The sequence below is a fragment of the Cygnus atratus genome, chromosome 5 (genome assembly GCF_013377495.2).
Source record: "Cygnus atratus isolate AKBS03 ecotype Queensland, Australia chromosome 5, CAtr_DNAZoo_HiC_assembly, whole genome shotgun sequence".
Lineage (NCBI taxonomy): Eukaryota > Metazoa > Chordata > Aves > Anseriformes > Anatidae > Cygnus > Cygnus atratus.
Genome location: NC_066366.1, coordinates 49,616,573 through 49,749,217, shown reverse-complemented (window position 1 = coordinate 49,749,217; position 132,645 = coordinate 49,616,573). Strand labels below are relative to the sequence as shown.

Here is a 132,645-nt window from a genome sequence, read left to right as displayed (position 1 = left end):
CATGGAAGGAAACAGGAGAGTTCTACCAAGTCTAAGATATAAATATGTTGATATATATCTAGGCAGAGACCTAATTGTCCAGTCTTGCATGCCGTATGGTCATGCACAGCATGTGAAGCGAGCGTGGCCCTGCTGCTCCAACCAGGTAATGACCACAGATGCTGCCAAGCAATGGAGAATCAGGCCTGTGGTAGATATGTATTTACAATACTCCCTGCATCTGTACAAACAAAAATATATTATTTTAAACTACAAAATAGTGTGTTAAATCAATGCATGAATGTAAATATTCTAAGATCTGCCTTCTTGACTGTGTACCACATGTACAGATGAAAACGAATATTGTTTATAGGAAATCTGTATCAGTGGTTAAATGACTAAAGAGAAAAATATCAGAATTAATGTTGTCATGTTTCTCAAACAAGCCATTAATGTATATTTAGTATTTAAGGATATTGCTCAATAAGTATGTTCCGTACCAAAAACTGTGTTGCATATACAGATTGTGCAGTACCCTATTTTAAAAAGGCACCATAATTAATTTTTATTTTAAATAAAAATGTACTTGTAAAAAGTTTCCTGTGTCCTGTGGGTTATGTAGCTGAGGATTGAGACAAGGTAAAGAGAAACACTGCCAGGAGGAACGACTGCAGTGCCTGTTGAGGCACTTCTCCTGCTGCCTGAGTTAAGCCTGCTTAAAAGAGCTTTCTGCTCTGGTTTCAGTGTAGCTTCTGGCTGCTGCTCACGCCGGTGTCTGGCTGGGTTCTGGGTCCACCTCATCCAACTCTTAAGTTTCAGTCCCAGAGCCATGCTATGAGATTTTTGGCCGTTGCCCATTTCTTACCTTCGTCCCTTCTCTGCCATGCCCTGGCACTGGCTGCACAGCCCAGCACTGTGTGTCCCTGCCTACCCCATGCTTACCCCAGAGTCCTTGGCTGAGCAGTGCTGGGAGAGGAGGAATTTACTGCCATCATCAGTGAGTGGCAGGAAAACTGGGTCCAAAAGTCAGTGCTTTGTGAGCTAAGGAATTGCACTAGCACATTCCTGCAGCACCCCCAAAGCTCAAGAAAGCCCCTCTCTTTATTATGCCAGAGGTGCTGCAAGTTTCCCTAAACCCCTCTTGTTTAAGAATTTTTATTTTTGCCTTTCGCATTAGGTTTTCTGATGCAAGAAATAATGTGCAGCAATAATTCTAACTCACCACTTGGGCTTAACCTTCCAGTTTCCACGTAAGAACAAAAGCAAATCATTGACCCAAGCTTGAAAAGATTCACCGTGACCTATAGGAGGTAAATGTGGATCCTTTGGCCAGGATTCACCCCACATAATGTTATGCCTTTAACAGACGGGAGTAGAACACAATCTGTGAGGGCTTCTTGAAGCCATCACCAACCTGAGCTGTATCTCACAGTGGGTTTTTTGCTTCTTCAACCAACAGGGAGCCTAAAGTAACTCCCCTGGTACCTTCAGGTGCCTGAACGAGGTCAGCTGTATGTGGGCCTGCATGGGGGAAATTTAGTTCAGGTATGGAGGCACCTTGGTTGCCTTTAATTCCTAAAATGGGATTTCCTCATGGTACAAATATTTGTCTGCCCAATTCCTGGAGCTCAGTAGATTTCATTGGTCCCTAGTGAATGATTTCATATCTCCATTTATAGGATGTCTAGAACTGAACAAACCCCAAACCAACATGAATGTAAATTGAGCAGGTGACAGTTTAATAAACTACAGCAAGAACCATTATTCCACGTAGTATGCCATCCACCAGACTTCACTATCAGCTGTGTTCTGTGAAAGAAAGCTTCCACATTAAAATCTCCCTGTGACCACTCAGAAAGAAAACGCCTCCAGCAGGCATTTGTCCCTGCTTCAGGCATCAAAGCTGACGGTTCAGCATCCGTACCTCCAGCCTGTAGCTGAGGAAGCAGCACGTCACTGGGAAGAGGAGACTTACACAACTGGGGAGTGACTGCTTGGACACCGTTCTGCAGACAAAGGTAGGGCACAGCCCTGGTAATATTCAGTTGAAGACCCTCAAGTCCTAGTAACAATAAAAATATCAACCCAGAATCCACTGCCATTTGACTATTTGTATGCTGTAGTCCAAGTGAAATGGTCACATGAACCAAAGTATGAGCATCTTAAAAAATGACCAAGGCACTGGTGCTCTTTGGTGAGCAACAGGAGTATTTGGTGCAAATCTGACTAGACTGGAACACAGCAGAAGAGCTCCTAACCTAAAAACTGTGGGTATGTTTTGAGAATCACTGAAAATATTCCTAAAGAATAGGAGACAGTAAATATCTTGCTATGCTGAAAAGCCTGGTGTTGCCTGGTGTGCTCTTCTTCCACTGGCCCAACACTGGGAACCAACATTATGATACCAAGAGAGTAATTAGATTACTGGGTTTTAATATTATTTGGAGAGGGAGCAAGAGATTTATAATGAGAGAGATGTGGTGTATTATGTGATTTTGGTAATATACAATCATTATCAAGTGCATTTCACTGGTTTCATCTGGACACGTGCATTGCCAAGGTCTACATCATTTTAATAGATGTCCAGTACAATTAGTTTTAAATAACATCTTTCTCCTTTTCTGAAAGAGGCTCTGATTTGGGCATGCTTGATTCATGCAGGTACAATCTTTGCCCCTCAAAACAATCCCGTGTTTTAAAAGACCTAATGTATTAGTCTTAAGTTATCAATGTGTCAACATTCTTATTAATAATAGATATTTCTTTTCTATCAAAAATACCCCTCAGAGATGGTCTTCCACTTAATAAAGATTATATCTAAGCCATTTCCTTATGGTCCTTTCATAGCTATTATATCCTCAACCAGTTTTAAAGCACAAAAACAATTACTTAATTGCAAGCTAGCAGAGAAGTTGCCCTTGAAAGTGACCTGAATCTAATTAATTTTGTTAGCATTCAGGAAAAAAATACTGGGAATATTAATACCAAGATTCCTGGCATGTTCTGAATTTGTTTTATTTTTGGTCAGAGTTAATACAAAAGCATTCACTACCACATTTAAACACTTGTCGTGTTTCTCCTGCCTTGCACCATGGCATGTTTGGCATAGCAATGGGGATTAGCAATTCTCCTGATTACTCCGAGCATGTCAGCAGTGCTGTTGCAGCATCCTCCTGCCCCAACCCATCCCACCAAGAGAGTCTGCACAGCACAGTGAGCACCAGCAAGGGCTCCATGCCTGCCCGCGGAGGGAGGCAGCAATGCCTGGGTGAAGTGTGCAGCCCCTGAAGGGGGAATTCCTGGGGAGAGGAAGGGATGGTGCAGCTGCTAGGAGCAGGATGCGGCACCAACACCCCTTAGTCCTGCTGGTACAGTCACTGAACAAGTTAAGTACAGAACTAAGGTTGCAGGTGAGCAGTCAAGCCCGCTTTACTGTATATTACAAAATGCCATAAAGGTATTACACCCATGAAAGACACATTATTGCACTGACCAGTTTCTGATCAGCCTCCAGTGCTGCTGGGGAAGGCGCTGGACATGGTGAATGTGGTCCATGGGATCCATGGAGACCCAGCTCTGCTTCCCCCAACAATTTATAAATGAAAATCCTACAGGCTTTAGTTTCTACCTCACTGTGTAAATGGCAAGGCTATAACAAGCTGATTTTATTGTGAGTGCTGGCTAGATACATTTAGTCTTCTTTCTGGCTTGTTGATTTCCTTAATCTGTGAGCACCCATAAAAAACAGTTAAGTGGTATTTATATTTATCTGCCTGAAAGTATTTTATATTGTATATTATAGTGGCTGAAAGAGAAAGGAAGTTTCTTTGTAAATAGCAGCTGGCTGTTTGCTTTCTTATGCATTGATATAAATTTCATGAACTGGGTTTTGTACAGCACAAAAAGAACTCTGAGCCAGAACGTGAATAAATTTCCCTCTAAGTTCAGCATCACTTCCCCCTGCACACACACACAGAAATGCTTTCAGTATTTAAGGTTTCATTTAACACAGCCATAGCAGGAAGTAGAAAAGAAAATATAAAGAAAAGCAGCAGTATGGCAGACACATCCAAGTGAGCGAGCCTGTGAGCCAGAGACAGCCTTTCCCATTTTGATTTGTAATTTGAGGATAATTCAATTAGACATTTCAAGCAATTTAAACATTCATGCATTGTCCAGCACCAAAGCATGAACTGTTCAGCAGCAAACTAGACCTGACAGCCTTAGCAGGCCAAGTACAAATCTCAATGTTTCAAATGAAAAGCCCTCACCTAATTGATGCCTACCGGAAAATTAAAAAAAAGGGGGGTGCAAGGGGGGCCACGGGGGGTGAGAGAACTACAAATGGCAGAATGAGGCATATATCCTGATTAGGGGCTTCACACCTCATTAGCAGTCATTTGCTTAACAGAATATTTCAAGGCCTGTGCGTTCCTCGTAGAGAGAGATTAAGATCCAGATGCACCTGATCACCCATCTGCTGCGCCTCTCCAGCGGTGGCTGACGGCAGGCATTTAGGAGCAAGATGGAAGGGACCTGTGCTGCCTATTGCAGCCTGAGCCCTCCTGCTAGCAAACAGCAGCACAGCAAGCAAAGGTCCCAGTACCCACGCAGCAGGAGAAATCCTGCCTGAACAAGCTTGCGGCCCTTTTGGACATGGCAGTGAGAAGTCAAGAGCAGGAATCGCTGTCCCCATGCACGTTTCTGTACGGTGACTTCCCCAGCATCATGAATGAAGCCTGCCAGGGGCAAGAATTTCAGAGGAAATTTTAAGCAAGGATGTTTCAGAGCCCTGTTTGCTTTCAGTGTGTTGTTCCTTGTGACCACTGAGTTTGGGAAAGAAGCTATTTGTCTTCTCCACAGCAAGCTGCCCTGCAAGCAGCAGGTCATGCTAACCTCTAGACTGGCTGGCTGGCAGGCAAGACTGTTTTGATGGACAAAGATACGGGCTGCCCGAAGTCATTCTTTTCATTAACAGCATTTAGAGGCAGGCTATGAAAGCACCATGACTTGTCAAGTAAAACTTCTCTGGCAGCTACGTGCCTTTGGCATCCCTTCAGCAGCTCCTCAGAGCATCTCCGGAGCAGAAAAAAAGGCCTGCAAAACTTTTCATGAGTGTACCACACTTCTTCCCACTTCATTTGAAGCATTGTGCAGGATCAAGCTGCTCAAAACCCAGAAAGTACGTACATTATGTATGTGGATGTCAGATACAGCGGTAATTTTCCTTGTATCTTTCTATTTGAAGACCCAGTGTCCAGTGTGCTTAAAACCTATTTGAGTGTGAACAGCTTGTGCTGAAATTTTCCATGTTGAAAGTAAGCTGCAAGCTGACCTTTATATTTGTCTAGGAGCTGCAGAAGAACAATTCCACTGGTTCCGGGAATGACATTTGGGGAAAATATATTAAAACGATAAAAAAGCAACAATTTCTGACAGTCTTATTGACAATCGGTAATTCTTATGATCTTTGGAGAATGGATTAAATTTGATAAGCAGATCAATGCTTTTATTGTCAGTTATAAGCCTCTGGAAACTCCTGGTTTCCCTTCTCTATAGGGCATTTAAGCTGAACAGGTAAAACCTCTGAAAAGTCTGTCTGCGGTGAGGTTGCAGTTATCTGAGTTATCAGTGATCCTCCTGCTAAAATCAAGACACCAAATCTCAGCCAACTCCTGTCCAAGAAAGAATCAAGTGAATATCTTGGAACAAAATCAAGGCTAGAGCTGAGGAAAACCAATTAAATTCATCTGTTTTGAAAACTGTAGTTTTGGAGGATTGAAGCCATTTGCAAATTCAGTTCAAAAATACCAATGAGTTTTACTCATAAAATATTTGCAATAGTTAGGAAGAGAATGGGGAAGAGGATACTCCAAAAGGGCAAAACATTATTTTGGAAGATATTAAAAGGCTATAAAAAAGGCTATGAAAATTTGCCAGGGTGTAGGCACACCACCACTCACGTGCAGATACACCTTTACACACAGTGCCTGTCAAGGAGTGGTCAGTAACTATTTGCAATTTTACATGACAACGCAGCATCCACTGTTTCAGTGCATTTTTCAAAGCAAATGTTTCTCTGTGCCCCAACCGCTATGGCAGAATTGTTATAACCCAATTCTCCTTTGAGAGATGACAGTGGCAAAATGGAGTGGGAAATATCTCCAGCTTTATCCCTTTTCCTAACTTTTTAAGTACTAATGGTGCACATCAGAAGTTAATGAGGCTTTACAGGGATGGAGGAATCTACCTGAATGAAGAAATTACAGGGTCAGCAGCTATGTTGTTTGTTTGTTTTTTTCACATGCCTCATCGCCTGTAATATGAATTCAGGTCTCCAAACTGGGTTTTTGGCTGCACCTGAACAACTCATCACTTTCAAATTATGATCTTTCTGACCCCTAGCTGTGTTAAGGGAGTTTGTCCAGGAAGAAAAAAAAAATGCAAATTTGGCAAGCAATTCCCTAGCTAAGGCATGAGACTGTGTGGTGTCCATGAGGTCACCTGCCATCTTCACAGTTTCTACTAAAAGCAATAGAACTACTCTGTAAGAATAGGAACTGGGAAAAGCACCAGAAGTTTGTTTCAGTAACTGCAATTTCATGTGGGAATTATGTTGTTAAGATACCACAGAAGATGGATCCAAGCACTTTCTAGAATTAAAATTTACCAATTCTAAGGAAAAAAAAATCTTTTCTGAAATGCTATTTGCTTCACATACAGAAAAATGATCCATCATAAGCTTGAGAGTTGTTCTAAATTCGACATTGCCTTTAAAAGAGTTTTAACTTATGACAACGAGTCCTCTGATGGAATCCCACTTGCTATTTGTACTGTGCAGGCTGCTGTACAAACATGGTGAGAGACAGACTCTGCCCAGCACCACATTACCCAAACAGGCTCAGCTTTTGCTGTCATGACCATGAGGGATGTCAATAATGTTGCAGGTTCATTTGTCACCAGGGAGAAGCGGTTTATTCTCAACAGCTACGATTTATGAAGCCTGATTTACAAAGCCCCTGACTACGTGGGGCAGGATTCCTCTCGCCTAATTTTAACCAAACTACAAACTAGGCATTTAAAATACCGAAATTGTCTAGAATCTTATCATCAGTGGAGAAGGATGGCACCCCCAGATGGCAGCCCAGCTTACTCTGAAATAAGTACCCAAGCTGGGAGTGTTGAACAGCCCCAGGCTGCTTGGTGGTGCGGGGAGACTGCTGTGACGCGGGATGTGGCTCCCAGGGTCTGAATCTATCCCCGGTGAGAGGGCAGCATGACAGCATCTCAGCAGGGGGCTATCAGCCAGTCCAATATGCCAGGCATTCCCATCCTAGCAGGAAATAACGAAAAATTAAGAAATAATAATAATGAGTAATCAGAGTAGGAACGGTCCATTCAAAACTGGATATACTCATGCCAACTTCTAAAGAGAATCCCACCTAATTGTTGAAAAGAGAGTGGATTAATTAATATAGACAAGACTTCAGAAAATGTGGAGAAAAGCATCTTGTGTGTATGTGTGTGCGTGCATGTGTATGTGCGCACATGTGTGCAACTTAATCCATCCTGAGTAGAAAAACAAATGTTATTCTGAAAATAGTAGGTTTTGGTAGACAATAACTTTGAGGTCACTTGAGCAGCCTGGTCAGCATCTCCTGTTGATCTGGGACAACTGAAAAGCCAGTGGCACGTCCTCCGCCCTCCCAGGTAACACCAGCACAAGCAACATGTGCTTTGATGGTGGCCGCAGGGTTGTGGCTTCTTGCAGCTCAGCTTCCCTCTCTTCTCCCCAACGGGGGGCTCACAGGGGCCTGGAGAGCACACGGGAGAGGAGCCCGGGGCCCCAGCCAGGGGCCATCAGTCCAGTGTTGAAGTGAACATGGAGATACAAGTTACAAACATATTAAAACATGAAGCCCCCCCCAGTAGATTTTATTTTTTTATAGGGAATAAGACAAACTGCAGCAGCTGTAGAACACCTCCTTCAGATCTATTTCTCCTGTTTTTGAGCAGTTTCTCATATTAGAGAAAACTCTGCAGACACATCAGTGCGGAGGCGAGTGCCCTCTGACCGTCGACAAGGAGGACTGGTGGTGCCTGGAGAGCCAACTCGTCCCTTTTGATGGCTGCAGCCTGTCAACATCCCCTGCATTCGGCACACGTGGCAGAGACGTGCCCTTCCTCCGAGGGAACTGAGCAGCTGAAGCTGAAACACTTCATCAGCTTGGGAAAGCTTGAAAACAACCAGCACTGAATTTATATCTGTGGGTTTTCAGGGATTTTCTGTCTGAACTTACATCGAATCAGCAGAAGTAAGGAAAAAAGAAAAAAAGAAAAAAAAAAAGAATCTAAAATATATACCAGCTACCAACCCACCTTTGCCAAACATTTCAAGCTCTCAAGCCCCATTTATTCCTGGAAAATACACCTTCATCCCAGGAATGTTCCTGATGATGTTATTTGTGGCATGAACAGTTTTTAAAAATAGCTCTTTTCAGAACTGCTTTTCAAACCTGGTCACCGCTCTACACAAACAACTGGTCGAGATCTGTTTCAGACCGACTTATCTCAGTCAGATTAAGTGTCACTACCTCTACAGTTTGCCTGGAAAACTACTGTAACTACTATAATTTAAAACCTTGCTTTGATCTGTATTATTTTTCAAATGTAGCCGAATTAAGAGTGTAAATCTGTAAATAATGTGTACGAACAGTAAGGCAGATCATCACCTGAGGCTGCAAGCCTGTGAGGCTAGACTGGAGAAGGGGAGCCCAGCTCCCAAACGCATCGCCGAAAGTACGATGCTGAGGGGATGGTGCTGGCTGCTGACAATTAATGATCTCTTGATGCTGACGGATCCAAAGAACTGAAGAGGGAAAGTGGTCTTATGTGGGTAATGCTTTTAATAGGGTGATGCACTACTTGTGCTGATTTCAGTGGCTGGACTCCCACAGACTTACACAGCAGATAAACCAGCTGCTGAGCAGTTCATTTTCGGGCTTTCAAGAACAAAGAGAGTGCTGGTGCACTTCATGCTGAGTTCTTGGTTTTGAAGTAGCTAAGAAGATGTTTGTTGAAACCTAAGTATAGATTTGTCTGAAATTTAATTTTGCAGAAAGGAACACATTTTAAAATGACACTGGAGATGAGAACAGTTATTCCATATTATGTTTTGCACACTTTATCCCATCCTTACACAGTAAGTATGTCCAGGAGACAAACCAAGGAGGTGCAAATCTGATGAGATTCTTGTTTGCAGGAGAGGGGGGAAAAAAGGAGACAGTTTGCCTAAATATCATATGATACTGACAGCCAACTATAAATCAGACACAACTTTTGGATGCTAAAGAATAACCTACATTCTGCATTTGTTGTGATGATTCACAGCAGTGAACTTGACCCAAAAAAATGCTGCAAAAGTGTTCAGTGTTATTAATAATAATCATTATTCAGAGAATTCCCAGATGGATTACTTCAACTTCCTTTCCGCAACAGCTCCAGTCTCCTTTTATTCATCATGTGCATTTTATTCCCTTCTAATTAAATGTGATTTTCTCAGCAGATGCTTTTATTTTTCACCCCACCTGCATCCACAGACCAGCTGTTGAGGCTGCCCAGTGGCTCAGGGGAGCATTAGCAGCTGTATGGAAAGGGAATTTACAAAATTAGGGGCTGCATCGGGAGCTTTTCCCCGTAACACCTGGCAGGCTGTGGGATATTTGCGTGAGGCTGTAACAAAGAGCTCTCCTGTATCTGCCTGGTGACACATGAGCCTGTGGACAATGTTAGACTCTGATGGGACCACAGCTCTTGTGTCCATAAGAAGGACATGGACTTGTTAGAGCAGGTCCAGAGGAGAGCCACAAAGATGATCAGAGGGCTGGAGCACCTTTCCTACGAAGACAGGCTGAGAGAGCTGGGGCTGTTCAGTCCTGGGGAGAAGAGAAGGTTCCAGGGAGACCTTATAGAGGCCTTTCAGTATATAAAGAGGGCTTATAAGAAAGACAGGGAAAGGTTGTTTTTTTTTGTTTTGTGTTCTTTTTTTTACCAGGGCCTATACTGACAGGACAAGCAGTAATGGTCTTAAACTAAATAAGGGTTGATTTAGATTAGATACAAGGAAGAAATTCTTCACTCAGAGGGTGGTGAGGCACTGGCACAGGTTGCCCAGAGAAGCTGTGGATGCCCCATCCCTGGAGGTGTTCAAGGCCAGGCTGGATGGGGCTTTGGGCAGCCTGGACTATGATTCTGTACTACTGGGATGGATAGCACTTTTTTCCTCCCAGAAAGCAAGGTACTGGAAAGAAGGGCTGACATATTAGTAATAATTAAGTTCTGATAAAGAAGAGTCACCCGAGAACAGAAATTATGCACAGTCTTGCCCCACTAGTGACTGTGTGCTACAGTCTATCCCTCCTGTAGAACTACACTATTTCATGCAAAATAAAGCAGCTGCCATAAACCTGCTCTGTTCTTAGAAATGGGCTGAGATCTTCAACTGGTAAATAGTTATGTAGTCCCCCTGGATTCAAGGAACTTCAGTTTTATCGAAAGCAAAGATAAGTCCCTTTCACTCCCTCTGTCAAGCAGCCAGAAAAGGAGCGGTTCCGCTGTGAGCTGAGATTCTGCCTGGCTGCCTTCCCCATCTGTGCTGTCTGTGGTTGCCTCCATACAGCACTGTTCCATCCGCCTGAAGCTTGAGGATGGTTTCCAGCCTCCCTGAGCATTTCATTACCTTATCTCTGTTATTTAGACAAATACAAAACATTTCTCCAGACAGGTTGCAGGGCGCCAGTTTATCTGCATTAATATAATAGTGACCTTTTATCCACGGTATCCAGCCTCTCTTTAAAAGTCAGTCCTACCCAGTGAATGTGCTGTAAATAGCAGGATCTACACGCGACAGTGCTAGACATACTGCCCTCCTCATTTGATCACGCTCAACTGTGTTTCGCTGCTTTGCTTTTTGTTTTGCCCTCCTGAAGTCACCTCGTTACTTGCCATTTAATGTTTATTGTTAAATAACCAGTTTGAAGAAGATTCATGAGCTAATTATTGGGTTATTTTACACATTCAAAGGAGCTTAGCTTTAAAGCATTTACCTGGCTGAGTAGGGGCAATTGGTAGCAGCAGTGTCCTGGATAATAATGATAATGATTACCTTTGTGCTGTCCATGAAATCTTGCTATGGTCAGGATGTACCAGGGCTAAGCATGATACCATGTAATTGCATGGAAGGAAAGAGAAACTCATAAGAGTTATTTTATTCTGGGATTTATATGAAGCTATACTATAGCAAATCTGTCGAGTGATACAGAGCTTTTCTCAGAGTGGCTACAGGGCCATATACTTATTTTACATGCTTTCTTAAGGACCACTTAATATTTTAAATGCCAGGTTCTTTAAATCAATCAGAGAAAGACAAAGCTTATGCTCAGGCTTCATATAATTTTGAAAATTATAGGAGGACTTCTCAGAAACATAATCCTATAAATGTAGCCATATGTGCAAATAGCATTTCAAACGCCTTCTTCTGGGGGCTCAAGCCTACACTCCTTGGGATGCCTGTCCCATGCAGTGAGGTGGGGACACCTCAGCAAGTCCAGGAAGCTGCCTCTGTCTTCAGAAAGAGTTGAAGCAAGTCAGCAAGGCCCCAGCCCACCAGTAAACCACCTCTGGGGACAGCTGCCTCTGAGCTGCAGTGACCATACCCTGTCACGGTCTGTGGTGGGAACGACTGCTTTTTGATCCTGCTTTTTCCTTGGCACTTTTTCTTTTGGAAGAAATGCCTTTTATTTCCATTGGACAGAACAGCTCAAAGGCAGGCTATCTTTCACTAACTTTCCTGAGGAGAAAAAGGAGGTTATATATGCTGGCATTTTCTTGTACCACTTTAAATATCTGCAGACCCTCGCAGTCTGCTTGTCCAGACCAATTAGGACTGGAAGGTTCCTTTTTTTTTTTTTTCTAGCTGGGGAGAAAGTTTCTGAGACAGAAGGAACATGCCTTAGAGCAACATTTCAAACAGAAAATTATCTTCCCTGAAGATCTGAAAAATGATTTTGCTATATTTATCAGTTTTATAGCAGAGAAAGGTCAAAATGTGAATTTATCCAGCAAATTCAGCAAAGCCTCTTTTTCTTCCACTGTCCCAAAAGGAATAAAAGTAAAATTGCATCTACCATTTTAATGCTGGTGTGCCTAGGTTTTCTGTTTTATATGAAAATGTTCTATAGAAGATTTGGGGTAATGAGATAACACAGGGTCAGAAAAAATCAGATTCAAATAAGCAGTCCGCAAATGTGGAATTCCAAAAAATGAAAAAAAAAATATATATATATATATATGCAGAGCCACTGCTTCTCGAGAGAGACAAATCCATTAAGCTAATCCATTAAGTAGCTGATGTTCTGACCTGACGTTTTTTCTTCATTTAGGATCTTTCATCCTTCACGCATGAAGATCTTTCCTTATTTTCTATCTAAACAAATCCCAGAATACGGGCATTCTTCTGCAAACAGTTTGCTGAGAAAAAAAATCCTCTAAACAGTCACAGTCTGAAGTTTGAACAGTGAACTATTGCATGAATTTTGTTTTCTCTTTTCTTCTGAGCCAATGACCTAGACTTTATAAACAACTTCCTTCACCCTCCCTCAACAATTACTTCCCATCCAAAAGAAGTTTCCTTTCAAGATTTTGGTTTTGAAGAAAAACAAGAGGGATGACAGGACACTTTGATGCAGATCCCATTCTGTCACATACTCCTTGTAAGACATGGACAAGACAAAGCCAGATCCCCAGAAGGCTTCTGACATAAGCTATCTGAACGACTGGGTTTTCGAGAGGCTTGGTCTCGCAGGCTGCTCCCCCCGCAGAGCAGCTCTGCCCTGGGCACATTCATCTAAGCAATGCTGAGTGACATAACACTTCAGGAAGCCCAGAACAGTCATTCTCCTGCCCTGACCCAATGGCCCTGTTCCAGCAGGACAGGCTTGCACTAGGTGTAGCACCTCCCCAGCCAGGGGCTCTCTGGGACGTGTGAGACCTGAGCTACAGCCCTCCCCTCGGCTCCGTTCGCGAGCAAGGCCTCAAAGCTGCTCCCCGGCTCCCCATCCAAGACACCTGTAGCAGCACCAAGGTGCTGTCACCTTTTCCTGCTGAGGCACCTTCTGCTTTGTACGCAGTCGCCATTCACTGGGACGTGCAGAGAGGCTCCGGCCTATCAGCCCGCGGTCACACACAGACCAAAGGCAGGAGGGGGCCGCAGTCACAGCCCTGCGCCGGTGTGTGCTGGGCAAAGTGGCAGGGAAGGAGGGGAAAGAAAAGAGGGAAATCCCTGCTCAGCAACACTGGGACAGGCCACAGACTGGAGGTTACAGCTGGATTCAATCAAACTGGCAAAGCTTTAACTGCCGGAGGAGTGGGAAACATTTCACCCCACCATGCCCCACCGTGGTGGCTGTACTCGGTGCAAGGAGCACTGAAATGAGCTAGGTGCTCAGCTGTGGCTTTCACAAATACTAGCTCCTCACTGAGGAAGGCAGGTACCTCCGGTACACCTTTAGGCACCGAAGTCCCTGGGGAAGAATGCTGAGAGGTGAAACCTCATTGAACACCATGCCACCGCCTTCCCTCCAGCTGCTGCCAGCTCACCAGGAGCCACCTCAGACGCCTCCTACAGACACCTGCAGTGCTGGCGCCGGGCAGTGAGTGCCCGGGCAGTCATTTCTGCTTTGTGGACCCCTGTAGAAAGCCTCCTCCAGAAATGTCATATGTACAGGTTGCAGCACGTATAGTTGAGCTTTGCGTGCCAACATCAGCTTTCACAAGTTTCCCAGGAGGCAGTCCATAGGCCCAGGGAGTTGTACAGCATTAAGTCAGAGACCGAAAGACATGCCTGAGCTCCACACACAGCAGTACACAGAGGTACCTTACCTAAGATGGGTGACTCATCAATGAAAGCAAGCATCTCCATTTTCATGACGGAACAAGAGTGGGCGCACACAAAAGCTGAGGTGCTCTTGCAGTAGTAAATATAAATATGTCCTTGCAATAACTCATCCATGCTTCCATATTTTGTATAAATAGCCTTATGTTGCAATAGCACATCCATTATACCTCCTCTCCATCCCGTATAAATAGCCACTACTGAAGTGAAAAGAACACTGACCCACTTCACATGACTCCAAGCTGTCCTTCAGGACAACTCTTCCTTGCAGCAAGCTGGCAAGCAAGGCAGACCCATGCTGAGTACCATGCCATCACACCACCCCACAGTCAGACCCACACCTCACCTGCATGCAGTCCCTTGCATCTCTCTTCTACCCCATCCCGTAACACTTGTCATCTGCTAAACATAAAGGGGGAGAAGAAAGCTGAGAAGCAGGGTAGGTACACCAAAGATCATGGCCAGACTGGACAGCAAAAAAAAATTGCTACCTCTTTAGTGTATATCAGTTTTTTCTCTGCCCCAGAGGTTTCTGAGATTAAAAGCCTAAAAGTCTTGAAGTTGTGACAGGAAAAGTGAGTACATTTCGCAGGGTCCCGTTAGCGTCTCTGTGCCAGGATCAGATGTGAGAGTACCACTCATGGTTAGCCTGGAGCCTCCCTATGATCTCTGGCAAAGTTTCTGGGCCAGGTAATTAAATTGTTCCAGCAGAGGCTCGCAGCCCTCTGGGGGCTTTCACAGGCAAAGCAGGAGCGTGGTGCTTCCAGCCCAGAGGGGTTGTGTTCTCATGCTTTTCCTACTTCATCGAGCTCTCCAGAAAGTGAACGAACAAGCCCGACTTTTAACAATTTAATTTCCTGAGTGTGTTTTGGCATTGATGAAGAAGCTGTCTGTTTTGGACTGTAAGTGATTGTCTCTGAACTGTTACACAATATATACGCTTGCAAGTATGGCCCTCTGTGACATTTTTGCTAAGCTAATCAGTTCCTGCTGCTAAAGCTTAATAAATGTTACTCCTTTACCATGCAAGGCCTGAGGTCATTCTGCTAAGGAAAAGAAGGGTAGAAATTGAATTTGGGGAGGAAAAGTTTTCTGCAGAATCATAATTTGATACAACCCTTAACCCTCGAATATTTTGCACTAAAATATCTTATTAAAACTAAGAAAATGAAAACAGCTTCTACTTTTGTAAGCAGCAATTACTTTTTTTTCCCCAATAACTCAGCAGTGAGAGTTTAACCTACCCTTCTTGCATCACAGGTAGATGTTCTCAATGAAAAACAGGGTCAATGGTGCTTTTATTACCATCTTTCTTCAGAAGTTGTTCTGGATACTCTTTCCAAAGCAACTTTGAATGCTCTTAAAGCAACCCTGCTATCCTTAGAGAGAGGTCAGTGGTGAGTTTCAAATGCACAGAAGTGCTTATGAGCACCACTGAGCTACCTAAACCTGAGGAAGAAAACACTCTGCTCCTCACTGCCTGCTTTACACAGCGCCCTGCTCAGAGTCTTGGGCTTTGAATGGTCTATTTTGAAATTTTCTGCTCTCTGAATGTATTTTCTAGGTGCCCAAAGAGCTACTTCAGGCATATAAACTCCCTAGGGAGATCAGATGTACACTGTGTCATGTATGTCCAGAGCTTAAAAGGTACACTATTACCAAAGGGATCAGACCTTCGGAAAATTAAGAGGCATCTCTCTAGGGAAAATACAAGCTATTCCAGCCGTCTGTCATGCTGTTGCCAATCTCTTCCTCCTTCTGCCTTTTTATTGCTAAGCACTTTCGTTCCCCACTTTCCCCCTTTGTTTAAATTTAAGAAAATCTCTTTGCTTCTTAACAGGAAGAAATATTTCATCCCAGAAATGTTTATGGGTCATTGACAATGATACACAATTTGTGTTTTGCTCGTTAAGGACTTCCCAGGCAAACTTCAGCTCTTTCTTGTCTATTGCTTCAATTCATCTTTCATTTGGCGTTTTGGCTGCCTATTAACACTAACAAAGTATTGTTATGAAAACATACCAAGTTGCTCGTCTTTGACTAACATCAGGCTTTCTGGCATGAAGTACAGTCAGGTTCAATATGGACTTTAAGTTCTTTTCTAAATTTCAAAACGTGATGCAATCTGTAAAAGTTCTCCATTCCATCTGCTATGTGAGATGATCTTTTTAAATTAATTTTGGTATGCCCTCAAAACCAGATATCACACCCAGAAAAAGAAAAATGACATCTGAAATGTTTCTTGAGTGGGTCATTTCCCTTCCATGAGAATCTACTGGACTCCACTGAATCTACTGAAAATTGTCAAATGAACTTTTGTTTTGGCTTTATTCATTTTGCTTACAGCTCCATGTGAAATTTCCTCCAACAGCCTTTAGAGACCCCATAGCTACCTCCTCTGATCTCCACCCCTTGGGCACTTCAGTTCCTTTTGGACATACACATCATCTTTTGTGCACAGATCTTTATACGCAGACACTGGGGGTGGACAAGTTCCTTTTACATTTCTCAGGAGGCTTTGTAAATACAAATATGGTTTTCATAAAACAGAGGAATGACAGCCTTACCTCCCTCACAGTGCAAGAAAGGAACTGAGACACAGATGCTTTGTCTAAGAGTGGTCCCGGTCTGGGACCAAGGGAATGGAAGCCAGACCTCCCTGCTCCACATCCAGACCCAGGCATTCCCTCACAGGCTTCTTTAGTTGCTGACAATTGCTCAAGTCAATGCAATCGCTGTATCACGTTTAATGAATAATACAGATTAAACAAAGGGTGTTTTTGTTGTTCCCCTCCTCCCCCCCCCCCCATATGCGTATTATTACATAGTGGGTCTATACAAGTACCACATTTAGCTTGCTTCATAAAAGCATAAACCCATTGTTTCAGTGCCTCAAGGACAATTTAAGCCTGTGTATGCTGGGAGGGAATATAGTATCAAAGTATATGCATTTGAAAATATGACTCCTCGTGACGGCAAAGGAAACCAGAGAATTTGAGGACATATGAATTGAATTACATAAATATTATTTCTTTTATTCTAAATGCTTTGTTCCTAAGCATTAGTTTAGAGGGGGTTTCAACTTGGCTAATCCAATAAAGAAAAGCAAGTTGGAATAAAACTAGCAATTACTCCAGTCCCTCTCCTTTCTTGTGCATCAAGGAGCCTATCCCACGATTAGCTTTTAAGCTTTCGGAAATATCCTTTCCATCTCACCCACTGCTGACATTTCCCAAATGAACTGCCTCGATCAACAGCAGTGTTTTAGCAAACAGTCATTCTTTCCTGTCACAGGATATCCTACAGCTGTCTGACCCAGTGAACCTAATCAACCTGCTGGGGAGAGCTGAATTATTGCAGATGTAAGGTTGATTGAAATTAGTGATTCCCAGCACTTAATCCCAGTGTGACAAAATGAGCCTTTGCATATTTAAATACCAAGTTATCTCAAGCAAGTGTGGAACAATAATGCCCCAAAATACCTGTGTTGTTCTGTCAGTAATGCACGATTACTGGAAATTTTGGAAAATCATTTGAATGCGGATTCCAAGTTGGTTTCAGAGTGTCATCCCAGGTATATCTCTGTATATGAAATGAGTCATAACAATTTCAACTTATTAGATTTCTTAGGAATGATCTCAAGGCTCTAGCCCCAACCACCTGCATCGTATCGGAAGAAGTCTTAGAAAAGTCTTTGCAGATTTGGCCAAGAGCCTTTTTGTACGCTTTTGTTACCACAGCTGATGCTGGAAGAAGAGACTCCAGGGACAAAGGCATTGTAGATTCACAGCCTTGGAAGGAAAGCCTCCAGAAATGGGGCCTTGTACCAGGAATCTGCTGTGGCAAAAAGAAAAGGACTGTGCTGTGCAAGCTGAAGAAGACAGACAGATTTCAGAAAAAGCCCAGCATCACCATGTCAGCCACATGAGGAAACTCTGCCCAACCAGTCCCAAGGAACAACTGAGATCCATGAGACAAGACTCCAGCAAAAGTACTGCTTAGTGTAGCATTGTTCTGCTGGAGCGGTCCTGCTGCTGGCTGCAGGTGCCTTGGCGTATAGGTGCCCACTATCAAAAAGCATATTTCCCACCCCTTATGGGAAAAACAACCCTTTGTAAATGAGCCCACCTCAGCACAGCTAGAACATGGCTTGATGTTGAATGCTTTAAGCCTGTGGATGTCCTTGTGGTCCAAGTAAAGTCTTGACAGCTGCAGGAATGCTGCCATTTACAAGAGCCAAGGCCTCTGAAAATACTGCATAACTTCAGCAGGAACTTTAAAACAAAAAATCATAAAGATCTTGTTATTTCACTATGGCTTTAACCTCTGTGAAGACCCCTCCTTAGAGTTGGTTCCTAGCCCCCACAGCCCAGATGGTGAAAGTCTGCTCCTGAGGGGGTTTCCTGAGCAATGAAACCCGTGGAGGACCATCTCCAATCACCCTATTTGCTCCAAGCGCTGCCTTCGTTCACAAGAGACTGTAATGAAGCCATTAGGCCTACTGAAGGAGAAAAGAGCTATTTAAAGTAGATCTAGCACCAGAACTGGCCTGAAGTGGAATTTTCCATTTTATGTATATGAGAGACCAGGCTGTGACAGAGCCACGCTACTGCTGAATTAGCAAAGGATCCGATTATGACTCTTCTCCCTTCAGTCTTGCAAAGCTCCCTTTTTGAATTCACAGTCAGCAATAAAGTGGTTGATGTTTATTTAAAATGCTTACAGTGCTTCCCTCTCCCTTGTGCTCCTCGTCGCAAGAAAATATATCGTTTACCCACCCTGGAAGCATGTCTTGGGTGTCTAGAGTCGAACTTCACACATAGCAGGTGTTTCTTTTAATGGGCAGTGCCCTTAACTTTCATAGCTATGGTGTCACCATCAGCGGCGCTATTTGCCGCATGCTGTGGATAAAAAACAACAACAAAAAGCTAACGAGAGCGTCAGCTCAGCACACGGCCTCTCCCCTTCCGGGGCTATCACAGAGCAAAAGCACTCTGAAGGTTACATCTCAGCCAGTTTCGAATATTGACCTTGATGTCCTGTCCCTTACAATATTCTTTAAAATCCATCATCTGCAAACTAAGTTTAAATCAGAAAACCTAATTAGTAACAGAGACAATGAATAACAAGCTTAAGGGGAGGGAGGAGAAAACCTCTTGCAGGTGGCCAGCTCTTAGCTGAATAATTCTCTGTGCAATGGTCATGCTTCAAAAATTTAATTCTCTCTAATTTCATTTAGGATGGGGAAAACAAAACAAAATGAGCAAAGTGATACAGGATTTCATTTATATTCTGGCAGGTACATTCATCTAAAGTTTACCTATAATAGCTGCAGTTACTGTACCTTTCTTCCAAAGCATTAAATGGTGTGAAACAAGTGGGGAAGGAAAGAAGAAATAGAAAAAAAGAAAAAAAGAAAAAGAAAAAAAAAACCAGGACCTACTTGGCATTGCTATTTGCTATTTTTATACTGAAAAAAAAAAAAAGTCTCCCTAGTCTCCCTACTGTCAGGCTGATTGTATTAATCTGAGATTCATATGGCCCTCAAGACTTGATTGCTTTTTGATTCTTGCTTGGTATAAGTGGTGACAAAAAAGCTGAAATCATAATTCCTATTTAGAAGACAAAGGGGAGGCCACTTCTGTGGTGAGTGGCACATTTTATTGCTTTAATTAAAAAGTTATTCTGAAAAGCTTAACTGCTTCTGCAGAACTCTACTTGGAGCACAAAAAGGATTTTATTTACAGACACATGTTGGGGAACACCCTCGCAATTTTTCTGAGCTACGTTCATCTTTTTCTTAAGCGTACCAAGGAAGAAAAGCACTAATTGAATTTGAAACATTTCTTTTATCTCGAAAATAAAAGTAAAAATCAATCCTCTCAATGGTGGAAATATAGTTTCTTTTACGTTCTTTTAGTTCTTAAAGTGCTATCCATTTCTATGAAGGCTCCTAAAGGGAAATTTTCAGCAACAGAACACCAGGAGGGAAAAAAAAAAAAAAAAAGAGAGAGAGAGACTTGAGTATGAAGCAGTAATTGAAGACCTTTAGTCCAGAACTGCAGTGATTTTCAAGTGCCAGCTCCCTTTGAGATAAATGCCCAGAACCTCTACGGTCAAGGTTTTCATTCCATGAGAGAGAGCCAAAAGTGAGCATCACTGTACAGACAGAAGCTACCATTGTTTTATGGAGACAGCAATGGCTGACAGATTAATCAGTATCTTATGCAATCCTCTGAGCTATCCAGACTCCCTTGAGACTCATTTTGCACTTTAAAAAAAAAAATCATTAGTCTTTCATATGATTACAGCATTGACAATATTTCACTGAGCTAAATAACAGTACGCTAAGGGGGGACATGTAAGATTTGGGTCCACTTGAGTATCACATGAGATCTCAGGTAAGATGCTGTTGGCTTTAGAGACATTAAATTAAATCATATCTAGATTTTTATTTGATAATGCCAGAATCCTGCATGTTTCCTGTGACTATAAATTCAAATGCTCCTTCTGCACTCGAGTTATGACACAAGTCCCTGCTAGCTTTAGATCTAAGCTCAAGCCAAACTACATAGATGTGTTTGAGATTTCTTCTCTGCTCTAGATACCAGCAGATAGCTCTCTCATGTCAAACCTCTGGGCAGAGAGAGAAAAAACAAGTAGTTTGGCACAGTAAAATTAACTGCAAAGGTTAAGAAGGGATATAAATGTCCCAGCACCCAAGGTTCAGCTCTTAAACTCCAAAACTGCCTATTACTAAAACAATGAATTCCAAGTTAATCTTGTTCTCACCACATCTTTTGCTGCAGGTCAGAGTTGTCAAGACCTACAGTTTTTATCTGCTGAGATACTGAACAGGGAAGGAAAAAGCTCAGTCCTGGTTCTTCCAGTGGGACTCACTTCAAGTAAAAGGGAGGAAAAAAGTCAGAATTAGTTCTCCTGTCTGCAGATGGCACCTGAGACAAGCATACAGCTGAAGTGACTTCATTTACTCAAAGATAATTAACAAATGAGGGAGGTAATTGCGTTTGTAAAAGTTATGTCCTCACAGCTAGGAAAAATCAGCATGCAGCATATGCACACCCTTCTTGAGCAAAGTAATTGATGTCTTCCAAAGGAGGACTTCAGATCTGAAAGCTTGCTGCATCCTTGTTCCTGAACAAGAGCACAGCTGGTGAGCGATCCAGCCAGTACCCTCAGGAGGGAACCGGCTCCCCTTGTTCTTTTCACACCCAACCCTCTCGCAATCCCCTCTACCTTTGCAGGGATATATCAGTGGTCACTAACAGTGGGCAAATGGGAGACCTGGAGGATAATGGAGGTTAAAATTTAAGATTCAAGTTTCTCAGTAAAACACCAGCTAGAAAAGTTGCTCAGGGAAGCCTCAGACTGGCACATATAGGTCTACCTGCACATCACAAAGCACGTAATGTGGCCTTTCCCACCTACCCCCAGAGCAGGGCAGGAACAGCTCCTCCTTGGGTCTTCACGTCTCTACAGGCCTTGCTCTGTGCCTTCATGAAGAGATAAGGGAGGCCAAAATCCCTTCAAACCCCTTCTCACTTTGCTGAAGAAGTAGCATTGTGTCACCACTGGGGCTGGTACATCAACGGAGGCTGTACAGGGAACTGGTTATTTACCCCCTCTTCTCTCCACACCCTAACTAGCACACACCCACCATGAAACCCCAGCATGATGCCCCAGTACACACAAAGCCCTCAAGATGGGACCAAGCAGAGCCTTGACATGCTGCTGTGGATTTAACTTCCCAGCCATGTCATCCTGCTCTGCTTTGTGATACATGAGGGAACATTAAATTCCTTGCTTTTAATACCCTGATTTGTGGCAAAGCATCTTCAGCAGCCCTGATGTTTGATCTCAGCCACACAGCTGGGGAAAACTAGCAGCTGTTTTGTGATTCAAAAGGGACAGAATAATAACCCACTGAGGCTACTTCTTCTGCATGTAGGTGGGTGAATCAGATGAATAATTGGACAGTGCAGATTAATTAAGACTAACTCCGTTAATAGAATTAATTTGCAAATTATTACACATTAGGTGTATCAGCTGCAATTCACTTGTGACAGAAATGTTAACAAATATTAAACTACTTACAATGAAACATAGATAAATATTGCTGCTGAAATGGCTCTAAAGAAGGCAGTTGCTACACAGAAGATTCTGTCTTTAAAGGCAGGGATGCATATGCTAGAGTTTTGTAAAATCCTTGGAGCAGGAAGCATATTTTCTTCCTGGCTTGTACAGCTTTCATCACCCTGACAGCTCTCAGTGGATCGTAAATAGTCACTGGAGATGAGCTGAGAGAGAACTTTCTGGTTGGGATCCAGGCATAGATGTTGATGGAGCTGAGATACCAGGGGTGCAAGAAAAGGGAAAGAAATGGTTTTAAATTTGACAGCTGGTTTAAGAAAATCAGTGGTGAAATAATCTACCTGGCCCTCTCACACTCTTCCTCTCAAAGCCTGGAAACGTATCTGGGCCATTTGTGTGAAGTGACACACACTTAGAGCAGAGAAGCATCTGATATTTGAGCCATCTCACTGTGATCAGGGTAGGGATCCCTGGGAGGGAACGCCAGTAATATTATATTAAATGGTTTTGGAAGGTTTAAAACTGTTTTGGTCAGGTATAATTAACATGATCTCCTGAACAAAAGTAGAGCTGCAGCTTCTGGAGCACCAGCTGTCCTCGGATGAGTTGGGAAGACGCTGAGCTCTGAGGTGTGTGTGATCAGAGTAAATTGAAGATGAACACAGGAGAGCAAATGTGCTGTTGCCCACACAGTGAAGAAAACCAACATTGTCCACTTGGTAGTGTAATGATGGTAAAACCTGCGTTTCAATAAACATATCAGTATGAAGAAGATCAAACGATGGCTGCCTCACTTCAGCAGTCTCATACGGCACCTCTCTGGAACAGACTAGCACCAGAAACAAATATTCCTCCGGTGCCCAGTTGTTTCACAGCATCAATCCTTGTTCCTTGTGAGCTAGAAATACTGGGTTTGATCCTTAACAGCTATAAATCTGTGGCTGTGCAGATTTCAATAAATCTCTGGCAGATTATTCTTGCTTTGATTCTAACTAATCAACATAATTTACACAGGATTTCCTGTGTAATGCAAAACGGGTAACATTATTTACTTGTTTGTTTATTTATTTAAATAGTGGTCATTTATATTCTGTTTTACTGATGTTTTCCTGCAGGGAAAGGGTTCACAGGTTTAAAAAAGCTTTTGTAAAGAACTTCACTGCAATCAATTTGACTTCACATGAAAGCAAAGGAGCTGTCCGAAAAGCTAACCTGCCCGAAGAAAGGATTACCTGCAAATTTTTTATTGTGTGTAAAACATCACAGATGTGTTGTTGTGCTTTTTTGAAAGAATCTAAAATAGTAAAACAGCCGTAGCAGTTTTGTTGCCCAGCTGCTGAATTATACATAGAGAAAATTGACCTAGCATTACACTATGTCTATCAAACGTAGAGCCTCCCAGCTCACAGTCACGGTTTGTTAGTTTCCCCATGTTTGATGGGGAGCTGGTTAAACACAATGTCAGAGTAGGTTACCTGGGGCTGCCCACAGAAGGCTGCTTATCGGTCATTTGGCAGTCTTGCAGTGTCTATCAAATCCTACAAAACACTGGAAAGTGACTGAGTATGTGGACTTCCAGTTACTGAGTCATGGCTTCTGTTTTTCCATGTTAATGCTTTGTAAGCAAGAATGAGGAACTAGCGCCCTTCCCAAGTACGGCTAGCTCCTGGCAATGTCCTGCTCCAGAACAGCGATGCACAGACCACACACAGGGATAGACAACGACTTCCCAGCTCCCATTGCAGGATTTAGGCACTGCAGCAGCTCACCAGGCTGTAGCAGGCCTGCCTCGTCCTTCTGTGGCCTTCTGTTACCTGACCAAAGGCATTTCTAGGCGGCCTCTGACTCCCCTGCTGCAGGTCCTGGAGAGCTGATGCCAAGGTCAGATTCAAGTTCTCTTCCTGATGCCTTTGCAGCTTGAGAGGCAGCAGGACACCTTCCCTTGAACTCGCTGTTCCCACTGCTGTCCCTGGGTGCTTGGCCTCCAGCTGAAATTGTACTCAGCAGGGAGAGGCAGAAGTGAATGGAGTAATTCAGAGTTATAAATCAACAGACACAGAGCCCTTCCTTTCTAATTTGCATCAAGTCCAACCAGTGGCGTGTCAACTTTAAGCCAACTGCATTGCCGTTGCCTTCGCCTGCTATTAGGCCTACTGCTAAGATGAAGACCCACGTCGCTGACTAAAAATTCATCGTGCAATTGAGATTCAGATCCCACAGAAAGAATACAGACTGGCTCTGCTGAAGTCACATTAAGCTGCAACAACAAAAGCTGTGGATGAAACCCTCTTAGAGCTGTGTGCAACTGGGGAGCAGCACAGGAACTTGTCCTTCAGAGCTTTTTCCAGGACACATTAGCGAAGACGAAATAGCCCTGGGCTCTGGTAATCTTCATCCAGCTTGAAAGAAGGCGATGCAGGCCAGAGTTCAGAGAAATCTTCGGGCCCAGAACATTTGTCAGTCCTACAGTACATCACGTCCTATCATATCATGAAAAACAGAGCCAGGGAAGTGACTGTGTGGTTTTAGGGCGTCTGACCCAACTGCAGCTCTAATTAGATGTCATAGAAATGTTACATATAAGATAAGGCATGTGTGTGGGTAGTAACCGATGTGCTGAAAATGCTTTTTGTTTGTGTAGCCCTGCGTGTAGATCGGATAGCGGCTTTCTTAATAGTCTGCAGAAAGGCCTGCCCGGCAATACGAGGGATTTGGTGCAGATGTTAACCTCGCTTTCAGGTCAGAGAGTTATGTAATTTACCCGCACGTCGCACCGCGTACGATGTGGGTTTTTACCGTCATTTCATCCCGAGTGCCCTGCGTTGTTGAAACTCTCATGGTTCAGTGCACAGTAAATTGCTTCTTTTACTAGGTCAGCCCCAGTAACAGGCAGTGCTTTAAGCAGCTTATCACAACATATGACTAAATACCATTTCCAAACCGCAGCTCTTTGTGATAGAGGGAGCCTGGATTCTGCTGCAGCGGCCTGGTTCCTGGAGGCACAGCCCCAAAGACACAGCCATACAGGGAGTGTGGCCTCTGTTATGTGCTGGCATTTACATGGAACACCAAATAATTACTTCCCAATCTGCCTACGGAATAAAAAGAATTGTTGCTCTGGGCTGTTTCAGAGGGAGAATACGAATGACTTACCTGAGTTGTATCTTGACCTCAAGCACTGTAAAAGATATATTTTACTGTGCTTTTAAAATCAATTAATGCAGATTTTTGTATTTCTGAAGAAGTCTACAGTGCATTTAGTGATTTTCATGAGGTGTTTAACCACACACATCTGGCCAAGCTGCATTTATTAGTCAGCACATCCCTAATCATTGATCATAATCTCTTCCAGGCTACATTCTCCATGATAGTGCAGCTGCTCAATTCGCATTTAGTCTTAATTTGACTACGTATGACAGCTCCACAAGAACCATGCCAAATCCCTAAACCCTATGTTCAAATACAGAAGCAGGTTCTGTGACCAGCTCTTATCTCTAAACCCTGAGCTGAAACCAGATCTAAATTCCCACAAAATCTGAAAGAGCTTAGTTATGGACCTGAATTCAGCATGTCTGTGTTTAATTTTAGTAACTACCCACCACTGTATTTACATTTTTTAGTGTGTTTTGCCACTCTGAATACCAAATCCTAAGAGGCAGAGATTTTGCTATGTGGGGAAAACACTTGTGCCATGCTGCCTACATTTGTTGTCCACCGGGATGCCTGATCATGGCATCTACTTTCTAAAAGTGACTTTTGATGACAAATCTCTTCCCTACAAACCATCTGCCTTCATACCATAAGTCTCCACAACCCCCATTGTGCTCACCAGAGCTCACCCTCTTTCTCACAGCCAAGGCCCTCATACTGCCGCCTTTTAGTTGTATTTCAGATTCACTGGGTCACTGAAACAGTGGCACAGAGGTGGTGAGCAGTTGGAGCAAAATATGGAAATGTCTCTCTCCTACATATCCTGCTTTCATGGGACCACTCCCATTCCTTTAGGGTGACCCCAGATTCCACAACAGGTGAACCTGGGCCCTATTTATGCATTTGCCCAGCAAAGTTATCTTCCGTATCACAGTCACAAGCATGAATGAGATACAGCCCAGGAAAGGAAGGAGCCAAACCCAGTGAAACCGAATCCACAACTCCTTTCTGCCTGGAAGGCAAAGTTACAGCTGCTTACCACTTAGTTTTTAACTGTAATGCTGCAAGGGAGTGACAGACAGGGTCTATGAGCAAAGGGCCTGAGATGATGTGACAGGAGAGGATCACAAAATCAACAAAACAGGGCTTAGCTGGAATCACAAAGCAACAAAACACCTTCAAGGCACCATTACAGAGAAATTTCCCATACCCTTCTGTGAAATCAATACGCTGGGGGTGTCTCTCTGAAGTGCCTGTGCATTAATTAATAAATTAATTAATTAATTAAGGAGGTGGTGATTGGTGGAACAAAGTCTAGTTGGAGGCCAGTAACTAGAAGTGTACCCCTGAGGTCAGCAGTGGCTCAAGTCCTGTTTAACATCTTCACTAATGATGTGGATGATGGGGCAGAGCACACCCTCAGTAAGTCAGCAGGTGACACAAAGCTGGAAGGAGTAGCTGATGCACCAGAGGGTCGTGCTGTCATCCAGTGGGACCTCGACAGGCTGGAGAAATGGGCTGACAGGAACCTCATAAAGATCAACAAGGGGAAGTGCAAAGCACTGCACCTGGCGAGGAACAACTGTCTTATATATAGCCAGTCAAAACCTGGAGAAAGGTTCCCTCTCCTACCGTTATGAAAATTTGGGAAGAAGTATTTCCGTAACAATATGTGCAAGGCAGTGCAATCTCTATTCAGCATGACAAGAATCTATGCCTGAAACACTAAGAAATGATCTTCTGATGGATCTCTTAATAGTTCAAATCAAGACAGAAATGCTTTCCAGAAGCTCAAAAATTCTGCCTTAGTCAGGTGCAAGTCACTTACCTCAGTACAAGCAAAACTATCTGCAATTAAACAGCTTATGATGAATCTGCTAGATTTTTCATTGTTGTTTTGATTTGGTTTTTGTTTTTTAATGAATGGCCTATTCTGAGCTTAAGCTCCATTAATGTATGAATCTAGGAAGGAAGGAAAGCCAGATCAATGCCTCTCCACTGAAAACACTAGAAGAGGTCTTTTAAGCAAGCTAGTGCATGCTTTACTATCTTTCATGGTGGTGGGCTTGTTTTTGTTTTTTTTGTTTTGTTTTGTTTTGTTTTCAGCATAGTAATATCTGGAATGGAAAAAAATGGAATATCTCCAAACATTTCCACTTTCTTCTTTGGTAATAATACTGAGGAAAGATTGACCCTCCACAACAACTGAAACATACTCAAGCACTTCTTTACAGGTGTGCCTTTCTACTTCCATGCAATCAGGGAGGAAAAATGTTGATTCTTAGAGTGGTAGTAAAGACTTTATAATAGCTTTCTAATTAACAAACATGTTTATGTTGTGTTTCTTCTAATCAGTGCATTACAGTAATAAGTACAGAAAATAAAACTGTGATTGCACAGATTTAAATTACAAGAGGTGGTAAATTAGGGTGCTCTTAGGATTTGGGGCAAAAATCACTGAATTTATTGAATCTCCTTAGATTTCAGCAGGCTTTGGCTGAGTACCTTAAAGATATTAAAATGCATTTGTTATTAAAATTGTGTTCAATACGGTAGTATGCAAATGCTGTGATTTCTTAATATTATGCAAACGCTCAGTTCCAATCACGCTCCTCTTGAAGTCTTGTAATACAATTTCTGTAGACATCATAAAAATACGTCTGGGTTATCCATTTTTAATTGCATTGTATACAAGTATTACAGAAGAATGCAATACAGTATTCACAAAAATCAAAGAGGCTTCTATGAAACCTACAAAAAGCAGCACAGAATCAATGAAGTAAAAGCAATATTTCAAAAAATACTAAATTAGATTTGGCAGTTTTGGAAAACAGTATTGAAAAAAAATAAGACAAATGAATTGGCACAGTTTAACAACCTAATTTCTAAGTGCACTTTATAATAACTCTCCTTACAAGCTGCTGTTTTCCCAGAAGATGATGACAAAAAGCCTCATTAGAACACCACTATTTTGTAGTGACAGGTTTTATTGCATCGCCAGCTGTGAATCTAAAAAAAAAAAAAACCTCCCCCAAAAAACTATAAAGGTTCCTAAAAACCCTGTTTTTTTATCATCAAAAAATAGCAACATAGCACTTCCATATGTTTGTGAATACCTACAACTCTAGTTTTAAAAAAAATAGAAGTTAAAGAAAAGTGATTTTTGTTTTATCTTCAAAAATAATGTAAAGAAACATTTATTAACGAGATATTTCAATGACCAGAGAGATATGTACAATGTGATAGACTTGAGTCTAATCCTGCAAATATGTTCATGACTGCAGACTTGAATACCTGTTGATCCTGCTCATTTGCGCACAAATGAGTAAGTGTAATTAGGGACTGACAGGGTCAGGCTCTTAGCTTCACAGCTTCACATAAACCTTTCCACAATCTGTTCTGGGCTAAAAAGTATAGATACAGTATATACTCTGTATACTGTTGTGTTTTTTTTTTTAAACAGTGTTCTACAGCTATCACCCTGTTATTGCTAGACTAAAAATGAACATTTGGAACAATTGACATTAATCATAAAGGATAAAATTGAGATGCAGCTTCTGATGACTGAATTTCCACTTGAGCCATTTTAAATTGGGTACACTGCAGCCATTTGCGGAGCACAGACGAGCTATTGTTCATTTGTCCTGACCCTTGTAACATTCTTAGGCTGTGATGGTTGACATTGCTCTGGATAGCTTGGAGGCGTAGCTGGAGTCCAGCAGATAAATGCTGTTGAAATAATGCGAAACATTTAGTTTCTCTAATGTACTCTAATGTAGTAAATGTACTTATTGTCATCAAGTGGTGGTTGTTGGTCAGGGAAAGTTCCTCCACTGCCCCAATGTCACCTTTCTTTCTTCCACAGCCTGCACTGCGGCATTGTCATGAAGGACAAATATGCCTACAAAATCACCAGGTTTATCAAAACCAACTACATACTTAGGCTACATCCAGCACCTTTATTCCCATTAATAAAATTCTTGAGTGGCAAGCCACACTGGTCCACCTCACTCTTCCTTACAAACAGGGACAGCAGGCACAGTCTTACCCAAGTAGTCCCACAATATCTGATACATATATATATACATATATATACACACACACACATGTATATGTATGCATAAAAATATATTCACTTTTATACGTAACAAAAATCCATCTTCTGAGTCAAGACTCCCCATCATTATTTGTGAGGGAAGTTTCAAACCCAAAACACAAAAATCAACTGGCAACTACCATCTCAGTGAACACTGTGGAAAGGCTGGGCCGCAGAACCTGGTTATTCGAAAGTGTTTCAAAAGAGAAGCAGAGAACGGCACTGAGTACAGGGCAAGTACCGTAGCTGATGCTCTGTGTATGCTCACACCCAAGACCTTCAGTGCTGAACTATCCAGTGCATCTGGATGTGCTGCAATGATCTATTTTCAGATAGTTTGGAGACCAAGTCTACTGGCCTTATTTCCAGAATTTACAGAAATTTGTAACACTGAGAATAAAAGGACAAGTTATTAGAAACAACTTACCTTTAGATTTGACTGTATCATTGGCAACCACATTGGTATTAGCTGTAAGAAGAGATACGTTTTGTTATTATACAAGTGACTGTAAACATGCTCCAGTTACTGTGAGACAGAAGGGTATATCTATCACATTTAACTGTCAGAATGGACACAGACTGAACCATAAATCTGCAAATGTGCTAATTTTCCAATGACGTGTATGTTTTGGGGCAGATGTCTCTGAGGTAAAGAAGCCAGCTTCCTTTGTTTGCAGCTTGATGAATCACCAGTAGCAATTACTGATAGCCCATTTAAGGATCGCCTTAGACACTGATGAGAGTACAAAATAATAAAAAAGGTGTTAAAGGAAATCACTGCTTATTTTCCTGTGAGGGTGTTTTTGTATGCGTAAGTGAGCAATATTGTAATGAATACAGTATATGTTCTGCATTGTGAAGTGCACATCAAGAACTGAAAAAACGTAGAGCAGAAGTTCTATTAATAAGACAGATATTTAAATGGCAATCAGCATTTTATAAACCACTAGTCAGTGTCACTGCTTCATTGCAGAATGTGACCTGTAGTCCTGGCAGCACAGACAAACTCTCCTAAATATCCAAAATGACAAGGCAAGGGGGTCTGGCAATCTGTCACCCATGGCTGATATTTATTTCAGTCTCCTGCCCTTCAGAGAACTTTTATTTCTGAGTAAGCATAACATGACAAGCTTCTGGAAGACAGACAGGCATTTCTAGCAAAAGTATTCATGTTATCCAATATTAATTTAACCACTGAGGTTATTGTTCTAAAATGTTCCTCCAAATGGCATCAAAATTTGCAATTTGCCAATTAAGCTACCGGGAGTTGCAAGTTAAACCTAATCACTATTGACAACATTAGATAAAGTGCTGTTTCCCTTGTGCAAGGAATGATAATTGTTTCAATTTCACTGCTGTTTTGCTAGAGAATCATATGCAGCTCTGTCAGGACTGATTACTTAGCCTACCAAATGAAGAACCATATTCAAACCTCAGCATTAACAGAAAGATGAATGCCAAAACAGCTGGAATGCAGCCAGAAGCAGTAGATGTGTGAGTTCTGTGTATCATTCTGTGGACTCTCACACCAAATGAAGTGCTTAATAAGGTCCAGAGCCCCCAGGTCAAGATGTGGTTTTTGGAGCGGTGGGAATAGGTACATGTAGTGAGAAGCCATGTTCCATGCCCCCCTACGATCAGAAATGTCACTTAAACTTTCATCCAGCACTAATGGAGCTAGCCAGTGGGGACAGGACTGGTGTCAGAAACATGGCAAGCAAGAAGGAAGCTAGGCAGAAAACCCAGGAAAGGGAATTCCTCAGGGTCAAGGTACCCCTTTGCATCTGAACCAATTGTCTGGACGTCTTTTACAGTCAGCTGGGAGAAATACACACTTCTCACACCTACTTTGGAACAAGACGGATGTCTAAAGCAGATAAAGATGAATCATGACCTAAAAATAAATGTTTGTATCTATTGACTAAAAAGGGTTTTCTAAGGAACTAGCTCACATTGATATTTATGCTGTAAAAGTCTAAGGTTAGGTACGACTACTGTCATCCTGCACCACTTCTGTCTTTCAGGATCCAGACACACTTAGGGAAACTAAACATCCCACTGCAGGAACAAGAAAGCAAACCTACAGCTGCCAGTTAGATAAATAAGACAGAAGAAATTTTTATTGAAGTGCTTCAGTTTTGTGACCTAATCCACAGCCAGCCTTTTCCACACAAAGGAGTAATACATAAAGCTAGTTAGAAAAAAACAGCTGGGAGAACACACTGCTGTCAGACACTGTCAATTTTTTGGAACTGATATTTTCAACAGGATCATGTTGATGCCAGTGCAAGTTTTGATAGAAACCTGTCTGGAGAACAGATTGATTGCTGTACTTTTCTGGCTCCCCAGTTCTGCTGCCTGCCCAGGTCTCTGGAAATCTACTTTGCAGCCACTGGAGAGTTGCCTATAATCCCTGGGTCTCTGGAAACGATGCTGTGGTTTGCTGAGCTGCTCTCTTCTCTAGGCTCCCAGATTCTTCAGGCATCAGGCATAGGTCAGACAGCTGTGATTAGCAAGGAGCTGGTCCCCAGCATCAGTGGCTGTCCTACGATAGCTATTTTCCCCACTTTCTTTGACCTAGGAAACCAGGAGCAAAGCTGAACACTGTCACTTCAGTCCTCCTAAAGTGGAGTGCCTTCCCCAGAGAAAAATTTAATTAATTAAATATATATGTGGGTACTTATACATCTGTGTAAGTCCATACATACACACACACGTGTGTGTGTGTGCACTATCTCACTCCAACTTAGAAAGGAAAATAAACACATAATGGTTGACATGTATTCACAGGAAAGAGACTTCATTTTCCTCACCAGATCAGTCAAGATGGTCTAAAGTCAGATCCAAAAATCATCCTCTAAGAAAACAGGAAATGGCTCAAAGACCATAGATAGCAATTAAAGATGTGTCTCAGTAAGCTCAGTAGGAGGTTAATAGCCAACACAGTACCAGGAGGAGGAATCCTCACAGCATCAAAACAAGGAGGAGATGAAGGACTGCTTATATCCAGCACAAAGAAAGAAAGCTCTTCTTTCAATGAAGGAGGGCTGAACTGTTCACATCTTCTCTTTCTCTCTTGTTTCAGGACAAATTTTCAGAAAATGGCCACCCCGAACAGCCTGGCATCATGTGATATCTTCTCATTGCGGTGCATTAGAAATGTGTGTGTTGGCTCATGCGTTATTACACAATGACTTCATTAACAAGAGAAGTTTTTGCAGCACCTGGATTCTTCAGGTGGAATAAAAGACATTGCAGTAGATATCATTATGTGAATGATAAATTATCAGGATTTAACAATGCTATTGTGCCCATTTCCAAGAGGATGTCATTGGGAATTACTACTTTTGCTGAAAGAATGTGGAGAAAAACTAGGATAAATACTTACACAATTAATTAGTTTTGGAAAAAAAATAGTAACCTGGGACTACAAATCCTCTAATACTACTATGCCTGCAGATGTTCCCACAGGATTGCATGTTAAGGCTAAGTAACGGGGATTTGGTTGTCCAGATTCTTCTCTTTCACCTCCAATCTACTGAACATGAAACAAAGCTTAGCACCTTAACTGAATTTCACGGGTTTACAAGCTTGATTTTGTAGTAACAAAACCTGATTTAACCTGATTTAGCGTATTATTGATACTGAAATCAGATCACTGATATATTCTGAAATACAAACCTCTGGAAGTGTTCGTTTGAATGGTGACAAGAATTTAGCCCTAAAGGCCTCTCTTTTTACAGCTTTAAAGCCATTCTTCCATCTTTTTTAAAGACATATCCTTGTCAAATTCTGGACGTCCTGGACTGCCCACAGCTTCTCTAGGGAGAGCCACACTCACTTTGATGTCCTACACTGACATTTTCTGTAGTGAATTGAGTCACTGCTGACAATAAATGTATGTTTTCACAATGACTGTGAATACTTTCAGGCCAGTTAACATTAAAACCTTTAATTTTAGCTACTGTATTTTCTATTCCTCCTTGACCATAAAAGACTAGAGTAAAACAACAGAAGTTTCCTTTATGGCAACAGAAGAACTATGTAAACCAACATATTTCAGCTAGATGAATTTCAGTTCAGAAAAAAAATCAGTTGCATTAACTACTTGGTTTGTTACAATTTTCTGTGAAAAGAACTTCAGAATAATATGATGGGAAAACATGTAAAAAGGCTAGTGAAATTGATTCATGCTTGTGCATCTACCCCAATCCTTTGAACATCTATTCTGTTCTGATCTGGGTAGTACAAAAAATGCACGGAAGACTGTTAATTTCAAAAGGAGTTTTTACATGAATGAAGCATGGATTATTTGATTTCTTTTACTCAAAGAGTAGCCTGTTACACATCCTAGGGGAAGAAGATTCACTATCAAATAGTATTTGACTAAGAAAGCCACGTAGGCATATAAGAATAAAGCCACTATGATATGAGGCTTTGTTATCAGCCTGAAAGAATGTAAGGATCTGAACAATGAGGTGGATCTCCAAAGGATCTGCGATGGTTTAATGCTACAGAATGGATAAAAGTTCAGACAGTACCTCCTAGAAGTTCTTATAAGGTCAGTAACACCAGTTGAGTCCATTAGAGGAATAAGACCATTGCAACAATGGAAAGAGGATCAGAAGTTCATTCCAAAAAATCAGGTGAATTTGGATTTGAGATTATGTTCTGGTCTTACTAGAGATTTTATTATTTGTTTTGCTCTACTAGATTTTATTTCTGTACTAGATTTTATTTCTGTACTAAAAATTCAACCTCCGCTTTTTTTTTTTTTTTTTTTTGAGTTGCAGGAAAGCAAGGGACAGTGTCTCTAGAAATCACAATAAACAGACAATACCCTTAATTAAATATTCATGATGGGGTATGCCTACCTTTACAAAGATAGTGGAGTTGCATTCCTGTAAAGCCTCCATTAAACTAATCACATGTAGACACACCATTTCCACCATCTTGAAAAAAAAAAAGCACAAAAACAAATTAATGTCCAGTGTTGTACACTAAGACACCAATCCCTAAAAAGAATCTTGTTGTATTTGCTTGGCAGTTATAATGAATCACTAGATGTGTATTTATCATCTACACATAAGATTAAGTATTACATGTACATACAAGGCATATTTTCTTTATTTAGTTTTCCCCTGATACAGCAGCACCTGGTAAATATTTCGAAGTATTTAATGCGTTTTAATTCCTATCACACATCAAAACAAGTTGCCTTTAGCTTTCTTCCTTTCAGACATCATAAATCCTTTTACATGCCTTTGTAGTTCTCATCAATCAAGGTGTCAGAAATTGATATTTTTATTTACTGAATCTGTTGAAAATTAACAGAGCCACAAAAAAAGCATCTTTTTTCCCCTCTCCTATCAAAGACAATTTATTGTTCTGAACTGGCAGCTAGTCCATAATTCTTCCATTTGTACCACGAATTATGACAGATGCAAATATCATTTATTTGGAGGTAGACAGCATTTTATGTTTTATATTATTTAAATTCATAGGTACAAGACAAATACCTTCAGCCAACAGTAAGTACTTACAGTGCCTGCATGAACTGCGTGTACATTCCCCTTGATAATAATCTTAGCTTTTATGTCATGTTTTTTTTATCTTCAAAGTGCTTTAGAAACACTAACTAATTAACCTCATAACACCCATGTGAGATGGGCAAGTATTATTATCACATTCCAGAGAGCAAGTACTGAGGCAGATAGTTTAATAACTTGCACTAAAGACACATAATGAGACACTTTCCCAGAATAAGGGTTGTAACTTGGGACTTCATATTCTTGTCCTAAGGGCTGACATTTCCTTTTGCGTCTGACTAAACAACTGTCTAGTTAGTAGCGCAATACACAGCTCCCATTCGGAGGCTAAAATATCATTTAAACACAACCTTAGGTGGTCCTTGCCTAATATAGACAAGACACAAGGAAAGGGTGAACATTTCCCTTTCAAACTTTATCTCTAGGGTTGCCCTCTTCAAGTCATTCACTGCTCAAAAATGTTTCCAGAGATATCTATGTGGCTTATTTCTGTTGAGTAACCAATGGGTTATGAGTAGTCAAATGTCAGCAACGTTTGTTTTTCACCATCGTGTAGTAAAAAATATTGAAATGGTTATTCACAGAATTATCCTAAAACAGTTGCTCTTGTAAGGCAGAGTAAGATGAAACAATAGGGCCAATGTGAAAAGTAGGAAGATAAATAAAATGGGACTTGAAGAAGTAAAATGAGACTTGAAGCAGGGAGCCCTTAATCCAACAAGCAGTGACTCTAGCTCTTGAATGCCATGACCCTGTTTCTGGCAGATCCTGGCTATATATATAGATCCTGTCTCAGGTCCACTGCAAGGTTAAACCACCACTAATTAGCTTTTGCTTTAGTTGCTCAAAAGCGTCAAAGTTGCCTTAGAAAGTTATTCAGCGTCTGATGTATTCCACTGAAATGTGGAAGCAAAGCCAAGCCCTCTGAGTTTAATCTGTACCAAATCTGTGCACAGCATCTGACTCACCACTTTGTTATGTGCCATTAGCTGTAGGATGCTAGGTGTCACTCGGCTCCAGAACTCCAGGGCTGTAAGGATTGCTGTAAAGCTAAATTCGTTCTGATTCTGGACTGTCGGAGCTACTGCCGTTTGTTCACAATACACTGTCCAGAGCTGAGCAAATATAAATGCATGGAAGAGGGAACACATGTGCAGAACAGATGTCTGTAGAAATAGAAAAGAGAGGACAATGTTTATTGAAATAAGTGTATTCAGGTATACTGCAGAAGCTTTCATCGATGTACTCCTCTGTAATGCATTGCACTGTGCAGTCCTGCCCCTCATTCCAGAATGTTTTCCTCTGATTAGGAGCTAACCAAGGATGTTTGATAACATCTTCTCCATGTTTAAAAACTGTTTTTATATCTAGAAACTAAAAACTACATTTAAAAACACAGTCCCATGCAATCTTAATATATGACATTAAGGTCAGTCCCTTTAAAGAAAAGGTTAGTTTTGCAGAAAAGTGACTCAGAACTTGTCCTGAGACTTTCTTGATGGAAAATTCCCACCACCATCTGTAGAAGGCCTGGAGGCTGGGACATGTATGTCTGCATTTCAAAGATGCTGTTGGGGTACATCAGTAAGTCTGATCACCTGCAAGGAAGGATATCATACAAAGTACAACATCTTACACCTGTCATCCATTTCTATCTTGCTGGGACACAACTGCTCTCAGTCCATGTAAAGCTAACAGAGAATTCATCCTGCATACTCAAGCATGACTTGGCTAGTAAGTGTCATATTTTGTAATGTCTGAGCCTCCAAAAGTGCTGGACATTAACTACTCCATTATAAGAAAGATGTTGCTTGTCAGAGATATTTTCCTCAGTTTAACACTGCAACAGTGATTCATGCTCTGTGGCAGTATGAGTGCACCAAACATTGCAATGGTTGCTTGGTAACTGGAAAGAGGTATTTGAAAGAGAAAAAAAAAAAGCCAGAAGACATGAATGGAAGCACCAGTGTCCTGGTTGGGTGAGGGGAAAGAAAGGGAGGATTTTAAGTATCAGACAAATGTGTGATCATTCTGCTTCTGTAGTTAATAAAATCCTGGTTGGTGTCGGAGTACTGCTATATCTGTGTTAAGCTACTGTTGCAAATTGCTTACAGTTTGCAATAACACTTCTTGTCAAGAGCACCTTCAGAAAAATAAAAAGTTGTGCTTGAACCATCACAGTTTGTAATTGACTCACAGCATTTATAGGTTATCCAATACTACTATACACGTAGAAAAGAATAAGCAATTCTCTAGAGATTTGCTACAGAGACGGTCATTGCTAAAGGTTCAGTTTGGAACTCAGTTTTTCCTTCCTTATTCCTGTGCTGAGATATTTTGAAAAAGTTAAATCTCAAACTTACTTGTAGTGATTTCATCATCAGTTTTCTATGCATGAAGGGCTAGCTATGCCAGAAAAATGATAGATTCTTTTTTCCCTTTATTTCAGCTTTTAATAATGCTTTGCCCCTCTTTTTTTCTTAGGAAGAAATAAATACTCCCATGTTGTCCGCTTTAATCCAGTGGGATCTTTTCTTATAAAATAAAAAAGGCAAACAGTTCTAAAACTCTCAAAACTGTATTAGTGGATTACTTCAGAAACGCAGTCCATGGGATACTGTGCTGGAAATACAAGCCGTTTTAAACAGGACATGAGTTTACATGGTTTAGTTTTGACGATATTTAGAAAAGTTTAAAATTTCACATCACAATAAAAATACAAATTAGTGATAAATATTTTTCAATAGTAAGGCCAGTATATACCACATCTCCTCTTAAAACACAGAATCCCTTACCTTCGATTGCTCTGGAAACCCAATCAGAATAACAATAAGGTGGTCAGCAATTTGTGAACCTGCATCCAGTGGAATAGGCATGCAAGATGATGGAGAATTTGGACAGACAACATTGTGTGTCAGAGACCCCAGGAGTAGCCAGGACAGCAAACGAATATGTGAAACACATTCTATGAACTCTTTGGGCCTGTCAAGAAAGAGCGAATTTTATAATGCTGCAAAGTTTTCTATTTTTCCCCAAAACAAAGAGCCTCTTTAAACACTTTGCAGATGCAGTCTTAAGTGTGCTGGAGGCACAAATCATTGGCAGAACTTACAAGAAGACCAGAACCACAAACAACTTAGTGGACTTGACAACCTTTAACAAGTCCAACAGAACACGCTTGGTGGGCAGGGCCTAAGAAATGGTTTCTGTGAAAGACTAGAACATGCGCAGTCTCACTGGTTCCATACACAGTGATTTTTTACACAGAAATCATCAAATCAGAAGAGCTGCCCAAGTGAAACTGCTCCTTCCAGGTCCCCTAGACAGTGTATGGCTGACAAGGCTATGGCAGGAAATTCTTCATTCCATGGCTAGCTTCTGAGACAGGTGCTCTACCTTACTTTTGCTGTGTTGCACTTCTCCACGGGTAAAGTGGAGTTAATTTATCTTCTCCTTAGCCTCTCCTTGGACATTTGGACTGCATGCTTTTAAGGGCAGGGAGGGACTATGCTTTTTTGTGACACTTATTAATTATTCATCTAGTGCAATCTTCAATTGTAAAGCGATTGTGCTTAATCAATCTGAAAAGGAATAGTACTTTTCTAGTATCATCTTGTCTATCCCCTTGCTGTTAAAAAATTCAAACTACATACTCATTTGAATTCATAGGCTTAGGAAAATAATTTGATTTTAGATCAAGAAACCACTACCTAGGAGGCCACTCACTACCGTTATTCATTTCTAATTTCATGTTGTTGTCAAGGACTCACAGAACCAAAGAGGCATTCCATTATTTTTTTTTCTTTGTATAGACTCTGATAAAATGCTCATCTTCAAGTACCTACAGGGTATCACAGGAATTCCCCATCTTCACCTTGGAACATATAATGCAATTTTTACACGTGTGAAACCGAAGCCCAAAGAGGTAACAATTCCTTATTTCCAGAACTAGGTATGTACACAGAAGTACATGCAGACGTATCTGTAGGACTGGAGCCCAAGCAGCCTACTCCCCAGAAGCCTGGGGCAGGAAGTTTGGAACAAAGTTGGGACAAAAATACTTATTTGTTAAAACACAGTCCAGTGGGCTACACTCAAAACATCTCATTTGCTACCACTGTAAGACAAGGGACAGTATTTTGCCCTTCTTTTTGATCATAAGACACTGCATACACTCACAGCGAACAAAAATAACAAACATGTCTTGAAGAGCAGGATTTCTCTCATCTAACTTCACTAGGTGAAGTCAGTATTTCTACCGACACCTGAATAGCTTTATGCTTACAAATCTTACTCATTTGTTCTCAGTAATATCAACGAGCATTTCTCATTTTTCTCCCACCATATTTTATACAAGTCTAGGACTGCTCAAGTACTTGCATGCTTTTCACTGTCTGTATCTAGATCAAGAATCAAGTTCATTTCCAGTGAACTCCAGTCAAATCAAAGGAGTTACTTCCACTGTCTCTTTGGTCTGTACTTTAAAAGTTGCACTGATGACCTCGTCTGGTAAGGCTCTGGGAGCTGCTGACCAGCTGTTTCAATGTCCCATGGCCACCACTCCCAAACTGTGCATCATACTTATTCAATCCATCAATAAACAGAATTCCATGAAGATTTTTAATTCATTTTAGTATTCCTTTTTGTGGAAAAGCATCCTCACCCTTGTTGCATTGCAGAAGGAGGATGGTAAAGCCAAGGCAAATATCGGATCACAGCTTTGTTGTCTCTGTGGTTTCCTCGTGTGATTTCCATAGCAGCAATCTGAGCTAAACCAACTTTCAGATGCCCACCAAATGTGTCTTCATGCAATGGCTGAGAACAAGTCTTCATGTGACTCTGCAAAGCAAAGATCTTATTTCATACCTGAAAAGAATATTCTATTTCACTTCCCTGCAGTTTCTTTCTCAAGGTCTCTACCTGTGTCTATAAAACTACAAAACTCAGAAATAGGTTTAAAAAAATTATCCACTCCCTATATTAGTAACAGTATTATGATGCAGCTTTTTCCATGGAGCCCATATTTTCAAGAGACCACACAAAACCCAAATTATACAAAATGAAGAAGCACCTTTTGTACCAGCAAACTCAGCAGCTGATAAGTACAAACTAATGGTTGCACATCCAGACAGTTTAACTGAAGATCAAAGAATGCAACTGTGTAATAAGATAGCACTCTGGGCAGGAAATGCCATCTCTGTGTGATATTTCATTTACATGTACAGAAAAGCCGTCTATCATTTACCAACGGTATGACTGTATTGCTCTATTCATTTGCTACAAATGCCTTTAAGCCCTGGAAATATAAGGACTAAACCTTTTACCAAGAAACCTGCATACATTTCTGCCTGGAAAGATAATTATCCTGTTTTGACAGCTGTAAGGAATGTTTCACTGGTGATCCTTGAGATCCTTCAGTACTTCTAGTTGAGCTAACTTTGCATTACCTTCTGTCACTGTACTAATGCATGCTGAGTGCATGTGCATACTTAAAAGACAAACATATGCTTTGCACAAGAAAAAACAGGTCATCAGTAATTAAAGTATTATAACAGGATAAAAATCAGTGGTTTGGTAATATTTTATAAAAGATAAGGATCTGACCCCACCAACTTATACTCTCAAAAATCACTTTAAGTCTCTTTCACAAGAAAACAAGAAACTTATCAGCATGTATATCTAATGATTTTGCTAAAGAGACAGGTATAAAGGATAGACAGGTATGCAGGCAGATATATTCTTCAAAAATAATGGAATTTTCTAACTAAAAACCTACCTGAGCTCTAGCAATTAAAATGTTATCCCCAAGGAAAACAATACAATAATATCAAAAGAAACAATAAACTGGAATGTGATTATCTTAAGAATTAACATTTATACTTTGCTTATAGTGCAATAGTTAACACACAGGACTGAAAATAATTAACTTCTTTCACAGAGACTATTCTCAGACACACAAAAGACACCAGAAATGAATAAACAACTTTAACTGTTTGCTGAAGTCCTATAGAGTGATTTTTCTTTTACATATATTTGTTATATAATAGCATTTAATAACTTTTTCTCAATTTTTGTGTTTTATTTTTTTCTTCTGCAAAACATCGCCCAAAATTTGAAAACCAAGATTAAACTTTTGCTGTTTGATTGCAACTAGTCATATAAAGCATATGACATGCTTTGTCTGAATGCGGTACTCCAGATGCTGTTGATAATACATACTCATAGTAAGAAACTGTACAACTGGATGATCTTAGGACTCACTTCCTAAGAACACCTATGTGAATAAAACTGAGCAACACAAGTAATTATATTAAATCAGCTTAAAATAAGTGAACCTAGATGCTGTGAATTTGTTTAAAGTTTTGACTATTTCTGAACTTAGAAACATTTGCAACATTTCCCAACTATCACAGAAGCACATGTAAGTTTCCCTAAAGATCCTACCAGAATCCAAAAATTAAAAATCTAAAACTTCTCAAATTCAGCCTTATTAAATAAGAACTGCCTTTTCATTTTCCAAAGACAAAGCTTATTCTTCACAATACATAAAATTACAGTTATTTTTGACTCTGCTAAGTTCAGCTTTTTCTCAGAGCCCTGTATTACATGCACTCATATTATATGGAATCAAATTAAAACAACATAAAATTTAGACCATTTGGTTCTGATTTCATTTTAAATGCTACAGACTACAAATTTGGGGAGCTTCGTGTCTAATTTCAAAACATAAATGTGACAAACTGGGTAAAGTGTTCATTCACATCCTAGCTATATCTGGGTGCAAAAATGTCATAAATAAATAGTCCTATCAAGAATAAGAAAGCATAAGAAATTAACATATTGGACTTATGCATTGTAAGAGCATTTCTAAAAATTAGGCTTCAGTTCAAGGGAAAAGGGGGTACAAAGAAAAAGTTCAAGTGGGAGAGATCTTTCTACAGAAACTTTTTACAAAGGAGATAGGATAACTGCAAGTATTTACAAAAAATTTTCCCATTCCCCATTTCTGTGGAAGTGGCAAACGGGATGTATCTCTGTCTCATTTATGATTTATTTTCCAATCTATTTTGAAAGCAATTCTGAACTGGAAGAGAAATGAGTGAATAGCTTTAAAAAGATACAGTGCAAAGGCAATCCAACTGAGCTTAAAATGATTAATTCGTTTGTACTTTGAAGTATATTTCTAGTCCAGCACAAAAGGCTGCTTCTCTTTATTGCAGGATTTCTTTTAAAGCTCAATGGGATTCAAGGCATTGGGCCAACAGGGTAAGAACTTACAAAAAGGTGTTTTGTCCAGAAAAACAAGGTTACTGTGAGTTTCAAGAGATGTCATTTTCAGTTCCTCTGGGATTCTTCCTCCTTTATGGTAAGTAGTATTATCTTGCAGTGAAGTGTACCCTCTGGGGCATGGTGTGGGGTCGAGGGGGCAAGGGGAGAGTGAGCAAGCAAACATGCAAGATAAACCAGTAGGGTAAAAAGTCTAACCTCATTGCTTCATAAAAAAACCTCCAGTATCAAAATCCACTACAGGTTACCATTCTTCCTGTCTTGCCTGTAACAGAAATTTTGTATGAACCCACAGCATGAAACACTCCAGTGTGTTGCCAGTAACTTTCATCAGGATTGGTGCAATAGTAGAAGCCCTTTCAGGGAAACACCGTACTAGTTTCTCGGGAAAACAGAAGTGACTAATCTACAACAGCTCTAACACTTAAATAATAAAAATAATAATAATAATAATATAAAGTCAGTCATCCTCAAAGACTTCCAATAGTTTCTTCCATTGGCAGGTTAATTACAGAAAATATATTAAAAACAAAGAGATATGCACACACACATTTTAGATCATGTATGCCCATAACCAACCTTTAATTTGGTCAAGGTATGCATATCTGCAATGAAATCCAGCACTTCCCCAACATATTGCCTCATGCATTCCATTGCTGCTGTTCCACACTAGTAAGAAAAAGAAGTATGTTTAAGCACCATATATAAAAGAAATACGTTTAAGCACCAATTTTTGAATCTCTTAGTGTTTTTTCTCCTTGCTTCTTGTTCACCAGAACACAAGTTCTTGTCTGTCTCAAGTTCTTTATTTTACTTTTCAGTTGGATTACTTTACTCGAATTAGGAATAGGCATTCTTTGATGTTTTTCTTCTCACTGTATTTGCCCTCTTATCTGATGATAGCATAAAGACAGACCAAGCACTGTAGCTTCTTCATGCATCATAAAATACTCTTATCTGTAACAGCAGTGAAAGATCAATTGATGAAACTTTCAATAATATCCTTGTCATGCATCTGAAATTTACAGCAGTCCAGAATCAAAGTCTTAAAAAGTCAATGAGAGTTTAACAACCCAGTTGTTCAACCAGCTGAGCATTTCTGCAAGTAAAACCAATCAGATACAATCCCAGAAAACAAAATTCAATCACAGGCACAGATGCCCTCACAATCACATGAATTATGATGGACAATCAGAGTAAGTGACTGGCTTCATGTATTTTATGTGTAAACATCACTGAAATGAACACTGATGGTATTTGGTACTTCTTTTTTTTACACTAACAAAGGTTTTTGGGATATTCCTGTTATGAAGTCATATGTCATTTTAATGTCACTCAAGCTAGTTGCAATTTTCAAAAGAGGATGCATGGGTTACAAGGGATGAATCCAATCCAATTTGACCATAAAGTTGTAAGCATTGAGAAGTGGTCTGTGCCAGAGCAAGAACGACCACAAAGGGAAAACAAAAGGACTCAATGTGATGCTTGTATTCCCACAGTACACATTTTCATAGTTCCTTTCCTAGATCAGTGAGAAATGCCAGTCTGGCCTTCAGCTAGTACAAGACATATCCAAGATGTGCAAAGCAGTCAATTGAACAAAGCTGTCAGATTAAATAAAGGCTTCTGACAGACCAGAGAACCCTGGAGAAAAGCTTTCAGAAGGTGATATGACTGACCCATGAGCCATCATATAATGTTTATATCTTAATAACCTACGGTGAAGATAATTCTAGCTGAATTCAAGGGGAACTATGAATGTTCAACATTCCTCAACATCAAGTCTATATATGCCTTATTTTTTGGGGCCAAGTGTAAGCAATGCTTAACTTTAGAGGCTATATGATGAAATTATTAGGTATCTTTCTTCTTAAGGTGGCAAAAAACCCTATTGTACCAAGTCATAGGCTAAGGACAAAATATTGCAAAATGCTTATGGGGGAAAATATTCTTCTCTGACCTTTATTTAATCACCTGTGCTTTGAAACACAGAAACACAAAACTATCTGAGTATACAAATGAATCAAATTTAGTTTTGATCACAGAAGTATTAAACCATAATCGAGTTTTAGTGGCTGAAATTTGAAAAAAACTGTTAGTGTTCTATTTTTAAGGAACTGATCTGAGTGCTTCTAATTTTTCTACATTAGTATCCATCTACACGGTGTTGAACTATAACACCTTCTGGCTTTTCAAATGCTATGCATGTCAGTTCCCTTGACAGAATAAAAAAACAATAAAATAAGGTCACTGATAGCATATCCTCCTTCCAGTTTATGCGGAGTAAGGACCCCACATGGGCTCTATATTATTGAGTGACATAATTATGAAAGATACTATACTCAAACCTCTGAATAAAAATGTTCTAGTGCAAGACTTCTCCCCAGCCTTTTGTTTCATTCAAGGTTCTCTATGATTTCTTCTGAAATGATCACTTTCCTATCATACCTTGTAAAATCTATTTAAAGATGTTATCTCTATCTATTTAAACCAAATTAAAACTTTCCACTGGGAGGAAAGATATGAATTTAAAACAAAACAAAACAAACAAAACAAAATAAAATAAAAACACACACACACACACAAAAAAGAAAAACACTTCAGAAGGTACATAGGAAAAGACCTGACAGATCACCCCTAAAACTGTCAAACACATGTACGGAAACAGGTCTTGGTCTGGCTGAGATGGAGTTAGCTTTCCCTGCAGTGTCCCATATAGTGCTGTGCTCTGCACCTGCAGCTAAAACAGCCCTGACAGCACACCAATGCTTTGTCTGTAGCTGAGCAGGGCTGGCACAGGAACAAGACCCTCTCCAAACCCCAAAAAGTCTGAGGATGGGCAAGAAGTGGGGAAGGGACATCGCCAGGGCTGACCTAAACCAACCAAAGGGATATTCCATGCCATACCGTGTCACAGTCAGCAATAAGAGGTGGGAAAGGGGAAGAAAAGGGGAGGCACTCGCTATGAAGACCCCAAACAACCACTATACATATTGAGGCACTGCTTCCCAGGCACGGCCAAACATCACTGATTGATGGGAAGTAGACAATAATTGTGGGTTTCTTTCCTCTTTGCTTCTGTGTGGCACTTACTTGTTTTTTCCCGTCTCTTTTCCCTTTAATTAAATTATCCTCATCTCAGCTGCCTCAGGCCTTTTTCTTTCCATCATACTTTCTTCTCCCCCCTCTTCTTTTGAGGAGGGGGAGCAAGAGAGCAGTTGTGGCAGAGATTAACTGCAGGGTAAAACTCATTCAGCTGTTGGGGTATTCAGTGACATGTCATGGAAGGAGTCAAGCCCTCCAACTGTGCTACTTCCATGCACATTCACCAGCCATGTTTTCAACACCTAAGCAATGATAAGCATTGATAATTCAACTACATTCATCAATAGGATATATATGAATGCCTTATATTACCAGAAAAATGCCATTAACTCAAATTTTTAACCAAGTTATCTTTTGTCAGAATGGAGGCAATGGCTTGTAGTTTCCCACTCTGATGCCATTTTTTGAGGCACTCAGCTGGTCTGTTCTCCAAATTTTGTCTTCTTGAGCACAGGCTCCAGCTAAAGGCAGACATATGACTTAAGATTATTAGTGAGAGTAAGGGAAGCAGTATCATGTCCAAAACATTTCAACATTAATAAAAAGGAAAAAGTGTATCAACTTCTGCCTGCAATATACCTTGCTAGCCAGGGGAGAAATAAAAAGAACATTCAAACGAAGCATAATGAGCTAAGACATATTTTTAAAAGCCAAAACTAAGAGATGTTTGATTCAGTACTTACTCCAGGCATAGAGGCAATCATCTGTTTATGCAAGATTGTTGACTCAGCTAGTTTAGTTCCAGCATCTGCACAAACAAACTAAGAAGAAATTAAAGATGAGTTATTTTTGAATTATTTGTGGAGGAACCTGAAAACGCTAATAAGTTATTCATGACTTCGTTACGATCACTTCAGATCTCTTCGTGCTTATATTTGTCGTAATTTGCCCTTAGAGCTCTCTTCCTTTATAAAGAATTCAGTTTGCTCACTGTTATAAATGAGACGATTTTAATGAAAAAAATTGACTTTTATGTGCTTGATGAACATGTACATGCTGTGCAGAAGCACTTTAAGAATATTATGTAATAAATCAAGTTTTCCTTTATAGGCATAAATATTTATCTTTGCCATTCCTTGGATATATACAATCATAGAATCCTTTAGGTTGGAAAAGACCTCTAAGACCATCAAGTCCAACTGTTAACCTAGCAATGCCAAGTCTACCACTAAACCATAACGCTAGGCACCTCATCTACACATCTTTTAAATACCTCCAGGGATGGTAACTTCTCTGGGCAGCCTGTTCCAATGCCACACTACCCTCTCAGAGAAGAAATTTTTTATAATATCCAACCTAAACTACCCTTGGCACAACTTGAGGCCATTTCCTCCTGTCCTATCACTTGCTGCTTGGGAGTAGAGACTGACCTCCAACTCCTCTTTCATTACAGTTTAAAACAAGATATAGGAAAACAAGGCAGCATGCCATGTTCTTTACTGTGATTACAATGCTTTCATTTCAATGACGTTCTACAATGATTTAATCAATTAATTTAACCAATTCATCAATGATTTAATATGAACACACTGGTATAGTGTAGTTTAGTATAATAAAAGCAAAAAAAAAAAAAATCCATGCTGTTTCTGAGACAAGATCAGTATCATTCTGTTATATCTAAATACCTCTTAATTAGTTTTCTTATGTTTTTATCTTCCTTGCTTTCCTTTTTTAACTCTATTTCAAATCTCTTGCCCCAAAATCTCTGATGTCCACATCACCCATACATTAGATCTACCATTACTGTTATTTAATCCTTAAAAGCTTCAGTAATGTATTTGACACCACTCAGATGATGTGCTTGTGCCTAAAATTGTTGTGCTAATACTGTATTTGCAGTTGAGCAATATCTGTCCACGATGATGCAAAGTAACTTTCTAACAAAGAGAATATGGAAAAGAACTTATAAGCTAAGGTATAAGCCTTAATTTTCTTTCTTGAGAATGAATACTGTGGTACACAAACTGAGACAGATCTGACTACACAATATACTTTACAATTGTCTAGTGCATGCGTTAGCAGTGTTCTCAATGACTGGAACTCTTTTTGAAAATATATCAAATATAATTCACAGACCTAGAATTTATTCTTGCACTTCCACGACCTTTACCTTTCAATGATAGATTTATTCTGAATTTAGACTGCCTACTGAGACTTGGAAACAACTCATGTATCAAGCCTATGTCTTGACCAAGAGTCTGTTCTTTGGGATAAATACCAGAAAGACATATCTGAGTTTAGATTAATAATCTAATTAGGTATCCTCAGACATAGGCCTGGCTCCAGTAGACTCTTCTTTTGCTTAGAAATTATTTTTCACCAGAATAAGCCATAAGAATAACAAAAATAAAATAAGAATCTGACTCATATTTCAGTTGAGAGGTGGCCTGGCACTCTTCTTACCAGAGCTGTAATCATTACTCAGAAAGGAAAAGAAAGCCTTAGGGTTATGGGCTATGTCAATCCAGTCTTTGTCTTAGTTTAAGCAGTAACCATGACTCTCCACTTCTCTTTAAACAGAAGACCCATTAATGGACTTTTGCAAATAGATGACAGATTTTCTCCTAATGCTGTCTGTATCAGAAAGAGCAATCCTGATGCTGGGTCTGTTGGAGAATAGATATGCTGTTTTGCTGTGTGAAGGATTTCTCAGTCAATCATTTGCAGGTAGATTAGGGTTCCCTTGTACTGCAACAAGATGCAAAAAAAGCACCAAAATTCCCTGAATAATCTGGTTGAGTATATTTAGCATTCAACAGTGAATTCATTGTACTGCTACAGACATTATACAGCACTAAACATAGAAGTAAAAAAAAAAAAAAAAAAACATTGCCAAAGAGAAATGTCATTTATTTCAGACATTTTCTTTTAAGAACAATAACAAAAAACAGCAGCAGCAGCTGAAAGAACTTCTACTGGTTTCCTGCAAGCTTTCTATATTTTTTGCACAAAGGAGTTTGGGTTAAACAAGATATTAATTTATATGTGAAAAACAGCTGACAAACTCCATTCCATTTCTAATGAACAATTAGGCCTTGTTTAGTTTATCTTTCTCGTCATTTGACTACCAGGTCCAAGGATCCTTCCTCAAGTCGCAATGCAGTCAAGAGAGGATAGGGAAAACAGCTCAAAACAAGCATTTCTTTCATTTCCAGTCCAATTCACTGTCATTTATGTTGGCTGCTACTACAAATACTCCAAGGTGTTAAAATGTTACTGTCAAGAGATTCAATGCCAGCCATGTGTAAAGAAAATAGGAAACAAAAGTATTCCCACACTGCAAAAACATGAGGAATGGGCAATGCATCTTCCTAACGTTGTCTGATGAGATACAGATGGAGCATAATGTTCAGGTGGGAATGTCTGTGGAATGAAGTGAATTACCTATATAATAATTTATCTGTATGATATCTCTATTCATAATCAGAGTTGTATAAGTATATATTCCTAGCAATGTATTATATGTAACTTTAAATCCTTCTGGTCAGTAATTAGCAGACCAGATATTCACAAATACATAAATTGGAACCACGAGATTTACACTGATTTACAGTAGCTGAAGGTCTGGCTGAAAATAGGAGTCATCTAATCAAAACAGGTCAGATACAGTGAACCTTAGGGACTGACTGAACAAACAAGTCCTAATGAGACTAACATAATTTAAAGTCAGTGAAAATCCTGAAGATGTACGCTGATGAAATATGAGCACAAGAACAGTACTGGGAATCAAAATGCTGGGTGAAGAACCTGTTCCTATGGAAACCCATGGAAGAGCAGCAGGTACATGATGGCCTTCATTGGCTAGGACAAACCAAGGAGACAGACTTTTTGTGCCCATTATCATCCAGGAAGGCTATGCAGGATTGGGATGATCTGGTTAAAATTCTCATTCTTTGTAAAGTGGGCTAAAGTTACTCTCATCTTAGCATTGATGTCACCAATCACCCTGATAGCACCATATAATCTGGAATCAATGTGGGTGTCAAATGTACATTCCTAGGAACTCCTTTGTTAGACAGCCCACAACTGATCTATCATTAAAATGAAGTTCTCCTAGCTCTTTTGTTATTTTGAACATTTTGACTGAATCTCTGTATTCTCTATGCTCTGTCTGCACACAATCTTGTATAGAGGCTAACATGTTCGTGGATAAGGGACTGTCTTGGAAATGAAAACCATTTCCATTTGGTGCTATATTAACTCTGGTACAGTTTTATGGATTCAAAAGCAGACAATTTGAATGAATATTGTAGAGGCCTTACGTGGTAAAGAGGTAAGCAAAGCCTTCCATTCCATTAATGACACCAAAGAAAATTAAAATAATTAATACACCTTAAGCACTGTGGTAATTTGAGAAACCTGCTAGTAAAAACAAATATATATCTAAGTGGTTACTGTGGTATTCAAATTCAAGAGGCTGTTGAATGTTTCAGACCACACACTACTGAGAGTTGCCAATTTGCACAGGCAACGGAAGGAGTAATCATCATGCCTCCAGTAGGCATCCATGGCAGGTGGTCTCAACACAACCCCTGTTCTTTACCATTGATTGAACAAAAACAGAAGCTGGCTGCTTTGGATAGCAGGAAATATGGCTTACTTCATTAGCCTCTGAAATATTATATACAACATTTACAGCCACATTGGATCCTGTTGTGGAAGGTATGAATGCATCCCAAAGTCGATGTAGCATATGGGAACAGTGCTAGGAGGAAAGTCCAGGCAATTATCATTTTACCTTTACTTCCAGCATGTAAGAGAAAGTTTTCTTTACTGACTCTTATCAGGTGATTGACAGAATGTTAAGGACAAGTGTTTACCAGTTAAATTCTACTGCGAAGACTGAAGCAGTATGTTTGCATTCCCAAATGAGGAATTCAGGATTGACTAGACTATGAAAATTAAGCTTCCCTGTCACCTTCACCATAGGACTGAGCTGTGCAAAATAATGGAGCAGTGCAAAAAAGTTACTTTATACTGCAATCTAGGAAAAGTCAGCTCAAGTTAAACACTGATGCACATGTAATCAAGCTGTATCACTACAGCTTAAGACAGAACGAGGTAGGTGGTTAAGTTATTTGAATTTGATGGTCTTGGCTGGGAACGAAAATAGAAGTCTAAGAAAAAAAAACAAGCAAGCAAGCAAACTGTGGGAGTCTTAACAGTATGCACCTATGGTTACAAATGTAACTAGATTCACATTTTAAAAAGTGTTTCCCCTGACATTGCTGGTACTTCCTGCAACCATGTTGGACTTGAAAATTCTTTTTGCTGAATTTTAGCTAAGAGAGAATCTATGTGAGAATAGCATGAGGCAGATCTCCTGTACCTGCACCAACAGCAAGAGATTCATGTCTGGTAAGGGTGACTTTAACTTCAGTGCCTGTAGCAACTCCAATATGACACTGCGTGTCAAGTAGAATTTGTCCCTTTCCTACAAAAGAAAAACACAGAATTATGAATGTCATGAAGTTCACTGACACCCACTAGTAAACCATAACAATAGTTTTTATCTAAATTCAAAGATGAAGTAATAGAAATGTACTTTTTGCTCCTATCTTACAAAAAGGCTGACATCATTCATCATTTATGCAATTCTACGAATCAGGTGGAATGGACATAAACAAGAATATGTGTATGATTTTTGCTCGACTTTTTTTTATTTCACAAGAAACAGACAGACAGTTATACAGCCCAGGCATGCACGGTAGATCACACTGCATAGTTACATATAAAGAGAGAAGGAAAAGCAGCAAGGATTGACATACGAGAACAAAACCGGCAATAGTATTTAGCATTACTCTTTCATTAAACCTGCTAAAAAAGGTCTAGATTTTACCATGTATTTTACAGTTGTCATTCCCCTTAAAATAAGGTTGTCTGCAGCAAGCAGTACTTTTCCACTTACACAATAAAATCTATCTTGGCTACAGCTGCTACAACAGAAACATTTTAAAACACATGGGGGAAAATCAGCCAATGGAGATTAGACCACAGAAGCCTAAGAGCAGAGTTGTAGAGCTGAAACAGCAAGGAGGTGCAAGAGATAAGAGGAGCCTGTTACACATCATACTTTGACGTTCTGACTTTAAAAGATAAGATAAAAATGTGGAACAAATGCATAGCCTGCTACTGACCGTAGCAACTCAAACATTTTGATCAGCTGACAGACTTACACCGAGCTCTCTTTCAAATGACCATTAGAGAAGAAAAAAATGTCTAATAAAGAGAGCGTATCCAAAATGAGATAAAGATTTAAAGCTTAGCATCTTTTATCTTGTAAATCCCATGCATTTGTCTCCTCACTTGAATAAGTTAAATGCCTGTAACTTTTCTCTTAATCAGGGCCTCAGTTCCTGCAAAATGGAGTAATGCCGGCCTTTTCCTCTAGGAAGTCGTGCAAGGTTTAATTAGTGAGGGTCAGTTTGAAGTCCTTCTCCAGCTGCACACAATAACAAGCTGAACTAAAAGGGAAGGAGTTGGAGGAGGTGGGTGGCTGGAAGTAAGACTGAGCTTTGGTTGCTGTAGACCTAAGTTCCTCAGAAAGTTGATGTCACCACATTTTATCTGGGTAGCACACAGCCAAACAAAGCTTACAGGAACACTGAGTGCCTCCCACAGCATCCACATGCCTTTTAATGAAAGCAGGTTTTAAATATCAGCCTTTGGTTTGGAAGAAGGCACCAAAACAGCAGAATGGCATGTCTGTCATGGAGATTACGATGCCAGTCTGTGATTCAAAAGACCTGACTTCAAGCTCCTGTTTTGCCCAACACAAGCAGAATTTTGATCTTCAATTATATTGACTGTGGTCAGGTAACACATAAGCTGATGGAACGACCCCACACTGCGGTGGTGCTTCTCTGAACACGCTGCAGCAGTCAAGGCTGCTGAACTTAACTGAAAGCTAAGGCTCCAAGGTATTTAAAAAAAGAAAAAAAATTCCTTTACAGCAGCAGCAAACGCTGGATCAGTGCAGCTGTATTATGAAACAATGTCTTGAGGGGACAAGTACTCAAGTCACAAATCCCACATGCATGAATGGTGCTCTGATCTTATTATGTCCCCAGTAGCTCATCGCCAACAAGGCCATAGGCAGATGCCACAAGAAGAAGAAAAACAGGGCAAGCATGTATAATTCCCGCTATCACTCTCATAGCCAGTAACTAATTTTTGCTCAGGAAACTTTTGAGGTCAGTGTCATTTCTGTATAATCCTTAACTCTCAGTGGACTTCTCTTCCACATGTGTCCACTGACCTCTTGCACCATGTCAACTTTTAGCACCAATTATTTGGCAAGGGGTCATTGTTTGAAAAGCCACTTCCTTTTACTTGCTTTGACATTGGTTCCTACTAACTTAGTATGTTCTTGTACTGGGCAGGCATGAAACTACCCACCCCTGCCTGGGTCAGTTGTGACCTTACAGACCTCTGTCACATTCCCATCGGTTGTTGCTTTTTCAGATTGAAGAGCCCTGACTTAGTTGTTTTTTATAGGGAGTTTACTCCATGGTTTGATCAGTCTTGTGTCCCTTATCTGAACTTTCTCCAGTTTTACTACATCCTTTCTGGGCATGGGGAACCAGAATGGTGCACAGTACTCAAGGTGCAAGGGGACCCTGATGACCTGCTAGAACATATATTCCCCAGCAAGAGTGACCCTTCCTACTGTCACATGCCTTCACAGTCCTGAGTCACACAACACAATGCCTTGCCCAGACGGTTGACAACTGCATCACCCAAAACAATGGACAGAATTTCCTATCAGTAATCCAGTACAGCAGCCTGCACATACTGGAAAAGAGGTAAAAATCTTGTCAAAAGAGATCAGCCATTTCACAGGCTAACAGCTGTACTACACAGGATGCAATTGGGCCATCATAAATTGCTTTGTCAAAACACTGGGGAGGAAACAGAGACTTCACGAATCCCAGCTTTCCTTGTCTGTAAGGATAATACAACAGTAAGCAGACTTCTCAAACTACTCTTATCTCACTGTCTAAATTCCCAATGTTTGTTCAGCACAGGCACTGCACAGACAGATTAAGGAAAATCAAGCAAAATGTTTTTCAACATCTGACCTCTTGCTTCCTGCACTGTAAATTGGGAGTGATGACACTGCAGCCATGACCCAGAGTACCCCTCCTACTGATGTCTCCTCATTCTTATCATTCTGATGGTGATAAGTATGCATAAACTACGCTTTTACATACTTTAAGAACTCTATATTCTGCCACAGCTCGGTAAAGTGGCATTAGTTCCATGAGAACAAGGCCCAGAGGAATCATGTGTGTAAACCATTTAGGACCTTAAGAGACTTGAGAGGAAAACTGATAAGATAATAACAATCCACAAAAGAGATGATACTCTCAACTGCGAGTTCCAAAGGCACTGAAAAAATCACATTGCTGACCTGGAACAGAAACTCAGACAAGGAAATATCTGATTGATGTGAGTCTTCAGGCTCACCGACAAGAGATATTCCTGCCATAGGGTGTTAGGAAAATGTTGGTAATAAAAATAAAATAAAGAACGAAAGATTTGGAGTGGTCGAGCAGCATTGACTTCTATAAAGTACATATTAGAGTGGCTTGTTGTTTGAAAAGAAAAAAGATTCCTTCATAGCATATCTGAAAGTTGTATCATTTGTGACGTGGCATCTGGTTCAAGTCAGTACCTTCAAAGGTACAAAACAAATAATTAAATCTGAATAGTTTCAGTGTTCACAAATGATATTCCTTCTGGAATTCACTTCTACAAGGTATTCTATCACAAACAGCATTGTTTGGTTATAGTGATTTCCACTGTAGAGAAGCACAAATAGCTCAACTAGCCTGTTCTTTCTAACAGCAGTCATTAATTTGATATTTTTAATGCAAAGCCATGGCAAGCTTTCAGCAATAACAAGGATAATGTAGTGTGGAGTTCCACTAAATTAAGCATTTTGTGGATATAAATTGCAGGAGAACATTCACTAATGATTCCATTTCTGGGTCACCAGGTTGCATTAAACTAAATCAAGAAGGAGTTTTTACCAAGTGCTATAATCCAAGTTTCCTGTGTGCAATTAAGTACTCAATACAGTTATAGAATATTGAACGAGGAAGCATTCAAGAAAAATGTTTTGTGTTTTTTCGTAATACCATGTTTTAATAAAATTTTCTTAAAATAACTGGAGCTGTGGAGTTTGACGGGAGTGAAACATTTCCTGTATTTCAAAATTTGCTTTAGAAGGCATACATGAAACAGTCTTATTAGATCTCAAATGCAATAGCTGCTTCAGTTCTAAACAGAGCTTTTTTTCATTTCAGTGAACACCCTTCCCTCATTCTAAGTTAACATTTTTCTCACTTTACTACGCCTTGCCCAAAGCCTGAACTATAGATTTAATTCAAATTACTTCCAATAGCTGGACAGTCTCTTCTGTATTCAGCAATTTTTTTTTCTTTCATAAACTCTTATCTTTCAAATAAGACAAAAAAGGGAATATTTGCTTACTGTAGTTAAACTTGCAGTTTCTATTTATTGCTTCAAACCATTACACCCAGTGAAAGATTTTTGTGTTGTGGTGCAGGTTTTCTTTGAGAGTGTCATTGTTTTTTTTCTTCACTGTCTGTCCAGTGATACTTTAAGCCTTACTGACTGAAGTGATGCATGTTCCATTTGTACAATACCGACATAGAAAATCATGTAGCTACATATGAAAGAATGTTTCATGATGATCAATTACTGTTGTACCTTAATCTACATAATGGAGCATACAAGGCCCTAGTAAAAGGTTTGATTGTTTTCTGTGGGTTCTTTAGTTGTTAACTTCTCACCAACTGCTACAAAAATGAACTTGACTAATAATCGAGTGTTCTTTGTATATCGTAGATATACAGACAAGAATCTTTTTAAAGATTCTAAGAATCTTCTTTTAAAGAAACCTTTTTAAAGGTAGACAAGTCCTGTTTTCTTTTCTACACAGTTAATAGCCATGCACATCAAAATGAGATACCTAATACAGAATAAAACAGGATCTAAGCTGTGAAACTCCTAACTTGGAGTCTTTCACTTTAATCAGCAATCTGTTGCCTCCCCTCATAGCTTTGCTCTGAAGTGGCACTACCAGGAACATTTAAGTTTTTACTGCTGCACAAGTTACGTGGCTAAATCTGTGCACTAGGAAAGATATGAGTACACAGACATTTTAAATCATGAATGAATACCAATCACCATCTCAACAAGAGAAAAATTTTCAAAAATCATGACATCATACTTTTTTTTTTTTTCTGAGCAATGTTTTCAGCAGGTTCCCTTTATCACTAACTACAGTGGGAATGTGAAACTCAATATTAATAGGCACTGAATCATCATTCACTACTTGATTAGCCAAACTACATTAAAACTGTTGACATGTCTGAGACTTGACACTGATTTCATCTTTACTTACAAACATCCTACTTGAGGGAAGTAGGACTTTGTCTGTCCTATTTTCAGTGGTCTCTAATGGAAGATATAGTCTCGTTACCTTAGTGAAGGCTCGGTAGCACAAACCACACAGTTCCACCAGGTAGGCCAGAGTGAAGACAGCATTCTGAATTACAAAGCTTAGTAATTTTGAAAAAGGTTCCAGAAGACTCTGCAATGACATGATTTAGGGAAATCAATAACTGGTTGCTCAGCAAAACAAAAAACATTCCAACTTGGAAATGTCTGAATGGAACAGCATCATTATTTTTAGCTCAAAGGCTATTTTGCTGTGATTTACACTGTTTCAGTCAAATTGCTGTTCCATCTAGCATTTGCCTTCATTCTTGTACAACAAATTAGAAGCAACAAATCAGAAAATAGTTTCATCTCTGACACAATGCTATGAGACATCAGAGACTCTATGGTATTTATGCAGGAAAACCTCACTGACCTCGGTGGAATTGTACTAGTGAGCGGACTGCAGAATCAGGAAGTTCATTACTATTTTTTTCTAACCCCCCCCTTTTTTTTTTTAAGAGGAGAACATCAAATCTTTAAGATATACACTCACACCCACACAGGAATGTAATACCACCCACTCTTTACTGTAACCTAGATTCCAAAGCTCTTACTGTTATCCAAAGAGTATCAGACTGAACAATTTTATGCTTATATATAATATTTTCCTAGCTAGAGGATCAGAACACATTTGCAGAATAATGCAGGCTGGCTAAACATGAGGCAAGAGAGTTGCATCTTCTTGGAACTTACCCTGGTGGCACTAGTGGTAGGTATCTTCAACAAGCAAATCATTATTCTTAAACTAGAATCTAAAGAACACTGTGAACAAATTTGAAGAAAAAAAAAGTTAGTACCTTTCTGTGCATATCTCTTGCTTTTAGTGCTGGCAGCTATTAATAAGGTATAGGTGAAGTCTGAAAAATGATCCCTGGTGACTGATCTTTACTTACTTTGCCTAAACTGACTTAATCCGGAACACACAATCATACCCCCTTAATGGTAACATACCACAGCATGGACCTTGAAATGAGAAAATTTCACAAAAGGGCTAGTTTAGAAAAGTTACATTTTCCTTCCTATGACAAACATCTCCTAGAAATACATTCTCACTGTAATGAAAATTGATTTAAAAACTGAGTGGGTTAGCAAGAGGTATGTACCATCTACCTCATTTCTGTGGTTGTCCTGGGCTATGACATTTCCCCATGCCTCAAGACAAAGCTGCAACTCAGAGCCCATGACATCAGAATGTGCCTTTGCAAAAATCTGCTCCAGAGGCCCCTCTAAAGATGTTCTCTGTGGTGTAATTTATTTTACTTCTGTGTACATCACACTGTTTGCAGCAGTGAATGGGACTTTCCAGGATCTATCCATTGTCTTGACTTGCCTCAGCTGCAAACATCTAAAACAGTAAAGAGTCATTAATGACCCCTGAGGAAGGAACAGGAGAAGGAAAGTTCAGAAGCATGAGATTGTTTTACTTATATCACTAATGATACCTCCCATGAATAACAGGGAAATCATAGTAAACACTCCATCTAAATGTTCTGTGAATGACAGATACGCAGATGGAACTATTAAGATTCAGTTTGTTGATTTTCATTTGTTTTACATTAGGCAAAATGCAACAGATTGGAGTGGCTACTACCCAAAAAGAGAATGGTAATTGCCTATTTGGCTGAGTAAGTGCTGCTGGATAGTGCCTCAATTTACCTACACCTGAAGACATTTCAAGATCTGACTACTGCTTAACAGACAGTGACAAGGAATTTAATATGTTTCATATAGTTTGGGAGTAACACCCAATTTAAATACAACATTATAAGATACAAAGGTAGATTTTTGATCTCTCAGTTCATACTGAGCAATACATCTTTGCCCAAAGACACATTGTGGGAAATTCACATTGTGGGAAATGAAGTCAGAATAAGGGTATGAGAATCCCTTGTTTACTGGAAAGACTTAGAAAAGTTTTTACTGTTTACTTAAAAAACATCTGGAAATGTACACAGCAGGGGTTAAGACTTCTCTGTATGTCCTCTGAGCACTCAGAAATCAGAGTCCAAAGCTTCCAGATTCAGTTTCCATATTCTCATTACAGCTGGAACTATAACCTGGACAGTCAAACACCTTAGGCCCAGTTACTACTGGGACTATTCCCAGTAGTCTCACATTCCTCTCTGCCTATTGTGTACTTTTAGCAAATTAATTAGGTGGTGATGCTCTTCTTATGAGTTTTATATAGTTTTAACAGTTAAAGCCAGATGGATTTTTACTGCCAAAATGCTGATTCTCTCAGCACAGTAACCTGTTCTGACAAAGGTAGGGTATGGAAGGCGTAGATGGAAAAAAATCAACAAAGAGTGGAAGAATAATCTCTAGTCAGAGTCGTTATTCTTACACATGGAAAATATAACTAAAGGGATGGATCAGGTATACAAGTCCATTCCTCTGGAAACATTAATTGAATAGTTAGAAAATGTTCACAACTACTTGTACTCTGGCTCTCATTTCTCATCCACAGCTTTCCTACTGTTTCTGAACATCCTGACCAACGGTAATATAGCTCTTTTCAGATGTCTATGTATCATACCTTAAGTGGCAAAACACAAGGGAGTTTGGTAAGGAAGGTCTGAAATTGATTGCTAATTGTAGTCCACAGGTTGCTGGGTGAATCCATCGGCAAGGCTTCCATAAAGGTAGCAATATTTTCTAAACAGCGTAGCATCGCACCCCCTGCTGGTAAGTTCTTTTTGTTGTTTAAACCCTGGGAAACAAATAAGAATCATAAACAAAGGTACACTTGCAGACATGGCCTTTTAAACGATAATTGGAAATACTGAGGTTAATTTGGTCAGACCAAATACTACTCACCTCTTCCATAATACTAATAAAATTTTGTGCAGAGAATTTAAACTGTGTATGTGACAGTTTAGTTCAGTTCCTAAAGTACTGACCAAAAAATGTCAATGTCAAAAGTATAAAATGCAGAACTTTGAGCCAAATTTTTTTAAGTGAAGTCCTAACTCACATCCTGCTTACATTGCCATGGCAGTAAAAAGAAAGCAGAACTTGCATTAACCAGTAGCTTGTCCATATTTTCCTCTAGCTACTACTAAGTAAGATGAATTCACTAACATTCAGTAGACTGAGTACAATTTTTTTGCCTTGTGTACTAGGGACAGGCCTGGAAAGATGTGAACAGTTTTAAAGTGCTGCCAAAATCTTTGAATGAAGCAACCACAATGTTCTTGGAAGAGCAGGAGGATGCATGGAAGTGACTAGTACCAGCGGGAAGATAAAAGTTACAAAAATGTAAGCCAAGAGCACAGAAGACAGTCAGTGAAAGGCAGGCAATAGATCTTTGGACTACTTAGAGAAACTGCCATCAGATACAAGGGAGAGAACAAACCTAGGAGCAGAAATATCTCTGAAAACCAGAAAAAGTGATGGGAAAGGGATGGTTTATCCTGCCAATGAGCAGGACTGCTCCGGGAGCTGTCTGAGTCTGAAGAAAAAGAAATGCTATCAGTAAGAGCAAAACCCAGAAGAAAAATGGTGAGGACAGCCAAATCTTGCTTGCAGGGACAACAGAAGAAAAATTCACATTGCTTTTGGTGATATAAGTCTAAACTCTTAATGAACGAGGAGAGATGACTCCATATGCCTGATAATGCTAATAAAGCTATCAACATTAATAGAGCTGATTGCCAACATACCTCTAACAGCTGGCTCAGAGCAGCGATAGAACTCAGCTCACTGAAGTCCATAAGAGATGTGGCCAAGGTCCGTAAAAAACTTCCATCTGAAATTGAAATGCCATTTTTGTGTTGAGTGTAAATACAGGGATATTTGAAGGAATCAGAAATGCACTCAGGCACTGCACTTCACCTTTAATATTGCTCTGGAAGAGCTGGGGGAAGATGCCATTCGGAGCCAGCTGATGGAACACACAGCGGAGGAATTGCTTGGCCACACCTGCAGCATTTCCAGGGATCATCATGCTGAAATGAAAGGGAAAAAAAGGAAGAAGAGAGAAATTGCCTTGTAGGTGAAACATTTCTCAAAGCTGACTATATGGTGGTAATAAAGAAGATTCTTTTTAATTACAGAAGTGTTCAGTTATGAGACAGTCAGAACTTTCCTGATTCAAAAAAAAGTTTATTGCTTCAGCTCAACTATTCAGAGGTGAAAAAATTATGTACGCATACCTAAAGTATTTGCCTCAATAAATAGTTGCATTTTTCCTTATTGTCCACATATTTTTGCTTGTGAATTGTCAGGGTTTGAAATACGATTCTGCTCTCACCTTGTGGATTTCAGTGATACAAAATGAGGTTCTTGGATTTACCATAAAACACATGAAAAACAGGTAAACATACACATTACAGTATTAATTCGCCTCTTGCAGTTTCCTTCAAGAGCTGAAGTACTTCATAATCTCTCACAAATGGAGTGGTTTCATTTAAAAAGGTAAAGTATTATCTATTTACTCATTAACTGCACTTCTTAGCACTTTTTGCAGCTTCTCAAAATGAATTTATCCTATTCAACATCTGATTTAAGTAAAGAGACATCACTAGCAGGGGTTGTCCATGGCCAAGGATGACTCACTTCACTGAATGTATGGAGACAGTTTATCACAACAAATACTGAACATGGAACAAGCCAGAAAGACCTGCAGTGAAACTGGAAGCTAGGAGGCATCTTTAAATTAATCTGAATCTGAGGGTTTTCACAGTCAGTACATATGAATACAGGTTCCTATTCATCTTCAGAAGGCAAGAGATATTTGAAACAACTGAAAAAGGGCAGGTTTTTCCTTTACTTATAAACTTTTTTTTAAAAAAGGTTAAATTTGATTTCATGACAAGGACAATGTCCTCTTCTCGCAGATAACTAGTGATAGGACCAGAGGGAATGGCCTCAAGTTGTGCCAGGGGAGGTTTAGGTTGGAAATTAGGAGAAATTTCTTCTCAGAAAGAGTAGCCAGGCATTGGAACGGGTTGCCCAGGGAGGTGGTGGAGTCACCGTCCCTGGGGGTGTTTAAGGGAGGGTTGGACCTGGTGCTTAGGGACATGGTTTAGTGGGTGATGTCGGTGGTAAGGGGATGGTTGGACCAGATGATCTTGGAGGTCTTTTCCAACCTTAATGATTCTATGATTCTACATTTTAGATTAACTGTTTGATTTTGGCCAAGGTATCCTTTGTTACCATACCTTTCTGCTTGATTAGAGAAACTGGTACTTGATGCCAACCTGGAATTAAAAAAAAAAAAAAAGTAATAATAATTGAAGATCATATGCTTTTTTGTGTTCCATTTTAAAATAAGCCAATAGAATACCTATATAAGAATAAAAAATAAAATAAACAGAAGTTTAAAAGAAAATTTAAAACATCACCAGAAAGATCTCCTGAAGTGCTCTTAAATGCAGGCATATCATGTTGGAACAACACAGAAACTCTATTCAGTCTTACAATGTCACAAACACTTACCAGCCCCAAAGACAATTCTACTTGCCTCCCTGTACCAGCATGATGATAATGAAGTAAAACTATTGTCACATGCACATCTAGAATAATTACTAATCCAGAGGGATGTGGAGAAAAAAGTTTGCCAGAAGCTGCCTACTGACTGAATTGTTTCTGATTAACAGCAACATAGACTGAGGCAAAATTCTCCACTTCGCAGTCTGAAGTGAGGCTTCTAATTTCAGATTTTGGCACCTGAATAAATGGCCTAATTTCAGAAACAGTAAGTACCTAGGCACTCTTACAAAGTTCGATGAGATATAGTGGATTCTCAAAAATCAGGTCATTTAATTCAGTACTTGAATATAGACTTGGAAGCCCAAAATGAGCATCCAATTATGAAAATACTGAACACAATCTTAAAGCAAATCACGCACTTCTCCAGCCTGTCCAGGTCTCGCTGAATGACAGCACAACCTTCTGGCGTGTCAGCCACTCCTCCCAGCTTTGTATCATCACAAAGTTGATGTATCTGAACTAAAATTTCATAGAGGCAGGCTAATTTACATCAGCTGATGATCTGGCCTTCAAAGTTCATCTTTGATTCAAGATCCTTTTAGGTTGGATTTAGGTATTGCTCAATCCTCTGTCAACCTCAGTTCAGAAGACAGTCACTACTCTAGTTTCCTCTCTAGTCACTACTGCAAAATCCGAAAATGATCCTAAAGCAGCTCAGTCAAGTGCATCAGTGTAAAGGAAAAGGGATGGTGATTTCTATTAACAATGCATGACAAGCTGGGCACACAGCATACACTCAGCTGTGAAATAATGTCAGGCAGTGGACTGAAGATGATATTCTCTTCAGTTTTCCCAGCATAAATCAGAAAAAGTCATTAGAGTTCATGGCTCCACTGTTAAGAGGAGTCCATGCTAAAATACAACATATTCATTTTGCTGTGTAAAGCTAATTCTGGGTGAAAACTACTCTGAAGCCACCTTTAAGCAATACAGGCCTTGATTCTGGAATAACTGTAGCATCAGCTTGCCTTAAAGTACATGAGAATTTCTAAAGAATTCAGTACGACTAATCACATGTCCTATGGACATTATAGCTTTTTCCAAAAATCTGCTAAAGCATTCAAGTACAGCAGCATAAAAATTTTCTTCTGAAAGAAATCAAAGTCCTATGCAAAGATACCTCTCTCCTTCTGAATGCAATAACGCAAGTTGTTGTTGATGTTGTTTGTTTTATAGCAAACAAAATATTTAGATTCTAACTTCCAAATGGAGAATCTTCATGAGATATGAACTACAGTAAACACTTGGGAACATCTAAAGCTTTTTGAAATTAATACCTTGTATGTGTTTACTACTACTATAAATATTTTGTTACGCAAAGGCAATGAACCCTCATCATTACCTCCATTCTGCAGACCACAAAGCAGACAGTAAATGGATGTATTCCAAGTTGTACAAGTTAAGAACAGAACTTAAGATTTTTAAAGCTCCTCACTAGTTCAAGAGCCTAAGCGCCACTTTCAAACATGGCTTTGATGCTTGGAAACCCAAATCTCCTTGGAAATCAATGAAATAAGAATCAACAAGTCAAAGATCCTGATTCAGGAACAAGAGTATAAATGTAAATGCATAGTAGGGTCTTATATAACACATTCTCAGTACAACAAGCAACACCTCTGCCAACAGCTGGGTATTCAGAGGTAATGATATGGCAGTGCTTGATCAGAGACACTTAGGTTATACACGAGGTAGCTGAATACCTTTTTGCCTGTATGTGCTACTGAAATGAACTACCTATACACTACTTATATTCAAAGTAATTCATTTCTGGATAGCCTCTTACTGGACTTAGAACTTGCCAGAAATGACAGCCAGTAGGAACACAAGACATTTACCAGAAATACCCCATGCTGCATGGCATCTGGTGCTCTAGAAGAATCAGGTGTCTTACTCCAAAAATAGCATTTCTTCCTCAAAGCACAGAAAAAGGTAGCCCACTCGGCCCTCATCCCTTGATAATTTATCTTCCAAGTGTTTTACTCTCTGTGGCTTCTTGCGACCCTTTAGTAGTGCTATATTTACAAGAATCACACAGAATGGAAAGCATCTGTCTCGATTAGAAATGTTGCCTCCATCAGAGTTCATTAGTAGTGACAGCAGGGAATTGCAGCCTTGGAATTAATGGAAATGGAGGTCTTGAAGTGCTGCTGTGTTTAGATGGAATTGGGAGACAGAATAGAGGCAAGGCTGTGAAGAGCCATGCCCCTACAGAATCCAGTCAAGCAACTTTAATTTCAGACACTGAGAGGAACATGGAAAAGGAGAGGTGCATGCCATTTCTGCACATGTAGTGCTGCCCAGGAGTTTGCTGTGAAATATCCCTAACACATCCCTCCCACGTCTTAGGCAGGAAGTTGCAATTGCTGAGGCAGCAATGACAAGTACTACAATATAATGGTGCACTTGAGTTATCCCATGCACACTAGGTGAAAGTCACACCAGAAAAATAGCAAACACGCCAATATTTAAGACATTATCAGAGATAATCTCATGGAGGAGCTGGTTAGGAAGCCAGGAGATGCAACTCTTTAGTCTTAATAGGCATACAAAATATTGTTGAAGAGCCCGAAGAGTTCTTCAAATAAGCAGAACCAGATGTTATTCATTCAAAAGTTCTAAAACATAGAACTCCATATAATGAATTTTATGTAAACCCAATTCCAAGTACAAAATTCTTTTAATCATACAAGAGAGAGGAAAGTCCTGAATTTACCGTCCAACAGACTGCATGATGTCCAACAACAGAGGAGCAGCCAAGTCTGGACTAAGGTGAATAAAGGTTGAGAGCACAACTATGGCCAGGCCTAGTGTTTCTTCATCATATTCTTCAAGAACAGCTCCACAATCATGGCACCTGCAGTTTTAAAAACAGACATGAACAAATTTTAAACAAAGCATTACTATACATAGAGATGTATTATGATTTTTTAAAGTACAATTATTTATTACATTCTATTCAAAATTAATTTAGAAAAATAATGTTATTGTGATCTTTCTAATTAGCTAAAGGTCATGGCTTTCAAACATTAATAAAGCTTTTCACTAGCTGCACTGGCTGTTTCTACACTGACAAATTAAAGAAGGCCACAGAATAGGTCTACATTCTGAGTCCTTCATTGGTAATGTTTAGCTACTTCCTTCACTCTTTATTGGCCCTCTTCAGTTTGCACTATCCAAATAAAACCTACTGCAGTGAAAACCTGCCCTCAGCAAAGCTAACACCAGCCAGTTCATGTTACTTGGTTTCAGGCAAGAGCTCAAGTCCCCAGCAGTCTTTTACTTTGCAGTATAGATACAAACAATGACACTCATAGATGATCCCAAAGAGACTGAACAATTTCATATTGTCCTTCCTGTCAGTAATGAATTATGAATAACAAATTATGCAATTAGGAAACAATAATCTGATTGGTTCCCACAGCTGTTAGAGCTATTAAGAAGGAAATGAAAGGACCTCTCAGGGGCGCAGAACCTTAGTTTTCAGAGAAGTGTCCTTTCCCAGGGCAGATTTGCTGCTGAGTCACTTATCCCTCCTGAAATGTTAAAAGAAAACCAACGAAGTTCTGAAAGGGCTCTCTAATGTCTAATTATAAAGAGGATGTCAGATTCAGGAGATATGAGACAGGCTTTCACAACTGTACAAAAAAAGCAAACCAATGTGGAAAACTGGCTTATCTCAGCCCAGTAGGAAGGCTTGCTTAATTTGGTCAATCAGTTGATAATGACTCCAACAGATTGTGATATTTTAACTTAATGGAATTGTACAGGCAATTTTCTTGCCTTTGTTACTAAACAGAAGGAAAATATGCCAACAAAGTCATGAAAGTTGAGCTCAGCTGGACTGCATGTTAATAAGTGGTGCTAGAGGTTTGGGGAGTTGGTCAAAGGATGTGCCAAAGATAAGCCTAACTTTGGGGATGTTTCACTTTGTCACACAATAAGGTCTACTTCATCTTGCTGGGTCTGTCTAGTGGACTAAGCACAGCAGCACAAGCAAGAACTACCTACCTCTTCCTAGTTTTTGACTAAATCGATGCATAGCTCCCTACTGACTGCTTTACATCTCCATTAAATGAGTACGCTTAAGTTTAACACTTCAGAGGCATTTTAACAAGTGAATAGATGTTTGCAAAAGCTTGTGGGATCAGTGCTATATTGGTAACAGAAACATTGATACATAATCATGACTTTCTATTTCAAAAGAAAAAAGAAATTCAAAAAAGAGCTTTTTTTTTTTTTTTTCCTAAGGCAAAAGTGGTTTCCAATAGATCACAAGGAGCCACTGATTTAAAATACGGAACAGTACAATGCCACCCATTTACACAATCAGTTTTAATTAAAGAAAAATCCAAACTTTCTGTTACCCAAATGTCCTTAGTAGGCTACATATATTGTACAATCTTAACCACATAAATATCCAGTTTCAAAAGAAGGGTAGAAAGCACTTCTTTCCCTCCACGTACACACAATAGCATGAGTCATAATTTCACCTGTGCAAACTCACTCATATCCCACTGAGTTAAAAGCACATCTTGATTTTTCCCTTGGGATAAATTTTTCCCTTGGGGTAAAAAAAATAAAAGCATAGTATAGGGATAAAGGATAGAATGGACCTGTATTTCCTTAACATATATTTATACTTAACTTGACCTATTTGAAGGTCAACTAGTTCTTTGAAAGGAACAGAAAAACTTACTTGTCAGTCATCACAGTCGGCTGGTCATCAGCAAATTCTTCTGGTGCAGGTACAAACATACTGACTATACTGGGTGCTGACAGCAAGCTAGATTTTGTGGCACCTCGAGGCAGTAAGAAATAATAAAAACAAAGAAAGCAAAAGAAAATCACTAAACAGAAATCCAAACTGCATTGGCCTGAAGATCAGAGTTGTTAATATCAGCCATGATTTTAAAAGGATATAGTACATCCCATGGTTCTGTCAGATTACTCCAATTACCTAGAACTATGGAAAAAAAAATCCTTGAAAAAAGATAAAGAACAAAAATTCCAGGAAGGGCAGGTGTACTTGTATCTACTTTATTATTAACATTAGCATGTTCTGACAATATTTAACTATAGAAACATGAGGTAGCTTCTCCATGTAAACTAGGTTCAGAAAGAATTTATGACAAGATAATCTCAGTTCCTTCAGGAAACGCAAATTTAATAGCACCTCTCAGGTGAAGTAATCTAAGAAACTCCCACAGTATCTGAACTCAAAATATGTGGAGTATTGAGAGCTGGTTTCAAAAGAAAGACAGTTTTAAACAATCATTTCACTAAAGTATGGGAGGAATTTTTTACGTTTCTTTTACAGAGTTCAGTACTTCATAACTGTCCCCTGAGGTTTAGCTGGATGAAAACAGACACTCTGGAAAGTCCAGAATATTCTTCAATAACATAGGATACCATCCAGAATACAAAGAATAGAAGTAGATTTTCCATATATTTATAGCTGGTTATTTTTCCCCTCACAAACAAATCAAGATCCCTCTACCATGACTTTGGAAGTTCACTGTCATTTTTTCTCGATGTAAGTCCCATCGCAACATGCAAATGCTAAAAGCTGTCATAATGTAGGCTACAATGTCAGAATAAGACATTAATAAGTAACATAATAAGTAGTTAACTACTTTAAAATGTCCTCTAGTGTACTGGACAAAAGGAAAAACATCATTTAGGGAAAGAAGTTAGCTCTTTGCCCCACAAGATTGTTAAGTCTGTATGTATTTTGACTATGAGGGAGTTGAACTGTCAACTTCCAGGTTGACAAAAAGCCTCAGCCTTTAATCAGTTGTCCCTGTCTTCAATGAAATGCTTTGTCTAATAACTTTTTGATAATCTACATTCTGCAGGACAGTTGAGGGCTTTAATACAGCTGAATGGAACAGAAAATTCACCACCCTTTGGTACTAACAAGAAACCTTCCTGGCAGTCTTAGCAGAGAGATCAGGTCAAAAGGATGGGGCACTAACCTCTGATTCTTAGTGGTGGTCCCTCCAAGTCAGGGTTTAGACAAACAGGGACATTGCACAGCCGCTTTCCATGCTGTATCTGCTCTGTGAATAAATACAGAACTTCAGTCTCCAGCATTATGAATCCAGCACATCAGCACAAGTTTTAAACAGTTAAAACAAGAGAAAGACAATTAAAACAGCTATTTTTAAAATAATAATAATAATAAATAAAAGTTATTTTTAAGCATAGAGAGAGCAACAGAAAAAGGGAGGAAGAGAAAGATAAAAGAAGCCCGCAAAGGAAGAAAATGACAGATTACATAACAGCAAAGGCGGCATTTTTGAGAAGTGTCATTAAAGACGAAAGGAAGTACTGACTGTAAAGATTCAACAAGATAGAGAATATAAAAGGCCCAAAAAGAGAAAATTAATGTTTAGGAATACCAAGAGATTAGAAGTTCATGTATAGTTTTTGCTGACAAAAGCTATACACACAGTGATTTTTATTTTACAGAAAACAAGCTTGGGAAAAAAAAGCATGAAATAAGAAATGAGAGACATGGTACCTACCAGTGTTTAAAACAATAGAAAGCATACATGAACCAAGCATGCATCATAAACTTCTGCAGGATAAGACTATTTTCTAGTTGTTGTATTTGAGCATAATGAGTCTCAAAATTGTAGTGTGACATTGAAATGACAAATAGTTGCACTGAGCATTTGTCCTGAAAAAAATATTTAATCTGTCCAAATAATAATTTACTTTAAAAGCTAGTGGTCAAAAAGGAGACTGAGAGATGTAAAGCTTCCTGGAAAAGAACTTTTTACTTCATTCCATGCTTGGAGGCCTTTAGTTGGTATGAATGTGAGAGAGAAATGTTGTGAAGAAATCTAGCGGAATCGGAACAAGATTAACAAGACTGAGTTCCTAAATGGTTTTGAGTGCTGACTTGTTGCTCTGGTATACAGGCTAAATACTTCTCACAGAAGTAATAACTTTTGCACTTCTAAAACCCTGCCTGAAAAGTAGGTGATACCAACTAACTCTCTTTAACAAACAAACTTACTAGTAGGACATAGAACATTGTTAACATTGACAAATTCTCCCCTTTATGATTTAAGGATCTCATGCTGAGCATGCTACTCAGCAGACTGGACTAGAAAGGATAAACCTGAGCTATACACTGCACCTTTATCTACAAGATTTAGTTTGATGGGATTTGAGGCTGAAGACTGAATTAAATAAAAATCTGAGCTCAACTGTACAGCACTGGTAGTGAGACATTCACTCAACACGCTAAACTCCACAAGAAGTTTTAAGTATTATTTTTTCTGGATTCACTTGGACCTGCTCATGATTCCTAAGAAGCACAATTCCATAACACACTAACATAAAGATAGGCAATGAAATACCTAGTGACTTTTACAAACTAGAATGAGTTCACTGTTTAGTGACATCTGCTATGAATATGGACATATTTTAAAGAAAAAAAATGCTTCACATGACTAATGAGGAAATGATGTACTTATTTCTGCTTTTATTGTCTGCTTTGCATTCATCTTAAAGGGTGAAAAAACAGGTCAATAACAGAACAGAAACTTCAGGTGTTCCGTGTGAGCTAACAGAAACTGCTCTACAGGGAAATGAGACGGGATGGCATAAGGTGCAAATCCTTTGTGTACCAACACCATTGCAAACATATATGGAAATTAATGATTCCACACACCAAGGACGAAATTCTATACCTAATGAAATCAACAATGACACTTCCATTTCATTCAAGGAGGTCAGGAAATAATCCAATATGAAACATGGGGACACCACTGTACCAGTGGTTGTATCCCAAATATGTAACTTCCAACTGATATCAGATGCGATACTGCTACTCACTACCTGGTTTCTCTTTAGACTTGAGATTGATTACTTATCTGCAGTGGTAGAATAGAAATACTTCTTTTTTAATGGATTGATACAGAAAGTAATTGGTTTAAGGAAACAGAAATAAGGAACAATAAACGCAGCTCACCAGTATCCCAAGTGCTGATATTGTGGGGAGCACTAGACTGGTGTTCCAGCTGCCTCTTCATCAGCTGGTTCATTGTCAGAGCTCCCAAAGAGCCTCTTTTCATTTGTCTGAACTGAGCTGCAAGTCAGAAATGCAAAAGGATTTCAGGGGCTCAAACAATATGTAAAACTACTCTTATTTCCTGATCTTACAAGGCAGCACGAGAGAAGTATTGACAGGACATGAACTGCCTGCCCAAAAGATCTTGCTCAAGTCAATACACACTTTTCACACAACTACACAGGGTAAAATTCTGGACCCAATGACATCAGTCCTAAGTGACCTGGATCTAGGATCTCATCCACTGTGTCAACTGTCAGTGCCTTTTTGTCACCAAATAATACAAAAGTTCTTCAAAACACTTGGTATTTGTGCAATGTAAGATACCACCCCCAAATTCCCATGCCAACAGGTGATAATTATATACTTCAGCCTCACTCACGCACTACATACTGAGAAAGGAAACTCAGTGTCCTCCCAGCAAAGTATAGAGAAATGCTCTATCTATGCCCACTATTGGGGAAAAAAAAAAAAAAAAAGAAAAAAAAGTTTCACTGACTGTGTAACTCCAGCACAGGCCTCCTAAATACCTGCTCAGGCATAACACCTGCACATTCTTCTGAAATGTGAAGCCATTCTCTGAAATGTGATAATGTGATATCACTTTATCAAGCCTTTGAAGATGGAGCCCCTTTATAACTTCACTGACATTTTTCTTACATGGAGCAACAACCATTTGCTGTTTCTTAATATAATACTTCTTTAAACGAGTATTACCACGTGCTTTAAAGGATGTGTCTCACTGGACAGTGCTCCCAGGAAAAAAAAATAAAAAAAAATAGAACGCTCCTTGTGGACTTACTATTTAAGACTTTTTTTTGTTCATGTATTTTCTCAGTGCTTAACTGGAAGAAGAAACAGACATATAACACTCCCGATTTTCTTATTTTTTTCTCCATTCATAAGAAATTCATATTGAATAAGCATAATACTTTTGCTTTGCCAGTTGAGCCCGTGCAATATATTTCCACCACAGAAACCAAACTCATTGCTGACAGCATGAAGACAGAGGCTGTGACTGAGCAAGGCATGCCCACATGCATCTCCATGCAGGAAAGGCATAGACTTAAGGCAACATTTTCTAAGCTAAGTGCCTTCCTGAGCAAGGACAGCAAATCAAAATCTTCTCCTAATGAATATTTTCATCGGTAGCTACATTCAACATTGTTTAAAAAACATATTGACATAATATCAAGTAGTTCACTTCTAAAATTCCAAATAGTACCCAGCTAAGTTTTGAAAATAAAACCAGTCTTTCACATTATTATTAAACCCAGTCTATTCACAACTGTGATGAAGAAGTACAGACTGTGATGAAGAAGTACAGACATAGGATAAACAGCAACTTTCAGAAAGCTCTGAGGAGTTGAGTGCCTTCGTCCTAAACTGGCTCTACTCAGTTTGTAATTGACAGTTTCAAATTCAGAGAAAGTAGAATATTTCCTAACAAAACAACTACTTGCCCTGAGTAATAATAAACACAAAGACAACTTCAGAGGGAATTTGCACATTTAAACTATTTCACTAGGTTAAGTATTTTAAGCCTTTCCTCAATATATCCGTTCAATGTATCAGAGTGCACTTAAACACTATTTTTGGTATAAGTACAATCTCCTCCGGCATTGCTCCAAAGCAGTCCTTGTATAACTGAACTTCTGGAACTGAACCAAGCCATAAAACCCTTCCATGTTTCACTTTTTAAGTTATATTGCAGCTGCCTTTCACAGCAAATTAGGAGAAAAATATAAATTTCCATCGTTTCCAGGGCACGAATTTTAAATAGATGCTTTATCACTTTATCAAGCATAGAATTTCCTGATGAAAGAACAGCAATTAATGTTAGAGCTGACAAGACCGCTTGGAGTGCAGATGACTGTCAAAATTTAGAAAATTATCTCCCTGAATTTTCTTAACAGCTTTTGTGATTATAACTTTAAAATTTTCATGCATATTTCACATCATCAGGCTACTGTTAAGCAGGTTTATATTTCTATTATATTTACCTGTTTTCCCATGGACATACAAGATTTCCAATGTCAGTAAGTAAAGGAAAAAAAAACAGAAAACCCAGACAGCTGTCACCCTTTGAACTATGCTGGAGCCAGGCTGATTGCTGTGGACTACCACATGAATTTTTCAGTCTAGAAATGACTAGTGGTATAGGGTGGGAAGCATTTCTTGATCAGGTCTTCTACAAGAAACCTAAGAATCATGAGAGGACAGAGAACTTTCATATATTATTTGGTGAGTGGTGGAACTCCCTACTCAGGAAGAGAGAAGTCCAAAGGCAGTATCTTCCTATCACAATTAATGACATGCTTTCTGTGGCCAGGCACTGGCTGAAAATGTAATGATACCTATTTGTGTTACAAAAGTGCCTTGTGTGCACAATCCTCAACAGGACTTAAGCAAAGCACTGTTAAAGGCACATAGTAAAAGGCTAAATATATGTCAATCTAAATATACAAGAGACATAATGGAAAGTGTCTTGCTCTATTCTACAGCTGGAAACTGAGACACACAGAAGTAAGAAAGAAATATTTACAGAGGAATTTAGAATAGAATCAAATAGTTCCGTTGGAAGGGATCTTCAAAGACCATCTGGTCCAGCTGCCTGACCACTCCAGGGCTAACCAAAAGTTCAAGCACATTTCTGAGGGCTCTGTCCAAATGCCTCTTGAACACTGACAGGCACGAGGCACCAACCACCTCTCTAGGAAGCCTGCCCCAGTGTTCAACCACCCTCACGGTAAAGGCATTTTCCCTAACGCCCAGTCAGACCCTCCCCTGGCACAGCTCTGTGCCGTTCCCTCCTGTCCCACCATCAGGTGCTGGGAGCAGAAAGCGGTGCCTCCCTCTGCGCTCCTCGGGCTACACTGGCTCACCTCCTGGCTACACTGGGTTTAATGAACCCCAAAATGCAGATTGCCCCCTCAGGTGCCAGGGCACGCTGCTGGCTCGTGCTGGGCCTGCTGCCCACCAGCACCCCAGGTCCCTCTCTGTTGAGCTGCTCCTCAGGACAATCCTCTCCACGACTTTTCCAGGCACTGATGTCTGTCATTGCCTGGGGCTTCTCTCAAGCCCATCTTGTAGAATGGTACAATGGCTAGCTTCCAGTCAGCAGGGACCTCCCCAAACTCCCCAGACCTTTGGTAAATTGTTGAGAGGGGGCCAGCTCTAACATCCACTAACTCCTTCACTGCTCTTTCAGTACACTGGGGGGAACATTAGGCCCTGCATACTCTGACAGTGTTCCTATATTCCTCCCAAGTGGCCTGTTCCTTTTTCCACATGCTGTAAACTTCTTTATTCTGTCTGAGAATCACCAGGAGCTCCCTGCTCATTCGTGCAGGTCTCCTGCCCCTTTGCTTGCCTTCTTGCTCATAGGGATGCACCAATCTTGAGCCTGGAGCACCGTCCCTCTTATGACAATGGTTGCCTGCTGGCCAGTGCTTCCACACACACAGCATAGTGTTGGGGCTCAGAACCCCCCTCAAGCACCACTGGGACCTCATAAACCTCACACTCTTCTCAGCACTGCCACTGCCGATGCTATGAGTGACAGCTTCGTGAGGCTTCCTGTCATTTTGAGCTGCTCAATATGATCTGGATACAATTCCAGATTTCATGTATCGGAACTTACAGAAACACACTGTGTACAGTGAAACCAGACAGAGATAGGTCTTAACTGGAAGCTCTTCAGCTGCTTTCCTAAGTGCTTCGATGTCATTAGATAGCCAAGGACAATCCAACTCTATGAGATGCACATCGTACAAGATGCTTGTCATAAAACTGGAGAGAAAACCTCTATTCCAAGTGCTACGCTAGCATGTCACAATAACACCACCCTTTAATAGACCAGATACCCGATCCAATCAAATCAGCAGATGCTGAATTTCAGAAATCAACATTTAACTTTTCTACAGCAATCTGAAATTGCAGTTCAGTGAGACTGTTGAGCTGATCTAGCAGCTCACTGGTATCACAGAAGGACATAATTTCCCCTCCCTTTTCTACTAGCCATAGATTACCGTCCCACCCACCTTCAGATGTGTTACTTAACCTTACCTAACCAGACATGCTATACTGGATTTTATTAAACTGTTCTAGGATATCTCCACCTTCCAATGTTATCTACATCTTTTCTGTTAAGCCAACGATTGCTTAAACCAACTTGGTTCACTTCCCCTGGGATGGGTACAGCGACTCTCAGAGGAGTAGTTACTGCATTTAAGCTGAGCAGCTGAGAAAGTGGCATTTCAAAGCATTTAAAAAAATTACAACAGGTTTTGTTTTTTTTGTTTCCTAAGATAAATTAACAAACATGCTGACCACATTAACAGCCCTGTTAAAGATCTCACCCTCTGCTTCTGTGCACTGACAGTTGACAATGCTTTCTCTCACTGTGAAATAGAAGTTTGCTGAAGCAAAATATTTGCTTTTAACCGCTACCTGCTCTAATTCAGAAAAAAAACACATTTGTCAAATTTCCCATGTCACAACAGAGAACCTGGCAGCCACTAACTGCTAATATCCTGTTGACCACCAAAGGTTTAAAAGACCTAACAATATCCAACACAGTGGTATTTCCAAGAATCAATAAAACTCAGAGGGAAGCATTTACTATACATGGTATGTATCTGAAGCACGAATATGCTACAGATTTAATTTTCAATTTAGTTCTTAAATCAGAGATTCACTTACTTGATATGGAAGAGTGACTACTTGTCTCTGGGACACCTGCCTCAAGGGTTGGTGCAGAAGATGATTCTCTTGGCATTTCCAGAGTTGAAAGTCCTTTGGCAGCAGGATCTACATACGGAAAGTGTGTTTAATCTGTCAGTATTTAGAAACAACAAATATTTTCCATCTGCTTTCTCTCTGGATGTCTTTTTCACATCTTTTCAATCATCCATTCACCATCTGGCATTCCCAGCAGTTTTAAAAGGACTCAGTGGTAGTGTTTGTAGAGGCACCGAGATCTATTACTTAAAATCACTTTTTGCTGGAGATTTGTACATATGCCCATTTAGAGCTCAGAACTAATAAATGCACATAGATTTTGATCCCACTCATGAAGTGATTAAAGGGACCACCCAACATGGAAGTAAGAGAGGTACCACTGATATAAAGCTAGTCTGTGATATGTTAGCATTCTTTGAAAGTCTTATCTCTAACGCATTATCAGCTTTCATTCAAAGGTCTACTGATCTAGCAATTGATCCCAAAGATTCAAGTAGTGTAAGAAGGCCAAATCTGTCACTAAAAAAAAAAAAATTAAAACTGAGGGGTTTATTTTATAACTGATATTGTTGATATGGGAAGAATAAGGCAAAGAAAATTGCAAGTATTGATGTAAGGTTTCAGCATATCCTATAAAAATGAATATGCATCTGTGCTGTAAAGGGCCTCAAGCGGGAAACCCTGTACTCCAGAACTCTGCAGTTGAAGAAACAATACATTTAGCTATTTAATTCAGAAATCAGTTGTGTCAGAAGCCCTTCTAACACATAAGGAAGCATAATAGTCTGACAAAGCTCAAATAAGGCTTTGAAATTATAATCAGCATATTATGATGGCAATATTAAGCCTACCTAAATGAATTACAACACATGTTCTCAAATGAACAAATCAATAAGGCTAAACAAAGCAAAGCAGATGCATAAGAGATAGACTGAACTATCCAAGTAACTAAATCACCTAGTTATCCAAATTGACTGTATCAAGCAGTTACATTAAGTGAGCACTTAGTAAGTCATTGTGAATGTTTTATGTTCCACTTGGATGACATACGTAGATGCATGCAGCCAAATGACCACCTTATATGCTAAAATCCCAGGTTCCGTGGGGTGTTTCAGAACTGGGACAGCTCTTCCAAGAAGTTTCAAGGATGTTTATGCTAGCGAATTCATGAAAACTTAGTAGTGGTCCTTAGTAATGGTCTACAAAGCATTTGAGTCTAAATACTTTCATGACAATTATTCTTGAGAAACCTATGTGAAAGGTTCAAAAGCACTTGTCTCTCCTCTGTTTCTAAAATGCTCCAGCAGTTCATCAGCTTACTGGTACAACAAATGGGACGTTAGGCCTCAAACACAGAGGGAATAGCATAGCCATGATCACACTGAATGACTTCTTGTAAAACTGGGATATCGTAACTTCATGAATCATAATAGAAATTATACTACAGTTCCTTCTGAAGTAATTGAGAAAGAAGTGAGGTCAGGAATACATAAATATTACCCTTCTCCTCAAAGAAATGAGGCCTGAAAGATTCTTTTTTTTTTAACTGATAAAAATCCAATAACTGAAAAATCCTGAAAAAAATAACCTCAGAAGTGAAGAGGCAGCAGAACACATTTTTAACACTTTTTTGAAACTTCCAATTCAAATCTGAGCAGATAAAATACACTTTCACTCCACATGACAAACTTGGTAACAAAACCCTGTACTGAAATGAGCTGAAAAAATAGGGATACACAGAAATACTGTACAGTTTTCCCCATGCTTGCACTTCAAATCTTTAAACAAAAGCCTTGTAAACTTTGTGGATATCCAACTACAAAAAAGGCTAGAGAGAGTTTTTAGTGTATAAAAAAACATGTCTATCTCTGATCCTAAATCCAATGTGCAGTTAATTCCAAGTGCTCTTAGCTCTGCAGTCTACAGCCTGCTCAGATTCACATTTCATGATCTAGTTTCCTCACTGCTGCCTTATGTTTGCAGAAGAAATAGGGGACAAAAAATCATGACACAGAGAAGAGAATCAGTGTGACATGGACCAGATTAACAGGATAAAAGTCATAGAGGAACAACAGTTTTACTGACTCCCTGCATGAAGAGGCCATGGAGTTTGGAGGCACTAACTTTGATATGAGAGCCAGTATTTCTGTCCTTGAGCTCCAAGTACCTTTTTTTAATGGGCCCTTGCACACGCATGTTACCTGTATGGCTGGTACATTTCCTTGTGAGAAACAAACACCTGAAAGCATTGGGCTAGCTCAGATCACATCAGTTGCTATGTGATCACACATCTCTCTCTATACTGGCCTGCAATGAAAACCTTCACAAAATAATAAGCCTTTTCATTGGGTCAGTGGTTGAGCTCACCTGCCTCCTTCTGCTCTCCCAGCTTGTCAAGGATGTTAAAGGAAATGTCCAGGTATTCTCTCTGAATAGCACTTACAGCAATCTTCCTCTGCTTCCTCTGGCGGGGAACAATCTGAATCTTAAATTCTGACTCCTCAGTCTCCTCCTCTTGTTTTTGCTCTGTGTTTTGCTCAGTGTCAGACTCTGTGTTGTTTAACCCAGCAAGTTTATCACTTTCTGTTTGGTTTTCAGAATCCTCGGGGACTTTAATAAGGACTGTTTTTACATTTGGGCTTGGAATTGCTCCACCAGGCCTAATTTCCTCCACACTGAGCTCAGAGTTATCATCAATGGACATTTCTGGAAGGGCAAATGACTTCTGCAGCAGGTCCCTTTTCTGTTTCAGTGTTAGCGGATTCCCACTGGGTATGTCCTGAAGTTCCTCTGGCTTAGCTAACTCTGAAGAGTCCTTTTTACCTTTGGGAGAAATGGAAAGCATCTCCTCTATTCCTGCTGAAGCACTGTTGCTTGCATCCTTAGAACTAAAGTCCTTCGAGCAATCTTCAATGCTGAACTGGACCAGAGGAGTTGTGCTGAGGCTTAATGCAGAAACATCGATAGGAGTTGAGGGAGATGACACAGCAGTTTTACCAGAGACTTCATCGTTTAACTGGTTCGTTGTTTCTTCTTCTTCATCACTCTCCACTATTCTTAGGGGAGGAAGTGGTTCAAAGACTAAAGAGTCACTGTCTGAAGTGGAGAGTACCGAATGCTTTTCAGGACCTGATGTTGAGTCAGAGGACAGATCTATCAGATCTAAGTCTTCCTTGGGACCAGCAGGTTTAACCGGAGAGTCTACCTTCACTTCATAGGATTCCATGCAGTTTAGCCTAACTTCTGGTATGATGGGTCTTCTTGTTTCCTGGAAACTCTCTGTAGGAGGAGGATTTTCTTGTATTTCTATGTTTTCAGCTTTGGTAGAAGAATTCTGCCGAGATCGTCCATAGTCACTCTGTCTGTGTATGATGTAAGCAGCGGGGACAGGTGGCTTTTCTAAGTCACACCGGTCTATGCAGGACTTCCTGCGATGTTCATCTAATGTAAACAACAGGGAGTCTGCATTCCCTATATCAAGAGATTTTTGTTTTAGAGAGCGCAGTTTTTTTTTCTGAATGCTTTCTTCTCTCACACAGCGCAGAATACTGTCTTGTAAGGCCCCCGTCTCTCTATATTCAGCCAGCTCTATTTCACCTGATTAAAACAGAAAGAGCTAATACTACCTTAGTTGGAGACTTCTGACGGATATCTTCATCTTCATCTCACAATTCAACACGACTGGCATTTCAAATACAAACCCAGTATTAGTCAAAATCATCTAAAATTTGTTTTCACCTCAGAGCCACATTACGTAGACTTTTACAGTTCCAAAAAACATCCTACATCCAAATAGTAGGCTTTATCCAAATTCTACTCATCCCGAACAGATGTACCCTGCAGACAGTCTGTTTAAGCTTATGGTATGGCTGCATTAGGTGTAAGAGTTGAAAGAGGGAGTGAGCTACATAGACCATTTTGAAGAGGTTTCAAAGTAACTTTGGACTACAGTACTGGGGACATCATTCATATAAGAGCATTATACACACACGCACACGTATATTAGAACACATCTACATATTCTTATACTGAGCTTATATTATTAGAGCACACCTACATGTCATTTATGGTAACAAAGTAGGCTTAAAAAGGATGCTTCTAATCCAAGAAGCAAGGGTAGCAACAGCAGTGGGGATGCAGCAACACAAGCTTGAGCTCAGACAGGTGTTCAGAGAATTGTTTCTCCACGTATACTAGACACCAGTAAAGTCTAGCCACTATCCCATCACATAGTTAGACCTCCCCAACTTAGGGAGGTTTAAAGCAAGCACAGCTGGTGCTGCCACTGCACTTGCATCTTGCTGTGTGAATACACCCACTGAGAGCATATTTTAAAAGTTTGTTTGCATTGGTGTCACTGCTGTTGGTGTTAATGACATATTTTCAAGTAATTGAGAATATTCTTGATCACCATTAGACCGTATTTCAAAATGCTCCACATATGAATCAAAAAGCAGTGAGAAAAGTTAAAGCATTTTCCCTATTCAGAACGTTTTTCCTCCCATGCAAATGTTTGGAAGAAAAAAAAGGGATGGTAGCAGAGGTAGAGAAACGCTTTGATGTTTGAATTCTGTTTTAGAGTGTTCATTTCAGAATTCTACATTTGAAAACAAACTCATTTCTATTTTTGGAAACCACCAGTTGACCTTTTCTGCCAATGGAAAACCATAATATTTGCTGCAGCAGCAACAAATTTGCTTGCCCTATCATCCTATCTCACCAAAAGGTCAACTTCTGTGGAAAAAAAAAAAAAAAAAAAGTAAATTTGAGTAAAAACTTCCAGCCCAATTGTAAGAGAATATTGTAACAAATCCTCTTAAACATTTTGACATTCAAAAGTGCTTAAGTTTTCGGGAAACAACTATTGATTTTAGATACTTTCATTTTGGAGTGCCTTCTTTGAGATTCCTATAAGAGAATTCATATTCAGGGAAATGAGTACCTGCTCTCAAAAATCAGACAGAGGGCTTGTATTCAAATTATACATTGCAATAAACACTACAAAGAAAGGTGATAGCCTGAAACTAAGAATAGGAAATTGTACTTCTACATGAGCTTATATCAATAAAAAAATCATACTTCTCTGAGCATTCATCTCAACAGGTTGATATTTCACCATTTTGCTGCCACCAATTCTTTTCAGTCTTGCAAAGAACGTTTGAGATTCTTTATTGCAAGGGCCAGTTGGTGTATCGTGAATATCAGATTCATCAAAAACACTGTCTTCCTCTGCTGGAGAAAGAAAAAACTTTATTACTCGTAATAGAGTGCAATTCCTTGAGTGAAAAACTGTCAATGTGATAAAACCTCAGCTAGTTTCAATTAACTTTGAACTGGAAAATGAAAAACCTGATTTTTTTAAGAAAAACTATAGAAACAGATATAACTTTGCCGTTCTTGTTACACCTTAAGGTCAGAAAGGACATTGATAAATGGAAAATGAGTTACAATACAACAAAAGTATGCCAATGTTTTTTTCCATTCTAAGCTGATCTTTTTCTACTAATAATAGCACAGATTAGATCTTTAGATGGAAGAAAAACAAGAGATCTGGACACTGACTTGAGTAAATAACTGTCTATAGCGCTCAGTAAAAAATGGTAATTTGCAGGAGATGGGACCTAGTACAACTGCAAGGTCAGTAATAAACCAGCAAAAAAGGAAAGTGGAAAAGAAAGAAAATGATACTCTTGAATGGCTGGTAATAGCAATACAATGACCTATGAATATGAAATATGAAATTATTGACCTAAGTAGTAATAGTAAAACATTAAGCTCTAATATGAGATCTAGTGTTTAGAAATGCCAGAGAGAAAGAAAGATCCAAGTCTACCTACCTACCAAAAAATAATCACATCACTTGTATGAAAGTGATTTCTTTTTAAAAAAGAAAAAAAGAAAAAAGAAAGGAAGAAGAAAAAAAAATCCTCATCTATCATGTGTCTAGTGAGGCTTCTCCAAGGAGATAAGAAACACTACTGGGACAAAAAGAAAAACAGAGGACTCAAGAGATGAAAAAGTTTGCCTTGTTTATTCTGGGAAGCAGACCTGGAGAGAAAATGCATTTGGAGTTGAGGAATAAGGTAGAGGAAAATAAGTCGAAGAGCTGGAATGGCCAAAAACTGAAGACATAAACTAGACATTAATATCTTTAGCTTTCAAACTGATGGAAAGTTTCTACTAGATGTGAAGCTTTGGAACAGCCACCTGATATCAATTAGTTTTCTCATCCCTGATGCTAAGATGAAAACAGGAAAAAAACGTCAATCAAAGTTGATAACATGAACATCTGCAGGAACTGGGCTTAATAAATTGGGACATCACTTTTAAACTCATGTCCTGTGTGTCTAAATTCTTTTTCCCCTTGGCAACAAATGCTTCTTCTTACAGGATTTATCAACAGCTCTACAACAGTTGCCACAATCCCACCACAAACTGTAACAGAAGAATTGTAACAAGGTTTGAATAGTGGGAAAGCCATCTTCTGCATAGGGATTCTTCTTGTCTGAAAATAAGATCCTGTTATGTTGGTCATCTAAATACCACCTTTGATGATGATGGCAGTGCACAAGCCACCTAGCCAGTCTCATTAGAAAAGGTTCCAAAACGTTATAGGACGATACTGGCTGCTTCTTGTAGGTAGAAGGGGTGGGGGGTGGAGGGGAAGAAAGACACCTTTTCTACATAATCTTTTTTTTTTCTCCAGCATTTCAGTAAAGGAGAATATTCAGCCCTATAATTAAGTCAGCATTTAGAAAAACTGCCCATTTATGGTCTTTAACCTCTGGGCAACCCAATGCCCTTCACAACAGCTTTGGGAAGCAAGTAAACATTATTCTCATTTCTTTAAACACTGGAAAACAATGATGAAGTGACACACAAGGCCACCCAGGGAATCAATGTCAGACACAGGATTGAATCACTGGGTTTTTTAAATGTAACTTGGCACTTACTTTGAACAGCAGAATGTGTATTTAGGCACCTCACTTTGTCCTAGAAACATCTCAAAATCAACTCAGAAACTGAATATGTTTTATAAATGTTACTATTGCCCTCAGCATTCTTAAGTCATCCTAATTCAGTTCTACAGCTCTAAACAAAGGCAAAATCACCATTAAGTCCCCAGTTATCTGAACCCTCTTGGCCTTTCTCTAGCAATACAAAATGGCCAAGTGAGTGAGAATATAAAATACTTCATTTACATCCATTTTAAGGTTGCTTTAATTTGCTACAGCTGAGTAATAGGATGTTCAGGTAAACAAAATTTCATGTCCTTCTTCTATTGAATATTTTTCAATGAGGTACAAACAGCAAAAGAGGAAAAGGGTATGCATATAAAGACAGAGTGCTCCTTATATTCTTCTTCCTCTGGAAGAAGACTTTGCTGAACACTCAGGAGGACTGCTTGAAAAGGAGGTTGAAAATAGTCAATGAATAAAAGGCAGCTAGAGATTAGCATCAAAAGAACCCATTAAACTTTGATCAGAAATACTTATCACATAACAAACTTCACAACTGTAGGGAACTACTCTCAAGTGACCCCATGTTACTTCAGGCCCTAACCTTACACCAACTCACACCATCACAGTATCTCTGCTATAACTAGCAAGAAAAGTACAGTTACAATCAGATGGAGACTCCAAGGGTTGAACCACTTTTCTGCCTTTAGACACAAGCATCATAGATGTCTGCATCTGAGCTACTCAACTTCAGTTCCATTTATTAAGGAGAAAAAAAAAAACTATAGACTGAGTTCATCACTTGAACTTTTAAACTTCTACTATTTGGTACTAAGCCATGTTATTATTATAAAGTAGCTATCATCCAGAATGCACTATTTTGAACATCTGCTTTGGGATGAGGTGAAATGCACTCCAGAAGTGCCCTGTTTTTCTGCTGATTGGATTCTAAACAGCTAGCACACATTTACACGTCTACATTTGGTCAGATGAATTGCACTCACTGTATCCGAATACAGTCAGACTGTGGTGACAGGCTGGTTGTAACCCTTTTATGTGGGCATGACCAGTTAAAATTTTCACTTAAAGGCTAAGCACTACCCAGGCATGGTGACTCAACTACTCAGCCTAAACTACACTCCCTTCAAGATAACAGTTAGACTGCTGTGCTATGCTTAGCCTACAAAGAAACAGTAAATGTATTTCTTTTATTATAGATGGCTATAGCTGGTCACAAAAATCACACTTTGGCCTTAATTCTGACTACTGTGTTCTAAATTTCAGACCACATATATCCCATTTCTACAACATCCGTGAGACTTAATGAATTAAATCAATGACTATCATATAAATGAGAGTGTTTAAAGTACCTTTTTCCTTTTCACTGTATCGGCTTATGTTACTGTTGTCACTATACAAAGGACCAGCAGTTGCATGGGGCTTGCAGCTGTGATATTGAGCGTTGAGGGTATTGACTGTGATGTGGATTAGGTGAAGTACAATCTTGCTGATTTCACAGTCTCTGTAGGGGTACTGTTCAGTGAAAGAGAAAAACTTCAGCTTAAAACCCAACTTTTCTCCATGGATAAGCATTTAAGCAGTAAAATAGAAAAATGACAGGAATATTGTCAGCTAGATATCCCTTCCCTTCCTTTGATCGCACATTTCTAAATACATGATGAGAAACAGGACTGTTTTCAGCTTTGTGCAGACACTTGGAAAGATTTTCTATTAATAAGATTCAATATATCATTTCCTTGACTTTTATATGATAAAATCAACTATTAATAATAATGCAAAAAGGTCTTAACAGAACTTTTCTCCCAACACTGTATTTCAACCTGCATCTTATCATTCATTTCTAGCATCTCCCTCTTCCTTGTATGCCCTGTAGACCTGCAAGAAATATCAGAAGTATTCACAGCTCCATTTCACTGTGTAAACACACTATATTTTAACAACAGATCCTAAAAAAAAGAATCAACTAAAGATTACAAGCTATTAAGCTGACCCCTCATTTAAAAGTTAAAATTAGTTTTAAAAAATAGGGTAGGTTACCCTAAATACTATTCATAATCTTTCTAATTAGCATTTAGATCTTCATATAGAATTTATAGAATTTTACTCTTTTCATATCCTTTTTTTTTTTTTTTTCAGGTAACAATGGGAAAGCCAATACAGACAGCAGGAGTAACAGGTCAGTAGCACAGATGAAAGCCTAACTACTTCAGGCACTGAAATTAAACACAAAGAGTATGCAAATCAGATGCATTCTTTATAGTTCCTTTCATTTGCAGTACAGTTATTGTTCCATGTAATTAAATTTCACTCTGAAGGTGAATTTTAAGGTAGACACCACCTTTTTAAAACCACTCACCTTATAGAGAATGACAAGTAAAGCCTTTAACCACATCTGCCGAATGTGAGGTTTGAGGGACCAGAGGGAGCAGCGAGGAGGCTGCTGAAAGTAATGCCTTAGCTGAGGACAAGTGCAGTATTTCAACACCTGCACCACCAAAGGAAGAAGGTGTTTTCCCAGGTTGATGTTATAGTCCATTACCTGAAAAGAACATCATCACAGGAGTTAGCTCACCAAAATCAACTCCACTGGTAATAGTTTTTGATAAAATTTTTGATAAAGCAAAACAACAAATGTAGTTTAGATATTAGTTAAGTGAAAAGAAATAAATGTTTTTAAGAACGTCTTACTATCAATTAAAAAACTCTGCCAGTTTGCCAGGCTCTAATTTTAGCTAGTTAGGTAAAATGAAACAAAAGATGCATTCAGAAAGCCTTTCATCTTGCATAGTCTAACTTTTAATGTACATTGGCATGTATATATATACATGCATATATTATGCTGGGATAGCTTTATATTATGGCACAAGTTGATCATGCTTCAACAGACAAAACCATGCTAGATATATATCCCATGTTTAACAGACAAGAGGCAATTGTGAGTTATCTGGTGGTGGTGGTTTGTTTTTTCAATTAATGCTGCACTGACAATTTTCATTATTTTCTCATCAGTCTTGCAATGCTATCTGTTTTTTTTTCTTAAGCCACATGTTCTGGAATCAGGTAATGAGCCAAGAATTCCATTGTAGCTGTAATGTTATGCAGAAAGTCTAAACATGCAACTCTTTAAGGATGATCCAAGAATAATGCTGATGAAAAGTATCTTGCTATAAAATGTTCATCGTTTTTAAGCAGTAGTGTTGCTGAAGACAGGTTGCTGTTATTACTACTAGCCATAAGCCTTGCCTCCTTCAAGAACACTGATGAGCATCATGCTATTTGTTGCGTATCCTACAGGTTTGGAACCTGATGGCTAGCTACAATATAAGCGTATATTCTCACTGCCCTAACACAACTTTGTGTTTTGTATTGAAAGTGAATTATTAGTTTTCATTATTTTCCCAACAGCCTTGCAACGTTAATGATTTTTCTTTAAAGCCATATGTCCTAGAATCAGCAGCTGAACTAGATCATAACAATGATCCACAAAAGGCCTTCTCTCTGGCGCTGACCCAGAATGGCTGATGTCTAGGAAGGTACAACACCACAGCAAGCAAACTCCAGAACATCCCCTAAGATCAATCACCTTACTGCAGTTTAAGTGGAGTTGGTGCTTTATCAGGAGCCCTGTACACCTAAACAGACACAAATATCAGTTTCTTCCACATCAACCATTTCCTTCAGGTCTGTATTTCTTTTTTTTTGGTTTTGCTTTTATTAGAACAAGGGGCCTAATTTACAAACACAAAGCTTATCTCTCAAGTTCCCTCCTGAACAAGCTGATTAGAGTTTTGTCCCTATAAGCTGTCTGGAATTTTCCTGCTACATGCATAGACCTAAACAGATGAATCCTACGTCTCTATCTATCCTTGTAGGGTTAGCCTGTTGAACAGATGATATATAATCACCAAATATGGTCCTCTTGGGCTGAGATACAGTTTTATAGCATGGTTAGGAAAAGATCATCCATACAAGGAAGACAGAACCCTGCCTTAACACAGCACATAATGTAACACAGATGGTCCTAAGCTGAGCAGAGACATTTTTTTAAGATGTCACAGGAAGATGTGGAATAAATGATGTTACAAACGCTGAGCAGAACTCGGCCTGGGAGGCAGAGCCTGGCAAGGCACTGTAGGTCCCTGTAAGTACTGTGCTTCCCCACCAGACACGACTGTACAACATTGCCACCATGCGGGACAACGCCGAACTGCCTTCAAACAGCAACATTTTTCCACTTCTGCTGCTAGAAATTGTATGCTTTCAAGGACTCCAAATATTCAGATTTTATGATACAAAATAATAACAAAAAATTGATTTTTTTTAATTGAATTGGCCATTCCAACCTAGTTTTGAATCAAAACTATTTAACCAGCAAGTTAGTCCAGTCCTACCCTCTGTGGAGCTAATCGTAGAAAGCAAATATTTGTAAGTATTTATTTTATTACCCTTACAGCAACTTTCCAATACCTAAAGGGGGCCTACAAGAAAGATGTGGAGAGACTCTTTACCAGGGGCCGTAGTGGTAGGACAAGGACAAACAGTTTTAAACTAAAAGAGGGGAGATTCAGATTAGACTTCAGGAAGAAATTCTTTACTCAGAGGGTGGTGAGGCACTGGCACAGGTTGCCCAGAGAAGCTGTGGATGCCCCATCCCTGGAGGTGTTCAAGGCGAGGCTGGATGGGGTTTGGGCAACCTGGTCTGGTGGGAGGTATCTATAATTCTATGACTAGGAGAGAGGGCTGTAACTGAAATGCACCTCTTAAGAGTTATTGTACTGAGTTTTCATTATGTAAATGCATCTTCAAATCGCAACAGATGGCATTTCTCTTGCAGCAAAGGAGATTTTCATCAGAAAGCATCCCTACAGCTCAGAAAAAAAAATCCCCTGAAAATACAAATTAAAATTTTTATGACTTATATATGGAGAAAAATCATGGCCTACTGAAGTCCTCATACAAACTCCATTCCACTTCAAGGAAGGCTGGATTCAACTATGAAGCTTTTCAAACAGAAATGGCGAGTTTGATTATCCTGAGACATTTTAAAGGCAGAGGAAGACAAAGGGCAGAGACTGATAGTTAGACTGCATTAAGTAGTACTTCTGATAATCTGGTCAAAGATGGTCACTGAAGTTTGGGTACTCAAACTTGGAAAACATGTAGAAAAATGTGGAAGAAACTGTCCTGTGATCTAAATTGCCACCGCCTGACTCTCAAAACAGACAAACAGGCCTGAAATTCCTTTTACCCGCTTCAACTTAAAACTACAAGTGAAAGATTATTCATTACCAATATATAGCAATGATGCCCCAAGACAATGCATGGATCAGGGTGCATTTGCTGCTACCCAGTTTGCATTAATGCCTTCTATTTTGCCTGCTAAAACATCGACACCTGACCTCTCCATGACTGTGGAAGTTTTCCAAGTGATCTTCATTACAATTGACTTTGAAAAATCATGCCTTACAATTTATGAACCAGAAAACCCTAACAAGAAATGCAGTTACGGAAGAAGCAAGGATAGCTTTGAGCGATATTTGAAGGTTTCTGTGAACATCTCAAGAGCTGGGGCAGGAGGAGATCTGAAATCATAGCTCTCTCTCTTCCCTAACATAATTCTTTATGAGATTGTGATAAGGAGGAAGTGTGGAAGTGATGATTATGCTACATCACAAATAAAAAGAATACTCTGCAAGTGTGTAATGCTAGGCTGGAAAACATTTCAAACTGCTCTATCAGTAAGAATTAAGTCTTAGAAGAGCATTGTGAGGTAAGAAATTACAATTCTCCTTACTCTAAAGATGGAGACAGAAGGCACAAGGCAAGAAAGTGCTAATTTATCTTAGCTGTACAGGCAGGAGTTCATCATTTCCACTCCCTAAAAAAAGTGAGAAGAGAAAGCCCTGGTGCACTCTAAAGAAGGCGTCTCCTGCAAAACAAGGAATGTCAAAGAGCTTACAGACCAGTCTTGCAAGGTTCCGTGTCTTCCTGAATGGAAGGAGGAAATGACATGTGAGGAAGCCAAGGCATTTGTAGGCTAGGTAAAGAGGGCAAAGAGGTTTGGAGCAGTCTCTAACTTTTCATACAGTGGTAATAATCACACACACATACACACAGCCCTGATTACAATGCCACCAATGCAGCAAGTTTAGAGTACCAATAGGGAGCTATAAATAATTCAACCCTTTACTTTTTAACTACACAGCAAAACTCTACACAAAGCACTTGGTTAGACTAGAGAGCCTTCTAAGAGTAAACAAGCAAGTAGTCGTCCTTGCTCCCAAATTCATTTCACCAACTGAAGAAGCATTAAGGAGGTTTAAGTAGGATTACCACACTCAGCCTTTATTTTGGTATAAAAGCAGCTGTGTTACCACCATTTCAACAACAGGCAAAGAGAAATAGCTGCAAAAGTTAGTAAGAGCCTTCACCTACTTGTGCTATCCCAGCAATAAAGGCATTAAAGCAGGTTGAAACACGCATTTTTTGTGGTGCAATCATGAAGCATCCTTCCTGCTGGTCATAACCAAGCAGGACATACAGATGGCGCTTGACTGTGTTAAAAGCTTTAGCACTGCTGATGTCCGACTCAGCGCTGCTCTCATCCTTTGCCATGAACTTCATTAGCACAGTAATCAGCTGATGAACAGTCTGGTGATCAATCCCAGCATCCTCTGGCAGTAGGTCTTTTATTGTATTATCATTCTCTGGGGAGGGTTGTCCTATCAGTACAAGAGACAATGGTATCAGACACTGGAAAAGACCGCAAGAAGGATCCACCATACATCACAAAGTTCTTCCACAGCCAATTGCTCTATTTCTGCCCAAATACATGTGGGCGATGTCACAGGAGAGACAGGCATGCATTTTTGACAGCACAGTTCCACTATTGCTTCAGTCTCAACAGCACAGTAATATATACTAAGTATACTGAATTCCATTTTTCAGCTTTCCCGTATTTACCAGAACTGCTCGTCTTCCCATTCCAGTTCCTTTCTGACAAGTTGAGTATTACCCTTCCTTTACTTTCATGTGCATTAAAAGAGAATCAAATTTCATGGTCATCAAATTCTCATCTGGCATAGTTTTCAGTTTTCCTTAGCAAACAACAGACATTAGACTTTGCCAGTTAAGAATGCACCAAATGGCAAAGGTAGGAAGTAGGGAAAATTCTACCCAATACTGATTAAAAAAGAATGAAGATTTCCCATTTTAACATTGTGTCCACACTTCTCTCAGATAACTTGGGCCAAAATGTAGGCATTGTAATTGTTTATGTTTGAGACACTATGTAATATGTGAAAACTCAGGTGGCTTTTTCCCAGAGAAGACTCTTAAGACTTCATTTATACACTCAGAATGGAAATAATCAAACAGTAATACTTCGCATTGTTGCCAGGTGAAAGACTAGAAGCTACTTACAAAGCACAATGAAGCTGAAGTGCTGCCTCTCTCTGTCCAAGAAGAACAGACTCACTGCACATAACAGTCACTAACTGGATATGAATTTTCATTTTCAAATTCCAGTATTTTTTAAATGCAGTATTTCCAGTTATTTTTTAGACCTGCCTTTGGAGTTATCCTCTTCCATCTCACCCTAGGTGTAAGGCTTTTTCTATTATTAAAGATCATTAGTGCTTAGCAGTTCCTACAATAGCAACTGAAATCATGAAAAGCAGCAGCTATTTCACACATCAGTGTATAAGATTCTTTTATTAAATCATTCTGAATATGTGCATGGCTAGAGCACAGTGAGGAATACTATTCCAACTTGTTCTATTTTAAAAGAGTAATTTAAATTAAATGCCTTCATAAATAAAAAAATATATAATTGTATTATAGTTTTATTATATATGCATTATATGTGAAATTTTTTAAAAATTGGCTAGGGTAATCAAGTAAGAACAGATAATACTATTTTGACAGCATCAAAAGCGACCACATTTTAAAATTAAGTTTTTATTACATCATTAATTTTAGTTTGTTCTGTAAACACTGTTACTATTAACTAAAATTGGTGCTAAAATGTATTCAGATATATTTTCTAATCTGTGGTTAAAAATCTATCTTACAATGAATAATTGTGATAAAGCAAGGTGGTATGAAACAGAATTGCAAAATGATCTATTTGTTTTCATTTAATGGATAAGTCTTTTCAAGTATTGGAAATAGCCCTTACTTTTGCAAGAACTGTTTAAGTTGAAGTTTGTAGGACTGACCGTACAAGTAAGATTAGCTTAAATGCTGATCTTGCATTTGGATTGTGCAAGGATTAGTTTTAGATCTAGAAAAAACAGATGAGCATGAGGACTAGTTCATTTAAGTGGTATGCATAAAATAAATTATTTTCTACCACAGATGTACAGACTATGTTTAGGAGTTGGTTAGGTCCTTAGAAGAATGAGATACGTTCAGTACTGTGATTGCAAAGTGTTAATAAACGTAAGTCAAACCTTCAAAAAACATTAAGATATCAGAACGAAAGAATAAACAGTGGGCAGGTAGAGAGGGATAGCCATTTGAGGGTGAGGCGTTGGCAGCAATAGCTGGCTGCCTCTGAACAACCTCCCGCCAGCCCTGCAGTAGTACATACAACTGGGGACAACTTTCAGTACAAATCTAGAACAAAATTGCAATTTACACTTTTTGGAACCATGCTGTGCTTGTTTCCAAAAGGGTGTAGATCTTGAATATAGCTTTCATCTTGCATAAGTTTATCTCATGAGTCAGCTAGAAAGCAAGCACTAGTGTCTTCATTTTCCTTTCCTTTCAAAACACTCCCCTCCTCTTCACACCCACCTGGTGTTTGCTCTGGTGTTCCGCCAAGTGCTGGAGCAGACTGCTCATGTCTGGTCAAGCTCACAGCTTAAAAAAAAAATAACAAACAAACAAATAACAACAAAAAATAAACAAGAACAGCTCTGTTTAAATAAGCAGCACTCATGACTTAAACTTCAGCATACATTCCCTGCTAGCATATTTATGTTCATCTACTCATGCACTGTTGTCAGGCAGTGAGTGTAACCATTTGAAACGTCACTTCTGCGCTATACAGATTTTGTGTACCCTGTTGTGTAACTCTAGTTTTCTCCCTCATTCGGTTTTGCTGGTGGAAGAGTCATCCCACAGGAGCACCTGTGCAGGACCAGAAGTGGGTCAAGAAGGATTACGTAAGAGTTCCAAAATATGGTGTTGCCTAGTTTGGAGAAAATATATAAACCTTTTAACCTAACAGCCCACTAGTGCCTAGGTTTGAACATTTTATCAGTTCCCATATAGGGGTAGGAGCAATGCAAGAGGTCCAATCTGAATATAAGACAACTCCGTGTTTGTGAAATTCTCTAAATGAGACTGTGTGTAAGCTTTAGTTTTACTTTGAATAATATCTGTACGTTGTTTCATACAGGCCTATGATTTTTGAGCACCTAGGCCCTCCTATGCAAGCTGGCAGGAAGAACGTGTTGCATGGACAGTGTTTCCTTATTTTCTTGACAAAGGAATTCTGAAGATTCCCAACAGAACATTTGAGAACTTAACAGTTCTTTTTAAGATGTGTAAACACATGCTGCATACTAATTTGTTAATTGCAATTATTCAGCAGTGTAACCAAGGAAATTTTCTATAAACATTATATCTATTTTAGACAAAATTACTGTGTATTAGCCACAAATAAAAAATAAGATTTATCCACAACCTAGTTTTGGAGCATTTTGTCCCAGCATTTTAAACAAACACACGACAAACGTAATGTTTTGTCTATGTTCCTTGTCAAACACACTAACTTATTATCTGAATACTGCCCAAATCAGTCAAAAACCTAGATTTGCTATCCTGTTTAGATAAATATTGACAATTCCATTGTGTACCTAGCAATAGGATACAAACCTAAGGGAGAAGGTAAGTCTTGTCACAAAAATATAAATAGATACTCAACGAATTTTGGTGGTTAAGGTTTCTGGGAGGGAGAGCGCTCTCTTTGACTCCACTGGTCCCTTCACACTGTCCCTCAGGGAACGCACACTCTTCTGACGGTTACGTGCGAAACGAGCCCTCTTGATCTTCCACATTGCTGCATCACTGAGGTTGGCGACATTTGTCCGGACAGCAGTGATAGCTTTGCAAATGCAATTGACCAAGTTAGGATTCATTCCACAGCATGGTGAGGCCCTAATGCTGCCAAGTGCCAAATGCAACTGGGCCCCAGGTCCCACTCAAGTCAAGAAAGCTTCATATGGGTTCAAGGGGTCCATCTGCAAGGAACTCATTTGCATCTTCTCATTCTGAAATCCATAAAATCCCAAAGAGATTAACTGTGTTTAAAAAATAATGATGTCCCTTCCTTCTACGAGACTGGACAAAAACAGACTCCTGAACCAAACTGAATTCCGGGCTATGGGAATTTGAGGTGCCCTCTATTTATAATGGCAGAAATCGCACGAGTATGGACCACATTTAGTGTACTCAAATCCAAATAGGCCTCCAGTTTTACCCCAGACTGACCTCATGTCCTGCCTACACCTATCATCCTGGATCAGTGCCTCCAAAATGCTATGAGGGTGATTATGTGTTTATAGTTGTGTTACCAGCAGTATCACTGCATGTCTTAATGGAGTCACTAACACTTTTCTATACTTATGTCTAGAGTGCATTCAAATGGAGTTTTAGTATCTGAGTGACTACAGTCAGTGACCCCATCCCTTGCACCACTTATGCCTTTGAAAAGGCAAAGAGAAAGGTTCAAAGTAATCTTGAAAAGCATCTTTTGACCTTACATCTGCAACTAGAGGAGCTAGAAACCACTGCTGAGATTCCCTTCTCAGGCCACAGCACTATATCCCTGCTTTGTGCCAAGGTACTCACATATGAAGAAGAAGAAAATATGTTTGCAGCTCCATTTCTTATGTGGATGCAGCAGGAGCACCTGTGCTTTTTTAGGGCTCCATGCAAGCATAGGAGAAGGCATTAGGCTGCTGAGGGAGCACATGCTGTCCAAACAGCAGTTTCCCACCTCCTCCAAGCAAATCAGATGGAAATAGGCCTGCCTCATGGTCCATCACTTGGGTAAGGAAGTTTTCCATTACTCAGCATATTAAAAAATCATGCACAAACTATTTTAAGCCCCGTCCACACACACATCCTGCAGCAGTGAATGAAGAGAGACATGGTATCTCAACAAGAAACCAAGTACGAACAGGACAAACTTTTGCTTTAGTCACTACAGGAATAGCTAACTGAGCACTGGCTCTAAGAATCTGTGCACCTCTTGCGCTGTGCCCCATGCATTTGCTTGTGTTTCAAGGACCATGCAGCTCCTAGGGCTATCTTTGTACGTATCATTACAGAACAGGGTCAGATGTGACCTTTGAGAATAGCAATGCTGATAGCATAAAAGCATCTACAGAAGAACAAGTGGGTTAATGCAGGTTGCAGTTGAGTGATTACAGAACCATACCATGTTTCAGCCAAGGCTGGCAACTAAATCCTATTGAGAGTAAAATATGATGCCCAAAGGTGCAATGGAATATAATCTAATCTGCATTCAGGCATTCAAAAAGTGCTCACTTTGAGTTACTCTCTTCTGGCCTGCAAGATTACTTAGTTTCACGCAATTTATACAAGTGAGGCCTACATTTCTCTCAGACCCTTGAATACAGCTGAAATTCCAGAAGCTGATAAAAGGTGATCAGATTGATTTGGACTCTGCTTACTTGTTGGGAAAGGGAATTCTTTGTTGCAGTCCAGATGAAGCTGTGCTTCCAGAGACAAGGTCTCAAAGCGATTCACAAAAAACTCCCAGCTCAAAGCTGGAATATCCGCTTTTAGAAAATGAAGTAGCAAAAGCTTACTAAGAATTGTGGGCCTGTCCTTGACAACTGTGTCAAACTGGAAATCAAGGCAGAGGCAAAGACCCTATAGAGAAAAAAAAAAACAACAACAACAACAACACAGTACTGAGATGTGAAGATAATAAACATTTTTTTAAAGCAAAGGAGGGTCAAAGTTCTAACTTCTCCCCACAGTTCTTAAAGGATAAAAATTTAGCTTCTTTTCCTTTTTCCTTTAATTCAGGACTAATGCTACTGATATCAAAGGAAAAGGTAAGTAAGGACATAAACAAATGTGATGTTTAAAATGGGAAGTTTCCAAGGTTTTGAGGAATACAAAAGTATGGGCAAAAGTTCTGTCTTACTACACATTTGATTTGCAATATCAAAGTATTCTTTTCACAAATCCCTGGGTGAGAAAAGGCTTACCTTTATGCAACTGAATAAAGCCCTTGATCAGAAAAATAATGAATTGCCAAGCCCAAACCGAGAAAGGATTATGTGGTGAAATGTATCAGAAGGAATTTGAGTCATAAAATGCTTCTCTATTTTATCTGCACTAGAATTTTGGGCATACTGTAAAGACTTAGGTTTGAAAAGTAAATCCAGACATTAAATATGTAACTGTAAGATACTGGGACCAGTCTGTATTCTTCAGTGAACTCTTCAGTGAACTATGCATTTATTTTTCTTAGTTCAAAAGAATTCAAGTTCTCTGGAAAATATTTTGAAAAGATTCTATATGGAATAAAATTAGCAAGTATTAACAGCATTTCATAGGCAGCAGCACTAAATTTTTTAAAATACATTTTAATTATGTCCTCTAGAGAACTAGAATTGAATTTTATACTATGAGATTTTTTTTCCCTCAATATCTTATTTGTTTATGTAGGCTTTGATCCATTTTTATATGCACTTTGTTTTAATCATGACAATTTTCACTGGCAAGGCCTCTCACACGCTTACAATTATATGTCTAAGTAAGTTTTGCAAATATTAAGACCATGTTTGGTTTTGCTTGAATGTATTTTCTCACTATCAGCTCAACAGGATGTAATGAGAATCGTAAAACCTTTTAGTTTTAAAATGAAAAATGTCAGTACATTTTAAAATAATAAAAACACTTACAGCTTTCTATGATAACAGCTCAAATGTCATAGTAATCCTTTGTAGTCATCAAAGTTGGGGCTCAGGCAGTATCTTTCCCATGTGTATGTCAAATACCAAGATCTATAAGGCTTGTCTAAAGAGGTATCAGCAGTGACTGTGCCACTGTCCATGTGAACCATTTTGAACGTTGGGTCAAAACTCAAATTCCTGTTTCAATGCATTTTTCCCCTGTATAATGAACCTACCTGTAAAGCTGGCCGTTTTATGGTGTCAAGCAATAGTCCAGCTCTTGTAGCTACTGCTGGGTTGACATCTTCCACAGCAGTCAGGAAACAGCAGAATGCATGAGCCAAAGAGTACTTCAGTAGGTGGTTTTTTGTCACGGAGTGGATATCCAAAAATCTGCACAACACAGCCACTTTCTCCACTGTAGCAGCCCCCAGAGAAAGAAAATATGAATATTAATTTAGACAATGGCTTCTTTATGCCCTTCATGTCTTAATAATTGTATCTCTCCTAGAAATATGCACATCTTAGAAAGTAGCAACAAAGAACAGCTCGGAGGTGTTATTGTGATTTTGGTCTTGCTCTGATTATCCAGAATGCCTTATGTTCTCCTCTATTCTATTGCATTTTTGTGCCATGGTTTTGTACCCAACTACCTCCCAAACTCCCCAAACCAGCAAAAAGATGTAATCACCCATTACAAGTCTCATCAGTTACAGCAGAGAAAGCTCTAGCTCTTCAGTGAAGCAACAAGGAGTAAATAGCATATGTTTCTCAGGCCTACCTGCTTCAAACCTCATCTTCCAATCTTTGCTGTTAAAATTGCTGTTTATGATTGTCCAGAAAATGTCGGCTCCATGGGGAAGCGAAAGTGCATGAAGAAGAAGCGGGACTGCCAGGGAAGAAAGCTGAGAGAATTCAGACTTCACAACTCCCCATAAGCTGGAAAGACCAAACACAGCAAGTACGCTTATAAAAGCGCTCCCTTGACATACTTTCTTCTAAATGCCCACACTGTACTGTTAGAGGGAGTGCACTTTTCGTGAAAATCTATGTAAGCCATCCTTAGCCTTTATGCGAATACTGCAGAGTTGCTGTTAGGTGAATAGAGCCACTTGGAAATCTTCAAATGCAACAGTTTTTCTTGAAAATCCAGGTTCAAATATTCCTAACATTCAAACACTTTAGATTTAACAAGATTTTTCCTAATTCATGGCACAACTGCCATGAAACATAATCTGTGCTATAAATCATCATTTTCAACATGACCAAGTTCAGCACACGAGCCATGTCAACCTCCTTGACATCATGAGTCACATACATTCACAAATCACTATGATAATGAATACTCACTATTTATTTGTTTCTTAGCAAAAGTTTGAGTGTTGTAGAATAAGCTGCCAAAAGCTGACTCTAACTTCAAGGTCTTACTAGTTCAGACTGCTTCCTGAAGCTCTTATTCTGTAATTCTGTGGTTCTAAAGACTTTTTTTTTTCTTCCAACGAGAATGCCTTCTGCAAAATTTATATTTTTTGACAAAATTCTCCTTGTACTTTTTTTTTTTAATTATTTATTATTAAAAGAAAGCCTACGTGGGATAACCTAAAAGAGAAACAACCCCGGGATTAAGTGAATTGAACACTCCATTTTAGGTCACTTCAGGCTACCAGTATGGGAGTTTTAATACTTAGACCACATGCCCTCACTTCAACAGTGGGCTGGGGGTTCTCATATTTGGTTCCTGTGCAGCACTTTGTTCTCTTCTTTTTGAGCTGCTTCACTACTCTTTTAAAGTGTGGCTACAGCCTGAAGAAGGATCTCAGGCAGAGAGGCAGAGTTTTAATCTTATCTCTCTTGAAGTACAACACCTCAAGCAGACAGAATATAATGAACTGAACAATACCAGAACTTATTTCCAGACAGATTCAGAGCAATATAAAATGCTTATCAATGTTTCATTAGACCCCAAAACCTTCCCGTTTCTCTAGGGGTATGGAAAAAAAATTACACACTTTGAATTAACTCAAAATAATTACTTTTTTTTTTTTTTTTGATACGGTAGCAGAGATTAAAAGGCCTTTGCTCAACTGTACATTCACCTCTTTTAGGATTAGAGGTGTTCAGGTAACATAGAACTGGGCAATGCAGGGTACCTTGGCTCCATTTGAAGCTTCATAATTAAGTCTATCCAATGTGCCCTTATACAGCTACTTAAAACTTTCCACACTTCTCTATGACCTTCTGTTAATTTTCCCTACTAAACCTGCAATTTCTTTAATATCAGAAATGAATGTATAGTTGGGGAATCAAAAAAGTACAAAAACAAAACTTGTGATAAAAACCTACCTTGCAATCAGCATGTGATCTTGAATATAAGCAAGAAATTGTGGATGGTCCTTTCTTGCTATATACAGGCATTCCCCATGAAGACAAAGAATCTTCAGACAGTTCAGCATGTTAAAAAGAATGTCTGGTTCTTCAAATCTTGACATTTCCTGTGTAAGCAAGATGCACTACTCTCAACACAGTGAAACCACTTAACTGAAAATTCAAACTAAACAAACATCATTAATTTTACCTGCAGTATTGTGTATATGAGCTTCAAGGTAACTGGAAGTTGCTGATAACAAAATTTTCTTTCTGTGTCATTCTTTATTGCTGTTAAAAAAGTAAGTTACATAAATTGGTGACAAATTCCCCTCAAATTTGTCAAATTTGCTGATTCAAAGTGAAACTACAGAATGTGAAAGCAATCAGAGGTAAATTAATTCTTGCTACAGTAACACTGATGTCAGTTGAGTTACAACTGCACAGAATTTGGCATCTAATGTTTTGCTACTTTATATGTCCACAAAGCCAAGATTTCTTCTAATGCTTTTTGAGAGTCAGTCACACTTGCAGTCAACATAATACAGCCTTCCTGTTGATATGTTGAATTAACTGCATGAGAAAAAAAGTGACTATGCACTGTTGGACCTGAAAAACTGCTTCAAAACCTTGTATTCTATGTAAGTGGAATGTTTCATTTAAAGCCTTACTTAAATACTCTGTCTTCTCACCCTGAACCTACCAGCATTTTCTGTGGTCTCTGTGTGATTTCCTGGGTTTTCTCCATGTTTTGGTGCTGATTTGTCATCTTCTTCTCCTTCAGTTCCTATAATAAACTCAGGTCTAGTATACAGAAGACTATCCTCGAGGTTATCTGTGGGCTCCTTTAAGAACATAGTAAGTTAAATTCATTTCTTGATGTTTTCTGTATACATTAAGCCATATGCTGTTGTTTAATATTTAGTGTGGATAAGCTGAGCCAAAATGAGGCAGACACTGTCCAGTTTCCATGTACACTCATGCATTCAAATCACCTGCATATCTAAAATTCTGCATCAGCAAATGGATATTGACAATAAGACTGTGTTTCAAACATGGATTTAAGCGATAGCACTTAACAGCTATTGTGTATGCATATTGGAGCTGAGGGGCATCCAATCACACTGGTTTCACTAAACGTGTCCTCCTTTCTCAGCATTTTCAACAATCAAGCATCAACTAAGATTTTTTAAGTTGCCCACTTGCAATCTGATTCTCTCAAAGGCAATAATCATTTGAAGATACCCACTCTTAGCTTTTAAAAGAAGATGAAAAGCACTAAGTATTTCACATTTTATTTAAGATGGTATCATAGGAGTGTACTTCCAAACCAGACAATGGTGAAAGAGAGAAGAGTTCATACTGCATGAATATTGCCATCTTCCCTGTGTTCTCTGAATCAATTCAAACTTAGAAGATTATAAATTCAGTGGCATTTTTGCTTTAACCTCCCAACTCTTCCATGCCATCACAACGGAATGAGCAAAATGAAGTAGAGGAGTTTCAGCACGCCAGTAACAGAGGTGCTTTCTTTCTGTACTTACCACAAGTCTGATTTCTTCTCTTGGAGCAAGCTGTTCCAACAGCTCAAAACCCAGCTGGTAACACAGAATGCTGGACTGACAAAGACCACATTCTACTGCTTTTTCATCTTTCTGACAGCTGTGAGAACCACCCCAAGGTGCCTGTAACACATTGTTTATGATGGATATTATATCTTTTGAAATGCTGTTCTCTAAGCCCAAAGTGACACCATCATCCTGGAGTTCCATCTGAAAGAGAGTGAAAAGAATAAGGACTTACTATTTATTTAAAAAAAAAATAGAGCGCAGTCCTGCCTATTCCTGCATTTCTTCCAGTGTATTGCATTACTGGGATGAGAACTGAGATAAACTGTGACTCACAATTTTAAATTGCCACTGATGTTCAGGACAAAGCTTGAACAGCTGGAGTAAGATTTTGAAGGTAATTAGACAATTTCAAGCACAGGATCCATTAACATTACCTGGAGACAGTTATCCAAAACACTTGGGCTTAGATTCACAATGTATAACTTTACCTACCCAAAAATTATGCATCTAATCTAAGCCCATCAACAAGCCTCTGCTTCTAGTCTGTAGAAATAACCACATCTCCAAGGAGAAGTTAATTTCATTGCTATGAGGCACCTAAAATGATGTGGAGGTATCTACCTTCTCTTCGCTGACCATGAACCCATAACTCTTGTATGGGTAAAGCCACGTGAAAGCTGCAGAAAGATTTCAATGCCTTGTACTTCATGCCAGTCCCACAGCATAAAGGGACTCAATACAGGATTAAAGCAGAGACAAAAGTGACTACAGAACTTCACTGTCCATCAACATGGATGTTTTTCTTCTGCAAGTACCTGCTTCAAGATGAGATCAAACATCAGAATGAAGCAATTAAGATTCATTTCATCATCCTCACAGTCAAAGTCAATTGTCTTTCCACTGGGGTGTCCAAAGTTCTTGAAGGGACTATGAAAAGGACTACGTGTTGGACTCCGAAATGGGCTCTGGAAGGGACTTGGGAAAGGACTCAGCATGTTGTGCTGAACTCTGCGCCCAGGGTCAGAAGCAACGCTTACCTGAAGACACATAAAATAAACATGTCCAAATGAATGTTAGGCATTTAAGCAATTTCATCCTATACGAGACTGTGGTAAATGTCTAGAACTTTGATACCCTTACTATTTTGTTTGGTAGCTTTTTTTTTTGAATCTATGTATGTCCCTTAGTGCCATTAAATGATAAAATATGGTATAAGTACAATAATCATATTCTGCACAGATGTATGTATTCTCTTAGGTTAAATGGCTGTCATTCATTACCTTATTTCCACTAAGAAGGAATTTTATCATCATAAACAAAACAGAAAATTGGTGCAGGTAGTAAAGTGGTTATCAAGTTACAACGATCGTCCCCATGATCCAGACATACCAGCTTCAATAGCAGGAAGCTAATAAATGTGGGTACCTCACAGTACTCACAGCAGTATAACTAAGGCTATACCAAGGGTACAGGTAGCTGGAAATGAACTAGATATAACAATAGCAAGACATGCACTTCTGCACAGATTTACATTCAACCACCACAGGCCACCTACAACACCATCAGAACCTCCAATTGTTCCAAGGAGATAAACAGTTAAGTAACACAAGATCTATTTTTAGGCCAGCTATGGTCTGGAATACCAGACAGTAAGATTGTCCATTTTTTTCTGCTTAGTTTAGAAGTGGTTACAGGCTAGTTGTACTCTCTACTGAGCTACATCAGAGTTTAGAAGGACTACAAGAAAAGAATCATCAATTGCCTAGATGCTGTAGGTCCTTAAATCTAAAGATCTGACCTTTGAACACCGCTTCTTCTGTCCCTGAAGCATTCAGTAGGAGACTACTGGGAATTTAATCACATCAGCCCAAGTATGGGTAATGCCTACATGTTTGCAAACATTTTCTTCCTGACAGACAAGTTTCCTTGACATCAATTTTTGCATCTCTTGGAGGGGGAAAAATGCAAGAAAACAGAAACAAATTCTGTTCTGTCATCCTCCCAGAACATCCCTAGGCCCACCGAATTTGTACCTGAATACAAAAACTCACTCTGCGTAACCAGTTGTCCAAAAAAAAAAAAAAAAGCTGTTGTTAACAGCCATTAAAAGAACATGAAGAGAATGAAATAGATGGAAAAGATACCATGACAAACACACCACAAATATCCCAACTGAGTCCATGGAGGAAAAACTGTGCAGTTAACTCCCATATTTGCATTATCTTGACACTGACCAGGTGACGGAGAGGTATTATCTGAAGAAGCCATGCCAATTTTCTTTCACTCTCAAAATTTGTATTGCGTTTCCAATCAAATGTTGCCATACTGAAAAATGACTTTTTAAATTTTCACATGCATTCTATTAGGAAAATTGTTCAAAGCAAAAGAATAAGCAGGATAAATAACTGTTACCCTCCGAGCTGCAAGATTTCCCGCCAGTTCACTGGCTCTGGATTTTCTTTGATTTGCTAACTCTTTTACAGAATTAACTCCATCAGAAAACATGCTGATTAGTAACTGAAGAGGAACAACAATGTCAAGCTCAGATAACACCTGAGGAAAGACAATAAGCAAAAAAAGTATGAGTTTCGAGATTGGTAAAAAATACTTTATAAGCATACTTATAAGCTACTTTATACTTATAAGCATACTTTATAAGCTACTTTATAAGCATAGTTATCACATCATATTGAGTTCAGCAAGTTTCATGCATTTAATTTTGGGATTTGGTCACGTGAGCTGAGAGCTTAGGTTTCTCTTCAAATCAGGGCAAAAGAGAACTGGCCAAAAAAGTGCATTTTCAAAATATTTGTTGGCATGATGCTTGGTGCACATTGCGAACAGTTTTATGCGCAAACACATAGGTATGTGAAACTGTTCCACAAAAAAGTTTATGCAAAGCTAAAATATTACAAATACTTGGATGAATAACTATCTTTGTTATTACCTAAATTAGAATTCCTGTATTTATTCTAACAAACCAGCCAGAATGGTAGCCTACAGATGTCAATATACTGACAAGATTGGTTATCTGCAAATCACTGTGGTAATATGAATGAATAATGAAGATTACCAGTATTATTCTGAGGTGCCATGGAAAATTTTATACCCTTTTGAATTGACTGTCCCCAAAGCTGACATGATTTTTCCTGTAGTATTTGAATATGAACATTGGGTGAATGCCATTGAATATGGACAAATGGGCAAATACAGCACGAGACTGCCAGAGAAGCAGAAAGCTTGGTGGGTATAGAGCAAGTCTGATCCAGTTCTTCTTATGTGGGAATGACTACAGCTGCTTCTAGAGTTTGGAATTAATTTTGGAATTTAAAGACCAAATTCTGTGGAGCCTAAAGAGTTCTGCTGGCAGAAAGAGATAACTGAATGGCCCTAAAGATACAACCAAAGGGAAAAGAATTCCCAGACTTCCTGTATATTGTTGTGATAGGCTAGTAACGTAGAGCTTCCCAGGACCTGTCTACCAACCACCTTACACAAGGGGCAGAAAGGTTCCATAATCCCTTGTCAATGGCTTCTTTTTTTCCTCTCAAAATCATAAGCTGCATCAGCATGACTTGTCAAGAGAGTACACTTACATGCAGCCAAAGCAATGCTTGCTCTTGCACAGAGGATGGATACCCTGTGAATCGACAACTAATGAAGCCAAACATCTCCTCCATGGAGAAAGGGAGAGGGCAAAGTTCAATGTCAAACATTTTGCTGAAAAGGAGAACAAAAACATAGCATCGCTGAATTACCACAACATACACTGTGTAAGATATGAAAGCAGAAAACTAGTAGAAAGGCAATCTCATAACCAGCACTGATGACGCTTCTGGTGTTTTATTTGCATCCTCATTCTCCAGGGGAGTTTTGCTAGGTCGATGATACTACCTGTCCTGATTGCACATTATCACCCTGAATTTATTGATACACCTTAAGAATTTGTACCACATCTCATCTCCTGCCCAGTTTCACTTGATTTCAAAATTCAATGTACAGGAAAATTTTCATCTTACCACTCCATCACTATTCCTTATTCACGCTAAACACGTTTTCATCAGTCCCTACAAATGCAAAATTACAGGCAGTTTCAGAGCATTTTACACGGTAAAAAGCAATGTGAAGCTGGATTGTGAAAGGTATACACCAAACATGAAATTATGACTCCAGCAGTCACCACCCCTATTCTGGCATTTTCTTTGCTCAATGGGGGAAGATACTAGCTAAATCAATACAAATCAACTCTCTTTCAGTGCCAGCTCTACTAATCCCCAATATTTCTCCTCAACAGCTGGCCAGAAGGAGAAAGATGCTTCCTTCACCATGCTACAGGAAGCCACTGGAAGTGTGCCTTGTTCAGAGCAAAGAAGCTGATTCAAGGATATCAGCAGCAATAAAAGGAAACTTTCCCAAAGCTGAACTGCTCTAGTCTAAATATAATTCATGAAAAATTCAGCAGCATTCACTTGCTAGTCTATTGCACACAGGAGAGCAGGCTGAATGGCATTTTTATTCTTTGTCAACATTTTATTGCACTAATACCCTCCAAAATCAACATATATAATGATAAAATGGTTTCTACAAATACCTACATACCTTAACACTTCCCGGAATTCTTTCAGTTGATTATCAGGCACTTCTGTCCTTATAGCTTCCAGCCACTCTGGCATAATACATTCCCACACCGGCTGGTTTATTACATTGTACGGAATCAGGCAAAGGATTCGATTCAGCCCTTCTTTTAATTGGGTCACAGCACTACACGATTTGTCCCAGTATCCACCAACCTGTGGGCATTTCCAGGAATGATACTTATGAGCAATATTTCTAATCCCTGTAACTGGTCCAGCACCAATTTGCTCAGCATATTACAGCCAAGAAATCATGAAGGATGATTATCAGCACCTGCCAGCCTGAATTTAGAATACAGCCATGGGGATTACATTGGTTTTTTCCGCTCTAGTTTGACCCACAATCTAGGAAGCACTGTCCAAGATTTAGATGAAGTACGCTTACTTCCAGGCCATGACACAAAATAACCTCCGATTGCTTACAATTCTCAGTGAAGGACAGATTTGTTTGGTCAAACTTACACCTTAAAGTATTTGCTCTGGGCCACTAGAGTAATGGATCTTTCTTTTGAAAGTTTGGTTCTTTTGTGTTTTGTTTTTTTTTGTTTGTTTGTTATTATTTCTTTGAGGGAAGGTCCTGAGTGAAGGAAGCCAAAAAATATACCTCTAAGTACATAAATCACTAGTCTACAGAGACTAATTATTCTAACTGACCTCAGCTCACATCTGCTGTTCCTTACTAATGGCTCTAGAGATGCCTGCTGTTTTGGCAGCAACTACTGGTAATCTCAGCCAACAAACTATTTTTTCTCCATTCATCACAGCTAATTTCATGGCTGTTTGTCTTCATGTTCTAGTGAACCTTTGCATATCTGGCAAGTTGTCAGTCTAGTCTTCAACACTGCAGTGGGGGGTAATAAAACTTTTAAAAGGGCTGGATCCAAGACAAGAAAAAGGTCCACAACAGACTACGGCATGAGGTTCAGCCCTTTCTCTCCTTAGTCTCAAACTCAAGATCTGCTTTCTTCAATTCTAACACCCTGTGCATCCATTCACCTCTCAAATTCCTTCAGCCGTCCTCCAATCCTCCCACACAGACAAGGCCTATCTTCAGAGAGGTGGTTCAGAGTAAGACTTACACATATGCTGGTCTGCACTTGCACAGCAAATACCACTTACAAGGTCGTGAAAAATCCATGGATGCACGCTTCATCCCTGATAATATTATGTATCACACCAAGTCTTTATGGCTCTTCCTATACTAGCCACTGAATTCTAGGAAATAAAACAGATGTCCAAAATGTGTCCAAAGAAGGGCAATGAAGCTGGTGAAGGGTCTAGAGAACAAGTCTTAGGAGGAGCAGCCTCAAGTTGCACGAGAGGAGATTTAGGTTGGGTATTAGAAAACTTTTCTTCACTGAAAGGGCTGTGAGGCATTGGAACAGGCTGCCCAGGGAAGTGTTTGAGCCACCATCCCTGGAGGTATTCAAAAGACATGGAGATGAGGTGCGTAGGGACAGGATTTAGTGGTAGACTTGGCAATACTAGGTTAACGGTTGGACTTGATTATCTTGGAGGTCTTTTCCAACCTAAAGGATTCTGTGATTGGACATTTAACATAAGAAGGTCATGAAATGAAAGTTGTCTCTGAATTCTACAAAAGCACATCTATAGCTGGCTGCAATAAATGTGGAAAAAGTCTTACACATCTCACAAAGTTCCTATTTTCATCCTGATATCTAGTTTTCTATAGCGGAATATTCACATGTCTAACTTTGATGCATGCCTTCAGCATAGAAGTTAAGTGGCAAGTTCTGTTTCACAATTAAAGGAGGGAGTAAGAAAGACTTTCTAGGAGTGATTCCAGCATGGGTCTCACTTAGGCACCCTGAATGACCTTCCAGGTAAGTCTCCTTCCCTCCATCAGCAATAAGGCATACCATGGCAGACTAGTCTCTTAACTGAAATTAGGTATCCAAAGCTAAAGGGCGTCAGTATGCTCAAAATTCCCTTCAGTTACAACCATGTGATTTCATGAATCTTACTTCACAGCTGCAGAGATGAAATATGCAAAGAACAGAGAAACGTATTAGTAAAGCAGGCCAGTAAAGGACAGGCTCACACCTGGAAGCTGGCAAGTGAAACCTGTTTCTCAAGAGAAATTTGTATGCTTTGGCAGCATAATGGAGATGTGCAGCTATTGAAAAAGCACAGTATCTTTCAATCCCCAAAATATTCTTCCACTCTGTGTTCATATTACTGTAAATAATCCCCCACCTCTGGCACAGTAAAACCAGAAAAGCTATGAAGAGGAAAAATTCCTGAACTCCACTGCTCCTTTACCAATAATATTTCTTTTGCCTTGAGAGGGCTGGGGAGAAATAGTCTTTATCTATTTTACGTTAATGTCTATGGCAAATAAATTAACCTTCAGATAAATTACCCTCACCCTGGCAAACTCCATTGGTTTAGGAAGGAGGCACATAACCATGACATCAAAGCGAACATCACAAACTGTCTTCAACCACTTAGTAACAAACTGGGGTTTGAGTTTTTCAACCAGGCTACCAACTTCATCATCCATCATGTAAGCTGTAGAGTGAAACCACTGGAATACCATGCTAACCAGCCTTGCTAAACTCTCTGTGGGTGTATTCTCACTGGGAGTGCAAAGGCTCACCTGCAAGACAGAAACACAAATCACGTTTCCCACCTTTAAATCTAGAAATGTTTGTCTACTATATTTTGCATATTTTCAGAGATACATGGATGCAGATTACATAGACAGTAACTGAGCTGATCAGTTTTAAGTAGAGCTTGGCACAAGGTAATTGAAAAAAACATTTTCCTAACCAGAAAATAGCAATGAGAAGAAAAAATTAAGCATTTAATTTCTTTCTTTCTCAGTTTCAACATTGACAATTTCTATATAGAACGCTGCAACAAACTGAAATATTCTGGTTTAAGCTTTAAAATTACTTTTAATTTCAAAAGGTAATCTAATGTCCAGTAAAATATGTGATACAAATACACATACAAAATGTAGAAATTGTAAAGACAAACCAAATGAAGGGTATCAAAAAAATCTGAAAGAGGATGTTTACTTGGTATAGGTGATCTTTGCTTTATAAAAGGGTTACAATTTTGAATTTTTGTCCTCAAAAATTCTCACAGAATGATTAACAGTAGTCGTCTCTCTGTCTCCTAACTTACTTTTTTCTAGAACAGTATCTTCACTGTAAAACTGTCCCAAATCTGAGATCAAGTTTGTACATGAATTCACAGACCAGCCACATTGCTAAATCCATAATGATCCACTATTTGAGCTTTTACTACCATCTAGGGACGAGAGAGAAACTTTCAAGTCAGGTTCTGCACTGAATCCAAAAAAAAAAAAAAAGAAAGGGGATTGCATCTCAGGGTTAAAATAATGGCATTCAGCAGAGAACATTCAGCAAAAAACATTCAGAAGACAGAGAGATAATAAAAAGCTGAAGAGGGTGAATAGCTATTATACACTCAATAGAGGAGTCAGAAGGCAGTGAGAAGCTCCATCCAAACTAGTCCTGTAATCTCCAAAACTGAGAGTATCACAGAACTCCATTTTTCTTACAAATCAGAGAAGTATCCAACTAAATTCATACAATGGGAAAAGGAAATAAAAAAAAAAAAAGGCAGAGATAACATTTAGGCTTCAGAAATAGAAGAAAAAGATTTTCTTACCAAGAACCAGATTCCAAACTGGCTTAGGAGGCGTTGGTCATGTTTGTCATCATCTTTATTATCAAAGTCTGTGTTGTCCAGGGAGTGATGGGAAGAGGAGAGGCCCATCTGCCTCCTGCGGTTGAGCTCATACTCTCTCTGCTCAGCATGGAACTCTGCTTCTTTCAGCAGGCTATAAAACAAGTTTGTGGTCAGTGAATACAGCCTTCCTGCACTGGATAGAGGTATCTGATCAAGGATAATTATAGATTAAGTCATCTTATGTCAACATTCTCCTGAGAACAGTAATAAAATAAGATTGAATTCTAGGATTCAAGGCTGAATTCTTCCATGAGGACAACACTCCCAGATTATTGGTGCTCTAATTACAGCAGCAGGAGTTAAGCACCCTGGCACTATGCAGACAACATTTACATGAAAACCTGACCCTGCTTTATATATTGATGCTGTATAACCAACAATATTACCTGATCACAGCTTCTACAGTACACACAAGCTCCTCTGCCCCACACTCCCGTGTATTGATTGGGGGTGGTGAGGTCTGGTAAAGGTGGGTTTCTGCTGCTGCCCCAACTTCAGTGCTGTGATGATTTGAATGGCATCTTTTGCAATAGCGCACTGGCCTGTTGCCATGGCGGCCACAGCATCCCGCTGAGAAGCATGTAACAACAGCTCTTCTGACATGGGAACTACAGTTCTGGAAAATAGAGAGATTTTATTAGGACACAAGTATCAGGCAGTGGAACTGAAAACAGTGATGAGGGTCTGCAATGAGGAACTGGCTCAAGTGCTGGCTGTTTCCAAATTCACTACGCACAAGCACAAATGTGTACAAACTCCTGACACCAACTGTCATTGAGCTTCCAGTATGAGCTCAGGCCTAAATGCTGGGCCTGGACTTAAATGTCACAATTGCTCTTCTTCAGGAGCAGGCTGAACCAAAAGTTAAGTCATCAACCTCTACTTTCCGGCTTGGAGCAACCTTTAAATTTTACAGTAGTTCTCTTAACCTCTGCTTATATTTCAAAATGTCTCTAAGTTACATATGGCAACTGACAGATCCTTGGGAGTATAATCAATGCTGACATATCATTTTACTCTATGTAAGGATCTGGCTTATCAGATGTAACTGTCCAAACCTCTGAAATACACTCTACCTTCATTTTCGCCCTCTGGTAATCTGGCCCAACATAAAAGCTTTCTTTACCACACCAGATCTACAATATATTACATACTGTAATCCTCGTTATTAAACTGTTATTAAATCATAGTAGCTGGTATGTTTTGCAAGCAGATTCTTTTTGTCAGCAATCTTTTTACAGCACTGAAGACTTTCAGTCCATATATTTAAAATGATTTACTGTTTACAGTAGGAGTTTTGTTCAATTTAGGATTAACCAAGGACTTCTGGAAGACAAGAAGATAAAAAACACTTAGATTTAAAATTCATCTTTTTGCTCTATCTTCCTCAGAAGCAGACTTAGAATCACAACCCAGCTCAACTGCATAATTGAATTGCCTTACTAATTATGACTTCAATAAAAACCTTCAACTCCAATCAAATATCAGTAGTTCAAACAAAAAGAAGTCTTGCTGCTAAATCATTCCCATCCACCAACAAATGCATTCATGGATAAACTGTGAAAATTTGGAATGGTACAAAAAAGAATGCACCACACAGGAATGGAATGACATTACACACAACATCAAATCATGCCCCATCACACAGATGACTTAATCTTACCTTCTTCTGACATATAGCAGAAATTTCAGCTGTAAGGGGAAGGCATACAAAACATCAACACGGAATGATGATCCTTCTGTTTTACTATGGCAACCATGGGAAAATGGAATTGCTGCAAGGAAGTCTCTCAGGCTAAACTTGTGCTTCCAGATATAACTGAAAACTCTAAATCTTTTGGATTGCATGAGGTGGGATACTGTATACTTGGGTTTACTAGCTATTTCTACACTGAAATGAAAGAACAGCCTTGGTAAATTAAGTGTGGTGTGCTGTGCATCCCATCCACCTTGCTCATGCTTCTGCCTCACAGACAGACTTGTAGCAGTACTTCTGTTGGTGTGCTAATGTGATTGGCATACTGTGGGAGACATGGGTCAGATGTGCCTACGCTGCCTGTGAAAGCTGGCAGGAAGATTAGTGCGTTTAGATTCACAATGTACATATAGCCACTATGTCTGTGGCCCCTAACTCCATAGAGAAATGTTTGCAGATTCAACCTGTAGTCAGTACCTACATGGTCTTTTGCCTCAGCAATATCTGATTCAGTGAATGTAGGTGGCTGAGTACTTCCCTTAAGTAAATGAAAAATTCTGTAATCTGGATTACGTTACAAGTGTAAGGAGACAGCAAGCAAAATCTCCACTGCCTAAAACTTTTCAGTTTGTAGAACAGAGGGGGAGGGGAATGTCTTTGTTCTGCCCTTGAAAACTGTAATGTAGAGAATATGTGACTGCCCTTTAAGCCCAGGAAATTCTACTTAGTCTGTCAATAAGCTTTGTCTGCACTCAGGCAAATAATTCTACACACTTTCACTGGTCAATGGACCATGACTGGATCAATGGAAAATATTTTATGTCCTTTTCTGGTATCCTTTAAAACTTTCTGTTCATACAGTCAATTCTCTGAAGCTTTAAAAGCTTTAGAGTCAAAGCCAGATTACCAAAAGAACCAGACCCTTTTTTGGACACAGGTACATTTAAAAAACTTGGCCCCACCTATGGATGCTTCAAGAATTGAAAATTTATTCAATTGTCTTCACTTCCTCACACATGACGATTTGCATACTATTTCAAGTAGAGGACTAGTTAATTCTCCATAGTACTTTAAAGACATTAAGCAGCATTAAATACAAGCTACTTCAAAATTCTACAATATTCCTTTAAAATAGAATGCAGCATTTCAAGTAATACAGTATGCAGAAATATCAGGGAGGACAGGGTTGTACAATTATGTTTAGTTTGCACCTACCCTTGAAATACCTCTTACCTTGCGGTAGAAGAACATCAATCAACCATTCACTGTGATCCCTATAAAAATTATATATCTAATTAGCTTTTCATTTCTTTGTGTATGCATTTATTTTTGCACAGAGGAAAGTTATCTAAATTAATGTGGTAGGATGACACTATTCCAAAGCAGCATTTTTACATAGTTTCATAAATTGCAAGCTGTTTTACATTACTTCTCTTTGTTGTGCCTGACTTTTTGAAAATTACCACTCTGAGACTGGTATATCATGTTCAAAGCTTTTAAAAATTACTTTTAAGTCACTAATTTATTAAATGAAAATAGTGTGCGGTCTGAAAGTCTGAGGACTAAGAAATGATAGTGAAGAATGAAAGACAAACGTGGAAAAAAAATTACTTGTACCATTTACTGTAAGTCTCCTCAGAAGCTACACTTCTACTAAATTCAATTACTTTACCCTGCAGCTTTAAATCAATAACTTAAAAAACTAAGATGATTTCCACAATACTGCTCCTTCCTGCAGCTGGTATGATACAAAGGTGTCTGTTAAACTGAGGCCAAACAAAAAAATAATGCACATGTAGCTTCTGAACTAACTGTAACCTTGCCCATTGGAACTAATGGTTGGAAGTCACCTTAAGTACTAGTAGATCTTGTAAAGAAATGTGTATAAAATTTCCAATTAAAAAAAAAGTACGTGAGGTTAATTCATTTCAGGATATAGTCCTTTCATGAACTGGACAAGCCTAGACCAGTTTTAATTCTTTACTCTGCTGCTTCACAGTATGTGATAGAGAATAATCTGAAGTACATGCTACAGAAAAGCAACAAAGTCTCTGTGATCTTTCATTGTAACATACTTTTAATGACAACGAAAGGATGTGGAGAAAAAAAATAATTAATAACCAAAAGCTTGCACATTAATAAGGTTCCCCTATCATAGTTAATTCATCTCACGCTATCTATTCATTCAGAGATCTTAATTTTAAGGCTCATTACTGTCCAAGCTAGAAGTGCTAATCATGTGGGGTAAGTTTCTGTAATCCTTATTCACACTGAGTTTCACTATGCTCAATTTATTTCAAGGGGGGTTAACTATACACATCATATGCTAATCATACAAAAAAAAAAAAGAAAAAGCCTAACACTCTTCTGTAACAGACTGTTCTGAATTGCGACATTTAACTGACAACACCTGATCATTTTCTGGCTCTTAGTACATATACCTACCCTGCAATTCTCTGGCTGCATTCCTCACAAAGATAAAGGGGAGGTGGTTTATCACCCAAAGCCACAGACAAGGATGGATCAATGCACATCTGAAACACAGAAAAGGAGAAGAATTAACACATCTGCCCATGGAAGTTCACTGAGAAAATGTTTCATACATTAATGCTAGTACAAAATATGTAATTAACATTTTGGTAACTGTTGAGAGCATTTAGTATTCCAAAAGATGCTACTAAGCATATGGCAATGGAGGATCTCAAATCATTTCTAATAAAGAAAAGGATGTAACTGAAAATGAGAGCCTATGGGAAAAGAACAAGGCATGTTCCAATATCAATATTGGATATTCGCTCTCTCAAGGACAAGTATCTCTTGTGTTATACATTCACATGCATTAACATTACATAGTCATGACACGCTTTTTATTCTTTCCAAAGACACGGTCACTGAGAAGACCCATTGCTCAGGGCAAGGTAACGTAAAAGTCCAGATTTCTCTCTCTGAATAATGCCTCTTCCAGCAAAATTTAATTTTCATTCATCACAGTGTTAACTACCCAGCACAATTCCAGTGACAGAATAAAGACTATGGACCGGTAGCTACCCTGGCAGCTTAGGTTGCCAAACTTATGTCCAAACTTCAAAATAATGTACTCTGTCTTGCATTAGCTTTTATCTTTCCACATGTCAGTCAATTACAGGACAGTATGCTTAAACACGCATTTGTTTAAGCACTTTGTACTACTTAAGGAAAAGTCAAAAAGTAGTATGCATACACAATATCTTAACCATTTAAAATGTTTCTTACTCCACCAAAGTGCTTTACAAAGGCAAATGCCTCTTTGAACGTTTCTCATCTTTGTTAATCAAATTTACATTTGTCTATCCAAGAGACAACAGGCTGCATTCTTCCAAGTGGTGACAGATCATGACTGCTTCAGTCACACAACAGAAGCATGACGCTTCTGTTTTGCTCTGCTCAGTGATTAGTCTCAGTGTGGCATCATTACAACATGAAGCAACACCTTCCAGCTTTTCTTCCTAGCGAAAGGGATCATGGAGAATAATTGAAGTGGTCATCGAAGTGGTCCATTGCAGGGCTTCACCATTAGGCCAATCAGTATAGCGGCCTCTGGAAAAGGCTAACTGAAGAACTTTTTGACTAATATAATTGTGTTAGTATATGAACTGATGCCAGAAAAATTGGTTGTATCTACATATTTAACTATATACAAATCTAATTAACTAATTAGTATGCCAAACTGTAGCATGCTCTGGACTTGGGATGCTATTCTTGTCACTTTAATTGATTAGCTCTATGATCTTGGGCAAACCATTTTACTTGTTATCTTGTGTATAAGCAGGAAAGCTATCATTTACCCCCTCTTAAACATGGGCTGTAAAACAGGTAAGTAAAGCCTTGTTGCCATTTGCTTTCGGACACATTCCAAGCAAAGGAATGAGTGTAGATGCATTGTATGACCTCAGTCTGATACCAAGGTGAACATATACCTCTGTAACTGACATAATATTTCACGTATATAATAAGATTTGCATATATATTTTACACACATACATGTGTTCAGGAAAACATTTAAATCGATTAGCCAGAAGCCAGCTTAGAATTTTTATAAAGTGCTCTGTAACCACTCTCACGTTTAGTATCAAGACTTGACACACAGTTGTTGAAGGAAATACTCTATCTTGCTTTAGGCATCCGAAGAATATATTCAGATAGTTCTGGCACCTTCAGTCTTGAAAGGCTTTCCTGTACCCTTAGCTACTGCCCTTAGTCATCTGCACATCACTAGGTCATACAGCTGGAGCAAAGTGCAATCTCCCCTGCCTTCAGACAGTCGAATTTGACCTTGTAAGAAACAGCAGTACCTTCACAGCCGGTTTGTTAATCGCATTATGGCATTCAATGTGCTGGCAATGAATAGGATTCCAGGCTGCAAAACCAAAACACAGCAGATTAATCAACAGAGAAAAGATATTTATATTCTTTGTGTGTAGCGGTATCAGTAAAGAACAAGATCCTCTTGTGTAAGTACTACATAAATATGAGAGAAGACCTAGCCATTCCTCAGGAAGCCTAATAACTACAATAAACAACCTAAAAAGAAAAGAAAAAAGAAAGACACAGACATAGCCTTTGTAGGCCCTTCCTCATCTCATGAAGTTTTGAATGAATGAATTATTGTTCCCTTCCCAGAGCAGGACAGTAGGAGTAACTCAATACATTAAATAACATTCACAGGCTAAATGAAAACAGTTATAATAAAGGAAGAATGGTTTAGCCACAGAAGGAGACTTATTTTTGTAATGACAAGAAGTAAACAACAAAGGTGTGTTCCAGCAGCATCAATTAGATGCCTTATGGAATGCCCCCAAGTGAAAAAATGCCATGCAATCGCAGAAAACACGCAACTCATTCTGGGATACATTAACAGAAAACTTATATAGAGAAAAATGATTCCAGTCTACCCAGCGCTATTAATGGTTCAGATGGAATAGTTCCATGAAACAAGAGATAAAAAGCAGTAAAAGAAAAATGATTAAAAAAATTTCAAGAAAATCTATCAACCTTTCAAGAGAAGGCTTTACGTACAAACATCTATCAGGAACTTTGGTAGACAGTTTGGTAGACAGAGGACCTTGTACTGTCTGCCTTCTCAGCTCCAGCTACACTGCTGAGTTTGTCTAACATTTTCTCTCAGTATATTCAGTCTTGAGAACTTATCCATTATACTGACTTCACCTGACATCACCTTTTTTTTTTTTTGACAGCAACAGCCAGATAAAGAGCCTTAGCAACAGCAGCAGAGATAGAAGCTGGCACAACAAAAGCAATCAAAGCAATAATTGAAAGGAACATAAGTCAGAACCCTTTTGAGGCCAAGAAAGCAGTTTCACAGACCATTTGGAATTCTGTATTTATTTCTTCTCCTGTTCTGCTTTAGGTAGCATTTGGAGTAACACAACATTTTTATTAACCACAATCACATTTTTTATTTTTCATAGCATCTTTTGAAAACACAGACAAATGGATATTGTATTGATATACTTATGGAATTACCAACTTACAGAACAAACGTTTTCAAAATACATCTTAGAACTGCAAGCACGTAATTATCACTCTCCTGACCATTTACTTTTTTTTTTTTTTTTTTTTTTTACTTTTTTTTCCATTTTGGCTTATACAAAAAAGCTGCACTGACCTGTGTACTGCAGTCCTCTGTACTCACTGATTGCCCCAGGGGGTTTTAAATTGGGCCAATAGTGAAATAACATTTGCACTGCTGGAGGTTTAACTTGCGATGGTCCATAGGCTATGACATATAGCAAATCCTAAGGAGAGAAATGTACAGGATGTTTATTTTGCAAGGTAAAAACACCATTCAGTGTGTATTATTTTCTTTCACAAAGATACCCAAACAAATAAAATATAGTCATTTCATGCCCTACAAATTATCTTTTGTAACCTCTTACAAGTAGACTAGATTACAAACTTCAACAATATGTTTACAACTGGCCTCTGAGTTGGAATGAAACATCCAACATCTATGACCCCCCCCACACACTAACATATAGTGAATGAAGCCTCTGTCTAGCCATGGGGCAAAGATCTGTGATATAGCTAAATAACTGCATCCTTCTCTGATTCATATACTCATAATACTCACCCAGAGTCCTTGGAAAAGTTCAGTCCCACATGAACTGAGAAGATTGGTGGTTATTAAAATTTCTGCCACTTGGAGCCACAACTACGTAGTATTTAGGAAAGGGCTTTTTTTTTTTTTTTTTAGAACAAGGGCTTTGTTCTACAAAAGGTAGAGCTGCTTCTGTAAACTAAAAATTGAGGGACCTTCCTCTCCATAATTCAGGAGGATTGGATATAGAGATCATTTAAGAATTCTTGGCACATAGTCAGTTCAATTTTCAAGTCATCTGGTTTTCGTTACTATCCAGTCATTTCCACAAGGTATATATGATCAGAAACTTACTTTCCATACTTCTTGTTTATATTTCATGAGGCATTCCAATAACTGGCAGTGATACACTGAGAGAGAAAAGACAGTATAGACATAATACTGAAATGGAAACTCAAGTTACAGAAGTGATGTAATTAACTAACTGGCTTTGCTTTGACAGTCCAAAACTCTACGTTTAATTTAATTACTTGTTATTTTAAAGGGTTTGCTGAAGGATCACTGCCCAGAGAGTTATTACAAAAGACCAGAAATAAAATATTGCTGGCTTGTTTCTGTCAAAGTGCAGTAAGATGAGAAGTCTTACAATGGTACATCTCTTTGCAGAACCACAGAGATCTTTTTCGGACACGTCTCATTTCGGAATATCTGCTAATTCACTTAAAATTTGTCCTTCTGGCACTATATAAAGCTGTAAATGTGTATCTTGTCATTCATCGTAAGGCAGTAATAGAAGTCACATGTGACAGCACACCATTCCTTTGTGTGCCACGGTGTAGCATGATGTGACACGTCTCATGCACATACTGCAGTGTGGGGTTCCTCCTCACACTCACACCATCTACCCAGTTAAGTAAAAACATAAAATGGGAGGTAGTTGACTACTATGAAATATGACAGATCCCTCAGATTAAGTTTTGTTTTGGTTTGGTTGTGTGACCCAACTGATTTAACTGGGGTTGCACCGAAGCAAGAGAGAATGCCATTTACGGTTAGGTACTTCCAATTACAATTAAATTAATTATAGTTCTGTTCTGAGCCTGCAGCCAGCATTACCTGCCATCTTTAAAAAATGGTAACAGTCATGAACTTGGTGGGATATGAATCATAACGTAAGACAAACTTTTACTATGAAATTCTATACTCAAAGTTAATAGCGATTTCCCTCCAACCCTGACGTTACAAATCAACACTATTTTCTTATGTCAAGCAGAAGTAGATCAGACGCTTCAATCCTGGGTCCAATCCTAATTCTTCACCACAATGAAATCTTATCTACATAATGATGACTTCAAGCATGATGCTCAGAAATACAAGTTCTGACTGAAATCATTTTTTTTTTTATCCTTTGTTGGATTGTGAGATGGAATTTTATATCACTGAACTTTTTTGATCACGTTTGTCACAGAACTTCATGACTGATAGTTTCACAGAGAATTATACCATACTGCATGTTTACACATACCTGGATTTGATGTGTACTGCATTGCAATCATTAGCATTGATGATGCAGATAGATTGACATGTGCTGGAACACCTTCCCTTTTTGAGGAGCCCACTTAAAGGGAGAAAAAAAGATTTTTTAGTGTACAACATGGAAAAATAGGCAAAAAAAAGCATACAACTCTGATTCCAAGTGTTGAAAAGAAAAATCCTAAGGTACCAAGTAATTAAAAAAAAAAACAGAACCATACTGTATTGGTGGGGGTGAAACCCCCAGAAGAAAAATATGACTAAGAATATGGTATTGCTTCACAGACCGCACACCTGGTCTCTCAGATTGGTGAGATTTCTTCCTCAGAGCTGCATCGACCAGAAACAGTGATCTTCTGAGGCATTCTCCTTCAGAACCCACAGACTGGTCAGAGCAATTTCAGTCATATAGTCACATGCACCTATGACTTGGATCGTAGGAAAGGCAAGGAGAAAGTAGAGGGAAAGGAAACAAGAAACGTAGAAAGCCTACTGTTGAGGTATACCGATGAAGGGTTGGTGCTGGCAGCAGATGGCTGTTGTGTATGGCACCGATTACTTCTCAGGGACCACATGGTATGAATTGCAGTTATTGGCTACATACCAGAAAAATCATTTCTCCTTGTTATTGTGAATTACGCTAAGGACGAACAGTAGCGCTGCAGTGTAGCTAAGCTGTGGTAACCTTGACCTCACTCAAAGTGGCTTGAGTTCCTTCTCCTCTGCTACTGAGTGGTTAGTATCAACTAGTATACTTGGAATAACCCTGCACAGTGTAGGTGTTTATTTGCAGAACTGTATCATGGCAATATGGCTTCAAAGGCAACCTCCTACACAGAGATGTGGAACGTGTCTTCCCCATTCTCATTCTACAGCTCTACCCCAAGCCTGTCTGCCAGCATTTGGGATAAAAGCACATAATTGTAACTAAGAGTTCAGTGAGATGCTTTCATCCCTCCCATCTGGCTCTTCAGCTGCTTATACAATCTCTTGCACCCTCCCTTTCAGTTCGATTCAGAGCTGAACACTAGGAAGAGGAAAGGTTCTACACTTGCCTTGTGAAGGGACAGATCATTCCCAGTAGAGAAAGCCTAGGACACTATTTAAGAACACACATGACTGGAAAAGGGAGACTCTCTCTTTTCTGTCTGGTATTTCTCCACATGCCCCAACATTGCTATGGCTCTCTTTATTACACCTCAACCTTTTTTTGAAAGTCATCCACACACAGTAGGGCAAAGCATTTAATTATATTAGCTATGGATTTGGATTAAGCAGTTGTTTTGGAGACGTGACGATAGAGCAGGAAAAGTTACCTACATCAGCTCCTTTTTAACAGGTAAGGTCAATGGGGAAAAACACATTTAGTGCAACTTTCTACTCTTAATCCAAAGAGGACCTTCTCTGAGAAATTTCTCCAAGAACAATGACCAAAGAAAACCTTAGGTGTAAGTTTCCACAAAATCTTAATCTTGAAACACTGGACCAAACTTCTTTCTTTGTTCTAACATTTTCCATGCTCTTCAGTAGCATCAGTGGAGATCTTTGTACAAAAATTCATGTATTTTCCATAAAGGTCTGCAATGCAGATAAGGAGGAGACATTCTCATAGAATTACAGAATGGCTGATGTTGGAAGAGACCTCTGTAGATCATCTTGTCCAAGCCCCTTGCTCAAAGAAAGGTCAACTAGAACAGGTACTCAGGACTTTGTCCAGCTGTATTTTGAGAATCTGCAACCTTTCAGGCAACCTGTTCCAGTGATCACCTTCACAGTAAAACATCTGTTGGTTAAAACTGACTTTAATGTTTTTGTCTGCAGAACATGGCTAAACCTCTCTCTACTACTGAAAGCCCATCAAGCTTTATCAGGTACAAAGATGGGTACTCAGAACACACTTCAGGATTCACAGTCTGCAGGAATTCTGAAATTAAAAAGTCCTATCACACCTTGAGGGAAAAAATAACAAAACAAAAAAAGGCAGCCACTGTCAGATTCAGTTTTAACACTTACGAATCGAAGACATGCACTACTATTTAGCACAGAAATTAAAGAGAAAAAAAGAGAGAAAGAGAAAACTGGAAATTCATCATGGTATCATTGATCGTGGTATCATTACATTGATAAGAGTCATTATTGTACATCCAGATTTAGTGCAGATGCAAAAAATTATACATGTTGTTACTGCATGTATCATTTTAGCAGCACTCTGCCCATCAATTCTGTACTCAAGACCCCCTTTACTGGCACTGAAAGTTCTGTTAGTCTGAAAGCTGTGTTTCTTTGCAGAATTTTATCTTTGCCCTTCAAGTGAAGAAAGAATTCACAGTAATACTTCATAATACATAAAGTATTTCCATTTGAAAATAGTTACATGGAATCGTTTTTGTATACATACAGTATATTGGTGTCACACAGAAATTCTATGACAGATCACACTGACTCTTACAGTCTGACATTATAGCAGTGTACCATTTTTCTGAGACATAACAATACTAGAGTAAGTTCTACTTACAGATAGCCATAGGCAGAAAAGATGTGCTGAGATACTCTATAATATCCTTGTGCAGAAATGGAGGAAAGGTAGCTAATGTTGAAATCATTGTATAGGGTAAAGTACTCAAAATATCATCATTGAGAAAAGGAAGCAAGCATGTAGTAGTGTAAAAAATTGATTGCCCAAGATCTGTTGAATAAAATGAAATACAGAATCATTACAATGGAAAAACAATTATGACTATGTACTTTGTACAGATCTTCATAAAATTTACATTTAAATTCAAATTTTCCCCTCAAAGTATTTCAGAAACTTAACTCCCATAGTCACACACAAGTGACTTCACCCATCACTGAAGCCCTTCCTAAAAGAGAAGGGAACAGCTATTCAGCAGTATTCAGAACAGTTTGGAAGGAATATGAATACTACAGCCAATAAAATCAACACACCTACATAAAGCGGCCTGCATTTAAGCAAAGGTGTTATTACAATCAGAATTGATAAGTATCTCAGTATGAGAAGGCCTGCTTTTGCAAAAAGCTTCCCATACTATCTCTCAACAAAAATCAGATTTTGATCTTAATTACCCGTAAGAAAGCTACAAATTGCCTCCCACGTAGAAACTAGAGGGAACCTCACTGCATTTTGCAAACAGTACGTGATTAAACAGTGGATTTTATTTCTATGGGAAGCCATTGAGACCAAAAATGTTCAAAGCTTAAAAACAGTAAGCCATTTATAAATAGTTTCCAGACTTTTCTAATTAATTACAATATAATGCTTTGGAAGGGATACTTAAGAAACATGCAGTAATTCAATATGTAAATAGAGGAGACAAGTTGCAGTGTAAGTGGCCATTGTGGCATCTTACACATGAGGAACTGAGCTGTGACCAATAACCCTCTGAGAAATACTAGAGCACCCAATGAACCCCAGGTTTGAACCTGTATGGTGACTACAATACACCATAAGGCCTTCTGCCTGCAAAAGAGGGATTTCTTTTGTCACTGACTCCCTCTGCAACCTCAAGGTGTATCACACAGGTCTTCACCCTTATCTGTACAACTAGGACGATTTAAAGCTGCCTTTTAAAGTTCTCAGAGATCTGTAGCTGTAAACATCATGAGTCATAATATGCAGTTAACACTTCATTCTAATGTCTCTGTGCAACAACTAGGCCCTTAATGTCAGACAGTATTTGCTCTTGCAATACATATTTACTGTCTAAGTATTGACAATTTTGTATAGTCTGACAGGACCCAAGCTGAGGAGCATCTAGTGCACCAGTTGTACTTACCCAAACAATACTGATTATTCAGTATTCAGATTTAAAAAAAAAAAAAAAGGGGGGGGGGGGAAGGAAAAAAAACACACACATACATATATATATACATATATATATATATATATATAAAAGTCAAATTCTACACTGAGGGAGAAATAAATAACAAGTTCTACTGCAAAATGTAATTCTTCGTACACAGAACCAGAGGAAATAGCATGACCTTCCCCTGCCCCAAGCATGAGTCAACCAAATTATTTCTGGCAGATGTTTATTTAGCCTGTTCTTAGAAATCTGCAAGACAAAATTTCATTTGTTCATCTGGCAATTCTAAATGCTTAACCATCTTTACTGTAAAACTATTTTTCTAAATTTTCTTTGCTGCAATTTAAGCCCATTACTCCTTATCCTGATCCTAAACACAAATAGTTTGTTTATTTCTCCTTGCAGCAATCTTTACATGTTTGTAATCATGTCTCCCTTCAGTTTTCTTTAAGCTAAACAATGTTCTTTCAGTTTTTCCTCACTCTTCACAGATTCTAGACCTCCAATCGTTCTTGTTTCTTTTTCCTGGACTCCTCCCAAAAGGTCCATGCCTTTCTTGAGACCAGATGGACAAATCTGAAAATTGTACTCCAGCTGACGTCTTGCTAGGGCTATTAAACTAAATAAATAAAAAATGATTTGGGTGTCTAATAAAGCATGTGTTTATATATTGTTAGGATAATATTAATACATTAGTGAGTTATGGTCAGACTGTGATCTGCTGTAACACTCAGATCTTTTTGCAGTATGACTTTCAAGCTATTACTTCCCTCATTTCATTTCTTTATTTGATTTACCTTGCTTAAATATAGTATTTTACACTTCTTTTTTGAAGAGGCTTCAAAACAGAATGAAATTTGCCAAGATTATTTTGAATCAAATCTTCCACATAAGAGACATGCTATTCACCATCTTGATATCCCCTGTAAATTGTCATCTTCTCTCATTGCTAACAGCCAAGTAAAAATTAAAATATTTAATAACACTAGATGCAACACAGACTCCTGTAAAATTCCCTCTTGGTATACCTTCCAACTGACATGAGACACTAGTAATTACTCCTGGAGTGTTTTCCTCACCAAAGTGGTGACCATATGTCCCAGTTTGCCCATTAGGACGTCAAGTGACACAGCAACAAAAGCCTGCCTAAGGACAAGAAAACCACAGCAGGAGAACCGCTGTCCTGCCATAAAACAAAATTATGTTTGTTCAGTGTTATTTGTTCTTCACAAGTCTCCATTGGTTGTTAATTATCACCATGTTATCTACTTAGAAAAAGATTGCTTTGAAAATTAACTTCAATTTCTGGAAAAAGTCAACAAGTCTATAATTTGCCAAGAGTGCCTTTTTTCCAAGATCATACCATTTCTTTGCGCAGTAATCTTTGATTCAAAACATGCTGCTGCCAACTCAAAAGAAATTCAGCATTTAACAGAATTTCCTGCTAAAGAATTTAGCAGTGTATGAGATTGATGACAATACTTCCTATACTGAACTATATATATATATTGATATAAATTCATCTTGATGTAATACACCCTGATACCATGGTGAAAATTAATATTTGACTTTTACCACATGAGGAAATACTCAGCTCCTGTACCCCAGTATGGAAAGCCAGAAACTAACAAACCAGACATTTGCAGAACTTGAGAAAAAAAACAATATAAACACAACACAGTCACAAAAATCTGGTGATGAACCAATTCAAAACATACGAAAATACTGCTTTTCAGCAAGTTAGACAGAGATATTGCTATCTTTCTACCCTGGAATATTTTAAAGCCATCTCTAGAGCCATTGTTTTTCTTCAGTCAAATATATCTTATGTTCTATTCAGAGATGGACCTTCACCAAAACACTAAATCTGCATATTCCTTATAGGACAGGTATACATTTCCAAGCAATGCATGCCTCTTTAGAGAGCCACCCCAAAAGGACCAGTTTGAAGATATCCCAGCAGATCCAAATTCAAGTTCCAGATTTTTTTTAGACCCATTTATATTATTTTAGTTACATATCACAAAATATCACTGAAAATCAGACAGCTTCAGAATTCAAACCCAAATCCACAGTTCACAATAAATATATAAATAAATAAATAATCTTTTATTTTAAAAAGACAAACCAAACACTTGGATATAAACATCCCGGTAGATTTGAAATCCAGATCCAGGTCAGTTTAGGCCCATCTCTTCTACTGCATTTATGCATCATTCATGGATTCACGGCACTGAAGTTAAGCGTACTGGAAGGGTTCAAGGGCCTGCTTACCATGTTGACCATGTTGTAGCAATGGAACTAGATCCAGCAGTGTCACCAGTGTCACGTAAAGTCCTTGATAGTCCAAAGATGGGTAGTCTGATAACTGAGCATCACGACTTTGCTGGCCACGTTCAGATGGAGCATCTCGCAGGACGCTGTAAAGGAGGGAGCGAGTAACAGTAGGGTTGATGGAACTGACCTGTGGTCTTAGAGATGGGGTGAGTGGGAATGGCACAGGAAAAAGACACATGGTCATGGGCACTGTCAAATTGGAGGCATCTTGATTCTCCTTCTTCCCTGTGCGGGACAAAATGCTGTTGGGGGGACAAAGAAAAAAAAGAGACAACAAAGACACAAAGAACAGCACATTACATTGAAATGACACTATAAAACAAATAATAAAACACCAGATACATCCCACATAAGATGCAATTGCTACCAAAACCAGTGTGTCTACAAATCTAGCAACCATTCATTTTCATGCTTCAAGATACAAGAATTAAAAATTGACATCTACGGAAATTTTCATTGCATCTCATGTGTTATCTGGTTCATAAGGAGCAAAAATATAAAAATGCATGTTTCAGTGCCCTACCCATGTTTCACAGTTAAGAAAAATTCTAGGTATTAAAAGCATTCACTACAGAAAAATAGCTGTGTCAAAACAGATTGGTATTTTGCTCTGAGAAGATTTTGAGGATTTTGAGTGTTTCCCCCCCCTCCCCATGAAATCTTTGAGCCAACTAACTGAAAACATGTAAAATATAGGTGTGGCACTTGCAGAAACATGTTTTAGCAAAGAATAAACATGTGTGTTTGTTAAGATAGTCTTAAAAATCACATGTTTATTGCATTAAAATAATGTCTATGTATTTTATGATACTGTTTCATGACCACTCAGTCAGTATCATTTGAGATAATGAAGTTTAAACAGGCACATGGATTTAGAAATAATATAATATTTCTAAAATGTTAACTAAACTACATTTCGAAAAGTTGTAAAATAATATATAGTAGATGGTCTTTAGCATATGTTTGTGAGCTAATGATAATGGTTGTTTATGTGTTTTTAATTTTGCTCATGTTTAGAGAGGAAACATTTTACTTTACAAATACAAACACTTCTTGGGTAAATAGTTACCTTCAAAATCTAAGGGCTAAGCAAGCAAGACCAATTACATAACTGCAGATCAGACAGTATGTTACCATACATTCCTGCTGCTACTTACGTTATTATTCAACAAAACTCACTATAAACTAAAGGAGAGATAATTTCAAAAAATAAAAAGGATTTAGTGGGAATCAAAATAGAGGCTATACGTCAACCACCTTGTTATGTTGTTTTAAGAATGTTGTAAACATGGTTGTAAGCATGTTAATTTAATTTTCTAATAAAGAAAAATTAAAAACTACTTTAAGTAGATATATATTGTCTCTTAAGCAGTGCTGTATTTTAGTTATCAGGCAATTATAGGGTTAGCCCATAATCTTAATATGTGCCTACAGTACACCTTTAAATATATTAAACCACACACAACATTGTTTCTTTTTTTAAGCACATTTCGCATCTCTCAGCAATTAGGATTTCCAAAAGTGATTTCTGTTGGTTTAACTCCACTCCCAAAATCAGCATTAAAACTTTTAAGGCAAGTGAGTGGCATTCAAATTTCCACTGACTAATGAAGAGCAGAGTTATGTCAAGAGGGAGCACTTCTGGAAATCTCAGTCCCCTTTACCAGTACAGACATCCCTGCCATATAACCACCTTAGCAAAGATACACCTGTGTCAATGCAACGACTCACACAAGTAAGCTAAACTCATGCCAAGGTGCTTATAAGAGGAGGTGCCATTCATTTACTATATATATAAAACACTTTCACAGGTACAGTCTTATGCCAAGTGGCTACTACAAGGCAGGTCTCATATCACACTTTCAGTCAGAGATTACAGACAAATTGTCTATTTTAAGATTGTTTTTTTATTACTATTATTACACCTTATGTATTTGGCAGATTATTTTGGTTTCTGTTACCCAATGTCCAGTACAAGAAGAGTGATGACTGTTGTTACAGTGTTTATGAAATCGTATCAGGAAATCACCCAAGATCTAACATGACTTTAAAAAACAAATGAACAGAGTGCTGATTCCTCTTTTTCATATTAACTTTTAATTTGCTTGACGTTTATTTGCCATACTCTGCAGCTCTTGCCTATAGATGTGAAGATACTAAATCATATTCAATCTCTGTCTTCTAATGCATTATACCAATTATCCATCCCTTTACTTGCCAACACATCACTTCAATCACCCTTACTTCCAGAAAGAACATTACCGTATTACTTAATCCTTGCTTTGGAAAGTGTAAGGCAGTGATGCAAAGCCTGCACTATAGGTTTCCTATATGCCTGCACTATAGGCATTGTGTTCTGACATGGAGCTATGGCCCATCTGATTAGAAACCAAGGCACATATTCTTGTATGTTGACAGGGGCATCCTTCTGTTCACTTCAGGAACAGAAGTGAAACCAAATTCCAGCTCCAATCATGCCAAGTATAGGGAAAAAATAATATTAAACTTTCAGACCATACATTATAATGGCAATAAATCAGAGTCAAAACTGAAAATCTAGTAAGTCCCCCTAAGACCATGATCCAATATTTGTAGCTTGTTCCTGTTTCTGCTCAAAGCACGTGCTGGGAACCTGATCATGACTCTATACTGAATTTGCCTCATGACATGCATGAAAGCCATCAGGGCTTGTTTCAAGATTTGTACACCTTTCCTGCAAATCTATCCCAAAATTACCGTCTTCCAGGAAAGATTTCCTAAAATGTCTACAGGAGAATTGCACCTCACCAAGGCAGCAAAACAAGCTTGATCATTAATCAGCTAGTGGGCATTTATAACTATCCCTTATGTAAAACATTTTACTTAGAAATACATGTGAAGACCTTTCTCCAAGAAAATGTGAAAGAATGAGCTGTTCTGCAATATGTTTAAGTCTTAGATCATTCCTCAGATGAGGGAGAAAACACTGAAAATGAGCAGGGCATGAAACAAATTCATGCTGTAATGTAAAGGAATGCTTTTGCTCAGAGAGAAAATTAAGGAAGAACTAAATGAATCAATGTGCTATGCATTGTGTATGGTGATTTTATGTAATGTTTGTTCATAGAAATAAGGAATTAATTTTTTCAGTCATTCCACATCTGATCCCCCCCACCCCTGAGCACGTGATATATTGAGGCTACATACAGAGCAAAGGAACAAATTAATCCTTTGTGTGATCCAACTATAGCTAGCAGAATGACACCAGATATGAATGTGATCCAAAACAGTGGGCATACCCCACTGAAAAGAACACATTCAACATTCCCATTACATGGAAAATTACAAAGTATCATAAGTAGTAAATGCTACACCTGTAAAACCCAATCATCATATGGAATTTCTGTGACTACACGCTACTCCTCTATGACTCCTTTGACTACGTGTGTTCATCAAGAAACACTTATCCTAAAAATTCAGCTGCAGTAAGAGTACACAAACTGGAAAATATTTTTTAAGTTGTTTTGAAATAGAAGATGATCCCAAGCAACCTGTTCTGAAGGCCAGACCCAAATCTCTCAAAATCAATGGGCGTTTTTGCTGTTGTTTGATCAGTATTCTTTGATCAGTCCAAACTCATTTCATATGTTCTGTCTTAAACTGGAAAGGTTATTCTCCATCACGTACTTCTATCACTAATGTTGAAACTTACGCAATGGAGTCTTAGTGTAGGAGGCAGAAAGAAGACTCAGCATGCAGAATGTTCAAAGAAATGTTTGATCAGACTCTTCAGAAAGACAAGTTCTTAACCAGTCTGTTTAGTTTTAGGGTAAATCTTACAGAGATCTGCATACAGTGGGTGGGAGTTTCCTTCTTTCCATCTGCCACACTAAATACAGGGTATGTTTTGTTTTGCTTTTTTATCCAGCTTCTTTCTTAGTATCAGCAAGCGTATAAACTTGTATTGGTTCAACCATAGCATTAAGGCTTTGCCCGCAGTTCAAATTCCCCAGTCACCAGGATGTGACCTGGCTGAGGTATCAGAATGCAGGCCACTTAATAAATTTAGACCCAAGTCCTGGCTGCAATTTCTGGAATCCTTCTAGAGCTGAGGCTGATCAGATCCAAGATCTGAAAGGACAAAGCCATTTGTGAACCGTGTAAATCTATGAACCAGATATGAATAGCACTTCTGCCCCATGAGGTTCAGCATCATCTACACAGGATTTTGGTTCAGTCCCATTCCAAGCACAAATTAAAGAAGTGGAGCCACACAGCTGTACAACTGCTACCCTGATTCTGATCTGCTCTCATAGCTGGTAACTATCAAGTTTCTTCAGCAAGCCCAGAAACATCACTGTCAACAGAGTGTGAAGAACTTGTCACACAGGACATGTCAGCTGTGCTGCTTCGGAAGATTAAGGCAACAGGGTGGTATGGAGATACTTTTTTACTGTCTAAATCTATCCTGTCTCAATTGACTTCTGCCCAGAAAGAAATGGATCTCATCGCAGCTAACATTTGGTAGTTACAGTGAGGAGAGAAGAGAGAAAATGTCCAGAATTAAGCTGTTAAAGCAAGAAAGTCAGACTTGCAGGCTCACAGCAGAGGCTGTTTTAAGTAAGAGCCTTCCTTAAATGTGATTTAAATTTGCTTGTAGTACAAAATAATCTATCAAAACACCCTGATGTGGGAACAAAACCCTATCTCAGAGTTCTTTTCAAGGACTCTTTGAACGTTTTTTCACCACTGTTACAGTGTAATGAGACAAAAATTCTTTCCTTTTTAAGTATTTAAAAAAAGACCTTCTGGTTGTCACAATTTTATTCAACACTCTCAATGACAAGGTAAACAAATTTAAGTGGTTAAACAATTCCACTCTTGAAATTTTCAGAAGTTAATATAAGTGCTGGGTTTCTTTGTCTGGTTTTAGGTTTTGTTGTTTCTGTTGTTGTTGTTCAGTTTTGTCTTTTTAAGATTGCAGTACAATAGCTATTCCACTGACAGTGAGTGTTTTTGTCTGTGTGTCTTCTCATAAACAGGGTCACGAATCTGCATTACATTGGCATTAAATGAATGTTAGAACAAACTACTGAAATTCTTTCAAGTTGAAACTTGCTTCTCCACTTGTATGCATCATAGGAGTATGTGTATAAATATATGGTTAATTGTATTTTATTAACGTTTCCTTATCAAATAAGGCAAATGCTGTTTTTCCAAACTAGCTTCTGACAACCTTCCCAGGTATAAATTAGGAAGCTATACACAGAAACGCAGTCTTAACTGTATTTTTCTGGATGTAAGAACTAATGCCAATCAAAACCTGGCAGACAAAAATCACGTTTACTGTCAAAAGCCATTTTAAAACCAATTTGAAAATATGAAACAACTAGGTAAGCACTACGGAAAAAAGCGGAATATGTATTCCTAATTGAGCCTAGTATTTTTTCACATCTTTTTAGAAAGACAAGAGGCAGTATTTCCTATTCAAAATGTATTCTCTAATCATATGGTATTTAGCACTATATATCATCACTAAATACTGGACTAGATCTAATCCCTGGGTCAGAACTGCCCTGGTCTGTTTTTCCATCCATATCCAAATCTGTACACAAACTTCATGTCTATTCATATTGTTATAAGGGACTGAACCAGAACCCAAACCTGGAAACCAGCTGAACGATGGCATGGTCAGAACCTAGTCCTGCTTTTCTGGCTCACTACTCTACAATCCCAAAGCACCAGGACTGTCAAGGAAGTCATGAGTACATACTTCTACAGCTCTGCAGGTCACTAACTCCTTTCCTCGCAGGTTCAGCATATTTATGCATTCACCTAAGTCTTAGGAGGGCCAAGCAAATGTGTAATCAACCAAGTTTATTTTAGAATCAGCCACTCAATAAGCAGCTCAACTGGGCAAATTGGGCAACAGCCACTGAAGAGATGAATTTATACCACTTTTTCTTAAATTATGCTCTGACTTTCTGGTTGAGCATTGACCCATTAAATACTGCAACCAAGTCAAAGTCAATGAATACCCCCTACAATTCTTTAGCATTTTTTTTTCTTCAACAGCATTAGTTAAAACTTACCTTAATAGTGTCTGAGAAAAGTATTTCAAAGTATTTGCAATGTCAGTTCCAGAGGGCACAGGGTAAATGTTGTGGAGAACCCGGTTGTGGTATTCCTGAAGGTAACGGATTTTGGAAGCAACTACATAAAAGACAAAAAACAAACACAAAAACTTGCATTTAGCTTTTTGCACATGTTAAGGGAATCACGTCTGTTCCTACCATTCTTGATTGTTACTTTTTAGATTTTAGATTTAAAAATTAAACTGTAAAAAAGTCTTTCCACTCTTTTTAACTGAATACACTGACTGTTCCAGTGCATGAGTACTAAGGGAAAGGCAAGGAAGGCAGTGAATGTCTGCATCTGTTTTAGACTGCCTTTGTGCTAGCGAATAAAAAAAAATAAAAATAAAAACTACACATCTTTGTGTCTCCAAAGATCTCAAGATTCATTATAAAAAAGTGAGTCATTGGATCACAGGAGGTTCATGTATTTCTGTAGCCAAAGCAGAGATAAAAGCTAAGACAGAGAGAGCTTATATGATTTACTTTATGCCATAAATTTACTTTATGCAATAAATAGCAGATATGAAAAGATCTGTGCTGTGTATTTAAGTGTCTTAGGAAATCTGATCAAGCAGGTGAGGGGATTTCAAAGAGCTGAAGAAGCTCTACACCTTTTCTGAGACTAATTGTTTTAGAAATAGCGTTCTTAATTTCCAACCATGATCCCTGTTTAGTATTGGAAGAATGATTACCCACCGTAGTTGTGATGCCTGACACTGCCTACTTGGCACAAGCCAGTCTCATGCAGAGATCACCAAGCACACTCAGAACTCTTTCTTGCTCTACTTAGACTAACCAACCGCCCTGAGGAACCAAGTCTTCCACCACTCAGTTGCCCTAACCTGATCATCCTTTCTCCCTTTTCCAGCTGTACTGACCATACCTTTGCAATTTCTGCAGGAAGTGAAGCTTCTACAGACAAATGTCTCCTTCACAGTATTCCCCTGCTTCATCATGGGGAGAAAGCCCATCATGGGACTGAATAGGGCTGGGGCCTATTAGAAAATAGCAAGTAAACTAGGGAGACTACCATACATAATACATATGCAAAAGTAATAAGGTTGCTTATGCATCCTTAGTTTATTTATTTCTCCCCACTTTTAAGCATTTTACCTTAAAAACTTATTATTTTAACGTGTCGTTAATTTATTTTAATTATACTTCACTTCTTTTTTCTTCCCAGACAACCAGAAGATGAAGTTTTGTCCCACGGACACATGCTGTCTCAGAGTAGCTATGAGTAAGATCAGAGCCTTCCAGATGACCACACAGGCCTGGGGCACATGAACTGTGCTTTGCAGTAAGTTACCCACGTCTCTGGAAGACCAGTCAGAACTGGCTTCCTGTAAGACTCGAAAACCACTGGGATAACATCTAAACATCAGGGGTTTCACTCCAGATTACAGGTGAAATTTATTTCAGCCTGTTTATTCTCGTCTCATGCTTCATTCTTTCCACCCACTATCTCAGTTCTGATCCCCGCAGTGCAGGTCAGTTTCAGATTTATTTTTCTCAAAGGTAACTATATATCTTTTACTATGGTAAAGGTATCTATAATCTAGTCTAGGTTCATTTTTAAGAAAAGAATTATTTCATAAATGTATTTTGTGACATTATCTTCGCTTGCTAGGGAAAAAGACTATGAAGCCAGGCATATTTGCAAGGAAACTGACCACGTATCTCAAAACCCAACACAGAAAAATTCACACAGCAAGATGCACAGTTTACTGTGGCTGCCATGGTCTGCTGCCAGAAATGTGTAAATGAATTGGATTAGCTAAATGCTAAAGATGGTGTCAGAATTCAGGTTGATATGTATTTCAAAAAAATGTCCACCTTCCTAGAGCCATTTCCTTTCAATAAAGCGTATAGGAAATCTAGAATTACCTTTTTCGCATAAAGAATTAAATCTATTTTTCTTCTATTAATCGGCACTGTCACACAATTATGTAAGCTAAAATAACAAAGCAGAAAGACTTAGTCAGAAAGTCTAAATATTAATATTAGCTTTAGGCTCGAGGCTTTGGCCTCACCTCCCAGAGCTGCCCAGAATACTGATCATTTCAGTACAGCGTGCCAGAACACTAAGAAGCTTCTGAAAGGAGACCCCAGAGCAAAACTCTGGGAGCCCCGAAGATACAGAAGTATGTCAACGACCTGATTTTCTAAGTTTCTGAGCACCCAGAGATACACTTCAAAATGCAGTATCACTCTGTGGAAATACTTCCTTTGTCACTGTCATAGGATCATCATATAAAACAAATTAAGAGGAAAAAAAGTTATTCCATGATATTTTGCCAGGTATCTCTCTAGTATCTACACAGACCTAACTGAACTTCCTAGTCCCCATGCAAGCATTTACTGAATCAAGAGTGAAACCATTATGAGTCTGTAAAAATGGTTTTGATTGCTCTCTGTCCTGGAGAAGAACACAGTGAGCATCAGGCCTTCCCAGGACATTACTTACCACAATTAAATGCTAGTTACTGTCATTTAAGGTGAAAAGAACTGATACAAAGAACACCTTAGGCATGCTGTGGAGATGAGTCAAATGATGAAAGCCACTGTCGATATCTCTTAGTGTGAAATACAAAACCTGTGTGGTCACAAAGAAGGGAAGCTTCTCAAGGTGATTTCCCACATTGCCACCATTTTACCTGCTTTTCATACAACCTGCCAAAGTGCCGTGGGGTGGCCATGGATTCACGTTTAGGCCAGTGCCTTTTGGCTCTTCTGAATTGACTGGTCTGTTTCCTCATTCGCAGTGTTTTGTTCTTGGTAAATTCAGATTCATTGTAACTTGTGGCTCCTTTTTGAGACATTCTGGTTCTCATCTGTCAGTCAATCAGGGCAGAAGCAACAGCAGCAACAGTTGGAGTTTGAAGGTTTGCCTGACAGTGATGCACGTACATCAACATAATCCTTGTTGGAGACCAATTGTCAAAAATTGCAGGTGAGTGAATCTTAAAGTTATGTAGAGAGAAAGACATTTGGTAATGCCATAATAACTAGTCACAGGAGTAACCTTGGTAAAATACATTCAGTAAGTTAGAATGCACAGGGTATTTCCACTAACCTGGAGGCACCATGAAAAAGCATTAGGAAGAGGAAAGATCTGCAATCTGGATCCCAAATAAATCTTAAAATAAAGAGCAGCACAGATGTGGCAGAGCCACGATGCAGTCTTCAGAATAATACAAGGGGATGAAAAGGAAAGACAGACAGGGAAAAATATGAGAGAGAAGCTCAAATAGAGCAGACCAAAAACATCAGGAATGGAGGGACAGAGAAGGCAAAACAGAAAAGAAGAAAAACGCCAGAGACAGTGGTAGGACAAGGGGCAGCAGAAATCCTTCCACAGGGCAATGCGAGAGCCACAATTAACGTATGAGAAGGAAAGGACAAGTTCAGAACTCAGGTGGGAGGATGGCAGAGCAGAGCGGTGCAGATCTGAACACTGCACACCTCAGGGTTGCTGCGCGGCCAGAACATTGCCTTTCCTTTATTTGCAAGGCCAGAAACACATCCCTACAGCAACAAACCAGCATCCATGTAACACTTGAACAGCACCACCATCCATCACTGTAAACAAGCAGCAAGCCCTAAAGGACAAAACACAAGCATCCTCCTCCTTAGAGCAGTTCAGCACCGGCTTGTAGGAGCGCAAGGACTCCTCCCGGTGACCCGAGGAGCCAGCAGGACGGAGGGCAGCGAGCCTCGGCCCGTCAGACGGCGCCGTGTCACGGCGACAAGCGCCGAGCCCAGCACGGCTCATGGCGGGGCGGCCACCGGCAGCCTCGCACCGGTTGCCACCAGGACCGGTGGCGGCGGGGGGCCGAGGCCCGGCGCAACGATCGAGCCTCGCCAACATGGTGGCTAGGAAAGAGCCAGAAAGGCAGCAGCCCCCCCAAATAAAAAAAAAAAAAAAAAAAAACCACCTCTCCCCCTTTCTGCTGCCGGGATGCCCACCAAGGCGGGGGGAGGCCGGGCAGCGCCCCCCGTTCCCCCCCGCTGCCCGGCCCCCAGCCCCGCCACTCACACTGCTCCGCCTTGGTGGACATGCTGCCGCCGGGGGGGCCCCGCTCGGCCCCCAGCACCTCCCTGCCCCCGGCTGCAGCTCCCCGGCTCCGAGCCGGGCTGGGGCTGGAGCCGCTGCCGCAGGGCTGCGGGGCGGGGAGCGGCGGCGGGCGGAGCCTGGGCGGGAGCGGGGCCTTAAAGGAAGCGAGGGATGCAACCGGCTCCCCCCGCTCTGAGGCACCTGAACCGGGGAACGCTGTCCCGGAGGGGCCGGGGGGTGTTGAGGAGCCCCCTCGGGAAGCAGCAGGGTGTCCCCGCAGGGCTCTGAGGGCGCCGAGGGGCTCGGCGGCAGAGCCCGGCCACGGGCAGAGCTCTGAGGTGGCCGCGGGTGGCGGCGACATGGCAGGGATTTGTTCGTGAGGCTGTGCATAGTGCTCAATAAAAACGTCTTTAATCAGGAATGTTGTTTCCTTGGCTGGTTCTCCTCCCCTCGGGCTGTCACCGCGTATCTCGGGATGTGCGCCCGGCTTGTTTTCCTCATTTGTTTCCATAGCGCGCCCGGCATCCTGAGGATAGTGTTGCGCTTCGACAAGGAGCTGAGGGCTGAGCCCAGGCCTGAGGGTGTCACCTCTGTCACTGCTTCCATGCTGTGGGTGCTGCCCCAGGCTCCGTCAGCACCGCACGAAGGTGAGGTGGGAGCACCAGTC

General features: G+C 39.2%; 1 protein-coding gene across 2 annotated transcripts; it reads right to left on the bottom strand.

The window, feature by feature from the left end:
• Nucleotides 1-27,815: 27,815 nt before the first annotated feature.
• Nucleotides 27,816-132,060, bottom strand: UNC79 (unc-79 homolog, NALCN channel complex subunit). 2 transcript variants are annotated; one of them, XM_050710861.1, is made up of 52 exons: nt 131,961-132,060; nt 127,877-127,997; nt 121,743-122,047; nt 118,160-118,330; nt 115,637-115,729; nt 114,466-114,521; nt 113,680-113,809; nt 112,346-112,410; nt 110,460-110,548; nt 109,248-109,288; nt 107,982-108,010; nt 106,705-106,934; nt 106,238-106,409; nt 104,964-105,194; nt 102,540-102,730; nt 101,537-101,660; nt 100,353-100,493; nt 98,756-98,977; nt 97,914-98,141; nt 97,073-97,214; nt 96,581-96,660; nt 96,349-96,497; nt 94,787-94,944; nt 94,242-94,423; nt 92,770-92,971; nt 90,996-91,175; nt 89,861-89,926; nt 87,497-87,783; nt 83,418-83,600; nt 82,411-82,573; nt 79,161-79,310; nt 76,449-77,678; nt 74,043-74,150; nt 69,240-69,356; nt 67,231-67,314; nt 65,952-66,054; nt 63,969-64,109; nt 60,925-60,963; nt 59,597-59,709; nt 59,425-59,510; nt 58,299-58,472; nt 56,456-56,524; nt 55,743-55,853; nt 50,559-50,663; nt 45,913-45,990; nt 42,704-42,793; nt 39,501-39,676; nt 37,633-37,819; nt 35,806-36,003; nt 34,163-34,240; nt 29,716-29,757; nt 27,816-28,921 (listed from the first exon to the last, which is right to left on the bottom strand). In XM_050710861.1, the coding sequence occupies exons 1-52, from the start codon at nt 131,980-131,982 to the stop codon at nt 28,721-28,723; spliced, it is 8,133 nt and encodes a 2,710-aa protein (XP_050566818.1). In that variant the 5' UTR covers nt 131,983-132,060; the 3' UTR covers nt 27,816-28,720. The 2 variants fall into 2 exon arrangements, with proteins under 2 accessions (XP_050566818.1, XP_035395340.1); XM_035539447.2 differs by lacking the exon at nt 89,861-89,926.
• Nucleotides 132,061-132,645: the final 585 nt, after the last annotated feature.

Bases quoted from the DNA above. Each gene is read 5' to 3' on its own strand.
- UNC79 (XM_050710861.1), bottom strand. From the start codon at position 131,982: ATGTCCACCAAGGCGGAGCAGT. The intron at 113,810-114,465 runs GTAAGTTTCTGA...TTCTCTCCTTAG, and splicing joins ATAAACAAGAAGTATGGAAA to GATTTGCTATATGTCATAGC. The intron at 69,357-74,042 runs GTAAGTGAATCT...TCTGACTTGCAG, and splicing joins TAGTCACTCTTCCATATCAA to CTCAGTTCAGACAAATGAAA.